Source organism: Corvus moneduloides, chromosome 6 (genome assembly GCF_009650955.1).
Source record: "Corvus moneduloides isolate bCorMon1 chromosome 6, bCorMon1.pri, whole genome shotgun sequence".
NCBI classification, from domain to species: Eukaryota; Metazoa; Chordata; class Aves; order Passeriformes; family Corvidae; genus Corvus; species Corvus moneduloides.
In genome coordinates, this window is record NC_045481.1 from 44,378,004 (window position 1) to 44,522,182 (window position 144,179).

The following is a 144,179-nucleotide window of genomic DNA, read 5'->3' on the forward strand; positions in this document are numbered from 1 at the left end:
TCCCACCTAGTCTCCAGCTGCCACTGCTGAAAAGCAACTATTGTTCCCTATTCCTGTACGTTTGGGTTTTTTTTTAAGCCAGATGTAAAGGGCCACTGCAATCCCAACACGGCTTGAGGGGTGAAAAAAAATTAAAACAGTAAAAGACAATGATAAACCATGCTAGCTTCAACAATGTATTTCATATATCAGTCAGTGAACAGTCTCTAACAAAGTGATTTGGCAACAGTCAGAGGTACCCTGCTCTAAAATGTAAAACACCTTATGTTATTAATGAGTCTTGCTTTAGTGAATCTAAAAGAAGCAAACCAGTTTATGGATAGACAAAGGGATTCTTTTGAAGGAGTGGCAAATCCTGCTGGATTACATGAACAGTTTACAAAGGAGGAAATAAAGTAATCTTAGTATTTCCCCCTGCTTCACAGGTTTTCAGTACTTAGCTCAAAACAAACCATTTGAAGAGTTTTCTGGCTAGGCAAATGAATACAACAGCACACACACATATATATAGGAAATAATCACCAATTCTTACTTAGAGCCACTGCTTTAGTCCTTTTGCAGAACTGTGACAATAAATATCAACCAGTTTCTGTCACAGTGCCAGTAGGCACAGGAGATAGCTTCAGGAAGAAACAGCATGTGCAAGGATTATCCAGGGCCAGTGGGAAGTGGACCTAATGATTGAGAAAGGACAGCAGCCTGGGCTTACAGAAGAGGAGGCAGAAGGGCTGTGGGGTTTTTGCTGTAATATTCACAAACTGGCTGAAATTTCAAGACTTACATCTAACAAACACAAACCAAGTGCCGCTAGATCATCTCAATCACAATCAGAATGAGCTCAACACCAGGAATACCCAAACTTCACATTTATGGTGGTGGAGAAATTGTTATTATTTAAGATACAGTACAGGGGCACTGTTGAAATTGGCACAAAGAAAACATAAATCTAATTATCTGGTAAAATATCTCTCACCTTTAATTTCTAGAATCTCTAAAATGTCCCCAAGTGTCTGAACTAGATCATAGAATCATTTAGTTGGAAAAGATCCTCAAGATCATCAAGTCCAACTGTAAACCTACCACTGCCAGGTCCAGCACTTAACCATGTCCCTAAGATGTGTCTACATGTATTTTAATACCTCCAGGGACGGTGACTCAATCATTTCCCTGGGCAGCCTGTTCCAATGCTTGACAGCATGGATGTAACCCCAGTCACCATCATCTCCAGGCTCAGTCACCCAGTCAGTTGTTCACCCAGTGAACACCTGTCCAAGCCATGAGCAGCCCGCTTCTCCAGGAGGATGCTGTGGCAAACGCTGTAAAAGGCTTTACTAAAGCCTTGTTGTAGACAACATTCACAGCCTTTCCCTCATCCACTAAGCAGGTCACCTTGTCATAGGAGATCAGGCTGGTCAAGCAGGACCTGCCTTTCTCAAACCCATGCTGGCTGGGCCTGATCCCCAGGCTGCTCTGCACATGCTGTGTGATCACACTTAGGATGATCTGCTCCATGACCTTCCCTGGCACTGAGGTCAGGCTGACTGACATGTAGTTCCCTGGATCCTCCTACCAACCCTTTTTGTAGATGGGTGAACCTTTTGCTGAATTCCAGCTGGGACCTCCCTGTTTAGCCAGGATTGCTTGTAAATGTTTGAGAGATGCTTCAGCTTTCTGCTGTGGGGTCAGTTGTTTTCTATGTCTTCTCACAGTTTGATTACTTGAAAGAGGTGAACAGCCCCAGGAGACCTGAGACACATGAACATAAAGGGCTTCCTCACTGGTATTTCACATTATCACTGGAAGCCAAAGGCAGCTTTTTAAGATATAGTTGGAGCTACTGTCCTAATCTCTTCAGTCTCTTGGCACCTCTGTGGACAGTCCCAGCACTATTTTTATTTCAGAAGTCTGTATGCTATTTGCATATTAGCAAGAAAACAGTGACTAAAAGAAGGATAGACAGAAACTCATAAAAATTTTAACTCTTTGTGAGAAAGTTGACTGTTCACAGGCTTCAAAAGAAGGTGAAGATTTCTTTCAAGTCCAAATATGCTTCCATTGTAAAAAGGTCTGTTTGTATAAAGATTTCAGAGATAACGCAAGCTCTTAGGAATTCATAGTGAGGTGAGTCAAGGTTTTCTGCAATTGTTGTAAAAACTGATTACAGATTGCCAGATTAGAAATTCCTCCAATTATTTAAACAGCTGACACACATAAATGACCTCTTACTTTAAAAGTGGTGGTCAGTACTAAAATAATCTTAATGCATACACTTTATTATTTAAACAAATCTACATCCGAAACACAACTTGTGCAATTGAACATCTTTGGAATGTCCATTGGAATTCTAATGAAAGCATTTTTATGTAGAGCTATAATTCACAATTTTGTAAAATTGTGTAAAAACTTTTGTAAAAAATTCTGTATTTATAAATGTTTTGGTAAACCAGGTCCTCAATTCTTTCAGTACATTGAAACTAATTTTAACTGGGGGAAAAAAAAGGAAATTGAGAAAAAAGAAAATTAGATATTGTTCTCACGTGGTTGAGAGCCTACAAAAAGGCCATCTTTACATTTCCTACTATTGGTGACAGGGGCACCTACTTCAGAACACTTACTTAGCAGTTGCATACTTCAAGCAAAGAAAATTGCAATCTATGGTTGTTGAATCTGTTCTTCACTTATGAAACTCCAGCCAAGCATTCTAAATTACCACAAAAATAATGGCAAACCACATGAAAACAATTATTTTTAATACCACAAGAACTTCAGAAGAAACCTTAAAACTTCCAGAGTCAAAAGAACATATTCCAGAACTTTTAATTAGAACTTGTGGTTGCTATGGGAAAAAAGTTTTCACTTCTAACCAAGCCACATTTTTCTGCATTTAATTAATCTAAAAACTGAAAAAAACCCAAAACAAACACTCCCCATCTGCCCAGTCTTTAGGTTTGCAAGAATCCAGAGTTTTATTGTCACTGAGTTCTCCACAGTTACTGTTTTCCTGTCCTAATGTCATTTTCTGTCACTAGTTAGGCAACCTGTTGTCTCAGTGGAGCATTATAGCTATTCAAGAGAGGGATTTTGGTTGGTTGGTTGGTTTTTTGTTTGTTTTGCTTGTTGTTATTTTAGAGATGGAATTTCCTGTGGCATTGATGCCTCAATTCCGAAATTAAAAGTAAATTGTCAATTACCATCCATGACTAGTTTGATTTAAATGGCATACACAGAGACACACTACTGAGCTGTATATAGTGCACATCCACAGGAGGACAGCTTAAAAATTAAACTGGACTCAGGCTTAGAAAAGCACAGGAAAAAATAATGGCTTAGCCTGTGTCTAAATCAGTCCCAATACCATATGTTTTCCAAAATATCCCTTTTTTGGACTGTTAGAATTATCTGTAAGTTAAGTAAAGTACTCTGCAACAATTGCATGTTTTACTTGGTCAGTAGACTTTTTATTATTTAACCAAAAAAAAAGCTTAAAACCTCTTCAAGTGCATCAGACAAATTATTCACACACAAGACAACTCTTTCTGCCTCTGCAGCCCCCAAAATACTATACTGAGGTAGGTACAAGGGAAGGCTGCTTTCTCACCCAGATTGCTTCACAGATTCTTCAGGGTATCTCTCTTAGCCAAGAGTATTTGCTCCCAGCTATCATTGCACCTGTCTTATCACTCATGTTTGAGCAACAGATGCGATGTTGCAATTACTCTCTTCCAATGTAATCAGGGCAGGTTTCTCTCAGGCCTCCCCCAGTGTGGTACCTGTACACACCACATCGAAACAAGAACATTAAAGCAGAAATGTTGAAGTCTCAGCAGGGGAATTCAGAAGCCTGTCCCTGTTCATCCTGTAGCCCAAACCTGAAAGGCTTTAACAAACATGGTTGAAAAAGCAGCAGATGGTCTTTACCAGCCCATCTCTGCACATACAGAGATTGTACATGGGCCTGCACGTGCACATGGGAATTATGCAGTTCCTTTAAAAGGAGGTCCAAGAAGTAAAATTCCCTTTCTAAATGCATTATGGAATATTAAAGTTTTGAAGTATTATTTCCTTCAGAGTTTGCCCATGACAATTACATAGACAGAGATCATCTGCTTATACTTTACAGCTTAAAGAAATCCAGGCACTCCTTCATAATGAATAAAATAGATAAAATACCATAAAAATAATGCTGTTCAAGTACAGGTGCAAATGACTACTTTCTTTTGACTTTCTTTCATCTTTTCTACCCTCTACAATAGGGATTGTCTTCAAAATTAAAGATGTCTTCCTGCAACTGCTTAAATGTAGTCTTTGGCTAAAGTGCCTCTCTCAGCTCAGACTGCACTTAAAATTTAAGCCATGTGAATAATATTTGAGACAGCTCTGACAGGTGAATTTCAATAATCACTCCTATGAGTATTATCCATTTCAGTAAGAGGGCCTTGAGCCTCTGTTTGTGGCCTCTGTCTGCAGCTGTCAGTGGGCATACAAATACATATGGATAACAGCCAAGGAGGTACCTTAGAGCATTGTTTCGGATAACTTTGCATATCCTGAAACGTTTCTTCTGCTCCAGCCTGGGAGTCACTCAGAATCATTAGCCCTTGTTATGAGCTTTAGTAAGACACCACCTGCTTTGAAGAGTGTGATTGTTACTGTAGGTTCAAAATATGAATGGACAGAGGAAAGACTCCAAACCTACCTGAAAAATCTGTAATTCCTCTATATTAGTCAACAGGGAAACACAAGGTGTTAAAACATCAGATGAATTTCTCTGGGCACAACCAATTAGATTCTGAATTGACTCCAAAGTAACTGCAAATTAGTTCTCTCTCTAAATACTCTTGGCGGGGGGGGGGAATTTGAATGTTACTTTCATTTGAATCTGTGCATTGTTTGTACTTCCAAGTGAATAGTAAAGGTGCTGTAGAATTCCTTCCTAGAATGAGCAAGTAAGTAACATACTGCACTCAGAATATCGGGTTGAAATTCACACCATAAGCCAGAAGTTTCAAACTTCAGAAGAGTGTAAGAAGAGTTATTTTCCTGATCAACCCAGGGATCTGTGGTAGTTCCTATTCTCCAGGCAAGGAGGAGGAAACAGCATGTTGCTGTCTGCTGAAACCTCCAGAAAGTCAGTGCATGCTGCTGATGCAGACTGGGACATGACACAGCAAGTATAAGCATCTGCACAAGCAAACGGCCTCCGTGGAAAGAAAAGAAATTAAAAGTGTACCAAAGCTGCAAAATGAAACATAATTATTTCTTAGAATAGGCAACTGAAACAGGAATTAGTTGATGATTAGGTCAATGCAGAGTATCCTTCAATTGCTTGGATCCCTGCAAAGTGAAGTGAATAGTGTGCTGAATGCACATTACATAGACAATGCAAAAATCATGAAACTGCAGGAGAGATCTGCTGCTCTAACAAGTCACTACATTCTTCAGACAACAGTGAGCAGAAATAAAAACGTTCACAGCTGCCCTTTCTTCCTATCTAGGTCTAAGCCACAAGAGAAACTTACAAAGTATAAAAAGGAATATTCTCTTGTTCTCTTATCTTTTAAGGAGATAAATAGTGGTACTCATTAACGTAGCATGAATCATTTTCCTTAGTACAGGTACCAAACAAACAGAAATGTCTGTAATTTTCCAGCTAGTTATTTTCTCATAATGACACAAATGTTTAACTTGACAGGTAGGGCCATTATTATGGAGAAAGGGAAGAACAGTATGGTTATTGTATCTGAATAATTAGGTACCATGACACCTATGTGTTAAAACAAAATTGACGTAAAAGTGAAGGAGCGCAAACTGAGTTCAAGCAAACAATGATGTTTTTTCACTGATACAGATGAAAGATGCAGATTTTGTAAAGTAAACATGCAAAGTAGCCTGTCAAGTTTCCAGTAAATGATTTTCACCCCAGTTTAATCAACACGTGATTTCACCCAAATCCTAAGTTTCTATATTTCTTGGAACATGTTTCTACACATCTCTAGCAGGCTACTGTTAACATCTTCCTACTTCACTCAAGCATGACTACAGACAAAGAAATCCCAAGAGGTTGCAAGTTTAAAACTTATTCTTAACTAAGAACATGCTGAAAGACACTTTCACCTTATAAGATTTTTTCCTGTTTAATCAATTATGGATGTAACTGCTACACTGGCTTAGAGGAATCTGCTGTCTATGCCTTCAACATTTTAGGGACAAACAGAATAGAACATCATTGCATATGAGTCAGCAGTGTGCCCTGGCAGCCAAAAGGGCCAACTGTATTTTGAGGTGCAGAACACAGCATCAAGCAGGAAGATAAATTAAAGAAATTTTATTTCATAAGGAGTCGATTGCAGGGAAAAAAAAAAAAGAAAACAACCTAAAAGTCAAATATTCTGACATTGCAATTAGGGATTAAAGCATGACACACAGTCCAAGATTTGCCAACAAAGTCCCAAATAGCTACCCTTTATTTTTTTCCTAATCATGCTTCCTGCAATGGGAAATGATACAAAGATAGTAAGTATCCTAAAGGCACACATTTCCAGCACATATTAGTATACTCCTTCATTTTTATGGTTTTTTAAATTACTCAAGAAAGTAGATGTCTTCATTGCATTTCTTGCTTTGGTATGTAAAGAATAGGCCGACAGAAGACATTTGAAAGAATAAAACACAAAAAGCTAAATTTTTCAACTGTGAAAATTTTACTTTGAGACAAATTTGCTTCAAAAGTAAGCATACCCATTACAAATGATTCACTTTCTGGCCATTTTACCCATTATCCCTATCCCAAATCATCAAGAAGATACTAAATGTTAAATTTGAATCTGTATGGGCAGGTATTTGTTGTCTCACTTCTGCTTAAGTGGTAGTTGTTGCCAAAGGGTACATTTCCTCTGAATTAAGGAGATCTGACTGCTATCACTTGTCTAAATTCCACACATTTCCTTCACAGGCTGATGACTGACAAATCATATCCACGTCAAATTACAATGCTGGCAAGCAGGCAGGTGTAAAGAAATTGGAATTCAAGCCTGTATTAGCCTTGTCCAGTTCCAAAGCTACAAAAGTTTATTTAACCTGGAGAAGCTGCCTTGCCTGCTGGGACAGCACAAGGGACGCGAGCACCCGCAAGGGTGAGACGGGACACACATGCCATACTTACGTGCAACAGCGCCTTGCAGTGGCTCCGGGAGCGCAGGGAAAGGAGCGGCTCGAAGCACGAAGGGAACGCGCTCCACGCGGAACGGGAGCAGCGCAGAGCAGCCACGCAGCCCTCACCCCCGGGAGCACGGCCGAGGGCTGCCGGGGAACACACAGCACCACGGCAGCGACGCGTGCACAAGTGAAAAGCAGGAAATCACACCGTGAATCGCCCTGCAGAATCTCTTGGGCAGCGCAGATTCAGCAAATAGTGAGAGCTTCTTGTACATTAAGGACAACCCAGAAATTGGTCTTTTCACAGTAATATGAGGTTGACAAACAGCTTTGGAAAAACTGAAAGTTAACCATTTCAAATTGCAAATTAATCCTCAGGACCCAATCTTTAATATGGTTTATCAGGAAGAAACTCTTGGAAATAGAGAACAGCTATGTCCACTCCTGCACAGTAAACTAGATCTTCTAATCAAAATCTCTCCCTACAGTCAGATTAATACTTCATGAAATTTATGATATCAGAAGAAGGAAAAGAAGCAAACTCATTTAGCAAAAACTCTCAACTCAGTGTTAAGTAAAGGTTGTCTTGCAATTAGCTGTTTTACTTGTTGAGCTGCAGCCATAATTAATTCCTACAAATCATTAGGAAAAAGCACTTGCACAAACCAGAATAAGACAAACTCCCATAATTCTACTGACAATTTATATTCTCATGAGGTCCTGTAAACACAGTTATTTCCTAACATTTACATGCAATATGTGGTTCCATATTTATAGGTAAGAAAGATACCAATCTAATTCAGTTAATTTAAACTTCAGGCCACTGCACTTGAGCCTCCCAGTTACATTTCAATATACACTGATGATGAAACACTTTCTATTTACATCTACATTCCATCCATGCAAAGAACACCATTAATCAGCAAAATTTGACCATTTATATTGGGACCTCTATGAGAACACTGCTTGCACAATTAACTTGTGTTTTTTTCAATACTTAAAGGAGGCTTCTAAGAAAGATTGGAACAAACTTTTTAGCAGGGCCTGTTGCAGTAGGAGAAGAGGTGATGGTTTTAAACTGAAAGTGGGTAGATTCAAACTAGATATAAGGAAGAAGATTTTTACAATGAGGGTGGTGAAAAACAGGAATAGGTTCCCCAGAGAGGCAGAAGATCACCCATCCCTGGAAACATTCAAGGTCAGGGTGGATGGGGCTCAGAAGATGTCCCTGCTCACTGCAGGAGGAGCTTGACAAAATGACCTTTAAAGGTCCCTTCCAACCCAAATTATTCTATTATTCCCTTTTATATTTCATAAAGTTTTATTGAGTTTATTTTACAGATGAGATTGACTTTCCTATGCAAACATGGGCCATTGGTACTGTGTGTTTAAAGAATTGTGGTATGTTAACTTTACAGTCTTTTAGCTTTACAGTATAAAACCTGGTTATTACAGAAGACTAAAAGCATGAGTGCTTCACATTAATTCATAAATTAAATATTTTTAACTGTCCATCTCCAGCTATTTACTCCTCTTTACAGAAAAACAACCCTAAGTATATAATAGTTATCTATGTTATCAAAACAGGAAGCAATCTTCAACAAGTTTAATTTAAGGCCAGTCGTATTGGATTCTCTATATTGGCTTTCAAGGTCTCCAGAAACTTTGAAGCCAGTTCATCATCCACCACTCGACCATCGCTTGAAAGAGTCACTGTCATGAGTTGATGCTGTTCAAGTTTCTCATTCCCTTCTTCATCTTCCACAATCTTGAGCTCTGGTCTTGCTCGGCCCACAGCGAGGATGCAGGCCTGAGGAGGGTTTATGACTGCTGTGAAATCACTGATGCCAAACATGCCCAGATTGGAGATACTGAATAGAACAGAAGAGAGTTTCAGTAACATCAGAAATTACGTATTCCCTACAAGAAATTATCTATATTCAACGACTACTATGACTTAAATCCCCTCCAAGGCAAAACCCATTAAGTTAAAAATAGATATGAACTGTTTTTAGTTGAGTACATTCACACTCTCAAGGGTTTGGAATTTTTGCAATTAAAAATAACGCACCTTTTTAGAAGTCCCATTTCTTTACAGCAATATATTCTTGCACTGCACACACTGAAGCCAGAAAGTAGGCAAGTAAAGCAATATCTTTAAATATATTTTGCCTGTCCCTGTTCCGAGTCAAATGTCTTTTAGACTGAACTTCACAACTGCAAGTTACAATGGCTGCTGGTATCCAGTAAGTGATAAAATTTGGGCATCCAAGTATCACTCAGGCACATGAAAGCCTCATGGTGCCTTTCTCCCTCAAACACTTCCGTCCGTGTCACCACCTGTGAAGTGGTGTATTAGGAAAGGCTTGGACTCTTTTGTGACAAGTTGTCTATGGAGAAAGCTGGCCTACCATCTCCTCCTTTCTGGTTATAGTTACGGCAAAGAGTAGAAAAACGATGAAACAGCACAGAATCATGGAAGAGCTTGGGTTGGAAGGGACTTTTAAAGGTCATCTAGTCCAGCTTCCACTGCAACAAGCTTCTTCAACTAGATCAGGCCATTCAGAGCCCTGTCCAATCTGACTTTGAATGTTTCTGGGATGGGGCATCCACCACCTCTCTGGGCAACCTATTGATGGACATTCGTACCAAGTTGTGTCCCTCACGGGGCCGTATTGGGACAGTGCTGTTTCATGTCTTCAGCAGCGACACTGACAAAGGGTTCAAGTATACCCTCAACAAATCTGCACCAAGCTGAGTGGTGCTGCTGACAAACCTGAGGGATGGGATGCCATCCAGAGGGACCCAGACAGGCTCAAGAATTGGGCTCATGAGATTCAACAAGGCCAATTGGAAGGTGCTGCACCAGGGCCAGAGCAACCCCCAATATCAACACAGGCTGGGGGATGAACCAATCAAGAGCAGCCCTTCTGAGATGGACTTGGGGGTGCTGGTGGATGAAAAGCAGGTCCTGAGGCAGCAGTGCACACTTGCAGCTCAGGAAGCAAACCATATCCTGGGCTGCATCAAAAGTGGTATGGCCAGCAGGTCAAGGGCAGTAATTCTGCCCCTCTACTCTGCTACTCTGAGACTCCACCTGGAGTGCTGCATCCAGTGCTGGCATCAGAGAATCACAGAACCATTAAGGGTGGAAAAGACTTCTAAGATCAATTCCAACCATCAGACAGCACTACCACCATGTTCACCACTACACCATGTCCTTAAGTGTCACATCCACCTGCTTTTTGAACACTTCCAGGGATGGTGACTCAACCACTTCCCTGGACAGCCTGTTCCAATGCTTGTCAATCCATTTCATGTTTTTTTTCCCTAATATCCAATCTAAACTTGCCCTGGTGCAATTTGAGGCCATTTCCTTTCCTCCTCTTATTATCTAGGAGAATAAACCAACCCACATCTCGCTATAACTACACTCCTTTCAGGCAGAAAGAGAACAGTGATAAGGTCCCCCTGAGCCTCCTTTTCTCCAGACTAAACAATCCCAGTTTCCTCAGCTATTCCTCACAAGACTTGTGCTCCAGACCCTTCTCCAGCATCATTGCCCTTCTCTGGACATGCTCCAGCACCTCAATGTCTTTCTTGTGGGGATTGGCCAAAACTGAACACTGGACTCAAGGTGTGGCATCCCCAGTGCCAAGTACAGATGAAATGAACTTGGTTCATTTCACCTGGTTCACCAAGGTAATTGTTTCCCCCTGATACAAAACAGTCTAGTTTTGGCCCTCAGAATCATCACATGGAGTTTCATCCTAAACAGAGCAAGATTTTAAAAGCAATGCATTAAAAGACAGTGGAATAGCTGAGGATAAAACAGTTCTGAACCCATGCTGTATTTACCTGAAAGATCCTCCCTGGTACTCTTCTGGTAACAGTTTTCCATCTCTAGCCTTCTTTGCTAGAGCCTGAAGAAAATGAAAGAAGAAAACAGGAAGAGAAAAGAAAGAAATTAGTGTGTTGTAATAGACTAATTCTTTTTTTTTTTCAGTAAGACATTTTAGGTACCATACAGACATTAAGTCAGCAAAAGTCACCTGCTTTTGAATTTAGGGAAGCACTTCAGCAACACTTTTGTTGTATCTGCAGTGATTTGGCAGAGAGACTAGGGCACAAAACTTCATTTTCCTACCAATATTGGCTGTTCAATAAAAGCTGTTCTCTCACCTTACAAATATTGTTCCAGGTTTTACAATGGAACCACCATTCTCCCTGGTGTTTTTAGATTGTCTAGCAAAATACTGGTAAGTTCACAGTTTTCCTGTTTAAAGAAATATTTGTTTAAAGAAACTGACATGTACCATTTCAGAACTTTCTACCAGATAGAATGTATTTCTTCCAGCTAAACATTCAACTACCTTTTGAAGGGTGCCTTTAAGGCCACTCCTTCTGTGATCTCCATTTCATTTGTGAGACTTTTCTTTAAAATTCAACAGAAGAAATGTTCAAATACAGCCCAAGAAGTTCATGCTATGTTCCAAGATAAGATCACAGAGTTGTACAAAACTTTAACATTTATAATAAGCATGTCAAAGTTAAAAGGATACACTGAGCTTTAATTTAGGCTTTTATTCATCTCTGAGTAATTGGTGAACCAGAAGACAATAGCCATGGGAACAGCATTCACACAACAGGGTCAATATAAGCGTGATGCATTTGTGCAATTGCATTATTTGAATGATGAAAATACGGTGCCTGGATGCACATGACCTGGAAAGAAGTTAAAATTATCCTACAGCAGAAGGGGATATATCAGCAATTACACAAAGAAAGCGCCTGCCAAACTACAGGAAGACTGATAGAGGAGCAGCTGCAGTTACAGTGTGTATGTGCATGTCAGGTATGTATTTATTTCAGTAATTCAGTGAGGAAGCTGAAAAGCAAAATGATGTTGGTGTGGACACCTGCAATCTCTGTAACCCAGTGTCTTTTAGAGGGAGCAGTGTGACCTGTGTCACACACATTCCGTTGGAAAGGCAAGGGGAATGCTCACTATCATCACCCCACCGAATGGAACACAAGCCTGCATTTCCATCACGGGAACTGCAGGACATTGATTTGTGGTAGCAGAGGTTTGCAATACTGCACAGTATTGGGGATGATAATGAAAGCCCAACATTCAACAATGCTTTTATTCTTGGCATTCTATCACTAACCCCAGAACCATCTCAGCTGGCCTTCCTCCTCAACTAGTGAAAGGAATTGTTTTCACAACACATCCAGCATAAAGTAAGCAATATGGACTGGAAAAACCTTGAAAACACCCATTTATGAATGTTTTGTGGCATGACCCATCTTTCTCTGCTACAACTTTGTTGGCTGTTCTCCTCTGTTAGCACAGACCATTATGATTTCTGTAGTTTTTTGCAAAAGGCAAGGATTTACAAAGTGCAGTGGTGTCTAGTTTGGGGACAGTTTTATGCCCTAGGAGCTGCTTCCATTGCATTCTTCAGATGCTGCAGGCTTTTGATTAGCACTTGTTAAATGACAAAAAAAAGGCCTGTGTTGAGACATTTCACCATTCCTTGTACTTTTACCTGCCAAAAACCACTCCTTTATCTGGCAACAACTGCCACATATCACTCTGACTGGCACCTGGTCTATGCAAAATACTGCTCATTAGTCTGAGGAGTTTAATGTTACATCCTTAATTGAACTGCATATTGAAAAAAATGCAGACAGAAATATGTTTGATAATATAACTGCAAAGAGAGTAAAAAAAGCGGACACAAGAAATTTTCTGGGAAAGGGAAAAAACACCAAAAAACCAAAATCTCAAAGCCCAAGACTGGAAATACTAAAGATATAGCATTAAGTAGCTTTCTCTTGAGGATTAAAGAAATACTATTATATTGAATTGCAAAAGTCTGTACAGGTTTATTTTTCAAGCAGTCTAGCCACCATTCAACTAAATAACATGATATTATTGTTAACTAAAAATGAAGAGAGTTGCAAAATTAATACGAATTTTGAAGTATAAGTAATGCTGAAACTGCTTTAGATCCACTGCCTTTGTTATTAGTGATGTGTATCTGGGTCACGCTACATTTTCTGCTACAGAAAGCGATACAGCTGCTGTATTCCTCAGCCTGCTGCACTTTTCAGACCTACCTTTGCAGAGGCAGCAATTTCCTTTATTCCCTTGGCCGCAACATCTTTTATAATTGGCGTAATGAGCCCTCGGTCCGTTGCCACGGCAATGGAGATGTCAATGGACTGCAGCCGCCTGCAGGCTTCCCCATCCCACGTTACATTCACATCTGGCATTTGCTGAAACACAGACAGACAATAAAAAAAGACAGCTGTTAGAAGAATAACAGTGCAATGAGTTATTAAGAAAAAGGAAATGCCTTTAAGACACATAGCTACATACAGGCATTCACCAAGTTAATTAGGTTGTACTGATTTTATTTATATTTACTTTGTCAAAAACCATGAATGCATGCACCAGAAACTGAAAATGCCAGGAGAGACAGAAGTTTTTTTGGTGTTGCTAGGAAAAGAAAACCAAACTAATTACTACAAATTCCTTCACTGATACCACCTCATGATGGCCCAGCATGTAAAGCTTCAAAGCAGTGCAATTTCTCCCACAAAATAAACCACAGGATGTTGAATTTAAAAGCGTGGAAATGGACATCCTACTACACCCATGTGTTGTTTTCCACTGGTGTCTCAAGCATGACTCTCAACAAATAAAAGATGCTGCAGGTACAGTCACTGTTATTCAGAAGTTCTCCTAAATGCATCAGATTTTTTTTTTTTTTGGATAGACTAAGTTAAAATTGAGATGTTTACTGATCATTTCATTTAGTTTTTTGAGTTTATTGAAATGAAGAAGGTATTCCAGAAAAAAGTATGGGAGGGACACACTATCAAAAGTGACTCTAATATCTATCTAAAGTAACTGCACTCCTAGGAAGAAGTGGTGTGACAGTACTCTCAGTTCCTATTCTTCAACACCAGAATGTATAGTGTAAAAAAAGAAAAAGAAAAAGAAGAAAAGAGAGAGAAGAAGAAAAAGGTATGTAGTATCCTACTTTGCAAGCTAAATAAAGTTCTAGAAGTCCGACAGTTTACACAGCAGTAAGATGCCCTCAAGTGGGTGCTGTGCAACTATAACTCTTTATATAAGGTTGTTCAAAAGAGATGGTAGGGAAAGAATTTGTCACTTCAACAATTAAAGATTCATTTTTAAAGGACAGCTGCTATAGGAGCTGTTGTTACAAAGCCCAACCACTTGGAAATAATCCTGGAAGTTTTCGTTCCTTCCTCCATCCTTCTCCCTCCTTGTTCCAGAAAGAAAGAATTGCTCTACTGGGCTATTATCTAGTGAGCCCACTAGCCATTCACAAAATTCTGGCTGTCAAATGGCAAGACCAAGCTGAAACACAGAACCCATAGCTGGACTTGTGATATCCTAAGTGAAGGAGAAATTTAGCATGTTTAAGAACTGATACAAGCAGTTTCTTGAGGTGTGTGCCAAACAATTATAAACTTCCAAACCAGCTGCAGTCAGCTCACTAAAGCTAAAAGAACACATTTTCATTGTTCAGAAATAAAATAGTAACGAAACACTCTTTGAAGAGTGCCCAGAAAAGAGTCAGTGAAACTGCATTGAATTTAAACTTGAGGATGTATTCACACCACCCAATTTCAGGGGGGGAAGGTGCAAGTGGAAGTGGGTTTTATTTTTTTAAAGCAGTTGCTCGTGTCTTTTCTGAAATGCTGACAGAATGCTGAGATGTGAGCTTGATCATGAACTTGTTTCCTGATATACTGAGTTAAATCTGTTGTTTTGGTTTTTTTTAATGTATTATTTTAAAAGTCAAACAAATGCCAGCATAGATTTCTAACAAAGCAATAGGATAGAGAATTTTATTGATTACTTCCATATCAACACAACATTATTATCATCTCAAAAACTAACAATCCCTCAGAAGACAGAACACAAAATCTCTTGCTCTCTGTCTCCTGTTCCTTTCACCGGCTCTCTGGTGCAGAGATCTGTTATCCAACACTCACAGCAGTTCATGGTAAATTTTGGGGGTCACCATTTCCTCACAAAAGTTTCTTTAGGCCACCAGAAGAAGCTTCTTGTTATGTACATGTCTAACATGTACTAACATGTACATGTACTAACTAAAAACTAATGTTTTTAGTATTAACTTGCAGAGTTTTTTCCAGTCTAAATAAGGCCTCACATTTCTCTCAGGCACTTCCTTATGAAACTGCCTAGAATCCTGTCTATTTTCTGTCCAAATTGCAATTATACATTAAACTATACCTCTTAAAATTATACATTAATATTTAGTACATGTTCAGCTAGAAATCATTTAAATGTTTTCCAGTCCAGTGTTCTCTCAATTCCATACATCCATAGGAATAGGAATAGTCCGGTACCTTAAACATAACTTCCTCTCTCAACTTTTAAATAGTTAAAATTATCCTCACAAATGAGAAAAACAGCTCTCACATCCTTTCCAACGTTTTTGTATTACTGTGAGGTAATCCAGGCAACGAGAATTCCTAGCAATGAGCAAAGACTGGTTGCCAGAAGAATTTTTACTTCAATGCAGGTATCACTGAATGTGCCATCAGAATACATCTGAGGTAATAACAGGGTTGGTATAAAGATAAATGTTTGTTTATAACTAAGAGAAATAAGATGCAACTAATATTAGATGAATGATCTTGACAATTACTTTAGTCTGCTGACAAAGTAACTACTGCGATTTGCAGATGTTAACTGCAGTAGGTGGATCTTCACTAAGAAGTTCTCATTTTTCCAGTTCACAGCATAGACAGTGAAGAGAATTTTACCTGGAAACCTAAAAAACCTGGCAATAAGCAATACAGAATTACCAGCTTTACTATGATCACATTCGTATCTCCACATAGGCTCACAAAATACTTTTCTTGTCTCCTTGGCAGTTTACTATTAAAATATATTTTTAAAGTCAATTATTTGCTTACCTTCAGAGTAACTGCTGTTGCCTTGATAATAAAATCATTTACAGATACTTTAATGTCATCTGCAAAAAGAAACAGAAAAATTTAAAAAAAGGACAACAGTCATTGTTCATATGATTTATCAGCATTTGTGTGATGACAAGATTCCAGTGATTCAGCAGATTTACTCCTTTGAAGCATTGCCAGAAAGTCACTCATCTTCAAACTCCAATAATAAAAGCAAGAAAACTACTTTTTTTCCCCCTTGGGACAAAAGGCATATCCATCAAGAAAAATGTCATGCAGAGACACTCAGGAGAGTTTCAGGAGACTGAAACTGATAACTAAAATCAGGAGTGGCAGCAGAAGCAGGGGCAATAGATACAATGCAGATTATGCCATAAGATTACCCTGAAATGCATGATATTTACATAGTGTTAAACTTACAATTTTTGCAATTAAAAAAAAAAAACTACATTACCCTTCCACCACGATCACTGCTGTTAGCAAAACTGATCAAGCAGCAAAACTGCTCAATTTTCAAATCCGGTTTACGGCATATAACACACATATCTTTACAAATACTTTTGCAAGGGAAAATTATTTATAGAAAATTGTATCAAGTGAAACATTCTTAAGTCATCACAAATTTAGAGGAGCAAACCAAGTATCCACTTACCACATAACTGGCCTGCAACATTTGCCATGATTAGTAATCTATGTATAAGAAGAGAGACAGCATTCCAACAGAACATTATGGAATTTGCAATTACTATGCTGCACTGACAGAATTTCACATCAGAAAAACCTGTATCTTGGTCATCAAATATACACTGGTTTCTATTGACATACTACATTCCTAACCCTTGGCAAAAATGTCACTGTCCAGTAGTAGAGCAGGAATACAGTTAAATAATCCATGTCTGATATTTTGCCCTGCGTCACTGAAGTTTATAGTAGTAGAAAACACCATAATTTCCATCAGAGAAAACATAAACATCTACCAGGACAATCTCTGCAATTCAATTTCATGCAAAGACATATGGCATTTCCACCTCTGCATTTAAAGGAAATATTCATTAAGAATCAACAACAGCAGGAGAGGTGTGAAAAATTTCAAGTGAGTATTCCTAAGATCCTTTTTTGGTTCATTCCTTATGAACTGCTGCTGTTTAAAGAAAATATCAGTATCATAAAATGTCTTTGACATTAACTTGTGAATAAAATACCATTAGGAAAAAAACCCAGGTAGAAAAATGACCTGGATACTGTTGCATTAAAAATTAGTCACTCAAAACTCCAGTGGAAGGAGAAGCAGTTCCTGTATCTTCATCTTGAAAATCTGAATATACCGGTCAAATTTCATTTTAGACCACACAAACAGATAAACAAGCACGGGCTAGTCACTAGAACAGAACAGTTGGCCTCAGTTTCTCAGTCGGTACAGCAACAAAAATGTAAATTAACACTATCCTGCTACGTTATTCTGAATGCAGAGCTCACATGGCTTTGGAAAGTTACCATTTGAACCTACATGCTTTCAAACCATGACAGCAATTGTGAAGCCTTAGATCAAAACTTGAAGTGTCTTAGACCTACAGTTACTCATTTTTCATTCTTGTGATAATGAGGTGATGAGAAACATCTCAAAGCTGAACTATTGAGAACAAACTATGCAAATGGTACCAGAAAAAAGGACTAATAGAACAACACTAAGAAGAATCCAAGTGAAATTGTTTATGCCCTTTTCTTTTGTGCAGACAGCTATATTCTCCCATGAATGTCTTCAGTCTTTAGAACTAATCTTTGGTCTTTAAAAAAACAGAGTGTAGTAGGAGAAAAACCAGCCTGCTGTTTCTTCCCTTTATAAAATAACAGGCCCTCAGATTTTTTACCCAAGTCACAGACTTAGTACTGGTCTATGAGGTGCATGCCTGCGTGTCTCCATCACCAAACAGAGCGTCACTACTTGCTTATGCAGCCTGAACATTGTGGAAAATGAGTTGGCAAAGTAATGCCTCTGTCTTCCTGTATCCTGACAAGCTGTCCAATTCAATAATTGCCAGGAACTACAGCTTGAGTCCAACATACAGAATACTGAAAAAAAATTATTTGACTGCATAGTGGTCTGCCTATACAAAATCGATACCTCCTGGGGAAGTTTATGTAAACAAGACAAATTATGTATTACTATAACCACATTAGTATTACCACACCTTCAAGTAAATCGCACTACTAACCTTTGGCCAATTCTTTCCTCAATTTCAAAACAGCATCAATGGCACAGTCAGCAGCAGCATATGCATGAGGTATGGTAGTTTTAGACTCCGTTAATCTCTTGGCAATAACTCTTCGGATGTTGCTAGCTGGGATTTCTGTGAATGTGCCCTGAAAGAAATCAGATGCTGCATATTAAATATCAGGAGAGCAAACAAACCTCCCCTTTGCTGAAACAGTACTCCAGCATTTATGCATTATCATCAGTGACTCCTGCCCACTTCAGCTATCCCCTAGGTATCCAAAAGTGATACATTCCAACTACTGAAATTAATATGACTAAGACCATGGAGTGTTCTAGTCTATTCCTGTAAACTGGGATCAACACAACAGGTTTTACAGAATAATTCCATTTTGCAGTATAGAATTAACCCTGTTTAAAAAAAAAAATCCAAATATCAAGGCATTAATTTTCAGCCAGAGTCTATAAGCATTATTCCATCTTCCTGATTTAGCATATTGCTCAGATCATGCTTTGTTCCATTTAAATTGTAACAGAGCATTTCCTCAGTAAGCTACTGCTTTTTCAGCTCCCTGAGTAGTTCATTAAGACAGGTTTTACTGCATCTTTTCTGTTATTCTTCTCCCTCCTTCCACATATATCGAATAATGTTTCACTGGCCAACTTTCTCCTAGAAGGAGGTCAACTTGCCAGAAATCTCTCAAAATATTAGTGACTACAGAAAGCAAGCAAAATAAATGGTTCTGTAAAACATTATTTTGCATACCTAATCTTTAGCACATATCCCTTGAACATACAAGGATTCACATACCCAATAGTACTCAATACACAGTAAATTGCAATATGTATGTTCTGGCGCAATTGTAGAAACATTTTATTCTGTAATGGATCTGGGTCTGAGCTTGTGTGTTCTTTAGTTCTTTGTACAGTGCAAAAAAAAAAAAAAAAGACAGCACTTTCTGAATATTATGAATTGTAGCTACATTGTAAACTTCAGCCTAAAAAGATACATCAAATTTAGATCTAGAGCCAGAAAATGTTTTTCACGAAAGCTTTTCAACTTCTACTAATGTACATTTCAGCAAGGGCATTTATTCTTTAAAAAAATAATTTCTGGTATTCTAACACTTCAATTTAACATAGAAACTTATTTAGGTTCTAGAGTTTGCAAAATTACTCTCCAAGGCAACCACCAAGAAGCCTTTTCCTTCCTCACTTCTTGACAACTCATTAATGGACACTTACACTTGCAGGAAAGCAAACAAATCAAGTACAGTAAAAATAAATCATCATTCCAGTTTCTCCAAGGCCTGCAATATAAATTTTTTCATCGCTTCAATTTGCAAGCTACACAAAATAGTATGCAGACCATAATTTCGAGGATTTCAGTTTTAATTACATTGCCTTAGAATCACTGAAACACACTAAAAACTGCACATCACTGAGCTTGACATCTAGGTGGCCTTAGTTTCCTTCCTCTCTCCAGATCTAGAAATCTCAGAGCTACTGAAGTAGCTATTGCACTATTCAGCTGTAGCAATGCTGAAATCTTAGCAGATTGTTACCAGGGCAGCAGGTTGTCCTGGAGTGGAAACTGCTGGAATTGCTGGCCTTGGATATGGAGAAGTCACGGCTGTTGCTAGTGAAGGAGAAGGCACCGCAGCAGGAGGTGGAGAAACCACAGGTTTCAATTCACTGGGTTTACCTTTCTGCTTCTGTTGCAGAAGTTTGAGAGCATCCCTGGTGATTAAACAGAGTGAAATATTGACAACAAAGAAACTATTTAACAATTCCCTAAGCATTACTATTCCATCACTTATTCTATTTAATTAGCCGCTTCTGTACATTTAAATTTCTGTTGTCAAACCAAATATTAAGAAGGTAATTACTATTAGACGATATTAATTTTGTGCTGCCTTTGTGGTATCTTTTTAGTAAGTTCTCATTAATTTCCATGAATAAAAGGGCCTGAATATGCAGTAACAGAAAGCATTTGTGTTAGAGAAGCGTAACAATCATCATCATTACTTGTGAGTGTGCAAAGCGATTTTTGATTTGCATTAACAATTCTTCTGAATAAAAGAGTATATTTATTCAGGCTATAAAGCCTCAAATAAAAGCTGTTTCATCTATTTGAAATAAACTGAATTTAATGTAATTACTTAGTGCTAAGTGAAAACTGAGTAATAGATTTACAACTCATTTCTCTGTACCTTTCCAACATAAATTTGGAGAGTTGGGCACTAATGTTATACAGGCCCATACTTCCTACACCACATTAGAGAAACAAAGCTGAAGCATTCTCCTAGGATTTTATACTGATACAGCTACCACCACAAAATCTTCCTGTTCTGGGCACAGCATGACAGACATGAGAGACTCCCATCTCTAAGCCATGATAGGGTGCTCTAGGTGCACTGCATTCATAAAGCAACAAGCTAAAGATCAGCACCTACAAGGCTGAACAGAAATTACTGCATTTCCACCACCACTGCCAGCTGCAAGGCAAGACAGTTGTACATTTCCTGTAGGTCTCTCTTTATGCTCCAGATCTGCTAACAAAAGCCTCTATCATATACCCTAGATAAATCTCTATCATTTCATGAAGACACAGCATGTACACAAAAGTTTAATTACACAAATTGGCAGAGGAAATTAAAATAAATTAAAAATCAGACTACTTACAACCCTACCACGGTTTTGAAACACAATTCATAAATACTAAACAAAGCTATCTAATTTCAGTAGATTACTGTTTGAGAGACTACTCTTGAGTGGCAGCCAAGAGTTATTAAATTTTTATAGGAGGAACAAAATCTCAGAACATTATGCATTCTTAGTTCTTCCTAAAAAGTAGCACTCCAGCACTGAGTGAGAAAATTAAAAAATTTTCAATTTTCAAAGAACTGAAAATTGAAAAGCTCTACATAATGCCTTTTCCCATTGCTGACTTGCTTCAATTTATTCTTACCTTCAACACATAGTTCAACAAAATATTGAAAACAAACAAGTAAATGAGCTCAAGATAAAATTTTTCCTAATTAAAAGTTGTTACTTGTTTTCCCAAATTAACATGCTAGCCAAAATTTGTTTTAAAATTAAGTGTTTAGTATTTAACACACCTACTATATCAGGGGAAAAAAATTGGATTTCATAGAATGAAAATCATTCCCTAACATGACAATTTGAGACACAAAAAGTAACTGCATGACATAATACAAGTTTTTTGTTAACATATTAGAAGGCACCAAAAATTAGTTGAGGGTTTTCACTTGGCAGTCATTAGAGAGACCATCTGGTTTTGGTGTTTTTTAGAGTGTTAACTGAAAAACGTATTGCCAAAATTGAGCTTATTTTTAGATTAAAAGATTTGCTCAAAACTTTCTGAAACTCATTTGTATTGTACAAAAGACACATACATACAAATGAAAATTTAGATGCGTGTTATACATACATATGAATAGAGCTTCCCCCCACTAATTCCACATAATTTAACTGATTAAGAAAAACAGGTACAGCAGTGTTATGACTCTCATAGTTGCAACACTGAAAGCCTGAATATGAGTAGAGTTAGAAGAGGAATCAAAGCAGATAAAATAAAACAGGTTTAAGTACAAGTCAGGTAAATAGATGCTTTATTAGAACTGGAAAAAGAAGGGTTGGTCACATCTTTCCAACAACTCTATAAATTTCTATCAACACAAGACAGTACCAGGGAAAGATAGGAGGTAACATGAAAGAGCAGCCTGCTTCGCAGAAAAGGTATGAGAGTTTGGTAAACATTTAATAAACAAAAATATGCCATACCAAACTGTTGTTAGGAATATAGAGATTCTGGCAACTCTGTTACACTTCAGCTTACCACTACTACAGAAGTGTGTAGTCATTTCACTTCATGTTAGCCAAAATCCAAAGAATGGTGAAAGCAAACTGAGCACTTTGTGTTCAAAACATACTTTTCCTGATATGAGCAAGTTAGTTACACAGACACCTAAGAATCACTGAGGATCCAACGGTGCCAACAGAGATGCATGGATTGACACAAGCTTCCTGTGGTGGCAGTTACTGCTCTTTATTGTACCCAACCCCTTCCACAGGTTTCATATTCCCCTTTCACACGTTTACACCTGTTTACTCAATTCAGAGACGATTTCCTGGAAAAAGGAAAATGGTTAGCAGAGATTCAGAACACAATAGAACTTCAGAGCACATCAGAAACTTCCAGGTATCAGACCTATTGCACTAGCAACATTATAGAAGGAACCCATTCCTCCCACATGGCAGCTGACAAACTGCACACAGCAGAGATCCCACGCTCAGTCCGTACTCAATACATGCATTTACATGAATACAATACATGAATTTAATCTCCAGAAAAACAGCACTGCATGCGTGTGCTGGCCTTTCTCTGCAAGTCCAAAATGCCTGAGCAGCTCAGAGATTCCAAGACACACTAACTTAACAACAGCTGGGAGGAACATGCCTCAGAAAAACACAGTTCTCAGTAACCAGCCTTTTCATGGCTCCATTTATAAATCCCTAGATCACTATTAAATAGAGTGGGAAAGGGCAGTAGTAGCTGAAACAATCAATTTTAATATAGCCCTCCCAAACAGCATCTGAGCTGATGAGTAGAAAAATGGTACAATCTTTGACAGAATTTGTGAGTCACTTTGTACTGGCACACCAATTCTCTAGGACGTTTTTGATGGAAGTGATATTAAGTGATATAAGAAGATATTACTTAGAAATAACAAATAAAAAAACTCTGCAACTCGATTAAAAAAAAAATCACACACAAAATCAACAATAACAAAACAGGCAGGAAAAAGACAACAGTAATTCAACACTGAACAGACCCATATGAGCAATATAAATAAATAAAAGTATGCAGATAAATAAAATATTGGCCCACTAAGGGAGTCGATCATGACAGAGAACACCAGTAGAGTGGAAGTTCCAGCTGCTGTTACAAGTTTTACAGTGAATTGAATTTAAAGATTGAAAGTTGGGGGAAAGAATCTTGCTTGCTTACACAACTCGCTATCTTCGTTTCTCGTAATCTGGTGAGTGCAGCAAAGGAAATATTTCCCTGAATATCTGCAGCAGCTCTCTATAAAAATCTGCACATTTCATTTCAAACTGAATATAATAGCAGAGTCTGTAGGCATCTGAAAGATTAGCTCCATTTCAAAAGAATGGTTAGAAAACCCCAGACATTCTTCATCTTAAATTGACATTTCAAAGTCAAATCTTTTGTATGAAAAAAGCAGTTTTTAAAAGAAATTATTTTGCTAGATAATTCTCATAACTACAGAAAAATCTTTGCTAGATCTCCATGACAACTAGGAAAAGTTAATTCATTAGCTCAAAGTCCCAGAGGGTTTCCACCTGCCATAGCCTCGTTACACACCATAAATTACCATTACACTTACATAATTAACAAAGAACTCTCTCTGATGATTTGCTGTTACATAGGATATTCTATCTATTCAATTCCTTATTACATTTCAACTCTGCCAAAGATCATAAGAAAAAAAAAAAAAGCTTTGAAAACCTGTCTGCTGCTTTTCTGGCTCCAGTTCCAAGTTACACTGACCTGATCCTGGTTGTCTTTGAATGGAACTAAACTAACAGCAGCCAGGAAAGTCTGTGTGAGTGAATGATGGTATTTGTCAAAAGGAATAATTTTACTGAGAACACAAATATTTTTTTCTGCCAACATTCTCACCTCCAACAACATACATGCATCATTTCAAGGCTAAATGCACTACCACGTTTTTGCACACAACCTCCTCACTCAAAGGCTGGAGTGCCAATCATTACACTGGAATACTTAAAAGGTATAATAAACTGCTAGAAGCCTGATCATAACAAACCACAGCTTTGTAAACAAATACCCTTTAAATCATAGAGAGGAAAAAAAGGAAACGTGGGAGAAAAACAGAATTCTGGAATTTCTTATGATTACACTTCATTGCTTCCCCCAGCCTAATAAAAATGGGAAAAAATGAAATCCTGACAGATTTCAGAACAGAACTGCAGCAAAAAAAGCAAAAGATCTGAACTCCCTAAAGAAAAGGAGTTGAAGAAAACAGGCCACTGGTATTCTATTATGGCTCTGCATGCATCTTGGGTAGTACAATTCTTGAGATCCATAGCGGCAGCTAACAGTGGTGCTTAGGAGGCAATAGCCACCATTAGGCTGAGCTGCAGGAAATGTGACAGCAGTACCACACAGCTAAGATGGGACTTAAAAAATGCAAATATATTTTTTGGTTTTTTACTAATTAAGGGCTTCTTCAAATATTTCCTAACGCATTCTCCCTATCTTTTCAACAGGTTTTTCAACTTTAACTAAGCCCATCCATAGCAAAAAATGGAACAAAGACACAGATTTTTTAATAAATAAACTTCAAACTAATGGAGATTGCTCTAGTATCAGAAGTTGTAAGTTTACCAAATTATCTACATACTCTTTAGTGAAGATTCCTCGAGGCCCAGTAGGTGTAACATTGCTTGGATCTAGTCCATGTGTCTCCAGAATGTTGCGAGCTGCAGGGCTTAAGCGAACCCTGAAGAAATGAGGGGAAAAAATACATTTTTTAAATACTAAGATTAACTTATTTCCTTAATGTACACCATGAGAAACTACATTTCTCTCTGGTGAACTACAAAGCAGAGTACATTGGTACAGAGTACCCAGTGCATCTTAACACGATTTGCCTTTTGAAATTAGGAGAAAAGCCAACATCTAGAGAAAATGTTTTAGAATTCTTAGATACAAAGCAACAACACACTCAGAAAAGAATAAATACTTGGTTTCAAGTCTTTCCACAAAATCTCCTACTTATTATTTCCTAAAGGAGACTACATTTGCACCTCATTGAATTTTAAGAATGGTCCATTAAGCCCTTGCCAAAAAAACCCCATATCATAAATGATCATTTGGTTCTAAACATGCTGATACATCTCCAACAGTTGCAGTGAAAAAGCACTTCTGATGATCTTTGGTACTAAAAGGAAAAACATAACCCTTTCAAGGATCCCTTTGTGGATCATCCTCCTACTACAGGTAATGCCTGGGCAATGACTTCAGTTAGTTGTCTTCCACTTGCACGAGAAAAGCCTAAATGCTGGCAGCATTTAGAACACAGCAAGCCAGAGAGAAAAGGTAACGAGGTTGGGGGAAAAAAAAACCCCACAACACAAGTAAGATATATCCTCCAAACAGGATATATCCTGGGATATGAAGCACTGATTTATGGATTATTGCTACCTGACTAACACTGGGCCTGACTCCCCATCCAAGGTGTTTGCAATGCTTAGAATACCAACGGATCGAAACCGAACTAACAAAGAGCACATAAACCTACTGTTTTAAGTTTTTCACATTCCACTGTTATGAAAATATTTGAATAATTTTTTTCTAATATCAAAAATGCAACAGCTTGGAAGGGTTTTGGAATGTGCCATTTCTTTGTTTATTTTTTCTCCTCAAACAAATAGAAAACAAGTCATAGGTACACTTAGCGTCTGATGCATAAGCACTGGTGTCCATCCTATATCAGCACAACTTCATAAATCAATTGCATGACCGAATAAAAGCACGTTTAATTAAATTAATAAAAAAATAATTAATACAATTATGTTGTTTGAATTGACTTACTGGTCTTTAGAGCAAAGACATATTCTAGGCCTGCAAGGTTTATCACCTCATTCATACTTAATCACTCTTAAACTAACAGCGTACTACTAGGTAAAAAAGGACAGAAGACTGTGCTTGGTTCAGTTCTACTGATCTACGAAAGAGTTCCATTTCATAACAAACATAGAAACTTACTGCAATTTCCCAGGCTGATGTTGCAGTTTAGGAGGGGCTGAAACTGCAGGACCTGCAGGAGGTGAGGCACCTGCAGGTGCTGGTGGAGCCACAGAAGATGGATCACCAGCATCAGCTGGCATTTCAACCTGTTTCCAGTCCTGTCCTTCCTCTACCAGCAGACCAATTATTGAGCCCAATCGAACATTTTTGCTTCCTTCTTCCACCTAAATTAAGAACATTAAGTTACATATTACTCTGTCTGCTCTAATATGACTAGAACAAGTAGATGTCAAAGTTTCAGGCATATTAATGACAATTCATCAGTAAGATTGATCCCATTTTATTGCTACTATTAATAAGATATTTCAAGACTGAAATTAATTATAATTGCTATTATAAGGAGAGGAACATTAAGTTATGCCCCAAATCCGATACACCTAAAGTTAGCATTCAGAAATCAAAGTAACCTTTTATAGACACAGACTTTGCAGCTCAGAACTAGAATAGAAAAAGAAAACTTGTTATAATTTTGCTTAACTTTTCATCTCCTGGATTTTTGAGTCACTGCTAGGTTTTCATTACTCACAATAAAAAAACCCCTGCATAAACCTCAATGAACCCCAGAAACCCAGATGTAGAAAGAGCTGAAGTAAGTAGAAGGATTTGAAGGTTCTGGGATGAGAGGATGGCCACAAGCCAACAGTGTGGATTTGCAGCCCAGAAAGGCAAATGCAGGAGTGCGGCCAGCAGGGAGAGGGAGATGATTCTGCCCCTCTACTCCACTTTTGTGAGACCCCACCTGGAGAGCTGTGTCCAGGTCTGGGATCCTCAACAAGACATGGACCTGCTAAGAGTGGGTCCAGAGGAGGGCCACAAAGATGATCAGAGGGCTGAAGCACCTCTCCTACAAAGGCTGAGAGCTGGGGTTGTTCAGCATGGAGAAGAGGCTTTGGAGAGACATTATACCAGCCTTTCAGTACCTAAAAGGTGGGGAGAGGGCCTTTTTATACAGGCAGGACAAGGGGTAATGGTTTTACAAGCAAAGAGGGCAAGTTTCTCTTAGAAAAAAATTCTTTACTCAAAGGTGGAGAAGCACTGGAACAGGTTGCCCATAAGAGTTGTGGATGCCCTATTCCTGGAAGCATGCAGGGCCAGGTTGGATGGGGCCCTGTGCAACCTGATCTAGTGAACAGCATCCCTGCCAGGGGGGTTGGAATGAGATGATCTTTAAGGCACCTTACAACCCAAACCAGTCAATGATTTTATGTAGCCATGAAGAGTCAAAAAACTCCTAACTTTGCTGACAAGCCAACAAAGCACAGGTGACCATGACAGGGAGAAAAAATTAGAGATTAAGTGCACAGAGAAATAAAATTCCCTTGGAGCTTTTGCCACTGCAGCATAATCCTTTAGTCACTAACAAATATATACTAAAGTAAATGTTTATTTCCTCCACTGGGAAGAAAAATGGACAGAGCTTATGCTGGCTCATTCTGCAATGGAATTTTTACACAAAGTGGCTTCCATACCAATCCTCATTTAGGTCATGAATGAGAAAATGGTAATGGAGACTAATGTTAGGGAAACTTTCCTGTCTGACCATCCAGGAGCCACTCTGGCAGTCACAGTCCCACCACGTGAGCTGGGACCGAAGCCCCTTTACAGTGGGTGGCTCCAGTGACCCCATGGGTGTCCCCCTTGGCTCCCTGCACACTCCACACTCACACAGTCAGACAGGGTTTCCTTACAGCTCAGCCCTGGGTTTCCCCATAGCAGAATCTCAGACACCTGGATCCCTAAAGCAATTTTAATTGTGGCCCAGTAACACAAAACCAGCTTGAGCTCGTGCCTCTGGGGAAGGACCATGAACAAAGGAATCCCTGTGCTTTTCTACCCTCAGTCTGTGTTGTTGATAGCCTGGGGTCTCCCTGCTGAGTCCTTGGCTCCTGCTGTGTCCAAGTCCCCGGTCACCTGGCCGGTGCCACAGGTCCCTCTGCCCTCTGTGGTGCAAAGGGTCAGCACAAGGTCAGGGCCCCTTGCCTGGGGCTCCCACCATGTTCCCCAGCCAGGGCACAACCTGCAGCTCCCACTGCAGCTGCACACCCAGCTACCTGCTCTAGGTCTATCCCTCAACAATTAATTACAGTTCTTAAACAATCATTCATCATCTGTTTGGTTCCTAATTGAACTGTAAAGTATTTTAGGAAAAAAAAAATCAGTGTTAATTTAAGAAGCAACTCTACTGAAAGAATAATCATCATTCTGAAATTACCCTTCTAATATTTCATTCAGTTATTTAATCTTTTATGGCATTTTACACTGAATCAGACATGATCATTAAAAGACCTATTCAGATAGAGAAGAAATATATATGCATGTGTTTCTATTTTACCGTTAGCCTGCTCTTTCTTAAACCATACACAGATTATACAGTCAAGAAAAGCCAAGAAGGGTTACAGAACATGAATTAATTCAACCTAATGAACCTTCTATCTTTAAATGCAAAACCCGAAGCATTAAGCAGACTGTGCTTATTTGGCTCAAGTTTTTCATACCAAACTCCGTGAAGATGGTTCAGAATTTTAGCTGGTATCAAAAGGCACAACATTTTTGTCTAATTTCTTTTAGAAAGTGAGTAAAATTTGGCCAGATGATAGCTCAGAGGCACAAAACATTCCTAAATTCCCACCAACTACATCACATCTTAAACTTCTGAGTGGCCCTTGGAAGGATAATCTTTTCAATAAGTAATCATCAGTCCATCCACAAACCTGACACAGCTTTTTTTATAAGCCTTACACAAACATCTATTGAACACCCAATACAGAGCAGAAATATCCACCAGGTACTGCAGAAAGACAACCAAGGATCACACCTGAGCTAGAGAAAAAAGAAAAGAAAATCTGAAAATTTCTGATCTTATTGCTCACTTGTTATTTCAGTTTCTAAAACATTAGGTTTCTTCTGTACTTTTTAGGAGACTGGAATAAAAGCCTCTCTATTCTGTACTCTAATTCTTTGGCCCACCATTTCTAGAGTCCAAGGATTAAAAGAATCCATTGAAGACTGGGTTTGCATAATGATCTGTTCATGTTACTCCAATAAAGCTGCCTCTCTTCCCTTATCCTGAAACACGTTATAGTTATTTTCTACCTCCTGGAATCTCCTTCTCAGGTTCAGCTCTTGGCATAGGATTGTTACCGGATGATATGGATATAACTAAGGCTGAATGTCACTGCTCCATGACAGTGATATAGCTACATGGAAGCTATGCAGCTGCTGGAAAGTCTGCCTTTGATCTATCAAAAAACGTGCCACAGGAGCAATACACACAAAGAAATTTTGAAATTTGCAAGGCATTTGCATACAAGAGAGGAAACAAAAACCCCACAGCTTCTGAAATACTAATGTTACTTGTAGCCATCATGAATTACTATTAAAGAAACTTAGCAAATTTCAATTTTTTTTTTTTAATATCTCCCTAGGATTAATTCTTTAATACTTTGACAGACAGAATCCCCATATCTCCTCCTCACATAACCTAACAAAGCAGTGTCTGCAAATGCAGAATAGATTGCACAAGATTTTGTCACGGCTATTAGGGGCAAACTAATTTTCAGAACCATTCAAAACTGAAGAAGAGAATTAAAAATAGTGAAAGCACTGCCCAGCAATTCTTTAAATAACTACATGGAGACTAAAATCACATTAAAAAAATACATCTGATGTGAGACTTCATCCAGGGATAGCAGAATAGATCCTCTGAAACTTATTAAGTGTGTTATTCCACAGCTGTACACAAAAACTCAGAAGTTTCAAGGTGGTACAAAAAGACTGAACATCTGTGAAAAAAATACTATTTAGCAACGCAATTAAAAGAAGGAAAAAGATGTTAAAAACTCTTACTTGTCTATATACACTAGTGCTCAAATGCAAGTTATCCTGTAGAAATTAAACACTAATGACAGTTTTTGTAAGCCTGATAGAGTTCACTTACAGCTGAGTTCCATCTTACATCCCCTCTCCTTCCTACCCAGCCCCACACCTATCTTGACACTTTCACTTTTGCAAAGGATGTTGCCTTTGCTTATACAAAAAAGGAAGATACTAAACAGAACATCACTTCTCAAATGCTGCCACGCAGGAAAATACTCTCCCTTTTCTGTTTTTCCAAAAGACACCTGTGCACATACATGCTGATGTAAGAAAATGCAACTGTAGAAGAGATAGGAAGTGTAATACACCAATCTAAAAAGCTTTTGTAATAGCAGCAGAAATACGTGTCTCACTGTGTGCAGGGTAGACTTTTCTCATGGCTCCAGGAACTAGTTTGTACCCATGCCCATTCTGCTGTTTCCTAAGTAGCTGGATTGCAATTAATACCAGTATGCCTAATTTGTATAATTATGTGATCCACACTTCATGGGTAGATATTCCCTAGATGAGACCACCCTGACCAAATGACATATTTACTGTAAGTACACATCTCTCATATTTTTATTTTATTCCAAATTCTTCCAGTTCAGCCTATTGTTTAAATAATTGAGGAGGGAGAGAAGAAACAGCTGCAATACACCACCAGCTGAGACTGCTCAGAAAATTTGCAACTCATCCCAGTTCTTCTTCTTTATATTAAGCTTAATCAATCTAATTTTGATAGAGGATATTATTAACTCAACTGTTCTCTGGGTCAGCCCATCTTGTATACCATTCCACCTTGACTGATAGCACAAGATAATCTAGCACAAAGACAATACGTCCTGGGTAAAGTACCACCCAAAATTCCATATTCCAACTGATTGTTACTTGTTTTCCTATAACTCAGTGTAAGAGGAGTCATAAACTACAATATTTCATCACCATAATTCACAAGGTGTAAAACATACAAAACAACCTAATTCAATCAGGTTAAGTGAAAATCCATTAAATATATATAGAATCATGTACCACGTACCAATAGTCTGGTACTTACGTGGAACAAACAGAACAATTATTTCTCCCTAGGAATGCAAGCAAGTGCATTTTTCTGAATGCTGAGGAGAAATTTAGCTATCTAAACTAGTTTTTGAGGCAATATGCAAACAGTCTGAAGAGAAGTTACATCACCCTACTCAGAAATGCAGGATCCCTACCAGTATTTTAGCCAATATGCCATCATCACTTGATTCCATGGTAACCACTGCTTTGTCCGTTTCAATTTCACACAACGCATCTCCAACATTCACTGTGTCACCTGCAAAACACAACAGAACTTAAGAATACTTACCCCTAAGCTTCTTTTTAGATTTATTTAACCATGGAAGATAAATATTCACCATCTAATATAGTCATTTTGTATTCTTTAATCTATTTTATACCTACTTGATCCCCCGTGATTACTTATCATATTGTATCTTTCCTTTCCAAAGAAAATCACCAAGATTCAAGAAACACAAACTGCTGTGGCAGAACACTGACATGTTCCAAGTACTGATGTTTACAGTAGGCTTTCCAAGAGGCAGTACACACACAATGAAATTTATTTGCAGAACCCCATACTCAATAGCACTGCCATGAATAAAATACTGAGCCTTCCACATTCACTGGTAGCCACCAGTCAGAGCAAGCTATCTAAAACTGCTTATGACAATGGTATCATAGTTCTGTAACTGCTATCTATACTATTAAAGACATTCAAATAAAAACCTCAGGAATTTTAATGTCTTCGGGAAAGCACAGCTGCAAGCTTGCTTAATCTCCTACATAGTTCAGAAAGGTCTTTTTAAGCATTCATTCATTCATACTTACTTTGTGAAATAAGAATATGCACAAGTGCTACAAATTGCTTTTGCTACATTACACAAATCCAAGATTAATTCTGAAGCATACTCTTCCTCTGCTTTTGAAGAGTAACTGTATCTGCTAGCAGATGATAAAGATATTATGTGTCTGGATTATTTCAACAAATCAATACTGACTAGATGGCCAACATTAAAACTGAAATTACATTAAAAACTGTAAAGTAGTTGAATGTTTTGGCTTCCAACAAAATACAGCTTTTTTTCCTTATGGAGACAACGCATACCAGCCTAAAACATGCCTACAATTTTATATGAAGTAAAATTTTAATATTTCCCCATTACCAGAAATGTTGCAATAGCATTACCTGTCTAAGCATTTAGCTTAACTACTGATACTACTCTCTTGTGCTTAAGGAGCAGAATTAAAACCTAGTGCAGGTTACCACCTATATTTAGGTAAGAGACAAACACTATAAAAAAAAGGTTTCCTGTTTCACAACTACATGAATTAGAAAGGGAAAATGAGGTGTTGTACCTCATTTGTGTTAAATGAAAACATCAAAAACTCAGCCACCTACATAATTCTAGAAGTCATAAACGTTCCTATTACAGAAATTGGTAGAGAAATATACTTCATCTTTTTAATGTAATAATCTAACAGCCACATTACACTTTGCAATAACTAGAGCATGAACAGTTTTATTATAAGAGGAAGTCAAAACTCCAGGCTCTATACTAGTGTTTTAATTTTACTGGATCATTAATTCAAGTAGCCTATATATCAGATCATTAGGCAAGTACTTCTCAGCTGTTAAGAAATCAAATTGTTGGGCAAATTCTGTAATTTACAGAGCTAAGATTGGCAAGCAGAAAGGATCTGAACTCTGTATCTTCATCTGCCATCAGACTGTAAGTGTTCTGCACCATTAAAAAGAAATCTCAGTGCTCAGAGACCAGCAGCAGTACCTCCAGCAGGCTTGGCCAGCCAAGCCAAACACCTTCATCCATGCGTTTGTCACACATCACATCCCAACTTGGGTACCTGAGGCGGCTGTTCACAGAAAACTGTTACCTTGCACAGGGAAGGCAAGAGGAAAAGTCTTCAGAGAACTGGATAAACCACTTTTCCACTACTTTTTTTTTGTTTTCCTTTCATTGCTGCAGCCATAAAGTCGACATAAATTTGAAAGGCAATTGACTAAAAGCAGTCTAAGAATACTTCACCACAGCATTCAAGTCCTATGTGTGTTTCAGTACCCAAGTACAACAGAAAGGACAATACTTATTTTCATTAGAGATTGAAAAACTTTTGATTGCTCCTAATTGATGCACACTTTGATGTCAATTACAAATCAGCTTTTCCAATAATTAGGATTAGGAAAGAACATTTTTGCAAAGTGTATCTTTGCTCTTACACTTTAAACTGAGAGCAGTATTTGCAACAGAAGCTGCCTGAATGGGAGCTCTATAAGATAATGAGCAATGCCCTTGAAAAAACTTGGGCAGGGTTTGGGCTTTTTTGGGTTTTTTTCTTCCTTTGTTTTTGGTTTGGTTTGCTTTTAGTGATTAAATTCTTACAGCTAGGCTGAATGGTTAGGATCTCTAGTGAAGCAGAGTATCTTTCTAGCAGATCCAGTGGGCATCCAATAGCCTTGGTGCTCTGTTCAACTACTGACAGACAAGTGTCCAAATCACAAGATACAAACTGCCTTTCTTAATGTACTCTTTGCAAATAAAAACAGAGTTGACTGAACATAGATACTGACGTCCCTGGAGCTGATGTGTCACAAGGTAGCAGAGTTACACAGCGCGTGGATGCTGCCAGCACTGTTGTATATTCTGTTTTCTGCCCACATTAACAAGAGGATTTTGGTCTCCTGGGCTGTCAGTCTACCATCTTTCATCAACATTAAATTCATACATAATAAATACAAGATTTTCGAAACATAATTTTATCTTTGTGAGAATGACTTTATTACCCACAGGAATCAACATGAAACTGCATTAAGAATGAGAAGGAAAAGTAAAGCTGTCAATTAAATTCAGCTCTTTCCTTTCTGCAGTAGTGAAATTATCTGTCCATCCTTGTGAAACCGTAAAATGAAAACATTTGATATTTACACAAAGAACAGAAAAATTATCAAAATAGTATTACACTGACCCCTTCTGGTCATACAGTGGGAAAAACATTTCACATGCAAGCAAGTTGCTTCTGTCAGCTGCTTAAAAATATTTTCTTGGATATTAGATTGTCAAACATTTATATTCAGCAATAACACTACTTTTACATGGCAAATGCTCTAGAGAATTAAGTAGTTAAGAGCATTCCTTACAGAGAGGAGTGTAAGCATTAAATCACTATTTTCTTCAAAATTTATCTTCACTTCTTTTTTTTAATATTGTCTTTATGTTTATTGTCCAGACTCTTAGAGGAAACAAAAGTATTGACAGGAACTAATTATGGTCACAGATGTGGCCAATAAGAGAAAATACTATATTCAGGTTTGATCTTCTTTCTAAATAGAAAACAGAACAATAAAAATACTAAAATACTTTTCTTTCAAAGTCCAATCATCAATTAAGCTTTGATTTTAATTTAATTAAAGCAGGTGTGGAGATTTTTTTTTCTTTTGTGTTAGGGTGGAAGGCTAGTGGAAAGACTGAGAAAAACCACTGTATAGCTTCTACATTCTAACACTTTTTTATGAGGAAAGCTGATTCATTCCTGTTGGGGAGCAAACTGGAATGTACTTCAACTCCTACCAAGCTCTCTTTGCTTTCTCTTGCAATTTTGAATGCTATGATTACTGTAAGAGAGGCTACTGTTGATTTTTAATGTTTTACAATTGTTGACAACTAACAAATATAAAAAGGACTTTGGATCATTCTTTCCTCTCTGCATAACCTTGGACTTGATTAACTGAAGCTTCAAGTTTCAAGAACACTGGTGCTTTTTTTTAATAGACATAAACTTCTGTATTGCTCCTAGTAAATTCTGCAAAAATTCTTACTAAAAGTTTCATGAGTAAAAGGTCAAGTCCACTACTGGAGCAAGAAGCTGCCATTCAGTCACCTCTCAAAATGTAGGAAAGCAAAGTTCTCCAGCAACACATTAATGGAAGCTGTATCAACACTTAAAAGTGTAAGCCAAAGGAAAAGGCTTATCTAGGCACAATAGCCAAAACATGTTTAGCTATCCAAATTGTCCAAATTGTGTCTGTCGAAGATAATAAGCTTCGACATATTTTCTTTTCTCCAGATGTATTCATCTCTTTAATTCTCTAAAAATGCCTGTGAACAAGATATATTCCTACTGCCATCCAAAACCCTGCAAGACATCCTATACCAATGGACAGCTGCTACCTGGAAACCAAAACTACAGTCAAAATTCAGGTTTAATATAAAATTGAAGAAGGGACAGGGAAGAGTAAACGGGAAAAAGGTGTCCTGACAGAACAGGAACTGCTCACTTTTCTACAGATCATTTTTCATTTACATGCAACCTACGTGAAGATGAAACTTGACAGACTTTTTATCCAGTTGCTCCAAAATATTTTAACAGAAGCACATAGGTGTCAGAGTGCAGAGTTCAGGCTTTTTTTGGATGAGTAGGTTGGGTTTCAGTTGGGGTTCTTTTAGGGAAAAATTTCCCCATTTGGTATTAGGTTTATGAAAATAATCTAAACTTCTTTCAGCTTTAACTGTAGACTATAATCAAGATATTAAAAAATATATTCAAAAATACCGTGTCTTTCATGGTATTCCCTAACACAGCAGAATAATGAAAGAGAGACCCTCCCCAAACTCAATGGCTCCCAGACTTCCAAAGTTACTGCTCAGCACGACAACACTGGGAATTAAAAACAGCAACACACTCACACCCTGGAACAGCCGAATGGAAATTTTTCAAAAATATGATCAATGCAACCTTTTGGAAGACAATTAAGCCAAAAAACATTTCAAGAACCAACAATTTCAAAGCAGGTATAGTTCATGATGACAGCATCCATATACCAAACATTTTGCTACAAAATACTAATCTATAACCCGGAAGAATAATCTTATTCTTACAGAATAGATTTACATAGCTGAAAAATTACAGAAAATGTGACCACAGAAAATGCTACCTTACCTTCCTTTTTTAACCATTTCACAATGTTTCCTTCTTCCATTGTTGGAGAAAGAGCAGGCATAAGAACTTTAATACCAGGTGTACCTGCAAAACAAGCATATGGTTATCTCAATGTAGTATTTTTTCAGTAAAATTTTTTTCTCAGATAACTGCTTAACACAAATGAAACTAAAAGTGTATGAATCTGAAAGATAATTGAACAAAAGATTCACTACGATGCTCCCTTTTTTAAGCCTACATACAAGCATGCCCACCACAGAGCACAAAGGAAAACAAGGCATATTACAATAGAAATGGAAATTCAAGAGCCCTGAATTCCTAGACCTGAAGTTCTGTTGATCATCTCGAAATCCACCAAAAGCATTACATCCTCCTTTCTTCTGTCCTCCTTCTCCTCCTTGACCCAGGATGTGGAATTTTTTCCAGATCAAAGCGTATCCTTTAAATTAATAAAGCCCTTGTGATCCTAGTATTTCAGACACTGATGATCTACCTCTTTCACTGATAAACTTTTCTAATGTTTATTCTTTTTACTAGAAAACTGTGTCTACTTTGCAGGAAACTATTGATTTCAAGTGTCAGTGATTTTGTCTTGGCTCAGTAAATCCATATGCAGAAGCAGCACTGCATAACAGCAACTGTGTGCCATGTTAGTGGGATTCTTCCGAGGGTAGAGCTCAGGATACAGCACAGTCCTTGGCTTCACAGCAAATTACACCTCTTGTCATCTGATCCTCTATACCAAAGGAGTATTCTGACATTAATATGAGCAATACTACCCTTCTGAACTTTTAAGAATAGTTATGAGGCCAAGAAAAAGTATCTTTTTAGATACAATTTTGTAAAAGCAGCTCTCCAGTACCTGATTTTTGAGGCTCTTTCTTGAACTATTGCATCTGAATTTGTGTTCAGTTACAGAACAGACATAGACACATAGAAGGTACATTGTATACAACAGCAAGGTTCAGTTCTGCTTCATAGTCCCTTTTCTCTAATATTCAGCATTAAGGATTGTTATCATTCAGTAGGAAACAACACCACATTTCTCCCAGCTGCTATATACTGCTTGGAGTAGTCGGGAACAGCTGAAAAAAAAAAAAAATCTTAGAAATTAATCTTTTTTCAATTTTTTTTCCTTTATTATCTGCTTTTCAGCTCAAAATTCTTCTAGTTTTTCTTTTTTGCCCCTTATTTTTCCCAGAAGCTGCACTAAGGCACATGGAGAGCAGGGAGGTGATTTAGGACAGCCCAGCTTCACCACAAGTCCTGCCTGACCAACCTAGTGGCTTTCTATGACAGAATGACTACACCAGTGGACAAAGAAGGGCTATGGATGTCACCTCTCTGGACTTCTGTAAAGCCTCTGACATTGTCCCCCCCCAACACTGTTCTCTGTAAATTGAAGAAATAAGGATCTGATGGGTGGACCATTTTGTGGGTGAGGAATGGGTTGGATGGTCGCATCCAGAGGGTAGTGGTCCTCATCTCAGTGCCCCATGGACATTGGTGACAAGTCTCTTAGAGGTACTAGTGGCTGAAAAGCTGTCTTGTGGCAGGTTGTGGCTCACAGCCCAGAAAGTAAACATAGCCTAGGACACATAAAAATCAGTGTGGCCAGCAGACGGAGGGAGGTGATTCTGCCTCTCTGCTCTGCTCTGGTGAGATCCTGCCTGGAGTACAGCTCTTGAATCCTCAGCACAGGAAAGACATGGATATGTTGGAGGCGGTTCAGAGGACAGCCACAAAAATGAGGAGGGATGGAGCACTATTAAAAAAAATGCCCTAGGGTATTTTACCGTGTCCTGCAGCCGTAGGGAGGAGGAGAGAAGATCCAGCAGGCAGGAACTGTGCAGCAAGATTGCTTTTATTTAATTATTTTACAAACTTTTATAGACTTTTTTCTTCATAGTCTAATTGGACAAAGGATCAGCCACCCCTTGGGGGTGATTGGCTAGAATCCTAAAACATCCATTGTCAAAATATTTTTCTACTATACCATAAACAAGACTTTTCAAGGCTGCAGGTGTTTGGTTGTTTACAGAACTCTGCTACCTCTTCTGTGTGAGAGAAAAGTCTCTCACAGACTTAGAAAATAGCAAGAAAATCCTTGCTAGCAGCATTTTTGTATCCACAGAGCACTTCTTGTACGAAGAAACGGCGACAGACTTGGGGCTGTTCAGTCTGGGGAAGACAAGGTTCCAGGAAGACCTTATTGCCACCTTTCAATACTTACTAAAGGGAGCTTTTAAGAGAGATGGGGACAGACCTTTTAATAGGGCCAACAGCAATAGAACAAGGGGTAATGATTTGAATTGAAAGAGGGAGGATTTAGACTAGGTATAAGGACGATTTTTAAAATGACAGAGGTGCCCAGAGTGGTGGTGGATGCCCCATCACTGGGAACATTCAAGGTCAGGTTGGATGGGGTTCTGAGCAACCTGGTCTATTTGAAGATGTCCCCGCTTGTTGCAGGGGGGATGGACTGGATGACCTTTAAAGGACCCTTCCAACCCAAACCACTCTACAATTATTTAAAAATGTGAAATGGAAAGTGTAGCAAACCTCTAATGACCTATGTAGCCATCAATTACCTCGACGTTTTAAAATGCACCAAGAGCCGAAAGTGAGTTATTTATTCCCTAAAGCCCCCAAGACAGCAACACAATCAGGATCGTGCTACCCAAAACACTTGAGTTTTGTGGAAATGAGCTCAACTGCATGGCTGATGTTCCCAGAAGACTGCATCAGTCTTTCCATGGGAGTTTCAGTTTAATATTACTCATGACTGTAATGTTTAGAAATGTATCCAGACAATGTTCCTTGTAACACTCACAATTCCCATCTGAATTACCTCCAAGCACTTTCTTTAAAAAGTTTCTTCTTGCGACCTCTCATTTTGGACTAATATAAGAAAAATGAACTATGTTATGCATGTGAATGCTTATCTGTGTTTATTTACCAAATAAAGTTTTGTAGTATTTGAAGTATGATTGACAAATTAAAGTATGAGTTAACAATTGTCTTAGGCTATACATATTTATTCAAAAATAGTATGTATCAATAACAGCAAGTAGAAAACAATACATTATAGGATGCAAAGAACTGTTCACAGTTTCATTAGTCTAACTTGACAAGTCTGGCTTTGACAATCAAAACATTATTTTGAAGTCATATCCCACAAATACCTAGGATTATTGAGAACTAGTGGACAGACCTCACTAAAAAAAAGTAAAAATAACATACATTTTTAATGAGGAAAAAATTAATTTTTAAACATGGTGGTTCACATTTCTCTTCCATAAAGAGCTATTTGATCCATTTCCCAGAATATGCTTCATACTCTGGCACAAATACAAAAGTGAGCAACAAATTTGTGCCACTGCAACATTTTCCCTTCAATGTTATCAGTAACGATCACAAAACATACAATCCATTCTGGTCCTTTCATCAAGTTAGAAGAGGAACTCCAGCAGCAAGTACCCATGAAATGAACAAATAACAAATAAAACTGGATACAAAGTACAAGGAAGGACCGTGTGTATCCATTTAATGCTTATGCACAGAGGCCCAGGTTTGGAGAAGTTCAGTGCTCCTGCAACTAAGAGCCTTGTTGAGCACCAGATACGCCACAACATCAGCTACAACAAAGCTTTCAAAGCTATTTTAATTGCTTTCTAGTTAATGACCATACACATACAAAAACCAGGCTTAAATGTGCCTCTACAAAGAAAAGCAAGCTTACAGTGAAGAATTGCCTTCACCAAATATTATTTGCCCTCATTAAATGAAGAAGGGGGATAATAAAAAGAATCACTGTGTTCATGTAAGTTAGCTGCACTATACAGGCAGCCCTTACAAGCACTTTGAGAAGTAAATATTGTTGCTTTGTAATTATGGGTCAGGAAAAAGTTCTGGCAATTGGCACAGAATCTCAAAGACTGAGTTCATGGGCATATTAGAATTTAGAACCATAAGCATGCGAAACCTCTGAACTCCCAGTCACCATCCACTGATTTTTACTTCTACCAACAGTAACTGTGTTAATACACATCAATTATCCGAATAAAAATGGAGGAAGACTTAAAAAGAACCCAAACTTCACGTGACAAAAAGGCTGCTGTCTCAAAGGCAGCTCGCTGTGTATCCAAGAGAATTTGTTCCTGTTCACACGTTTCAAGAATCAAGTTGAATCTGGGAACATTTCTGCTGCCTTCCCTCTCCCTGAAGGGATTCAATGCATATTTAGGCTGCATAGCAAAAACACTGGAGAGCAGGGCTTTAAGAGAGCAGACCAGTACACCTCTATCATTTCCTATAAACTACAACCTAAGAACCTCAGTGAGAGGCAATTTTGTACTTACTCAGCATAACACTTCCAATGCCTCTTTTTGACCTCCTTTAACGTGGAACAACTACAGCATTTTCAAACCAAAAAACCTGCAATGAACTGAAGACAAATGCTTTAAATGCTCTGTGTCCCACCAGAGAGATATTTCATAACTTCCTACACACACTCTGTAGTCAGTAGAGAACTGAAAAATTTACTGCAACTTAACATCAGTGATAAGATTATGCAACGTTAAAAACAAAGAAAAGTTGACACACCTCTAACATAAAGAGGTCATTCTACTTTTTCTGTTTTCAGTTTTTCCTCTTTCTCTGTGACCAAAAAACTAGGAATTCCATTCCGAATTAATTATGCAAAATAAATTTTCCCCTACCAGCACCACAGACAAGGACAGAAACACGCAGAGAAACAAAAACTCATGTGACAGAAAGCCTAGATCCACATGAACCAATACTTCAAATAGTGGCTTTTTCAGAAACAGAAAAACAGAGAAATAAAACTAATGCTAAAATGAAATTGACTTAACTTGATATTGTCTAACTAGGAGCCAAGAGTTTTATGTCCAAAGGAGCTCTATTTTACCAGAGAACTTATGACTCTTCCTCTTTGTTTTCATTTTAGAGGCAACAATAAACTCTAAAATGGTGTCACCAAAATACACACCACCTTGAAAAGCTGTAAGTACACTAGAATAAGGAAAGCCTGAATGAGTTAAAGGTGTGACCTATCCACACAAACACTTAAAAGCTTACTGTAAGGAATTACAGAAGATTTTAGTCATTTGCATATCCAAATTTAGAAATTTAAGTCCAGCTATATATTAAGTACTCTCAACATAAAGTACACAATAGATTGTCTGGGAGGACTGTAGACAGAAGTTCTTTAAGGAGCTAATTTAGAAGAAAAGACCAATTTAGAAGTAGCTTACCCTGCATTATATTATATATGTACACTATAATATGAAGAAAGAAGCAAGTTTTTTCTAATAAAATTTGAAAATAAATATTTATTTCAAGAAAGGGATAGACTTCCCTGTATCACACACAGCAGGTTCTATAAAGGAAAAGATTTTCACACTTTGCGAAACAGCAAAAGCAACCAGTGCTGGAAAGAAGGGAATGATGAAGTCTAAACCACAATGATTAAATTGTCTCTGAAATATTACTGAGTTTTATTACACGAGGTTAATGAAAGGCCATTTTTTTATAAGTACACTTAAACCCCACAGAGTTCACGTACTTCATGCTCAGCATCACACCAGGACCTCATAACAATGCACCTGATCATTGTTTCAATGTTTTACCAGTTGTAACTTTCAGATCAAGTAGGGAAAGATCACATTTCATTGCAGGATCATTCATGATCCATCCACACATTCATTTCCTCTTAGAGACAGAGGAAAACATGGAAGAGTAGATGATCTGACTGATAACTGTGTAACAACAAACTCCTGAAAAACGCATCTTGAAAGGAGGTTGTCATAACCTCACACCTTCACTTCTGTGTAGGAAAGGATCCTAGACATGCAATTAATAAACTCAAACTCTACCTCTCCATTAAAAAAAACCCAAATAGAATTACACAAAATATACATTACACGCTCTTCTCCTGTTACTTGAAACATTATGTGGAGAGTGAGATGGCAGAAACGCGGTGGAAAACATGGACCAAAAACACCAAATAAGCAGCTTTCTTTTTCAGTGCTTAGCTATACTTACACTCAGACAACACACTCCTGTTTTCAATGGTGGGAACTTTTTCATTATCCACAAAAAAAGTTCATATTTGACGACTTAATTTATTTTCCTCTAGGTTGCAATTCCTTCAGTGATCTTGCTTTCTAGACCGTTAATAATTCTCACATTTCTCTCCGAGTTTTCTCCTATGAGCCCACACACATCCTGATGCACTTCCAGTACCTCCAGAGACCAAACCAAACACACCCTGCGAAACGATCCCACGTCCACAGCCACTCACCCACCTCCCCACGGGTCACTATCCAGTTTCTGCCGTCTCCCTGCGCAGCTGGAAGGGAGAAGGTAGAGCCTGGGAAGCAGGCAGGGGTGGAGGAATGGTGTTTTTAATGGGTTTTTTCCCCCTTCTTATTATCCTGCTCTGATTGTGATTGGCAATAAACTCAATTAATATCCCCAAATCGAGTGTGCTCTGCCCATGACAGTAATCGATGAGTGGTCTCTCCCTGCCCTTATCTCAACACATGAGTCTTCTGATATATTTTCTCTCCCCTGCCCAGTTTCGGAGGGGAACTGTAGAGGGGCTTCGGCGAGTGCCTGACATCCAGCCAGGGTCAACCCAGCGCAGCCACCCGCTCTCAACCCTCTCTCCGCAGCAGGTCCCCGCAGACGCACCTACAGAAGGGCAGCCATCGCACCAGCCCGCCACTCACCGAACAGCTCCCGGGTGCCGTGCAAGTGCCTCCATCCTGCCCGGGCGGGGAGGGAGAGCCCCACGCCCAGCGCCGAGCGCCCGACCCGCAGCAGCCTCAGCACCCGCTCCCCGCCGCCGCTCAGCCACAGGGACGCCGCCATCTTGCCCTCCCCGCCCCCACCGCGGCGGGCTGCCCCACGGACTGCCTGAGCAGAAATAACTCGGCACACCCCAGCGCCGGGGGGCGGCTTCACCGTGTCCCGCCAGCCCCTCCCGCAGCACCGGCCGTGGGTTTGGCCGCCTCGATCGTCCCAGGCACGGCCGAATGTAACCGCATGGACGCCCGTGTCCAGCCTGGCTGTTCGTCGCCGGGGCGTACCCGCATCTCCTTCTAGTCACTGCCGGCTCCCGGCCCGGGGGAGGGCATCGCCCTCTCCATCCCGCCCGCCGGCGTCCGGCTCGGGTCGGTGCCTGCGGCCGGGGGATGCCCAGCGCTGCTCCGCAGGCACTCGGGCGGCTCCCCGAAGAAGGCCCCGAGCAAGGACCCCGCGCTGGCCGCGCCATGGCGGCCGCCGGCGGGGATGCGGCGCAGGTAACGAGGGGCCGGGGGGCGGCGGGGCTCCGCCAGCACTCCGGAGAGCTCCCCGCAATCGCGGGTGCTGAGGCTGTTCTTGAACCTTGCTAATTAGCCAGTAGCTTCGCAGTAGCTAATTAGTAGGGAGGTCCTGGGAGTACTGGTGGATGGCAAGCTGCGTGTGAGCCGGCAGTGTGCCCTGGCGGCCAGGAGGAAATTCAGCCAGCAAGACCAAGGCGTACTGAGTGTCCAGCATTCAAGGAGCAATGGCCATAAGCTAAAACACAAGTTCCACCTCAACACGGCGATGAACTTCTTTACGTTGAGGCTGGCAGAGCACTGGAATAGGCTCTGGGGCTATGCCCAAGAGAGTCGTGGAGCTTGCCTCTCTGGAAACATTCAAAACTCAACTAGAGACTTTCTTGTGTCACATGCTCTAGGTGACCCTCCCTTGGCAGGGGGGCTGGACTAGGTTATCGCCAAAGGTCTTTTCCAGCCCTAACTATGCTATGATCCTATATAAACATGTTACAAATTTTAGTACAGTTTCCAAACGTTGCCAGCTTTAGTCTGGCTGCATCTACAGGACTTATGCCTCTTTTTATGTTAACTGGGGTTTTTTAGGTTTGTTTTGTGATTTGGTTTCCTTTAATTGGTCTTTGATTGGGGTTTTATATATCATCACAACCAGAACATGAGTTGGCAGTGCTGTGCTTCATCAAACAAAGTAAACATTGAGCATATGGAAGCACTACCTGGACAAGGCTTGGAACACCTCTCCAGTGTGACACTGGTCGAGAGACCAGCCCAAGCTTCAAAACCAGCAAGAACTGACAGCAGGGAGATGAGAGGTATCAGCAGACTAGGTAATATGGCCTTTCAGGAAAGAGGGAAAAAATATACTTCATCATAAACAAACAAAAAACAACAAGAAAAAAAGAGCAGCAAATTGAGTTGTCATAATAGGTAAAACATTGCCACAGAGGTGAAAGGGAAGACCATCTTCTGCACGTTCATGATTTTTGGTAAGAGAAAACAAGCTACAACAAACAAGGTTTAAGCTAGGCATTAGGAAAATATTTCCAGCCTGGGACAGTTAACAGAATGCCTAAGGATCTTGTGTCTCACTGTCATTGGAGGTTGCAAAGGTGAGGTTGAAGTAGGAGATTCCAAACGTCGAACGTGCCCCAGGCTGCCATCTCCAGTAATTCACCTTCCCAGTCTCCTGCCTCAGAACCACTGCTTTGTGGTCCTGTTCCATGCTGCCTCCTCACCCCTAGTTCTGCGAGTCCAACACCAGCTGGAAGCACTTCTAAGTATTTCAGGAAAGATGTTGGCACCAAGTAACCATGTGCCTACCGTTCTTGCTGTGCACTGCTTTTGCTTTGGTTCTCCCTGCTCTGCGGGTGTTGACAAAATATTCCCCCCCAATGTGGATTCTTGCTGCTAAACAAAACATTTTTCTTGGAAATATTATTTCATGGGCCTTAATGACTGAGGTGAGCAGTAGAGCAGCGAATCATTTGACATTTTAGAAAAACTTTTAAAACTTCTAGTTGCTGCAATTAAAAAAAAAAAAAGAAACCTAAAAAGCACACATAAAAGCAGCTGTATTACTGTGGTAATGTAGGTAGACTCTTACCTCTGACACTAGAGATACCTTTGGTTAGTATATAGATACAGATATTAATGTAATAAACAATGGAATGTGGAAAAAATACAGGAACCTTTTTTTCCTTGTAAAGAAATATTAAAATAATGCAATTTGCCTTCTGGCTGAACTGCATGTAAAGTAACCTTGTGTTGTAAAAATGTAGGAATGTAAAGTTCATAAAATAATTTGCATATATTTTCTGTGTGGTACTTTTGAGTGCTATTGACTAATAATGTCTGTTCTAGTGAAACTTGTAAATCAAGTAAAATAAACCTATAAAAGAACTGATTTAATAGGAAAACTACTAGTTGAGCTTGTAAAAATGGGTAATGTTAGATGCATTTATTTTCCTTTTTTTTGTGTAATAGTCCATAACATAATCCTGCTGGTGTAATGTCTATGGGCCACTGCACTCAAATAAATTTTAGATGAGCCCTTTCCTGTGAAGGATAGTCAGACATGCACCTTATTTGGGGGTTTTGTTTGTTGGTTTCAAGGTGTGAATGTGCCTGGCAGAGCTTAAAGGGCATTGTGTAAACATGCAATTATTTTGTAATTGAAGTTCATTAGCATAAATTAGACTTCTGCTGCAGTATAAAAGTACTAATCCTTTAAACTCTGTTTGAGAACTTAAATTCTTAGGTTTGAGGTGTTTCTGATGGTTTTTCATTTATTTGTTTAATTTCTTTTTAGGATGGGTTACATCCAAGGAATCTTATCCCGGAGCTTTGTAGACTGTTTTATGGCTTAGGCTGGGTAACGGGAACTGGTGGAGGAATCAGCTTGAAACATGGGTAAGTAATGATGAAAGAGAAATAATGTGGTAGTTACAGAGAGAGGCTGGCTGTGTTTAGGAGCTGAGGAGGGCATTTCAGTTCCATGAGAAATGTTTGCAAGTCAAGAGTGAGCAAGAAGTTAGAGGGGGAAATGAAGTGTGCCAAATTTAACCTTATAGAAGGGAGGTGAATAATCTGAATTAATCATTGCAGACCCTTCAATGGAGAGAGACAGCTGGAGAAAGTGACCTTATCCTGTCCTTTTCATACCTTTGTTTAAGGTAGATGAATTGTCTTTAAAGAACAATGCATTCCCCCTTTTCATTTCATTCAGTATGGAATTTAGAGTGGGTTACATCAGGCACATGGCTTTCAAATGCCTGTGGTTAAGTAAGATCAATCTCACCCTGGACGTTTTGCAGGCCAGATATTTCCTCTTAAGAAAGAAATTACTATTCTACTGAGGTAATTTCTAAGGAGACAAATACTTAACATATAATTAAAGCAGGACAGGTAACAGCAATAATTTTTGGTCTGTATCTCCTATGAAGAAGCACCACTTTGTGTTTTAATTTGCTTCTCTCCCACCTATTCATAATTCCCAAACTTTTAGTGGAAACAGAGCTCCTCTCAGTGGCCACTGAAAAAAAAGGTAAGTCCTCATTCTGCAAAGAGCCTTGTACCGTGCCTGCAATTCTGTACTCAGTCACAAGGTTGTGACACGAACTTTAGAGTATCTGACCTCTCATTGTTCTGGTATACACTTGCATGCATGCACAAACAGCCATTGCTATTCAAATATATATTTTATATATACATGAATAAAAGACCCTAAATGCTCATGCTTGTGCTGTTTGTATTTTGTGCAGGTCATTCAACTTCCCTGCTTGATTTTGCAAGCAAAGCAACAATAGTAATAATAATGAGATGAATGAAAAGAGGGTAAATTCTTGTTTTTAAAGTAGTCTATGGGAAGAACTTTCTAGCACTAATTTGTCATCAGTAGCTAAATGTAGCCTATTTTCTTTGTCATTCCAGTGCAACTCCTGTTGGTTGTGGCAAGACAAATGGCATTATCAGAGGATGCACTAATATAGTGATGCAGTTTTCCTTAGTAGTTCTATAGCTTGTTTACTTAAAATTGTTGTATAGGAAAATGTGAAAGAACAATTAAAATTTGATTCATATATATCAACTGCTTTTACCAGCTAATCTTAATCAGCCTTACTCACTGTGCAGTTCATATCAACTATCAGGAAGAAAAAAAAGTCAATTTGGTTGTGGGATAGCTTATTAAAAATGGATATAGAATTCTTTGTAAGGTATCTTGTATTTGAAGACTTTATTTTGTCATCAGATTTTCCCTTTCTGGTTAAGTTCTAAAAATAAAAAACTGGTTTAAGAAAAATTGTGTGTCTGTCACGAGTTAACAGAATTACCACTTGATTTCTCATCTTGCTCATGCAAATGAATTAAGACTAAATTAATGCAATGCCAGCAGTGTTAATTCATGAATGTTAAAAATTACAAATATGATAAAGCCACATTTTTCTGTCCTTCACAGACATTTTACCACTATAAATAGTACATCATCTTAAGAGTTTTATTTTTGGAAGAATTAAAATCACAGAATTGTTTAGGTTGGTAAAGATCCTTAAGATGCTCAAGTGTCCAACCATAAACCTACCATTGCCAAGTTGACCACTAAAACACATTCCTAAGCACCATGCCTAAATGTTTTTTAAATACTTCCAGAGATGGCGAGCCAACTGCTTTCCTGGGCAGCCCATTCCAATGCTTGATAACCCTTCCAGTGAAGAAATGTTTCCTAATATCCAATATAATAAACCTGTCCTGATGCAAATTGAGGTAATTTCCTCTTGTCCTGTCACTGGTTTCCTGGGAGAAGAGACCAACCTCACCTTGCTGCACCCTCTTTTCAGGCATTATAGAGAACAATGAGGTCTCCCCTGAGCCTCCTTTTCTCCAGACTAAACACCCCCAGCTCCCTCTGACATTCCTCACAAGACTTGTGCTCCAGACCCTTCCCCAGCTCCATTACTCTTGTCCAGAAATAGAAACATCCCGTGGTCCATAGGAAATGTATCTGTAACTTGACTACTTATTCACTAGATGTCTCTGTGCTCCTGAATTTAGTATGTGACTGCTGAAGCTGAATAGTGATTGCAATTGAGAGAGAGAATCTAGTTGGGGTTTTTGTGCTAATAACAAAAATAATGCAGATACCATCTTGAAATCATTTTAGTTTTGATCAGTTTCTACAGTTTTTGTTCATGTAGTCCTTGCAAGAAGTGATGCACTTCTACTTAAATTTCAGCCATTTAATTGCACTGAATTAGTGCTATCTCTTTATCAACACAAATAAATACGTAACTGCACTAGAAACCTAACCTGCACAGTTAAAAAAGAAAGTATTTACAGTGTTGAATCTTACAGATAGTTATTACTGTTTATAGATACTTTACAGATTTTTATGTAATGGCTTTGTCACCTGTCTTGTCACAGAGCAGTATCTGCTTGCAATTTCTCATTTAATTTTTATTCTGAATTGTAGTTTGAGTTATTGCAGGGAGAGGCTGTTTTACTGTGTTGGAAGTGTAAGGCTGCACTTCTTACATGTTTTTCAGGTATCTGTCAAGTTGAAAGCAGGGATTTATACCCCGGCAAGTTACAGATTTTATTTGCCCTTGTACAATTTGGTTCTATTTTGAAAATAATCTACCTATCAGTGTATGGAAAGAGCAAGAAAGTTTTTAAATTGTGAGGGTCTAGATTTGCTATTTCCGTTTCAGTGGCTCAAGAGCTCTAAGGCCTGTGCAGTTGAACAGTCATTGCTCAACTGTGTTTACTGACTTTTCCCATCTTCAACTTTTCCTAGGGATGAAATCTACATCGCTCCTTCAGGAGTCCAGAAGGAAAGAATACAGGTATGTTAAGCTGTACTTTTACCTCAGAGCTCATCTTGAGATGGATAAAAGTGCCTTTGTTTAGAGTTTCATTTTTCCTTATGTGAACTAACAAACTTGTTATACTGTTGACTACATTACTGAAACAACTGATGATTTCTCCCAGTACTCCACTATCATAGCAAGCCAGTATGTGTTTCAGAGGCCAGTCTTGATGATCTCTTTGCTTGAAATAAACACAAAGGAGTGTGAGAGTGGGGCATTACTCCAGTCCAACCTTATTCTTTGTCAAGCTTGATTGGCTAAAGCTGTCTGGCTACAGTTTCAAGTCACCCAGGTGCTCACGTGAATAGGCATTAACACCTCACCGCCGTCTATTTTCGTTTGAGTGATTGCAAGTATTTATCTTGATACTCTCCCCATCAAAAGGTGACCTTGTCTGTCTGTCTGTTTTCCAAAAACCCCAAAATGTAAGAGGAGGGGAGAATGGTAAATGATAACTATTTTATGACAGCAGGTACTCTCCCAGAGTAGAGTAATACATGGAAAGGATTTGTCATCTCATAAATCTGAGGATAAATACAGTGAGAAGTGAAAGGAATTTCTTCACTGATAGAAACTTGGGGTCTCACAGCAGTGTTTGCTGGGGATGTGGAGAGGTAAGGTAGGCAAAGGTATGTAAGATAACCAGGATGGTCTGCTCTGTGCTTGCAGTAGCAGAGGATTAAGCAAAGTGAGGAAGGAAATCTCTTGCGATTGTATTTTCTGCTGATTTTTAAAATAACATTAAAATTTTATTACTGCCCTGAACAATTCTTCGTACTATTATGAGTAGCCAATTGATGCAAAGGTAATATTCATGTAAAGCTACTAAAAGTAAGGTTTAAAAAGAGGTAGTTCTACAAGTTAAATGTATTAACTTGTGTCATTTGTTGGTTCTTTTAAGTAGAGAAGGAAAAGTACATCTACATTTCTTATTTTGAATCAGTTACTACTTTTCCTTTTGATCTATTGTTATTACTGAGCTACAGACTATCTCCTTTCTGAGAAAATTGTAGTTTTACAAATATCTGCGTGGCTTCAGTCTAGGTAAAAAGAGTACCTAATATTAATTTCCATTACACAATGTCAGTAAGTAGTATTAGAAGCTGGAATAAATGTGGTGCATTACAGCACTTTTACAAAGTAAAAATCACATTCTATATTAAATATGTGGTTTGTATATATTTGTTTCCCTAGAGGGAAAACAAAACTATTTGAGTTATCACAGGTCAAAATAATTTCTTCTTTCTTACAGCCAGAAGATATGTTTGTTTGTGACATGGATGAACAGGACATCAGCGGTCCTCCACTGCACAAGAAACTAAAGAAAAGCCAGTGCACACCTCTTTTTATGAATGCCTACACTATGAGAGGTATCTAGCAGTGTTGTAGTTCAGCAGTCACTGAAACACTGTATTTGTACATCCATAAAATTGATATTCAGTACCATATTCTTTATACATAGAAGTTACAGTGAAATAAACATGAAACTATAAAATAAACTGATTTGCAAAGGTATGTATATAGTGGGATATAACATCCTGTCAGTGTCACTTGCAATTTAATCTTCTCTTGTAGCTATGCCTGTGATCATGTTTTCAGCACTGATTTTTTGTGCAGAATATTGGTAGGTTGCAGGGCAAGCCCAGGATTTGCAGCAGTTTTATATCAGTAGTTTCACCAATTCAGCTATTATGGTTTAAATCCTTTTGCATCCATTGGCTGAGATTAACAAATTATGAATAGCTGAAAACAGTATGAAACTTTTCTTTTGCAGGTGGACAAAGTAATAAAGCTTTTGATGTTGTGTAAAATTTATATGTTATTTTAGAGGGGATTTAGGGAGTCTCTTCTGATCTTCCTGCAAAAGCAGCTTACATGTGTAATCAAGGAAAAGCAATATTGTATCTTCATAAGTAGATTATAATTATTGTCTACCTATCTTTCCATCATGACACAATAAGATAATGATGAGTGTTTTTTCAGAGAATCAGCAGATAATTGAAGAAGACATAAAAAGAAAGTAAAGGGCGTTAAACTTTCATGTCACAAATAAGTTTGGGAATTCTTCATAACCTCAGAACTCTGATAAAATTAAGAGTGTTTCAGTTACTGCAGTATGTAAAGAAATGTACAAGTAGTGTTTCTGCTTGAATTTGTACAAGTAGTGTCTCTCCTTGACGTCGTCACGAACTTAAAGTTAACGCAAGTGTCCTAAGACAATCCATAATTATCCCTTACAGGTGAGTAATTACCTCATTCTTTCATTTAGGTTGCTGTATATTTTTTCATCTCATACAGCAGATCACCATTTGCTAAGATGACTAATCAAAGGAAATTAATCAAGAATATGCATTAAATTTTCTCATTAGACATATTTTAAAATTAATTCTAATTTTTTTTTCTTTTTCTGCTCTTAGGGGCAGGTGCAGTGATCCATACACATTCCAAGGCTGCCGTTATGGCTACCCTTCTTTACCCAGGGAGTGAGTTCTCTATTACCCATCAGGAGATGATAAAAGGAATCCAGAAGTGTACTTCAGGAGGCTATTACAGGTACTCCTCTATATTTAGGAAAAGAGGCGTGATATTTGATCATTTGTTTTCAACAATATAAATACAAGTAATTTGAGTTATGTACTTGAAAGTGTGTAATATAAAATATTAGGAATAAGAAGTAAAAAAGACCTCTGGAATGAATGAGTCACTGGTTCTCTGTAAGGTCTGAAGCCTGTGGAAGAGATCTGAGATAAAATCTTGTAATGCCAAGGCTGCTGTGGTCTGTTGAGCTACAGGAACAAGCCAAATAAAGAGCTACGTCCTGAGATGTTACCACATCTCTACAACATTCAGCTGAAACTGGAGCCAGCCAGCACTAGGTTGGATTGATAGCATGTACAAACTACATTTGGGTGGACTTCACATATCACTGCCTGTGCTAGTTTAGGGCATGTTAAGAGAGTAGAGGATTTCAGATTTACTTGACAGAGTTTGAAAGAAAATTCAGAATAAACAGCTCATTAAAGATAATGTTATTACTTTTCAAGGATGAGCTCTGAGGTAAGTGCTGAGTTATTCCAAATTATGTGTGATGGCTTGTTTTGAGGTCTCCACCCACAGAGTGTTGAATTGGAATCTGCAAACAACATTTATATAACATGTGACAAGGAGATGAGAAATTGAAATGCTGAATTCTTTCCACTTTTTGATGTTAATTTTTGTATCTAACTATTGCCCTTTGGCAAGGGAACAAGCCATATGTGATTTTTACGCCCAGGCATATTTTATTCCATTTTGGTTGACTTGCCAACTTTACTTTCTTGTCACCATTAGCATGTGCATTTTTAATGTGGTAAAAATACAAGCCCTTTTATTGAATTGTCTAACAACACTGGTTTTAAAAAAATCCACAACAATTTTTTTAATATGCATTTTGAACTCCTACACACTCCTATATGTTAGTCAGGAAACATTGTATTTATTGGGTTCTGTGCCTCCAAGTTGACCTGTGTCATTATATTAATTTACCAGAAAAACTAAAGAAATCAAAGCTCCAGGTTATATGGCTCATAAGCACATATTCATCCATACTAAACTGATTCCACTGGCTTGCTTCACACAGGTCTCCCCATTGAATTCAAAAGAAAAGTGGGACCTTGGATTCAAAGTACAAAATGGGACCTTCTGAAAAAAGGGATTGTATGTTGTTTCTAGTTACATAAAGCTTTTCTGGAAAAGCTGTCCAGGAAAATGCTACAGATAGAATAATCAGAAGTATATGTTGGCCTAAATATGACTCCAGTGACCCCAGACTAGTTTTACCTTTGACTTCCATAGAAGGAGAATTAGATCAGTAGTGAACAGCTTTCAAAGTCAGACTGTCACAAGGTATTTTACATGAAGGTTTGACTTAATGTAGGCTGCTTATATTTCAATTTTAAAAAGAGATACCAAGTATTTAGCTCATTCAGAGTCTTGTTGGCATTTTTTAGGTATTAGTTCTTGATAGAAAGCTTATGGTCCTGATTAGGAATTAGTTATGGTGTTTATAGCAGCTTCCAAGCTCACGTGCAAGTAGAAAGCAGAACCTATGAAGCCGATCCATTAACTCATTTGGCCCAATTAGTAACAAACACTCCAAGTGTAATTTTAGTGATCACAATTTTTAAGAGTCAGAGTAAAGCTTCAAATGCCACCTCACTTTCTTCATTCACTATTTTTATAGCCTTCCTTGAGAAAGCATCAGCATTGAGAATCATAAGGGATGAGACTTTATCTTCTGAATATTTGATTTAAAATACAAGCTGTTGCTGTTTGGGTGTTTTACCATTGCTTTCTTTCTGTGGTTTACAAAAGAAAGTACAACTAGCATCCACTCATGAAATACCTATGTGATCTCAATGATAAATCTGAACCTGAACTGGGGACTTATTAAAACTATTTAAACAAGTTTCTGCTAGTGCTAATTAAGGTTCAAACAATGCCAAATATCCCAGTCCTCCTTCAGAAGAAACTCTCAGGCAAGTTCCACTGAGTAACGTGCATCATCTTGTCTTTGGAACTGGGGTTCTCAGGCTCTCTTAAGATCACATGTAGCCCACCAATGACTCCATCACAGAGAATTTATTTTTCATGTGTTGACTCTACCTTCTATTTATATGCCTTAGCAGGACAATCTTCCAGGGGCTTTTTGGACTACCTAAATTAATTTTTTTCTGCTCTTCAGCAAACAACTTAATTTCCTTCTTCATGATATGATTCTTTTAAATAATTTAATCTGGGGTAGAGCTTGTAGATGATGCCAATACAGGATGAAAAGTTTGAAAAAGTTGTAAAGGGACCCAACTACAAAGTGATATGGGAATAAACAGCTACACCTAATAGATTAAAGTGTTATTTTCTTTTTGTGCCTCAAGTGTAGCTCAGGTATTGCCAGCATAGTATGTGTTTTGTGAGTGAGAGATGTTCCTGAGAATTCTTATGCTACAGCATGACTCACAAGAGAAGAGCGTAAAATCTAGTGCTGAGAACTTAACATTTTACACACTCAGAGGATAATGTCTTTCTTAGGGAAAGGTTTCATACATCCAAGCAGAGGGCTTTTTAAATACATGACCATGGGGTTGTTTTATAGGTATGATGATACACTAGTGGTTCCTATTATTGAGAATACACCAGAAGAGAAGGATCTCAAGGAGAGAATGGCACGTGCAATGGAAAAATACCCAGACTCTTGTGCTGTCTTGGTCAGACGTCACGGTGTTTATGTATGGGGAGAGACATGGGAAAAAGCCAAAACCATGTGAGTACAATTCAGGAATATGCTATCTCTTGCCTCAAGATCTTAATGAACTTAATGCTATGTATATTTCCAGCCCATGGACAATGATTCAGAATATTAAGGCCTCACTGCATGTATAGGGAGCTTTTGGGAATGGATTCATCCATGATTCCATTGCTTGTTTTTCCTTTCATATCATTGCTGGCTCATAGGGTTGCCAACATTTTCCTTTCAGACAAGTCAAGAAGTCCCTCCTCATATGAAACATGCAGGCAGTCCCTGCTGTTATATGATACCTGCCAATACTGTTTGTGTGGCCCTCTCTAGTCCCATTTTCGGAATTTACTTCATTTGCTGATCGAATGCAGCAAATCAATATTATGTAGCAAAAATGCTGGGCACTTTCCATTCCGCAGCATTGGAAGTAAACAATGATAGAGCTGTCCAGTCAGACAGTCAGACTGGTGATAAAAAGCTTAAGGAAGGAAAATACTAATTTTCATAAAACATGGTAAGACTTGAGCCTTACTTACATTGCATTTTTTCCCTATTTATTTTAGGTGTGAATGTTATGACTACTTGTTTGATATTGCAGTGCAGATGAAGCAGCACGGGCTAGATCCTTCAAAACATCCAGCTGGAGAAAATGGGATCTTGTAAATGTCAACAACATTTATATTCAGGTGTGAATTTATCTGGCAGGATGATCTGTTTGGAGGGAGAGTCTACAGATGACACCATCACTTCAGTCTGCTTTTCCCACTCAGGAAACTTCAGTATTGCTCATCTTCCCCCAGTCTACAATTTTATCTATGCCTGAAATAATGATCCTTTTCCACACAGTACAACAAAAAGTGTATGTATTAATAGCTAGGTATGTCTAGTGCATATTTAGTATCAAGGTACAGCATGGACTGTGATTTCTTTTTAAAACAAAATAGTATCAAAAGCATTACCAGAAAAGCCAATGCACTAAAAAGGCCAGAGCCTAGTGAGCTGATCTGTACAGAGATGTCTGAACACCCACATTTGTTCTTCGGCTGGCGGGATCAGATTTGATTTCAGACCATCTCAGTGGTATTACTTACATGGTGGGTTGGTTGGGGTTTTAGGGGGTTTTGTTTTTTCCTTCAGCAGACTTGGCTGGTTTGAGTTTCACTGATTAGTGTCACCCATTTACCTCATGCAGAAAATCACCTTGACTTTACTATAGCAATGATCAGTTTTGGAAGTTTTCATAAGAACTTTTTGAAGTAAAACCCCATTGGTAACATGATCAGGATGTACTTTGCATGAAGGATACCTGAAACAATTCTCACATAAATAATGTACAGCTTGATATGGCAAAATGCAGTGGTAGCTTAACACTGCAGAGTTGGAAAATGCAAGCGAGTTTAAAGGTACCAGTACTGAAATTATAAAGGAATTTCTTGAGCAAAGCAGTGGTGTAATTAAACAGGATCGGCTAACGTTGCAGTTAATCCACTGTACCCACATTTTCCTCAGAAGAAATAACAAATGCTTGCTCAGGCAGCATGAGCCCAGAAGAGACAGGGACTTGGCTCTCCAGCCTTTATGCCCACCCCAGAGGAGGAGGCAGTGGGACAGGAGGTTTGCTGTCAGTGAGCCTCTGCCTCAGCAGGTATTCAGGGTGCTGCCACTGCCTGCAGTGATGAAGACACGCTGGCTGCCACACCTGTGCAGAGCTACCTCATGGCCCATGAGAACCATTCTAAAATGGCTCCTCAGCCCCTGCAACTGGATAATTTGGGCTACTGTAGTGGTATTAATATTCCTTTGCCTGTTTATTATGAGTAGTTTTAGAATATTTTTGCTTTTACTTTGTTTCTCCTGTACAGGTTTCTTACTGATGATGGGAGTTCCAGCTTTCACCCCACACTATTGAAGCCAGAAGGGGGTGCTGGTCCTCTGCTGATTGACAAATCTCAGGCACTTCTAACTGTTAAACGCATCCAAGAAGATAAGGAGAGTTAAAAAAAACCAAGTACTGAACAATCATTGTAATTTACAAATCCTGTCAAATGCCACAGTCGGAGGAATGAAAATTCAGATGCAAAAATACTTCGAAAAACTTTGGAGAACCAATGTCACATTTTGGTTTTGTGCCCTAAAAATTCATATTTTAGCAACCTGCATTTGTTGATCCTGCTCTAATGCTACACCACTTAACTCGAAATAAGTCTCCATTTCTGAAATTTATTGTAGCTTTTATTCTTCGGGGGAAAAAAGTGAGGACAACCCCTTAATTAGAAGTTAATAAAGTTTAAAGCATTGTTTGAAGTGTTGATTCCTTCATACCATGATCGTGTTTATGGGTTTTGTTTTTTCTTTTAAAATTAAGCCTGTAGCATATGTATTTTTAAATTCTCCTAATTGTCATTATAATGAGAAGGAAACACATAATTTTATAGCATGTATTTTGTAGTTGTTACTGAGGGACTGCTCTGGGTCTTACCTCTTTAAATTCCTTCACTTTGAATAACAGCTTTTTCTGACCTCTGATTAGCCCCCCGCCCCGAGGTAGATTTAATCAAACTGCTCATTAAAATACAATCTCACATATTTGTGACACTTAGTGTCTTCTTTCAAAGTCTTCTGCCATGGCCCCCAGTGGCATCAGTGTAAGCTTCAGCTGACCAACTTTCTACTTGAGTATTGAGACCTCACTCCTGAGGGTGAATTGAGACAGGCTAAGTGCTGGCTGACCCTGTTTTCTGCTAGGGGCCATGCATTCCCACCACTTCCCTTTCCATCATCTCTGGCACTTTTTTTTGAGCTTCCATGAAGTGAATTAACTCTTCAACCTAAAATAAAACTACTGTGGGAGTGGGAGAAAGAAAATTTTTCTGTTATTTCCTAATAAGCCGCTGGTAAAACACTGAACCAAGTCAAAGGTGGGTCTAAAGAGAACCAGAGGCAGGGCAAGAGAGGAGATGGCTGATGCCAGAGATGGCAGCACCACTTCCCCCTTTTCCTGGGGGATCACAATTAAGGTCAGTGTTTTGTGTATGTTAGGCATGTTTGTCCTTCCCTCTTGTGCATAGCTCTGTACCTGCAGTGTGCAGCCTTTAACCCTTAGGGGACCTTGGTTATTGTGAAATAGTGGTTGTCACTAGGTAACTGCATGTTGTTGGCTATATGTTTATTACATGTTTTTTCGTTATTAGACACTTGTTTGTCAGTGGCAAATATTTTGTAACGATTCCACATCTTCTGAGTGTATGTGGATTGCAGTAAAACTTGTGTGAAAATGCTGGTTTTTAGACCAGAGGGTGACTTTTACAGGCTGCTTCACTTAAGCACAAAGTATCTCTGAAGTGGGTTCAAGACTTCAGAGGTGCAACTGACCTGAAGGGAAAGCAGACTGCAATTCTCTCAGCTTTTCTTCCTTGTGGATGTACTAATAAAAATACTTCTTAATGTGACAATCCAATGAGTCTCGAAATCAAGTTGCCATCTATTTATTGTGGCCTTTTAATTTTTTATTAAAACTGCCTGATTTTTTCAAAAAGTAATTTTGTGTGGTATTCTGATGATGATTTCAAAATAGGTAATGATTGTATCATTCCATAATACTGATGTTTTGTAAGGATAAAGAACATTTTATATTTGGTGTCTTTTTGTTTTGCATATATAATGACAAACCATAGAAGAACACTCATGAGGAAAGATATTTTTGGCCAAATATGTTCCTCTGGGGTTGTGTTAATTACAATATTCACTTTTCTCAGGCAGCTACAATTTGCCACTCTGTATCCTTTGTAAAATCTGTAAATCATCACATTTCTACAGTAGGAGTTAAGTTCTTTCCTACAGGATTTCTAGATGCTCAGAGTGCCATTTAGTGATTTGAAAATGAGTTAAATGCACTCTTCTCATGTCTTCTCATGTGAACCCTCATCAAAGAAATTAATGCCTTCGCAACTCTGGTGGCTTCATAACCCTGTGAAATGATTACTGTTTCCTGAAGTGCTCACAAAGCTCTTGCAGTTCAGCTCTGATTATGTAGAACAAAAATAGGAAAATGTCTCATATGATTCAAAGCTTCTTAACTCACATAATTTTAAGTCTGTTTTTCTGATGTGAATGGTAGGCTTATAAGCCAGCTAGGTATTTTTCTCTGTTTGCAGCAAAGACTTGATCTCCATCGAAGCCGATTATCTAGGTTTAGTATCACCAGATAGGCTTATGGCAAAATGACATAATTCCCATTTCAAATGGCTCATCCAAAAAGCCAAGTAAGTTCCAACATTTCTCAATAAAAGTAACTTCCTAGCAAACATCCTGCTTGCTTTCCAAGAAGGAAATAAAACTGCAGAATACGGGATCTTGAAATGCGAATAGATAGAACTCTTAACTCACCGTAAGCAGTTACGATGCCAGTGTGTGTTCTGTCGTGAATGCTGTAATGCCTGAACAATTGGCATCCTCTTTAGCTCTGAAATTGTCATTTAAAAACTAACATGAAAAAAGCCCACTGACCAATGGAACATTACAAATAAACCAGTAGCCTTCCTCTAAACTTTTTTTGACGCGCTTTTTGGCAAACCGGTTTGTAACAGTTTTTTGCTATTTTACAGAAGATGTCAAATTGGAAAAAAGATCCCGGGAACACTCTAGATTACTCTTAAATTGAGGAGTAGAAGAAAAAAATACAGTTTGATATTAATCCTTCCTTATTTCAAAGTAGTTAACTTCTGAGCTGATACAAGTTTAGGTGTTTCTACTGAAGGGAGTTATCTCCACAGATTCATAAGCAATAAAAAAATTAGGAAAATGCTTCATTTTTCAAGCCACTTTGTGTTTAACTTTTGTTCTAAGGGGGGGGTGAACCTTCACAGGCTTTTTTATTTTGTTTTCTTACCTGTTAGGTGAAATAGAAGTTGTGTCTTACAGAGCCAGGTTGTGTCCAAGGGCAGCCCTCAGAGCTGAGACTTTTGTAACAGCATGTGGAGGTGCCTGAGACTGCACTTTGCTACCAACTGATCTAAGCCTTCATGGATCTGGACATTTACTTAAATTCCAAGTCAGCTTAATGTTAAAAGCTTAATGTTACTCAGGAGGAATGCTACCTGACCTGATTTATAAAAGAGTGAAAAGACTGAAAAAAACCTCAGGCATTTATCCTGGTACTGCTGCATAAAACGGATGGTAAATAAAATCTATTTTTTTGTTGACTTGATTAGCATAGGGTGGTATTTCTGCTAAATAAGCATGCTAGGGTTTCAGCATAATGAGTGCAAAATTATTTTGTAGGTGAAACCTCTAGTGGAACCACAGCCATTGCCTATTTCTTAGGATTTTAATCTATTGAAATCAAAAGCAATTCCAAATACTAAATTTTAAAATTTTTCTGTAGTCTTCAGACTTAATCTTGCATCTGCTAGTTTTTGCTAGAGCAGTCAAAGAAAGCCAGTGACTGCCTAATGCTCAGTACAAAAAATGGAATGAGCATGTTTGTCCAGATGGGGAATCATGGAAGTTCATATGCTCTGAGTAGCGTTTACAAACACTCTCTCTGTACTTACATATGTGTGTTGGGTTTTTTACTCTAAGATACTGTGCTGTTGTACTAGCAAGTTTCTCCCATCTATGACAGATAAAATTACAGGTTAATCTCCAGAAACCAGATCAACAAGAATTTATTTGAGTAGTTAAGCATAAATTCTTGCTCCTTAATGAGCCTCCGATTAGCTTCAGTTTCTCTAATGGTAATTTCTGGTTATTACAAACAGAATACACTGGATATAGAAGAAAGAATAGGTCTTATATTTAAAACAAAGAGCTGGAAGTCTAGATTTTGTGGCTGATTCAACCATTACCTTAAGGACATGCCTTGAACAGTTCACTTTGATGGGAGTTTCAAAAGACCTTGAATGAATCAGATACTACCCTAAATCCCATTGGAAAGTTAGGGGATTCATTTCATTAGGCTTCCCTCTTAACTCCAAGGATGTAGCTGTCTTTATTTCAAGCATGAGTTAGAAAAGAACAGAGGGGTCACATTGAGTACAAGCTGCCAATTTATCCCTGCTGTATCCCAATTTGTTATCAAATATCTAACTGGTATTTTTTTTTACTGTACTACAAACCTGTGGTTAAGAGAAAGGTTACATAATTTGATTTCACCTGGAAGGAATTTACAAACCCGAGAAATCAGGAACTGAGCTGTCCTGCTTGCTCAGATGTACATTAAGACTACCACAAGTAACACCGCACAGTTTTTGTGGCTTCAGTTTCTCCCCTCTTGAAGGATACCAGCTCTCTGTCTTTCCAGATGAAGCCTCTGTTTTATGATGTCATTTTTAAGTGCCTGTTCTCCAGACAAAGCAGGTTACCCTGACAGTCCCCATTTCTGTGCAGCTCCTGAGAACACTGCAAGAAGGAATATGTGCAAATGATGACGGTGCATTACCCGGGCTCAGCAGGTTGCTGGGCACTTAACACTAAAGATTCCATTTCTTTTGTCTTTATGCTTTGTCTTATTTCCGTGTTTTATTCAGTTTTAATCCTGCTTTTCTGTAAGATTTTCTTCCTTCTGGTGTTTTCCTTACAATCTTTGAAACCAAATGTAAACTTAGTACCATTTGCATTCTGGTTGAACTTTCAAACCCAGGAATACTTTTGTGTTAGCAAACATCTCTTTCCTCATTCATCTGCTACATCCCTGACATATCTGGGCATGTCCTGTTATTGTCTGTTTGCAAAATTTTGGTACTTAAAACAGTTAACATGCCTTTTGTATCTCAGACACACTAGGATTTTGCAAGCAAGTGTCTGTTGATTGCAAGAGCATATAAGCAAGTATGAGACTAATTTCCTGTTAAGGAGTCGCTACATTAAAAGGATATTTGCATAATCATAGACTAAGATAATGTAGGGAAAACCCCTGAGATCATTCTGCTGCCAGGATTAAGCCAAGCCCAACATGTAATTTATTTGAATGCATGAAAGCTGCTTCTTATCGTTCACTTCTATCTCAAGTCTCCAAGCACTTTAGTTGGCAGCAGCAGGCTCTAACTCCTCCTGGGTAATTCATTATCCTCAACAACTTTTAAAAGGGTTATTTTAAGTTTAACTTAACAGTCCCTACAACTTAATTAATACAATAAAAAAATTATTCATTTTATGACTTCTGTCACATGTTCAAAATCAAGCTACAGCATCTTCTTGGGTCATCATTTTATTTGATGCCCTCGCCTTCAGGTTATGATAACTTCAGAAATCTTGCATGCACCACAAAAACAGGGGTTCAGGACTACACCTATGAAAAACATAGCCAAAACCAATGAGATTTCATAATTCAGGAACTTTTTTCTACTTGCATATAAATAAAGAAGTGTCCACATAGGAGTTTAGCAGAAGGGCTTCAAGAGAAAGTACATTAGCAATGAAAAATCAAGGCACCTACCAGGGCTGTTTCTGAATGGATTCATACTCAGGGCTGGACGTTCATGATTTCCATTTTAAATTCAGGTGCATGCTTGAAGTTTTTATTTGGAGAATCTCATTGTCAAAGTAAAGAATTTGTCACACTTACCACCTGGTACTTCCTCCAGTTAAACATGCTTAGAGGCTTATGGCTAGGGTGCTGTAGTGGTATCTGAAAGGTTATTTATTTTTTTCCTCATCTTGGATGGGTAAGTTATTTGAATCCGGAAGTCCAGTTGACAGGAAAAAAAAAAGAGCCAAAAAAATCCCAAGGCTGCTGTCATGCTTGCTTGCCATGGTTAAAACAAATGGGGATGCAAAGAGATGTGCAGGTGTAGCAAGAGGGCAGCTGCTGTTTCTGAAAAGCAGCCGAAGGAGGAGAACCCATCCAGGAGCATGTCAGGGACAGCTCAGGCTATCAAGCCTCCAGCCATAGCATAAGAAGGGAGTAACGTTTCAAGTGAGGAAAGAGCAAACATTATGATAACAAATTATTTAATTGTAGGAAAGGCAAGAAGAGAGAATATAATTAAGATCTCAGACACCTAAATAAGAAAGCATCTAGTAGCAGTGGTAGCAACATTAGCAGATAAGCACAGTTGAACCAATAGCATGATGATCACTGTCCATTTCAGTTTAAACACTAATAAAACACTTCCGCTCTACTAGAAATTGTACCATGTTTTACTGTAACTATGATTAAAACAGCACAGCTCTAGTAGCCTGAATATTTCAATATTATTAATGAAAGTGTTGTATACTAACCTACATTAAGATGTATTGTCCTGTTTGAGACTTCTAGTCCTCAGTGAGGAAGACTGCTATGTATGAAAAAGAAGGTCTGGACATTTTAAGTAGTTCATACGGCACAGATCGCCACTAAATTTTTGAAATGTTAAAAGCAAGACTATTCTTAATTAGGAACTAATTCCATTCAAACCAGAAGAGAACAAAGGCTGATGGAGTAGACCATAGTGTAGCCCTCAGTGTAAGTCGAAACTCACATTGCACAAAACGAATTACGAAAGGAAACTGACAATACATTGCAACCCGTTCCCATAGGGAGACAATGGACTGAGGACAGTTATCCCAGCTATATTTAATGTCTCTCCATAAAAAAAGCCTATGTTTAACTCTAACTTGATAAAGGCTCCCAAGCTGAAACACTGAGACCAAAATTGTGGCATTATGCCATACAGCAGCATTATGCAAGACATGAGCTTTCCCTTATCATCTTTCTGTGCATTTGGAAATCTGTGCAGAAATCTATATGAAGAAATTTATCAGAAGGCTTAATCTGCAGGGGTAAAAAAAAAAAATCCCGGAACTATTTTGCTTATTTCCTTTATTATTAATGATAGGCCATTCACAGCTTCACTTCCAGAAATCCTCCAAATCTCTGCAGGGTTCCAATCTGCCTTACCTATTTTTACAGGTCTCTGATTTTTTTTCCCTCATACCATATCCAGAATTGATCCTAACAACACAGGGGACAGTTCTACAAAGATTTCTTAATACAAGAAGTGTCCACATGTGAGAACTGCTTCAGGATGAAAGAAGGAATACAGACTATTCATATGTAGAAAAAAAAAATCCATCATGAGTGCAAGGAATGAGCACAAGATTCCTGAACAGAGAAATAGGGTGCAGATGAACAGGAAGGGGCATGCTAAAATCCATAAGTAATAAGTGTTAAAACCCCAGAAAATCAAAGTAATACAGCAGGGATCACTAAATGCTGTTAGCCCAGAGAGGTTAAAGTCAGAATAGTTTCATGAGTTGTATTTTTATACCTTGCCACCTCCACACTGAAAATGTACCTTTTGATACAACAAATTAATTAGATGGACTAATTCCATCTATAAAGGAAATTATCACCATTTTCTATGCCTTTTACTTTGACTAGAAAGACTAAAACATTAAAAAGGCTAAGAACAGGCCAGAGATAATTTCACCAGGATAAAGAATAATGTAAGCAACTGAAGCCTTCCTTGCAGAACTCTTGCACGCCTTCCTTGAGGGGCTGAGCACAGACAGTTATTTCAGGAGCAGGAGATACAGCACTTCCTCAGGATTTGCAGATGTCTTTGGGAATTAGCTTCTATAACTTAAACAGGCTCTTGGGATTACCTAAAATATTTGGTCATTTCAGCTTCAAGAGCACAAGAGCAGTATAAAGTCACAACATCCTTCTCCAAACCATATCTTCAACACTTCAGTTCTTAGAGGAAGTCTAAGTTCCTGTTGTGGTTTAAATCCCAGACTAAGCCTCACACAGCCACTTGCTCACTCTTCCCTGGTGAGATGAGGAAGAGAATTGGGAGGGGAAAAAGAGAAACTTCAAGCATTCAGATAAAGACAGTCCAAAAGTAAAGCAAAAGCCATGCACACAAGCAAACCAAACCAAGGAATTCATTCACCACTTCCCATGGGCAGTGTTGAGCTATACCCAGGAAAGCAGGGCTCTGTCATGCCTAACAGTGACTTGAGAAGGAAAATGCCACCTCTCTGAACGTGTCCCTGTTCTTCCTTCTTTCCCCAGCTTTATGTGCTGAACATGATGCCATACAGTGTGGGATGTGTCTTCAGTCAGCTGTGGTCAGCTGTCTTGGCTGTGTCCCCTCCCAGCTCCTTGTGCACCCCCAGCCTCCTCACTGGTGGGGTGGGGTGAGGACGCCTTAGTTCTGTGTAACACTGCTGAGCAATAACAAAAAACATCCCTCTATTATCAACAATGTTTCCAGCACAAATCCAAAACCCAGACCCATACCAAGGACTATGAAGAAACTTAATTCTATCCTAGCCAAAACCAGTACAAAGGTGTGATCTTCAAGTCAGGTACAAATCAATTCCTGCTCAGAGAAGTAATATCAGGTGTTTGACTCTCCTGTGATTCACCTAAGGTCTGTAAATGTTTTGTTCTTCCTTACGCATCTTTCAAGCATTTATAGCTTGAAAGTGCTATCCAAAAAAAAGAAGGTAAGTTTCTGATACCTGTGATGAACTGCCTTGTAAAAATTTTGTATTCAAAGGTAGAAGAGGATTTACATTTTTCAAATGCAAGCTGTATGTGAAGTAAAATAAGGAACCAGTAGCACACAACATGAGCAACAGTAGGTCTTTAATCTTGAGCCATATCTGGGTGCTAGACTGAACAGAGCAGAATAGCAGCCTCCTCCTATTTGAGAAATCTCAACCTAGAATCCATTCCTAAAGGTGGATGACTAAGCACTGTCTTTGAATAAAATGCAACCAGGGATTATTATTTTTTTTCCTGAGGAGAAGGAAGTAAGTACCAGTTCCATCAAGTTGTGTTCAAGGCAGTTATTCAGAATTATGAAAACCTGGTACCCTTTTGTAACAAGGAGGCACAACCAAATTTCTCCCATCTCAAGATGAGAGCTAAAACTTCATTTATTCTAAATTTGGAGGGAGCACTCTCATTCCTTTTGGCTGAAAATGCTGTGAAAGTATTCACTGGCTCACAAAGAGATAGCACTGGGTACCTATGAAACCTTGAGCAACCAATAGACCATTTAGATGGGACTGGGGAGTCTTGAATTCTACTCTGTGTTTATAGATAGATTCTTGAATCAGTGTCCTCCTTTTTTTTTTTTTTAGCTTGAGCTAGAGGAAGATGAGTAAGCAGAAGGAAGCTAAAGCACTGTCACTCAGCAAAGCTTTTGTCATGGGAGATGCAGATATATAGGAAGACCCTCCAGCAGAAGAGGGAATCACAGTGTACTGTGTACAGAAGTGTCTCGGTTTTGAAAGACAGGTGTCTGCTAAGGAAGGCAGAGGCCCCCCTTGAAGTGGCAGATATAACCCCTTTTCCCTCCAAGTTATTATATTTTGAAATCAAGGGCCTTTAGGCAAAGATATGGGAAATAGGAATAACAGTTCTTTACTCTGTATATATATATATGTGTATAACCAGTCAAACAAAACAACAACAACTATGGCAGTAACAGCAATCACAAACCCAGTCCCAGCCTTCTCGGCTGTCGGGCCCTTTCCCCTCGGGTGCAGTTCCGCTCGCAGCCGGCAGGGGCGCTGGCGGCTCCCGGTGAGCAGGGCAGGTGCGATGGTTCCCCCGCGGCTGCAGGGGGCGCTCCGGAGCGAGCTCGGGAAACCCGCGGCTCTGGTGCCCTGGGATCCCGGGAAGGGATGGAACAAAGGCTTCACAAACCCCTGGGCAGCTGATCCCGGGCTCTCAGGAACAGCAGGCTGGAACGGCAGGCTGGAGCGGCAGGGACGAACGCAAATCCCGGGTGGCAGGCGAGATGTATCCAGATGGGAAAAACCCACGGAGGCCCAGGCAGGCAGGGCGAGCAGGGCTACAGCGTAGCGAAAGCTCGAAGCAGCAGCGGAGCAGGGCAGCCACAGCCCGGTCTCCAGCAGGGCAGGGAAAGCGGCTTTTGGGGTCCCGGCGTTGCTTCCAGCAGGAAGAAAGAACGGCCAAAAAGAAAGAAGCAGCAGCTCCTTTCTCTGCAGCTTCTCTCTCCGGACGCTCAGAGCGAACTGACCCCACACCCAGGTGTAGACAAAGGAGTAGCCAGGCCCGCCCCACTCCCCTTTTTGTCTTTCTTAAGTACAGCTATTTGTCCCCTAGCAACATGCATATGGGAGAAAATTCCTTTAACAGGAAAAAAACTAAGACTAAACTAAAACCCCAACAAGAAGATTTTTGAATGAGTGTCATTTTTATAAAATTGAATTTTAAAAGCTTAGTTTTCTGGTCAGTTATGAAAAACATTTCATTCTGAGCCTGACCTAGATGTGCCCACACCCTCCAAAGGCATATAAAGATTTTGGTTCCTGAAAGGGTTTAGTTTTGATGTATGTGCTTGGTTATTCAAGGCTTTTGATTATTGTACACAATTCTAGAAGAAATTTAGATTACGAGGGAAAGAACCTATGGATTAAATATCTCTAATAGAAATACTTAAGAAGCTTGAGAAAAGTCCTTGATCTTGAAATGGAGGTTTAAATAGGCACTTCAGAATAAATCTAAAGAAATGAGCAATTACAGATTCCAAGTCACCCTTTTAACAAAAATCTCTTTTGCTTTCCATGTTTCTTATAATCTTCTTTTGGTCCAATCATTCATCTCAGCAAATTTTTCATTTTTCAAATTAGTAACCTTTAATAAACACACCCCTGTAATTTGCATTGATAATCCTTTTCCCTAGAAGAGTGGGTGTTGCTGCAGGAACATGTCCAGAAGTTGTTCTCCAACCAGTTACTACTCAAAAAAACACCATGCCAGTAGCTATTATGACTCAATAATAGATTGAAATCTCTTGTTATGTGTTAATATGGGATAACAGCTCCCTTAGAGCTTCCATTAATAATGAAGCATCTTAACAAAATACAGACAGAAAAACAGCTGCTGTGAACTTTTGGTAGATACTATTTCTGCAAGATCTCTGTATTACAGTAGCACTCAAGACACTGAATCCCAATCTTCCAGACACCCAGGAAAAATGGTAACAGGCCCAATTCAATGGCTGACACGTGTAAAAATGAGAAAATGCACTTTCAAGATAATGCAGTGACACAGACATATGGTGCTTTTGTGCATGTGGTAATTGTTACAGTGCTAAATGCTACAGTGTTCTGACTAGAAAGGGGTTACGTTCACCTGAAATAAAAGCAGAAAAAGCCCCCTTGTGTGGTATGAGAGGAAGGGAGCTTGTTGTACCCATGTAACAGCATCATTGTAACTGGTAGAGTTTTCTATTCTAAAAGAACTGGTTTAATATAGGTAAGTTTTCATCTTGGAATACGAGCATACATTCAGGATTTGAATAAACAACCTCTTATTCATACCCTACTTTATTTTGATGGTGACCCTTATGTAGACTGAACATGATTCTTTCTGTTGACATGCAACCATAAATGCTAAAATCCATTGAGAAAACCTATTCATTCTAAACTTCTTTTGAGAGAATCGACAAAAAATGGTTCTTTCTTTAATTTTTAGAAAGCCTAAAGATCAAATTTTCTCTCTTATCAGCCAAATATTCATTTCCATGTTAGAAACTTTGAATCTAATTATTAGATCTATTGGATATTTAATTTCCAACTCCTATTAAATGAATCTGATTCTATCTTGCTCTCAGAACTAGAAGTTTAGGTTTGGAGAGTTAATGCCACCCAGAGTAAGAGGACAGTAGTCCTTTTGATTTGTAAATGAGATAGAGCATATATTTCACCATGTAACTCAAAAAACCTGTCCTCAACCAAATCATTTGCCACACAGAAGGACAACAAAACCAAAAAGACTGTTTGATCTTCATTTATACATGTCAATCAAGTACCTCTTTTCTTCTTCCTTCTCCCCCAGTTGTGCACCTTTCCCCATTGCCCTGCAGCAGTACATGGGTACTCACTCTATTTTTTTCCATTTATTTTTTAATAAGTTATGATAAGAGCTGTCAGTAATGTTTAGAGAGGTAGCAGGAGTAACATTTTCTTGCTGTGTTAGCTTGGGATTTTTTGTGCAAGCATTCTTCCAAAATGTCATTTTAAAATATTTAAATACCAGTCAATTACATGATTACAGGAAAATAGCAAGCACTGAACATGTTATCTTAAGTTAAACATGCAAGTTACTACCATTGCTGATAGAGTCACAGAGTAGTTACCAGCAAATAATTAATTTTAGTGGAGGTTTTTTTCCACAGCAACTACACAATTAACTTGTGTGTCTAGTGTTATTTCAAGATGGGTGTACTGTTCAACTTGCTTGAGTTATGCAATACAGGTGTTCTGTATTTGATGAAACATCCTGTAACCTGAGATCATTGCTACTGAATGGGTGGAAAGGTACCCACTCAGCAAAGTGGCCAGGGGTTAGTACTGCTTGCTCTGGAAAAGTACAAAGGGAAAAGAAAGAGTACATAGAGGGTGTGGTTTTAAAAAAAAAAAAAAAAAAAAAGGACAGATAGCCCTTGTACCAGTGGGACTCATGAAAAATCTGGGTTTTCTGGGTTTTCCTAAGGCTTTTGATACTGTCCCTCACAGTATCCTTCTGGACAAGTTGTCCAGCTGTGAGGTGAGCAGGTACACAGTGTGCTGGGACAAGATCTGGCTGAAGGGCAGGCCCCACAGGGTTGTAGTGAATGGGGCTTCATCTGCCTGGCAACCATTCACCAGCAGAGCTCCTCAGGGTTCAGCTGTGGGATCAGTCATGTTCCGTATCTGTATCAATGGTCTGGATGCAGGAGCTGAATGCATCAATAGCAGGTTTGCTAACAGCACCAAACTGGGAGATGCTGTTGACTGGCTTGAAGGACAAGCAGCCTTGCAGAGGGATCTGGATAGGTTGGAGCATTAGACTACCATTAATGGGATGAGATTTATCGAGTCCAAATGCTGGATTCTGCACGTGGGATGGAGGAACACCGAGCACAAGTATAAATTGGGAGAGGAGCGGCTGCAGAGCAGGAAGGGATTTTGGGGGGTACTGGTTGGCAAGCAGCTCAGCAGAAGTCAGCAGTGTGCCCTGACAGCCCAGAAGGCAAATTCCATCCTGGGGTGCATCAAAAAGCATCCCTAGCCGGTTAAAAGAGATGATCAACCCACTGTATTCAGCTTTGGTGCAGCCTCACTTTGCTCACTGTGGGCAGTTCTGGGGCCCACAATTTAAGAAGGATGTGAAAGTACTCTAATGTATCCAGAGAAGGGCAAAAAAGCTCGTGAAAGGGCTGGAAGGAATGTCCTATAGGAAGGGGGCTAAGGCTTTGGCTTTGTCTAGTAGGGAGAAAAGGAAGCTGAGCTGTGGCCTCCTCGGTCTTTACAGCTTCTTAAGAAGGGGAAGTGAGAGGCACGTGCTGATCTGTTCTCTTTGGTATTGAGTGATAGGACAGATGGGACTGGTTCAAAGCTGTGTCAGGGGAGATAAACCCTTACTTGACATTGCAAAGCATTTCTTTACTGAGAGGGTGGTCAAATACTGGAACAGGCTTTCTAAAGAGGTGGTCAATGCCCCAAACCAGTATTTCAGAGGCATTTGGGACTTTCCCTAATAACATAGGCACTTTCCCTAATAACAGGTCTTAACTTCTGGTCAGCCCTGAAGTGATCAGTTGGACTAGATAATCACTGTAGGTCCTTTCCAACTGAAATATTTCTATTCTATTCTATCCCATCCCATCCTAAATGATCTCAAACCCAAAAGCAATTGGCTTCCTTTCGTGGATTAGGTCAAGACACTGACTGGCCAGAGCCATGTTTTCCTTATCTGTGAAAAAGGATAAAATTCCTTTCTGCTATGCTTTGTAGATTGTGACCAGTGTAATATGCTCTCATGGTAGAAGGTCAGCTGTGGTCAACTGAGGCTGCCTAAGTGCAGTTAATAAATAAATATAAGACAGGGGGAAAGGGAGAGGAATATGCAAGAGAGACTAAAGGAGAAAAAAAAGGAAGGAAAAAGGAAGCCTATTGAAAAAGTCAAATAGGACAAAGACTTTAGATGTCAAGGGGACCTTAAGAAACACTCACATGAAGAAAACATCAAGAAAAATATAGGGTGAAGGATTTAGAACAAGAGTATCTAAAGGGCAGAAAAATAGTAGAGCTTAGAAAAACATTTACTTTCTAAAAGTATTTGATAACAGAAAAAAACAGCGGCTCTGTGATGAAACAATGAGCACTCTGTGGTACACCATCTGTTTTTCCCACGCTGGAAAAACAAATCTCCTTCCTCTGTAATTGGTTGCATTTCTCTGTGATGTAGCCACGTATCTTGGACCCTTCTGAGATGAGAGCTCCACAGTGCAGAGACTCCCAGAGAGCAGAGTAGGTGAACCCAAAGTACTTGCAGAGGAGGGCTACTAAAGGAAGTTTCCCTGATGGCTAGTAACTTTAGCACTAATTAAGTGTCTGTTAGCAGCTTTGTGGTTCCAGTCTCCCACAGGATGGCCAGAGATGACTTTTACAGCTTATTTCTGTGTATGTAGCGCAGCTAGCACATCACTCTTGATGCCCTGGAGCAAAGGCAATTACTTTTCCTCCTTTCCCCTTTCTATGGAAACTTCTAAAGCTGAATGGAGTTAAGGCTTTTGTAGGTGTTCTCTAATTCACCTGTACTGGCCCAGCTACTACTAATAAACATCAGCCAGCCATGACTGAAGTGATTGGGTTTGACTTTCATTCTTAACCTTTGTGTTGATATTGACTCCGCTCATTCACCCTCCCTTGTGCATGGTAAGCTTCATGCTATGCTAAAAACAAGCTCAGAGAGATGCTACCAGCTTGCCACCAAGGTAGGGAATGGCCAGGGGCTTTGAGCTCAAACTATGGCTGTGAGCTGTAGGAAGAAAACTCAAAGATGGGAGAAAAGGCAGCAGCTTTGAGGAGCAATGTGCTGGAAGAAGTCTTTCATGCCTGGCTGAGAATTATTTACAAGTCTGACGTTGAATTGTCTCAATCTCAGCAGGATCCTGTTGATTTTGGTAGAAACCTGATGGTTATCCAAGGATGTCAGGTTCAGAAGATTTTAGAGGGTTGTCTTTTGGTTTTTATTCTGGGTGGGTGAAGCTTGTTAGTTAGGGGTGGGAAAGCTGGGAGGGGTGGGGGGGAGGGGAAGGGGGGCAGGAGGACAATCAAGTAAAAGGAAGAATCCTGCTTTACAGAGGAATAAACAAAACCCTAGAGTATTTGCTAGCATTCCCCCTTTCTCATGATGCTGCATTATTTTCAAAAAGTCACATTAATGTTTTCCAAAGTGACTTCTGCTTTTACTTGCTTATGTCTCATTCCACATGTCCCATACCTCTGTTAATTCCCAAAAATTTCTTTGCGCAACAGCTACACATGTGGAACACATACAAAAGCTCCACATATATTTTGGGTCAGAAAAGTGATCCAGGTTTCTTAAGGCAGAAGGCCAGCTTCAGTTCTCTGAGTATATAGGTTCAGTAAAAATTACTTTGTTTTCTCCTTAGGGATGTCTAATCAATGACCTGGGAGCAAAGTCTGGGCCCTGACTTTTTACCAAGTCCTACAAGACTGTGAGATGGAGTGATCAGGCCAGCTGATTTAGGAATACTGATAAATGGAGCAGGGAAGGATGAAGACTGGGTCTTGAAGGGTTTACCTAGTTTCTGCTGCACTGTGCAAACACATCAGTATCTTGCTCCCTTCTACTCCTCTAAGAAGAAAAGTGACACCCAAGCATTAGGAAAGTGACTGTCCTCAATTTGTGCAAACAATTACTAGAAGCAGTCCTATAAACTGGGCTACTCATGTACAGCATGCATGTATTTTTCATACAGGGAAAATATATAAAAGAATTATTTCTTACTTGACCTAGGGAAACACCACTCCCACTCTGCACACAATTACATCTTTTATGTTCTGCATGAAAGAATATACTGCAAATGGATCTTAGTACAAAGTTTAAATAAAGAATTGCCAAGTAATAATTAACTCAGTCTGTCATTTATTATGATTAGGCACTAAGGTAAGGCCAGTTTCCTTTAATGCTTTTCAAAGAATGTACTCATTTTAGAACAGGTATGACCAGTTACACAGACTTCTCAAAAGACACAGTGTTCTCCTCCTGGCTTAGTGATGCCCTGGGTATTCATTTTCATTGCCAGTTTTGACTTAATTATCAATATCACAGCCATGTTGACATGTTAAAAGCCCAGTCACACAGAAATGACCCAGCACTTTCACCTGTAACCTCTCCTGTAAGGTTTAACTAATGATCTCATTGCTTCTGCAATAAAGTACTTTTCACTGCAGGACAAGATATGCTATTATGGTCAAAATGTGAGGAATCTCAGGTTACACCTTATTCCTAAGCTTTGTTAATGTGGGAGGCTCTTTGGGCACAGGTGGCCAACCAGAAAACCAATAAAACAGACCTAAGTAGCTCCAAAACATCTTACAGTGGAAATACTTTTTGTTCTGACTTCCTAGTCTGGATGGTGTTTTGAGAGAGCTGTACAGACATACACACGCACAGTTGCACAAATCTATTAACATCTCTCCATATTACTGGGCAGGATTTGTCTGGTGCTGAGATTCTGTTGTAGCACCCCAGTGCACTGCACATCACCCACTAATGAAGCCTTATTTTGAGATTTTTGGGTTAGAGATAATGATAATCTCACAAAGTTAGTATTTACTATTTATAATATAGTTGCACCTAGGAACCCCAAATGAAAGGATTCAATTTAATTAGGTGTTTTGCAAACAATAATAAGAAAGAGTTCCTGCATCACAGATCTAACAGGGTTCTTATCGGACGAGATAAAAGCAATGGATGAAAGAGATAAACAAGGTGGGAGTGGACTGGAAAGGCTGCTTTACAGTTGTAAAGCAAACAGACTTCACTACAGCTCACTACTTGCCTAACTGATGGGAGTGGTTCATGAGCATCACAGCAGAAAAAGGTTTTGAGGAGGGCTTTAGAGGAGGTTAAGGCATAAGGCTTTATAGATTTTGGCAAGGACTGGTTTCCACTGCTAGGCACTGCAGCAGAGAAAATATTTAATACTTTTGCTTATCACTGAAAGAAGCACAACTGCTTAAGAACTTGCAGTAGGTGACCATCCCTCACTTTAAAATTAATTAACTGCTATAACGTATGGTGAAAGATGATTTTTCTAATTGACTTAAGCCCATTTGACATCCATAAACTGGAAAACGGTTTTAATTTTCATCTCCTGTGAGTACATATAATTATACCCTCTCTTTGTTGTTTATCCTGAGGTTGATCGTGTTCCAGTAGGGCTCAAGTCCAGCGAGCATAGCTGTATGTTGAAATGTAAATTGCACAATAACCACCGTCACAGAGACTTAAATGGAATATTATGAGATTTGTTATAATCTCATATGGTTTTACAGGATATTTTAAACAAACAAAAACAAAAAAATATTTTGTGAAATAGAAAATATGACCACATTTCACAAAAACCTCAAGCCTTTTCCATTGTGGGTTGAACAAGATAGTTTCTTTTCCACTTACATCTATGCTTTCAGTGTTAAACATTACATCTATGCAACCAGTGTTAAATACAGTTATTTGGGAGTAAGTAATAACATATTGCTCTCAATGCTATCTGATTTACGTTGCATTAAAATAAATATCTAAATTTAAATCAAGTTAAACCCTTCAGAATATAATAATTAAGATCCCCTAAAACTGACGTGTATGCTATTGTCAGCTGCAACTCCTCTCTTGCCCTCTGTGCCCCACTCACTCTCCAGGGTCCCCGGATGCTACTCTAGGTTTGGCTGTTCATCCATTAGCTCCTCATCCCTGGCAGGAGCCTCCCTCTGCTGCCAGTCAGGAACTTTCACTCAGCCAGTCACCCTTAACCACATACTTAAATCCAGACCAGATTTGTTGCTTCGGTTCCCCATGCTGGTGTAGCACAGTAAGAAATGAAGCATGATGCTGGTCAAGCTTTCAAGCAGGTGAGTCAAAAAATTTGTATGCAAATCTCTTCTCCCTTGCTCTTTAATTACATCTAGTCTGTTTGTTTTAATTTTCTCTCTGTATTCCCTGCTCCTTAGCTTCTGACATCAATCTGCAAGGCATTTTTCAATTGATTAGTGACTTGCTCATACAGTATGTACCCATGCTAACTCTGGTCATTGTCTGCACCATGGGCTCATGCCCTAAGTTTGGTCATTTCCTAGCATTCATGTGCTTATTAAGACAAATAGAGACCCTTTGATGGACTAAAATAACCTGGTAAATCATCTCTAAATCACCCCTTGCTACCCAGTCGACCTCTCAAGCACCCCATTACTTTAGTTGCACAGTTCCAATAATTAAGTCTCCTATTTTTTCTAGGCCCCAATCACATTGTTTTCACTGACACCTATAAAGTCTTATTTCAGGGAACAGGAAAATTAACCACAATCTTTATTTATTTACATCCACACAAAATAAATCCTAGCTAGAATTGTTAAAGCACCTGGCACAGATTTAGAAACATAATTACAATATCATAGAATCAGTCAAAACACCAGCTGCTCTTTCTCTCCTGTATCTCTTCCATCAGCTACATATCATTCATTATTTAGTGAGAAGATTCAGTACAGATTAAAACTCATCCTAAACCATATCTATTATGCAATCACATCTTTACCTTGCTGCTATAGTTAAGCATCTCTTGGATAATCTTTGAAAAGAGGCTATAGGGAATAAGTACACAAATAACTTCTGAAAACAAAGCATGAATGTTGTCTTCTATCATGTAGCTTTTAGATCAGTGCACCCATGGCACACTTCTATTGCTCAGAAACTACTTTAATGTAATTTTGAGAAATGCATTGAAGAAGTCTACTCTTCTCACCATATTGAAAAACAGAGAATTAATCATCCATGTAAGATCTAAAGTAATGCCCACTCTATGCTACTATCTGATAGATAGCAAAAAGTATTTTCAAAGGTCAATAGAGAGGTGGAATGCAGAATTAAATACTGATTAGTCAGGGTAGCACTGGTAGTTGAAACGAGCAAGTTAACCACCTAGTCCTGTAAATAATTACTACTCTTGTAACTATAACAACTGTGAGTACAGCCAGAGAGGCATATGTTCCAAAAAATGGTCCATTTTAATAAATATGGAAGAAAAATAATTCAACAGTGTTCTTCCAGACAGCCTGGCAGGAATCAGTCTCTGCTCATGTAACATTTGGGAGTATAATACAGCAGGTAGCCTTACAGTTTCACCTAGGACACTTCCAGGCTAGCCAAGGTAAGCCTGCTGATCCAATCTGGATTTGCACTGGATTACATTTTGTCTGATATATGTTCAGAAATCCAGGAAAGCCACAAGATTTTACCTGTTAGTTAAATACATAGGGAGATTTCCAGGAAGGTGTGTTCTGTACATTCACTTTAGATGCTCTTCAGAGGGTGGGAGGCTGGAAAGGAATGCCCAGGTTAACATTTACACTATCAGGATGGAAAATAGGCATTATGTGTTGTGTCAAAATATATACCTGAAAAATATGAATGTAACCCAGAAACCTTAGTAAATGCCTGTTACACTACATTAGATTAATATAGCCATTGTAGGTGACATTTAAAATCAGGTTTTTGTGAAATATTGGATATATCCTAGTACACATGGTCTTCTTGTTTCTTTTATTAGGAAAAACTTATTCAGCAGCGGGATTAGTTACAGTACTTACCTGTAAAATACTTTCCAAACTGTCTAATCATTCTCTGCATCAGCACAAAATTTTGCTGTATCTTCTTCCCCTTTGCTGGTGGAAAAGTCTATGCAAACATTTGTCAGTAACATTAATAAAACCTTGAAACCCTGATGTGACCAAGGATTGGAGTGTGAAAAGACTCTCCAGGCCTGCAGTTGGAATGTATACTCCAGGTCATCTTGAGGGCCTGAGAAATTTCATTGATTGCGTGGCTGGCTGTTTGATTTTCCCTCTATAGTTTAGCCACATCTCTACAAAATCCAGGATTCCCCATCTCCCTTATTTTTTTAAAGTCATCTAAAAACTAATAAATATCTGTCAACAAGCAGTTCATCAAATAGCAATGAGAAGCTTTGGTATATCAAAGGGCAAGAGATCATAGAACAGGCATTTGTCTAAAATGTAGCCAGATTTTCCAAAGAGCTCAAGGATAATTTTTTTCAAGTGCTCGGGATCCACCTCCATAGGCAAATTTTCAGAAGTGCTCAAAGCCATGTGTGCCAGAAGTCTCTAAAACACGGAGAGTTGATTTGGTTCTTAAGGCAAAGCCAAGTTTTTGAAAAGCCTGTCCCCTTTGAAATATTTTTGCTAAAGGCTGTTCCAGTATCCCTAAGTTAATATTTTGGATTCTGTGCGTATCTGTACATCTCCACAAAAGAACCTTACTGTAAACCCAATATTTTGTTGAATGAAAAATAAACGCATTTGCTTTAGAACAGAACTCTTTCATTTTGTTATTTTTGAAACAGTTTCCTAGGCAGCCTTTGTATAAAATATGTCATCCTTGTATGAAATGTCATAAAGACATATCACTTATTCCCTTGCAATAATTTATAAAGCAGGCATTATATTTTGTTCCCTTTAAAGATATATCTGTTCCTAAACTAATGCCTATTTCCCCCACTACAAATACTGAGGCTTTTGTCTCTTAGTCAAATTGTTCTTTTCGGTATATGGAGAACTACAACTATATTTTACTAAACCCTTAACTCTGAATAAAATATGGAGAAGAGCCTCAGAAAACAGTGCTGACTCTTGCAGTTATCAATAACAAAATACAAGAAACTGAAAGATGAACAGGTTAGAACTTGAAAACGGGTCAAGTGGAAGGTGCTACACTTACACAGATGTGTTCAACTCAACAAAAAAGTAAATAGGGAATGACCATTCAAAAATTATTTTGAGTAGTACATGGAGGCAGGGAATCTACCAAAGCCCAGGCTGCGCTTGAGTAAAGATTGTGTTGCCACAACCGAAAAATGAGAGACTGACATCACCCTTGGATGAGTGAAGCAGAGCACAGCCTGACAGACATGAAATATCTGTTCTCAGTGTTTGTAAGATTTTAGCTGGAATACTGAGCCTATGGAACTGATAATCCCACTTCAATAAATATGCCATCTGGAAGTGACATAGAGGAGAGCAAGAAGAGGCAGGGGTCTTCAAAAACTGCCAGAAGTAGAGGTTGCTAGTTAAAAAAAAATTCAAATAAGTGTGCACTACACTTGCTTTTGCAAAAAGGTTAGGTATTATCTCTATCAGTGACACATCCATCTGGGAGGAGCACAATTCCCAGGTGATAATCAAGCCTGCCAGAACTGTGAGATACAGTGATATATTTCAGGGAAGGGAACCAGTAGGTGACTTAATTATCCAGTGCCAATGGAGATTAAAAAGAGGAGGTTTGCACTATTGAGATGGAGTGGGGGAAGGCTCGGTTCCCGTTCAGCAGTACAAATGCAGAGAAGACAGAGGAGCACTGAGCAGGAATGGCAGTTTGGTGACAGAGTCAGTTGCACACTGGGGTCTGAAAGCAAATCCCCTTAGGAGGTGTCACTGAGGGCATCTGATGTCGAAATCATGACCAGAAAGAAGAGTATTTCCTGTAGAAAATTCCGCTTTCCATACAAATGCTGAAAGACTGCACAGTGTGACAGCCATGGTCACGTAATGTGAAGCATTTTATCAGAAAATTACCAGCATTTTATGAAATGCCTCTCACGATAAGACTAAATTTAAAGTGTGTTAACACAAGCATTTTAAGCATGCTTTGTCAGGATGTTACTCCAAAGACATTTTTTTTTTTCCAGGTTTAACATTTAAATAAATTGTCAGTGGACTGGAAAGAACAAGGGAAGGTAACTTGACAAAATTCTGCTGACCCAAAACTGGAGAAGTCTCTTCCAGCTTTCAAAGCTCAAGAGACAATTTTCGACTGCTGTTTCTGATCAAACATAAAATTAATCCTAGAAGGCTACCAAGTACAAAATTAGTTTCTGGCTGGGTGAAAAGGAAAAAATATTTCAATGACAAAATGGAGTGTCCAAAAACATCACTAAGAAAGGCTGGGGACTGTGTGGTTCTGAGGGCTTTCGAGACCCAATTGGGCAAAACTTGTACAACATGGTCTGCTTTCATAGTTCGCCATTCTCTGCAATGGGGGTCAGTCCAGAGACCTCCTGGAATCCCTTCCCATCTTTATGACTGTGTGCTCATCCTATGGATTCACCTTTCCAAGAGGTTACGAGCCTTGGAGGTGACTTTTCTTCTAACTGGAAAAGAAATCCATTTGCAAGAGAATGCTTGATGGGTCAGTGGGTACCACGAGGGCCCTGTCTGGGGTAACCATTTCAGGAATAGCCATCTCTGCACACAAGCAGGTCCGTGCACAGACCCCCATGTGGACACAGGGCAGTGACCAGAGGCTGCCTTCACGACTGGAGACTCTCCACAGCCCCAGCGTCCATCGTGTGGATAGACTTCAATGAAAGATTAAAATAAATACTTCTGTATTGCTTGGCTCAGAACACCCAGGAAGGAGAGGAGCTATCCTGAATTGCCTGTGGGAATTTATGACTAGGAGCAATGGGGGTAAAATCAGGTAAAGAAAAACAGTTTGAACATCAGTAAAATTTCCTAACTGTGAGTGTTATTAGACTGGAATAATCTCCCCTAAGGGAAGCAATAAAACCAACATCATTTGCATCTTTGCAAACTAGACCAGACAAATCACTGGGAAATAGAGTGTGGGGAATAATCCTGTAAAATGATTGCACTAATTTTTCTCATCTATTCTTTCTTCATAGGATTGCTTCATACATGGAATGTGCCGTACTCTTTTTTTACTTTATTCCCTTTCCTGTGGGTTGAGTAAAAAAACCCTGAAGGAAATTATACCATTCTAACCAAAAAGTAACATATTAAGACAATTTGCATTTTTATTAAAAAAAGACATATTTTATCTTTAAAATATAACCAGTGATAGACACAAGAGCATAATCTCTACGATAATGACACACTTCAGTACACTAGGCAATTAGGTTTGCCTTTAATTATTTATTGTTTGACGTGCTGCTCATACAAATACTCTGCGTAACAGGAGGAAGTCAGTTTGACCTTAATTATTGCCTGTAAATAATTCCTGAATTGTAACTAAGTAGTGCCTTTTAAAATGTAATTATTATAATACCAGAGTTACAAAGCTCATTGATTTATAATTACTTAATTGTTTCTACCCATTAAACCACAGCTGTGATAGGTTCATCTTGCCTACATGCACCAGCCTGGGAACTGGGGAATTATGGCCAAGTACTTGGACAAATGTTATCTCCCACAGCTAAATGGCTGAACAATCATTCCAGTCTGGTCAAGGTTAGTAGGGGTCATCAGATGGCTGAGAGATTGTGGGCAGTGAGCTGGGCATTTCAACACACACCCTTCAGAATAACAATGAGGGGAGAAGGGAGTACAAAATATCTGTACCTCCAGAGCCCTGAGCTCTAACCAGGTAAATCAGACAAAAAGATACCTCTTTGTGAGTCTCATTTTACACTTTTGGGGTCATAATGTACAATGAGCTATTGGGCATACTGCTAACTGTGCTGCTGGGAAACAGAAAACCCCAAAATTATGTAATCTTTTTCTCCACCTATCAACACAGAGTATCTAGTTGTTTGCACATTTATCTGCAAGGCAGAGACTGTAATTTTGCTTCTCATGACTTGCACTTTAACACCATAAGAGCATTTCACAGAGAGATTTCAACCCACAGTGTTGTGGTTCAACCCCAGCCAGCTACTCAACGCCGCACAGCTGCTCACATCCCTGTGTTATCAACAGTGTTTCCAGCACAAATCCAAACACAGCCCTGTGCTGGCTACTATGAAGAAAATGAACTCTATCCCAGCCAAACTCAGCACACAGACACAGTCCTCTTGTCTTTAATACATTTAGTTCTTTGTGTACCACTGTCTGGTAATCACAAACCACTCTGTTGTGTTACATGTATTTCTGTGAGAGGAAAAAAAAAAAAGAGATATTCATAATGAAGCATTTTAAAGTAGTCAGCATGACACACTTTCACTTAAATTGTAAACGCCAACCACCAGAGGAGTGGAAATGCCAACATGTTTCTCACATGTCAATTCTGAGAAAGTAAAGATCCACATTCTGCTGAAAAGATCTACTATATTTTGCTCAAAAGGAAGTGATACATGGAAATAATCTGTGTAGATTTTAAAAGCATTAAAACTTTGACTTAGTTCAAGTAACCCTTGGTTCAAATCTTTCGCTGTCTTACAGTGCAGTCAAACCCAGCAGCTAAAAAAGCATGTGAATTCTGTGTACTAGAGAAATAGATCTTAGAATGAATGTTAGAACTGCGATCTGACCACTCAGATAACCATGCTAGTCATAGGAGTGTTCACAAAGCAGGTCTCGGGAATAAGAGATTATGTATGTTCTCAGTATTGACACATTTTTAAATGTATTTTTTAAAAATGCAGTGTATATTGAAAGCCTGAGAAAACCTCTGTGTTAAAGAACACAGAAGAACACAGAAGTTAAGAGCCATTAAAGAAGTTTCTTCTATGACTTGCTTTGGAGTATGCCCAAGACCCTGAAGGTGAGAATGAAGATTTCTGTGTAAGCTGTACATATACTTTAGGGGTAAAAGCAATTAATGCTTTAAGGATGTGTTCCAATCTCAGGCTTTCCTAGCCTGTACAGCGTGGAGAAGAAAAAAACACCAGCACAGTTCATCTCAATTTCTGCATGCCTAAAAAAAGAAATATTAATCATGTAGGTTCACCAGTCAGGTTACATCTAAATTCCCCATGGTAAATGAGACTAAAGAAATGCAAACTATTCTAGTGCTGTATAATCCAGATGTAGTGATAATGCCCTGCTTGTTATTACCAGCATTCCACAGCAATTAGGGAATTGTGGAAGAATCCTAAATCTATAGGAAGAAAATCAGATTGCCTCGAAGTGTGGTCCTGTCCCATCATGTGACTGAAAGTATAGGATTAAAGGAATCGCTATCTCAGGGTTTCTTGTGCACTTTTTAGCTCATAATCGAAAGCGGGGGTTTTTTTCAACTGTCAGTTGTGCAATTACAACACAGGCTCTTGCCCTCCTGTGTACCCTTCCCAGTCATCCAGGCTTTGCAGCCAAACCCTGCTCTCAGTTCTACCTGCACAGACCTATTCCTGTCAGACAGTCTGTGATATACCAACAATAGGCAAAGAACAACTTGCTTAAATGTAAGAGCCATCCGTTCCCAAGAGTTGGTTCCCTTGAAAATGTGATAAGTTTCTTTTATCTAGCCTTCTTTTTCAGATATAGCATGAAGAAAAGCCATCAGTTTGGAAGCCCTGTGGTTTCAATACATGCACAGAGGTGCTTTAAAAACCACAGTTTCAGAGATTACTACTTGATATTAAAAAACACCAAAAACCCCAATACATCAACACACAGGGACTGTGAGCACTCAGAAATAAAATTTTCCAGGTCCATGGTAAATCCTTTTACTGGAATAAGTTAAATGAATAAAAACTCCCCCAAAGAATTCCTAATAGAAGTCATTTACTAATTCATTCCACAATTTTTGTTCCCCTGGTAAAGGGACATAGCAGTGAGGCTATTCTCCAGTTCTATTATCAGTTCCTGCTCCAATATTTAATCTATATCTAGGAAAGTCTTTTTGCTTCTCCATCACCCTGCCTGACAAGGAGAAAACCTCACCCCATGTAGGCACACAGGTGTAACATCCTGCACCTGTACCATCTGTAATAACTGTGTCTGTGGAAAAACAACAGATATGTTCAAACTGTCCTCTGATGATGGTCAGGCACATCCTGAAAGAGCACTCTTGCATAGGAGGGAACCAGGCAGAGTGATAGCTGAAGGGATGCCCACAAGTGCAGACAGAAGGGCCAGTAAGACCATGTAACACAATTCTAAGCCTGTACATCCCGTGTCCTAAAGAGACCTGCTCTTTCAAATTCACCAGTGCAGGCTTGCTTTCTTCTCCTCCAGTACTGCATTAACTGACTCAAGTTTTCAAAATCATTATCTATATATAAAAACAACCTGTGCACAAAAAGTTACTAAGAAAGTAATTTGAATTATAACAGTACCAGCAAGGTAGAGCCTTAGGGTTTTTTTAAGCATTTTGTGTACATTAAAAAGGGACAGCAACTACACCAAAAAAAGGAATGTGATCAAAGAATAAGATTAACCTTGGTAATTGACAGTCTTACTTTAGGGGTCCTAAAGCCAAATAAATAGAGACACCTCCCTTTATTTCACTTCTCACTTCATCCTCTCAGATGGGAGGTTCTGTAGGTATAATGCCCTTTTCACACAGGGCCTATTAGTACACAGTCTAGCCCATTTTTTACCCTCTTCTAATTGAGGTCCTTAAGTAGAAATACAGATTGGTGTAACTCTTAATTAAGTATACCTCTTTCCACCCAGAGCACTTTTCTGTCAGCTTAAGGGAGCACCAAGAACTGTCTAAAGAGACACCTTGAATTAGCACAGAAGTCATACGTGCTGACATGAGTACTGTAAGCAGACTGTCCCACTTTTCCACCCACTGAATTCTTGTTGCTAATCTAATTAATACCCTCTGATTATTTCAGATGGTCACTTGGCAAGTGGCAACCAAGATAAAAGGCTTGGGCATGTTGTGACATGTACCTGGGTTTTGTCTGCCCCATTTCCAGCACACTTGACTTTGTGTATTTCTCTCCTCCTCTATCACCCTTGTTACTGTTGACCTCTTGCAAACATGGTACCTCTGCTTCCCAGGTCTTGGGAGTATTGAAATGCAAAGAACCTGGCTGAATCGGAAGGCAAATACATCCTTTTGTTTTCCCTACATTTTTCAGTTTATCACCTCTGTTCTTCTATGTGTCCCTTCCCTTTTTTCATCCCTTTTCACCTCGCCAATAGTACCTGGTCCTCATTTTGCCTGTAGGCTTCTCATGCAGCCCTTGCAAACTCATCCACCACCCACTGGGTACAGTGTTGGTCGTGGAGGATGCAGGTTTGGTACAAGGTACAATATTTGCTTGTTGTATGTTTGGCCATATTCATTCATTTTGGGAATGAATAGGAGGCACTGAAGAGGCAGGATGGTGACTCCTTTGCCAAGCACAAAGAGGATATATTCTCCCCTCATTCTCCTACTCCTTCACCTCAGACTGAGGCTAAACAAGGCCATGAATAGCCATGGTGAAACAACAAGGAAAACTACTGGAGTTTTTGGACATGAGGTGATTTGGAAGTTTTTATTTAGCATTGACATATTTTCAGTAATAAGAGAAGATGCACACATACACACAAAAAAATTTCCAAGAGAAGTGATACAGCAAAACTCTGGTTGTAATTCAAGAATTAAAGTTAAGTAGTATGTGTATGTGTGATAGATCTCACAGAAGAGGATCTTTTGTGATGTTCTGCTACAAGCAAAACAAGAAAAGCTGCACAGACACGAGAGTGTGGGAGCAAATAAGAGCATCTCTGCAGAATGGATCAGTTCATGAAAAACCAGGGGCGTACCAAAGGGCTGAGAGGATCAGAGTACTTTGAATGCAAACGTGGTGGTTGTCAACCTTTTATATCCACTGTTCTTACACTCCTTACAAGGGAGTCATCTGCATTCAGAAAGCACTGCCCACATGACTAACATTGTTCTTATAAAACATCTGATTCAAATTCCATTCTACTCAGCTGGAAAAAAATAAGGAAATTGTGGGGACATCCCAAAAAGGAACGTCCACTGAGTGAGTGCAGAGAATAAATCCAGTTATTACATTCTTTAACCTGAATTTCCCACGGCAAGAAAACAGATATAGTATGATTAATGAGGTTTGTATGAAAACATAGCCCTCATATTAGAAAACTTTTTCTCCTTATTTAAAGAGGAATAATATAGCTTTTATGCAAACTCTCCTGGAGTAGAGCAGAATTCCTCAACAAGAAGACTCAAGAGTTACTCTGTACCAAGCCAAATATTTCACAAAAGTCTCATTATGTTGGAACAATTTAACATGCTGCTGGAAATAAATACAATAATTGCATTCAGTCAGACAGAAGAATAAGGACAGGGGGCCTGAATTCTTTATCAGCATAGGTCTTTTACTAGCTCAAAAGCATTCCCTCATTATTTGCTCCAGCCCATTTTCGCTTTAGGAAGTCACTAGAGGGCATCATCACCTACCCAATCCTGCCTGCAGACCAGGTCAGATCTGTCATACCCTACCCTCCAGAAGCTCTGCTGCTCTCTATGGGAGTGCGTTCTGCAGACCTCTGAAAACTCCAGTTGCTCCCACAGCCCTAGCAGATGGGGTCCTGCAGGGGCACCATGAAAATGGTCTACTTTGGGTTACAGCAGAGAGGAGAATTCTTAAAAATGGCACTACTAAACACAGCTGTCCATCAACTGCCTTCACTTCTTTGCAGGATTACTTGTAAAAGCACTCACCACCTTTTCCAAACTGCCCTGACCATTTGGAAAGACAAATTGCGGAATAGAACATGAGAAGATGAGTAGCTTTGTTAGACCCAGGGCAGGAATCATCTCCTGCAGATTCATCATATATGTGTCTACTCCTAACACAGCACTCCTAACACAACCCAGATCCCATTTTTACACAAGAACTCTTACAGTGAACACAAAAATTGAAAGATCTGGGTGTTGCATGAACTACAGACATAGGGGAGAGGGTCCATTGGCCCCATTCTTTATTTATCCTTTTCTCTCTTGCTTCCTGTGCTTCCTAAAAAGTCCCAGGGGGTATCATCTCCACATCTTTGAATTTTTAACCATGAGCACAACCCCCACTGTTCCAGAATCTTTAATAACATCACTACTTGGACAACTTTCCTGGAGGTAAAGCATGTACATACAACCTGGGAGTCAGGGAGATTTTGATGCCTTGAATCTTACTACAGACAGTGCTACGCAAATACAAATTCACACCAGGGTGAAACCCAGGTACAGGCTGCCCCTGCTTGTCATCTCCATGTCCCAGTCCCACAACTCAGGCATGGTGTGGGTGTGACAAGGCCACAGGACTCGTGTTCCCCTGTCTCTGCACAGGGATGGCACAGGGAGCACCTGCTGCTCAGCTAAATGCAGGGCAGAAGAGTTTTTGTCAGTGTGGGGCCTCACTGCTGGCATTTTCCAAATTAATCTCTTATGTGGGTGGAAAGCTGTAATATCTTGAGGAAGGTCTTCATCTCTCAAAGGACTTGGAAGGAAGATCCATTTTATCGGGAAATTATGGAGTTCAGAGAGACTGTGGACTAGTGACACATTGTCTTATGGCATGCAAAATACACCTGTCTCACCAGGGTCTTCCGAGAGCAGCTTTGGACCACCTCCAAAGCCTGGAGCAGTGCAAAAAGCACCTGAATTTCCAGTGTTGGAAACACCTGTTATACAAGAAACAGATCCATAGGTCATAAAGAGTTTGTTGCATTTTGATTTTCACCAGGGATTTTCCCTTCAAAGGGTGGATACGTGGAGCTGTTCTATCCACGCTGACTCCCAAGTGCATAGCTCAGTTTGGAGGGAATAAATAAGGAGTAGGTGAACAAAACCCCTGCCCTGCACTATGAGCCATGGTGTACCTGGCACAGTGTGCAAGAGAGCAGCTTTATCAACTCGTTTACCAAAATGGATCGAATGTTGGAAGTACAAGAGGAACTGGAGGGGACATCGATGTCTATCACTAAAATTGTGGAGGAGCTGTACTGTTAAAGGCAAGTAAGGTAAGTAGGTAGGTAGGGATAAAAAGAGTGGGAAAACATTGGAACGACACTCCAATTAAAGAGGTAAAACATTCAGATTGAGGCACAAATGATCTCATAAGGTTCATTGTCTAAGACTTGGAAAATACAGCACATCTGTGGTAGAAAAATCAATTAACTGCACTCAAGTGGGGTCAGAGTTTTGGGTATCAGAAACTTCAAACCTGGTTAAATACCTCTGTGAATATTTCATGTAACTTTCTGGGATGAAAATTACCAATGTTTTCGTGGACCATCAAGAAAAAAATCGCATTAGAGTAAAAAGTTGCTGTTGTTTTTATATGTACCGAAAGGCAAGGGTTTTTGTGGACTGGAAAGAGTGGCTCCAACCTTTTGGTGTACAGACAATGGGAGGACACTTGGTGATCACTAAAGCAGAGGTACAGTCTCAGTCCTTCTAACAGAAACCCACCCATTCCCAGGCATATGGTGCTTACTCACAAGCCAGCATTTAGATATGCAAATAACAGCATATTGTTATCAGCAGTTTGTCCAATAATATTTCCTTTGTTTCATCAAAAAGGCGTATCAGTTTTGTGCAGTTGGAAGTGAATATGCAAAGAGGAATTTGAGAAAGCAAGACCAGCCAGAACAGCAGCCTCTGCCAGTCTGATTGCAGGCATTGCTGATGTCAGATGATGCATCAGAAGGTTAGGGTGCTAATGACTTGTTGATGTGTTTGACATTATGCAGCTGTCTCTGAGCAGGTATTTTCACAGTAAGTGTTGTTTTTATAGATGTTGCCTTATTACTCATGAGCTGGAAGTTTCAAGGGAAAATTTTGAAAACAAGATAAAAGCTTGAGGGGACAGGGAAGAAGAGAGAAAGCTTCTCTGAACCCTCACATTACTTAGTCCAAAACACAGAAATGTGAAATCCATGTCCTTGGTCACATGCCTGTTAAAAAATCAGAAATACTGGACACTTAAACTCATCTTCTCAGCTACAGCAATAGAATCATTGAATGGTTTGGGACCTTTAAATGTCATCTAGTCCAACCCTTTACAATGAGCAGGGAACAGTCATTTGTTTATATTCATGTATGCATAATCAGCTGCAGTCCTTGAACACAAGTTAAAACATATTCAAAAAAGAGGAGAGAATTTGAAGTAATTGATCTAACTAAATTATCATCCTGAAATAATCCAGCTAGTTGATCTTCTTTGGGATTTTTTTGTCTGTCTTTCCTTTGGAGATTTGCAAGACGATTTTTAGAGCCTAATTAACTTTTTGCATGAAGATGAAGTCCTTTCATTTTGGAGAATTAATCACATTTAATCTGCAGACACTAGCCATTATAACAAATCTGTCTGTCCACTGTAACAGCAGGATTATGAAAAAAATAAATGGAAAGTGACATTCACATTAGCCTGAGAGTGTTTTTGGCAGTCATCATCTGGCTTTTCGAGTTACTATGACTTTAACACATCATCACTTTTTCATTACAAGTACCTGAGCAGTGGAGTAGGTTAGGCTGCCAAGTGGCTTTTTCAGGCATTTATTATGACAGTAATGTTTATGTTTGAAGTTATCAAGCCCCTTCTGAGTGAATTGCTGTCTTAAACACAGAGTTTCACGCTGTCAGCTAGAGACCAGCTGTGTGGGGCGGTTTTGGAATCAGTGTTCTTTAGGCTCAGAGGAGTGCAGAGTTGATTGCAAACAGAGGAATCATGAAGGCATTTTGGGCTGCATATCCAAAGAAGTTTGTTCCAGGAGTGAAGGTGCTGGAAAAAATGTTCTCACAAGGGACTTCGCATAAAACAAAAATGTGTATATCTGGATGAGAAGGCAACTGAGCAAGAATACCAATCCAGTGAAATGTGTCTAAAAAAGGGGGGCAAGGGGTGAATGGAGGAAGGTGGGGGGGAAGAACAAGTTCTCTGTAGATAAAAGGATTAAGAACTATGGAAACTATTTCCATAACCATGCCAAAGAAAAAGAGATACATTGTTGTATTTTGCACTTCAGCCAGAAGTGCAATCAGTGCTTTGCAGAACACATGCAGAAATATGGCTGCCTAGGAGTGTATGTGTTCTGGGGTGATTCATATCAGCTAAATAAAGGTAATTAAAGATATAAAGGGCTGAAGCAGTAAAAACAGGACTGAGCTATTTAACCAAGTGTGACAGCTTTGCATGACTGATTATTCATGAACTACTCCTTGGTAGTTAAGAAACATAAAATGTGATTCATAATCTCTAGAAAGAAAACAAGCTATTTATTAAGAAACCTAACTTCGTGCCGCTCCTAAGACTAGTATAAATATTTTAATTTGTCTATAAAATTTTTGAAAAACATGAATAACCCATTTACCCATACACCCATTCATGTAAGGCACATATGTATACATACATCTATTTCATAGCTGGCAGTAGCAGGTAGGCACCAGTATATGCAATGCAAATGCTATTCCAAAAGCATTATGCAATCAGTTATTATTTCTACCTAATTCTTACAATGTATTTTTATGGAGATCAACTCTATCAACTAAGGAATGCTAAATCAGCAGGCCTCTGTAAAAGAGAAATGATCCACCGTATTATCCTCTGATCAGGCTGAAAGCTCTACTCTTCCCAGCTATGTAATTGTGTAGTACACTAAATTATCATCATAAAGTGTATTAAAAACTCTTAATTAACTCTTCACCTGCGGTAATTTCAGCTCATTTACTCCATTGGTTAGCTGCTAATACTGAGTGCACTGAAAGCACATGTACATCGGGGGGTTAATGTGAGAGCCACTACAACACCATGAATTACCAGCTCATTGCACAGCACCTCGAAAATCCCTAATTACAGCTCACAAGTTCATAATGAACCAAACGTGTATAATTCTACAGAATAATCCGCTAACAAAAAAAGCTTACACTAATTCTTGTTTATTCATCTGGGCATCATAGCAGGATTAGAGATAAGTGCTCATTTACATGTCATTTGGGCTTTTTGTTTGGTTTTTTATTTATTATTTTCCCTTCAATTTCTGCTGCTAAGCATGACTATTTCTCCTGGTTTCTTGGTTTTTGGGGGTTTTTCTACTAATGAGGTACAGTATATAACATATTATAAGAAGTCATGCCATTATAAGCATGCTTTATTATGAGCCTGTTTTGAATTAAACATAAAACAAACATCAGGAAATTGCTATCACAGGTATTTGCCATAAAATAATGTTGCTTGACTATTGAATGCTGTAATTGGATATTGCTACAGTTGCCAGTGCATTTGCAGATGAACTATTCAGGTATTATGTGGAAGGGATTTTCCTGGAATGTCCACCTGAATCAAACAATAAATTTCTCAGGCTAGCTTAAACATGGATGGTCCAGTTCTTCTTTCAGGGTGAAATCATGGCACAGCTTCTTCAGGATCACTTTTGGAATTACTGCATTTCAGTCAGGTTTTCCTTCAGCCTATGCTACTCGTACTGAAGAAGAAAAATAAGATACTTTATATAAGCACCAAAAAACCCCAAAGAAAAGAAACCACCCAAAACCCTACCTCTAAACCCCCTTCATATTGATTTCTACATTTGTTTTCCATCTCATTTTTTGCTTCAGTACTTCATTAATATTTTATAGTAATATTTCTAACAGTCCTAGATTTGTTCTATTTTTATTACAACTACAAAGTTTCTGGGAACAAAACAAAGCTTATATTAAAAAATACTTTATGTCATATGAATCTGAAAATTACTTTTTAAAATGGAGTGGCCCTTTACAGGGTTGCTGCTATATCTGACCCCACTGCAGCCTTACTTGCTTTTCTTTGCCACCAATTAATAATTGCAGCTAAAAGAAAAGGACAGATTTTGCAAGGAATCTGCAATGTGATATTCAGCTTTCTTTCCTTTCACTGGCTAAAGTTTTGTTTCTCTTACTATAGCTTGAGAATCAATAGGCATAATAATGGCACATATTCTCATTTTCCTCGTGGAAATTTTGTGAAATTTAATGTCTAACCTTTCTGTAAAAACTTTAAAACCCCTATGCAGCTCTGCTACAGCAATATCCCTCTTTAAGAATCATTAGGATGAATTACAGCATCCTACCAAAAAAAAAAAAGTATGCATGACTTGAAAATATTTTCACTGGACTTTACAGGATTTCCTCCCTTCATGTGTTCAAGATGACTTATCCAGAGAGATTAAATGCAGTTTTGAATCTATGTCCTTGAATGTACTAACAGCTGTAACACAGTGTAAATAAAATAAAGGCAGGTCTACTTCTAGAAAAACATGTGTAGTTATGCAAAACCTAAATTAATGTAATGCTTATAGGATTAGATGTGGAAGATACTTGTGGAGGTTGTCTATGCTGCATCTCTTTTTGTGAGGGTTTGAAACATCTGGAGACAAACGTAGCCAATACCAAGGACAGTATCTGTGGTTTCATGTGGTACCTGTCACTGGACAACAGAACTTCCTGTGTTCTGAGCACCTGCTCTCCATTATCCTCCAAACCTGCTTTGTTTCAAGAGATCTTTGTAATAGTAGAACAATTAGCCTCAGTGTTTTTATACTGCAGCACCATCAGCCCAAGAGAGGAAGATACACAATGCAAATGATGACCTGAGGACTCAGGAATTTAATATGCAAAAACACCACATGCAAACTTTGGTGGATAGAGATCCCTGTAATATGTATGAGTGCTGGGTTTAGAGCAAGATGGAGCGATCTTGCTGGGATAAATCATTGCATATGCGTGGAACATCCTTCTCTGACCTTCTGGATTCAGACAGCCTGGCTCTGAACATGCAACACTGACCCCAAAATTACTATGTGGATAGTCAGAAATACTCTGGAAGAAAGCCAGTGGTCTGGGTTTTAGTTGGAGTCAAGGCATTTAGGCTACATGACAAAAACATTTTCATTGCATGATAAAAAGTGTTCACGGCATCTAATAAACTCATTATCTGGTTCATGCAGGTACTCACTGCTGTTATTATTCTTGTGGTTAATAGTAGCAGTGCTAATAAGAGTCTGCCAGTCTTAGTAGAGACTGGGCTTTGTGGGGGGAAAAAAAAAAGGCAGAACAAGTCTCAAAGAACTGATGCTGGAAATGAAATTTCAAAATTTATTTATTTATTTATCTGAGGGGTCATGTGTCACTGCCACACATTGTTTTGAGCCAGGGCAGCATAAAACAAAAGCAAAAAAGCAGCTTGTTTGTCCTTATCAGCATACGACCTGGAGAGCATACGAAGCTGACACAGTGCCTTTTCACTGCCCCTGTTGCAGGGCAATAACAGACAGACAGGTCTGGCAACCCATCAGGCTGCTAATCTCTTTTATCAGCCCAGCATGAATGGGTAGACTTCATGAATCAGAGTCCAAAGGGTGGATGTGAGAGAACTATCTTGCTGCTACCTGGAGAAATGGAGATGGCATTTCTCCTGTAAGCAGGATCATTTAATCCACACTGGTCCTTGCCCTCCAAAGTGTGGGGGCCTCCTTGGCTGGGAAAAAGAAGGAGCAGAATAAATTCAGCACTGCTTGGACAAGGAGCTATCCACTTGGCAGGGGAGAAGAACCTCAAATTCTCATCCAAAAGGAAAAACTCACAGTGCTGCAAGCTCACCAAGGGCTCAGCTAAACAGGCAGCCTTCAGCTGGGGTGCCAAAGGGCCGGATGGTTCTGTCAGCCCGCTTCCCTGGGACTGCAAAAGCCACTCAGTTTGCAGATCCTTCCACTATGTCCCTGCAGGCAAACTAAACCCTGCAGTCCCCAGGACCGTTGGACTCCCTCTCTCCATGCAGACTTCTAGTGGGGAGCAGCCCGTCCTAAAACATGCTAGGAACTGCTGGAAAAGGGTGCCAGGGATGTTGTGAAAGTGTAGTGGCATAAACAAGCAAGGACTGTTTCTTCACTGTTCAATTTAGCAGCTCAGATGTAACCGCAGAGGCCATACACATTTAGTTCCCATCGGAGCTTCCCAGAGTGATCATGTCCAAGTGCCAGCTCTGTGCAGAATGGACCAAATCTGCCTCCACTGACACCTCATTCTTTTCAGCAGAATTATAGGAATTTGGTCAGATACAAGAAACATTGCTGGCTTGAACTGCCCCAGTTCTTGAGACTTTACTGGAAATATCCACTGGGAAATAGATCAGCTACTGTAAAATTTTTCATCATTCTCTCCCCCAGCCTGGGTTAGATGTGCTTTCTGAAGGGCTCCAGACAAAACTTTTTGCCTTTTTACCATACTCTTTTGCTTCAGCTTGAAATTAAAACCAAAAGGAAAAAAAAAAGGTTTGCTTTTAGAAACAGATTAATGCATAATGCTTGAATGGGTAAAGAAAAAGGGGATTTTCCTTCTACACAACTTGCCAAAATTAATTTTGCAGTGAAATTATTCTTCCCTCATTTCTATCTTTCCTTCTTCAATTGAACTTGTAACACTCTTAATCCCCAAGAAGCATCAATATTTTTGCTGTAAAGCATTGCACAACTTGTGGTATGGACTAATGCCATGCATTAGCCATGAAGCAAGGTTTGACGTAGCTAAAGAACATCAAGTACAATACCACGTTTTATCAAAACCAAACAGCAGAACAATGCACACAAGGCTCTCACAAATACACCAGACCCATCAGATTTCAATCTGATAAAGTCAATACAGAGAAGAAATATAGGGTACAGTCAGTCTTCATCAACACAGAAATAGGCACAGCAGTTCCACTCTCCCTCTGCAGTATGCTCTTAACCCAAGAGACAGGGGGACCAACCTCTTAGGCTGAAGTGTGGGGAGTTTGGAATTCAAAGATCTGTGTTTTTCCACCAGAGCTCATGTCCCTCAGAAATGCCATGGAAAGGACTTGCCCTCCTGCAGGCAGACAGACCAGGCAGCATTTTGGTTTCTTGGGAGCACCCCTCTGGAGACCTTCAGCAAGGAGCTGACCTCTATCCCCATCTCTGCCTGCAGCTAAAAGGGAGGTACCCACACAGTTAATCAGTGAGCTGGCAGAGCCTTAATACCCGTCCTATGCCCTACTGTGGTTTAATGTGTCCCTTGTAACGAGGAAGAAACATGTTAAAAATGAATGTGGGGTGAACAGCAGTGAAAAGGTGGAGAGCAGGAGAGGGGCAGGCTGAGCCCTGGCCATCGGTGCTGAATCCCAGCACAGCCATCCTTCTCCTTCCTGCACTGGCTGTCAGCACCAGGAGCACCCAGGACACCGCGGTTGCATCCCGAGGGCGTACAGGAGGCAGTACAGCAGGGCAGGCCCCAGCTGCTCTCACCCAGAGCGTGCAGGCCTAGCTGTGGCTGCACAGAGTGCTACACAGGCTAAGTGCCATGGGGTTTATACCATTTCCCAGCAAGGTTTGGCTGTTGGCCACACACACACACAATTCAAGTGCCACCAGTACCTGAGCACACTAAATGGAAGCTACCTTGGGTGCATCTGCATGCCCACTTGGCACACTCTCTTATCTCATGGGTTGTCTACCTTGACAAGATAGGTGCATAATTGTCCATGTGCCTTTCATTGCCCAGTACAGAGGCCAAAGATCTGATTGGATGTTTCAGTTTGTCTGTCAGGGTGACAGGCAGAACCATCCAAAATTGTGCAAGCCAGTCCAAACACCAGAAACAACATCACCCTTAAAACAGAGATCCACCTAACCATGTGAGCGCTGAATACTGCTAATTAAGGAGTTACAACAGCCCTGGGCAGCAGGTGAAAAACCACAGGGGATGGATTTCTGCTGCACTGCGTGCTGTGCACAGGCAGTTCAGCAGAGCAGCTGTGCTAATTTTGTGGCCAGCCTGCTTCCACAAAAGCCTGCACCCAGCCTGGTTGTTCAGGATGACCCAGGGCACTCTAACACTGCACCCTGTCCTGAGTCACACCTGAGCTGAACTTGCTGGCTCTGACATGGGGGAAGCCCCAGCACATCACAATGATTTTCTTAAAAACACAGCTCTTACTGGCATCATCATGTTCCTCACTCATTTTTCTGCTCATTTTTGGGGAAGATGTATGAGATGCACATTGCAGAGGGCCTGACTCCACTGCATAACCCAGCACAGTCCATGGTGGGCTACAGCACCCCTTTGGTGAACACCACAGTGTTTGGGTAACACTCCCTAGAGCCCCATCTTCATGGTTTGCATTCTGGCTCATGCCTATGGTGAGGGGCCAGAGAGAAGTGGGATGGAAGGAAAAGCATTGACTCTCAACACTGAAGCTCAAGTAACTCACCATTGACAAGTTTAATAAAAAAAAAGATACATCCTCAGTGTTAGGTGGTTGAAAAAGTTAAGAAGAGAGTGAAGTGCTAAAGTGAAGATAATAAAGGAAGCAAACACTGCTGAAACTTGTGTTATGGCTAGTTTACAGTAGAGACAGGGTTTTTCTTAGTCCAGCAAATATTGTAATTTAGACACTAATCCAAACCTCATTTAATGAGATGTATGGAAATACTGCAAAAAGAGCCTGTTGGTGCTCCTGACTTTGAAGAGTTCAAAAGTTATGCTGCAGGATTGCTTTTCTCCACCATGTTTTTTCTCTTTCAATCATGATTGAAGCCAGAAAACACAAAAGGTAAGTTTAAGTGTTTTTAAAGAACAGAGTTTCTAAACTCTTCTTTCATTTGTTATGAGCAGAGACATAGTCTCACTGAACAGGTTTGTTCTGTGCAGCAACCAAAATGGATTATTTTCTCAAGTCTCATTTTAAAAGTCAGGGAATGAGCATTTTGGTTTCTCATTAAAGGAGAAATGCACAGAGACCATAGGCTGCTCTGATTTATGGCTGGGCTGTCTGCTGTGTGTTATGGCTTGGGCTCACATGGAGCCATTGTGACTTAGAGTAAACTAAACAGGGACCATAAATGGAAAGTGTTTAAAAGGCCATTACATAACTGAACAAATGGGCTGAAAATCTTGTCTGCATGCCTCTCCCACACACATTAGCTGGGAATGACGGTTTCACCCGAGATTGAATCTCATCTGTTGCCACTATATGTATTGCCAGGCTACAGCAGATATTACTAATGACATCTAATTATTTTTTTAAGAATAGTGAAGAAAAACAAATACAATCAGATAAACTGACTCCTTTTGCAACTTCACCAAGTTTGCTCTAGCATCATTACGTGTAACATAAACAAGAAAATGTCAGACATAAAGAAAACTACATTTTTTATATACAGAAACAAGAGGGGACACTTAGCAGGACACAGAGGTTTGCCTCCCAGGCACTTGGCTTAGCACCCACATTTCAAGGTAACCATTGGGTTATGCCACCAGCCACCAACAGAGAGCCAAGCATTTGCAGCTCACGTGGAAGAAAATGCTGGGTCAGAACACAAGGGACTGAGAAATAAAGCCATCAGCTATGCCTTCTGCCCAAAGCTGTGCCCTGTCACCTCCGGGAACATGCATGACAACAGCCTGTAAACCAAGGGAAACAAAGTCACCACAGAAAAAAAAAACTGCAGCTACTTTTGTCTATCTGATTCAAAGCAGCCACAGCATTGCTGAGCAAGTACTGGGGCAGAGGGACAAGCTTGTGTGACCTACAGGGACTCTGTCATGGTACCAGCAAATGCCCAGCCTCCACCAGGCACTCACTCACTGCTGGGATATTGCTCAGAGGCATTGGAAAAGCGTCAGAGATACTCGTGCTAGTCCTGGGCAGCTCCCCAGTGACCTGCACTTGCTTTCCCAAATCTTTCCTTCAAGCTTTTAAAAAGCAGTGGCTTACTGGTATTTTCTTGGGAAAACCTTTCAAATGCTTGTTCACCTATGTTTATTTATCAAATTCTTCCACTGCTTCAACCACCTCAAAAATCTCACCCATCTGCCAGGTTTTTGTTTAGGCTGTACTCTTCTATATGATGAACAGAAATGTACTGGATTAACAGAAACAAGCCGCAGGAATGTCCTCATCCTGGTGCTGCCTGTGTGGCCTGGGACAGCCCCTGCTCTCCCCTGGGCCAACATGCAGATCTGCTCTCAGAAAAATATGCTGTTCTTCACTAGGCCAGGCTCAGTTATGTGATGGGTGCTGTGATGATGGTTGTGAGGTGCTCAGTTACCAAAAAGTCTCGTTTGGGGATGTTTTTTGCTTTAAGTTCAAGTATCAAAGTGCCTTGCCTGAGATTTCTGTGTGCCCCTTCTCGTCAGCTTCTGGGAAGGATTTAATGTGTCTCCATCAGTTGTGATGACTGATTCTCCATGTGCCTCTACAACTCCACTTTACAACAACAAAGTAAATCTGTTATCAGTTAATAATTAAATAAATATTAATCTAAGGTGCTTCATATGAATGCAAATAGCTGTTTGTGAAGATGCCTCCCATAACCAACTTGGAATGCCTCTTAGTTTTTATTTTTCCTGACATCTTCATTTCACTGAATTCAACTGAAATCCAGACTGAAAAGTTATATCACATCCTAGATTCTGTAAATACTAGAGAGAAAAGTCTAAGTGGGAGAAGTTCCCAGTTTCTGTGCCGCAGCAAGTTTACAAAGCTCTCAAAACATGGTTGAACTTTTTGGTATGGCAAGAGGCAATCCTATTGATTCATGGTTAACAAATTGCCCTCTTTCCAGAGAATCAAGATCAAAGTGTGTTTTCCTTAGAAATTTAAAACCTTGGGGGTGTTGGATAACTGAGCAGTGAGTAATTGGGATATGGAATCTTTCACCTGTAGCAGTCAATTCCCATTCACAACTCATGTTAAGAATGACTAAAACTTCTTTCTGGATGGCACCGGTGCAGTACCATCATCCCTAGTGCACAAAGTTGCCTAACAGGACTGCCATCTCCAGCACCATCTCTCCAGCCCTCCTCCTGTATCCTGCATTTGAGAAGGAGTGAGGCAGGAGCTGATCTTAAAATGACAATGAAATCTAGAGAAATCATAAGCAAAATTTTACCTTAGCAGTTTCTGGAAATAAAACTTTTCATGCCAAAATATCATGGCTGCTTCTGGTCTTGAGCAGGGGAGGATAGAGTTATTCACAAACTATAGATTTTTTTTTTTTCCAGAATAATGGAAACCTTCAGAGAGTCTTAAAGCTTTGAGTATCATAATTATAAGCAGATAATTCTGCCACCTTTCCTATACTGGTGAAATCAACAGTCTTCCCATGAAGTGAAACAGCAGTTCTCTGGGAAATTTTATATTTGTGATAGCACTGCTTTCTTTTATCTTTTAAATAATTTCCATTGACCTTTTAGGATTTCTGTAATTTTTTTTTCCCCCAAGAGTGAGCATATGCAAATTATTTTTCTGCTCTCTTTCCTTCATTAGTAATATCTAACTCTGCAGGCTTGTGTATTTAAATCCGCACCTATAGCATAGCTTGTGGTCAAGATGCCAACTCTTCTTTCACATACATTTAATTTCCTGGGATGAAATGCTGATTCAAGTGGACTTAATAAAGAAGTAAATCATTTAAGCATGGAAATGAAGCTGTTGCTTGTGAGAGATCTTCTCCAGTCATCTCACCAGTGCATACCAATGGTGCAGTTTAATCGCTACATCTTTTGTTTGGTCTGATTAGGCACATCCCAGTTCCTATTAGGCATCAGGAAGAGAGCAAGTTATCCTTAGAAGATAGCAGCATGAGACTCAGTCCTTGCTTCCTGATATATCCAAGTCCAACTTCATTTCAGGTACCCAAGGAGGACAGTACCAAGTGCCAAATCCATTTTGCTGTGGTCTGGCAAGTGCAGTAAGATATTTCCATCTTGTTAACTCTTGGGTCATCGTTTCTCTTTTGGTTTTGCACTGGAATTCTCCAAGTGCCAAGGCAGAGAGAGGCTTGTTCGAGGTAACAGAATTAACTTAGTAGTACTAAGTAAATTAGTCATTAGCACTTATCTGTTGTTGCTACAAACTGATCTGATATGACACCACAGCCAGCATAGGCTTGCTCTTTCTTTGCATAGGATTTTTACCCTTCCTGCAGTGCCATGCAGAGTGTGCTGCTGACCTGTGACGTTTGTCTGCTGACTCTCCCAACACAGGCATTGCACATCCAAACACAAAAATTGTTCATTCACTACAGATGATCCTCAGATAATTGATCTTAGTAGGCTGCAGCCAGCCTATTGTTACTACCTGCCTACACAGCAAGTATCATTCAGCTTAGAAGAAGGACACTAATGCATTTTGTTTCTATCAGGTGCATTTGGGATAGCTAGATCTCCTTTCCTTGTTGCTTTGTTGATAGTGATATGGAAGTTCGATGGTAAGATTTCTCAGCTTCTTTTCTCTTTAGCTGAGAACTCAGCTGAAGACTAAAACTGAAGAATGAAACCAGAGAGCAAAAGCATTGCAAAAGGGATGATCTACGCATAGTATGTGAAAGAAAAAAAAAATAGTTCCAACTCCTTTAACTTGTTCTGTTTCTTTTGAAACAGATTCCACCTACTCACCTTTCACTGGGTCTCTACCACTGGTCAACAGGAACAATGAGATTGGCTAAAAGTTTTACCTGTTATGAAACAAAGGCAACTAGGCAGGTTGACTAACTGGATGGATGAACTTTTCTGTCAAACCAGAAATGTCTATGCTACCTTTCATTTTTTAACGTTAAGAATTTAATTTTTTCTAGCAAATAAACAAAACCCATTAAACCTTCTTTTCTAATACTTTCAGCAAAAGCACTTCCCTATAAATGAGTGCTTCATGAGGCAGTTCAGTGCTCCATGACAGCCTAAATGAAAGGAAAAGACAATCCCAGCACAGGGCAACTGCTTGTATCTGGCAGATGCATTTGCATTCAGGATCTATTCATATGTCATTGAGGAAGTTGATTCAGCTCAAGTCTACACAGGTATGTACATAAGCAACTCAAAAACACCAACAAGAGATTGGCTTTCTTTTGTGTGTATAAGTGGTGTGAGGATTATTGTACTTCTGTTTCTGACAAAAAGATTTTGAAGACAGGATTGAAAGGTATTTTAGGATACTGCACCAGGATGGGTTATGAAGTTGTGTTATATGCATACAGGAAATTTTTTGTTGTATCTTTTTGTGGATAAGAGGGCAGTTATCTGCTGAAAATGATGCTGCCAGTGTAGCATTATAGACCAATCTAGGTTAATGCTCCCCACAATCTAATGAGAACAACGACCTCTCAATTTCTTTTAACATTTGAACTTTCATTATCACTCACCTGCAGGGAAACAGTACACAGTAAACAATTACCTAACAGGTTAGAAAGGTGAGGCTCAAACATGACTCAGAGTAGGTCATTGTGAGCTGTTCTCCCACTTGTCCTCTGCAGCCAGTTTGAATTTTGCACATATTTGAATTTAAAAGTTTTGTTCACATGCTACTCTTCTGTCTTGAAATGCCTATAATTTCTTGCAAAATATAGAAAAAAAGTGGTCAAATACAACAGTGAAATCCTAACAAAAGCCAACTTTATGAACTGTCAATGCATGTAGCTTGTTCAGAAAATTTTGAACAAATGTCTTTTCCATGCAGATATTTTTGTTTCATCAATGCCTACATGATTCATGAAGACATATTGCAGAATCATAAAAAGCCAACCTGGAAAAGATCTAAGATGATGCCAGTTCATCCCTCACCCGAAAGAGAGATCATCTGCACTTATGTAATTCCCTAAGATGTTGGTGTAACTTGTTCTTACAAATGTCTGCTGTTGGGATTCCTATCCACACCATCACAAATCTCTTGCTACATGTAATCCAAATTTCATTTGCTATAGTTTTGGCTTGTTATTTCTCATTTTGTCTCACTAATAATGGGGAAAGATTTATCTTTTTTTCTCACAACTTTTTACGTGTTTGAAGACTGCTACAATCCTTCTGTAAAACAGCCCTAGTTTTCTAAACTTTCTTCATAAAACATCTTTATTAGCTCTCCAGTCCTTCTTGCACTACCAAGCAACTGGCTTTGTTTGGCTTTTTTTTTTAAATTTTAAAAGAAGTACAGTGTCCAAAGCTGAACATGTTACTGTATCTAAAGCTAGTGCCACTTCTGCTGAGTAGGCTGGAAGGGCAGTGTTGTTATCTCACAGCTGTCACACCTATTTATATGTTCTCATCTATTTTTTCACAACAGCATGGCACTGCCAACTCATTTATAGCCTGTGATCCACTGCAACACTGCATTCCTCCTTTCTACAAAACAACCATCCTGTCTCATATTTGTGCAACTTGCGTATTTGTACAACATATCCAGCCATTGCTCTTGCTTCTGTTTGTCTGGAATGGTGTTTTACTTATTTACTTATCACTTCTGTAGTGTATCATCATTGTTTTGAACTTTCATCCTTTCTTTCAAAGGGCCGGCTGGCATGACCTACAAACTCAGCAAACTGTTTTTTCATAAGCCAAGTCATTAATGAAAATACTGAATAGTACTTGGCCCATGAAAGATCACAGTGGAGTCACATTTCATTCAGCTTAGTTTGACAGTGAATCACTAATAGTCACTCTTGGAGTACAATTTTGCAACTAGTTTGAGCACAGTTTAGAGTAATTTCATTAGGATCATGTTTCCATATTTTGTTTATGAAAGTATCTATGAAGCAGTCAAAAGCCTAGCACAATAAACCTAACATGTTCTCTGTCCTGTTTATAAAGAAATGTCAGCCTGTCATACTAACACAGTGAAAAAGTGGTTGGGATTGTGCTTGGAAATCCATTGTGGCTTTACGGGTGGTTTGCAAATAGAGTATGTGTAGCAATTTTGGAGAAGCTGAAGTTACACTTTCTGACCTGCATTTGACTTGGTCCTCTTCTCCTCACCATCGCCTTTTACAGTACAGTTTCTATATTTAACTTTTTCTGTTTACCATAGCTCTGATTTTCTATTTTGAACATGCTAATAACAACTCAAATATTGCCTCAGATGCCTTCCTAAACCATTTGGAATGGATTTTGAAAAGGTCTGCTGATGTGAAACATTCAATTCATATTCTTTTACCATTCCATTCAGAGGTCTCATTTCTTTTTCTTCCTGATCTTAATTTGTATGGGTATGCTGATCAGAAGTCCAACCAAATTTCCAGTGGGAAAGTTTCAAAAGGCTCTCACTATTCAGATATGCACAGAGGGGAAAAAAGGCAAAATAAAAGAAAACTATTCCAAACTGAAAAATAACTTTTTTTTTTACATTGTAATATATTTTTTTTAAATGTTCAAGATATTCTAAAAAAATAGTATGTTAAAATATCAGAAGTTATAAGTCATGGCTGCTTTTACTTATTTGCAACTTGCCTTCTGGATAAAAAATAAGCATAAAACCACCCCAACACAAAAACCCATAGTGATTAATTTAAAAACCTAGTATTTCTTTCCTGGTTTTCCCCTAGTAGGTAGGAAAACCTACTAGCAGCAATTTCCCACTTTCATACCATGCTCAGTACCTAGGCTATAGTTTCTACATGGTAAAATAAAACTGACAGGCCCAAAGTAGAGTTAAGGGTTCATGAGCAAAAAACTCCAGAGACCATTACTTGAGCTGTCTCATCTGTGGATTATACTGGGTCCCGGTGGCAAACTATTGCTTTCCCCATATTAGTGCAGAAAATAGAGCTGTATAATAAAGCAAAAGCATTGCAGAAATGGTCTTTTCGAACATATCACACTCCAGAAATAATTCCGTGAGAATAGGTGCTAGAGCTACTTCTCCCACATACACATTTGTCACAAGCCAGCTTTATGCTTCAGCAGCCATCACCTGAAGCACTAGGATTTATGTCTGAATACAACATGGCACAGTGATGAACTGCAGAGTCCATGGTTGACACCATGGTTGACACCATCCACCAGAAGATTCCTCCAAGTGACCAAAAGAGCACTTTTTATATTCCTGTGCACACAACAAAGCTCCCTAATAAGTAAACACACAGCACTCCACAGAGATATAATCACACCACCCTGTTTATCAAAAGCAGAATTTAGGAGAAACACATTTACAATTACACTAAAGGAAAGAATAATGAAGCCTCCAACTCCATCATCTCAAAACAATAGCTGGAGAAAAAAAATCAGACATTGCCAGTGAGAGAATGAGAGGATACATGCTGGAGTGATTGACAAGTTTGGGCTCCATATATAGGACAATTTTTTCTGAGAACTCACTCATGTATGAACACACGCGTGACACATGGGTCACGGGTACATTTTCATATGCAGGTAATGAACCAGTCATGGTTAGGATTTATGCTTTATTGCAATTGACAGAGAAAAAACAACCTACTCAAGAACATCTTAAGATAGTAAAACTTGAACTCTTTCACTGCTATCCCTTTCCACTGCAGTGGGTGTACCTGCTTTTTCTCCAGGACAAGGCAAGAAAAGGAGGATGGGCACTGGTACTGCAGTATCTCGGCCTCCCCACCTATAAAGAGGTCCACCTTCTGCTACCCAAACATTTGGGCCATAGACCTCTTAGTACCTCAAGCTCCTTAAGTAGGATATAAAAGGATACTTGTAGCTATCTTGCTTCAATTAAACCCATAAAATTACTCAGAGTCATATTTTCTTTCCTAACTTTTCCTGGAAGGAAGTAGCAGCATCTACTCCTCAGAGGGCAGTTCCCATCTCCCCTTGTCCTCTGCCTGAGACAGAGAAGCATTGCTATGTCTCCATATCACCTCTGTGCCCACACTTGTGTGGGCAGAACAGATGTATGGCCCGGACACCACACCCAAAATCAAATGTGTAGTTGCTGCTCAGCATTAGGTAGGAGATGCACTTTTCTGCTTCACTCCTTTGGGCAGATGTGTAAGCCCTGGGAATAATCTAGCCAAAAGAAATTAATTGTCTGCAACCAAGTTTTTGCTGGAGTGTGATGATCCACTCCACTTGTGGTTTCTTAGGGTTTTTTTTTTTTCAACCAAGCATTTTCAATGGGCTGAGGAAAGAAGGTGTGGGAACCGGCAGAGGAACTGAGCTGTGTGGGTTGATTACAGAGTATTTAAAAAGAAAAATTGTATTTACTAGCATATCAGGTGAACACAAAGAGCCCAATCCCAAAAGTTTGAAATAGAAAAAATGCATAACAGGTCACAGCTATCCTTTCCCTCTGCTGGTACCAGATTGTTATCTGCAGTTTATTTTCCATCTTGGTTTTTCATGGGATAGGTGATTGCTCACTGCCTCTGAAAATCAGTCCGTGCTGGTGCTCAGTGATGGGGCCTCAACCACTTCCCTTAGCAGAGATGAGGTAATTGTTCCCAGATATTAATAGGCAAATGCAGCATCCAGAGTTCAAAAGGACTTGATGCATCACACTGCAATTTCAGTCATAAGTCATAATAGTTTCCAATTCTGATTGTGCACTGCAGCATAGTGAGCAGGAGCAGCTCTGCAGACCAAGCACCTCCAGTTACTCAACCTGCCCTTCAGAAGGACAAGTTGCACAGTCAAGAAGTTATTCCCAAAATTCATCTTTGCAGTTCCTCCTTTTTAAAGTTATATTCCACCACTTAAAACGCATCTCTTTATCTTGGTGATACAAATAAAAAACACCAAGCGCTCCCAACCCCATTTATCCCCTTTCTTCCCTTACTCCCCAGGCATGGATGTCAGAGTTTCAGAGAACCTTGTGACTCATGTGACCTCCTCATCATCCTGTGAGGACACTCACTAGTGGGAGGTAGAGTTTCTCAAACTAACACCCTGTGTTACTGACTCCCAGAAAACTCAGCTATGTTGCTTGGCAGAGGAAGCTTGCATTACCCCTGGATTGCCACATATTGTGTTAAGAGAGTTTGATGCCCCAGTCTCACTGGTCCCTTGTGGGGAAACACAGAAGGTGAAAAACACAGAAAGTCTCAACTCTGTATGTGAGACAGATAACAGAATAAAATAATAAAAGGCTCCTGGAACGCTTGTCCAAACTCCCTGTCCTGTTTGTCAACAAAAACGCCAACAGTCCCTGGAGATTTGTTCTTTGCTAGGCATACAAAAACATTCTTAAGGCCAGAGGAAAGTCATCACAAAAGTAAAACACAAAATGATCTCATTAACATACAAAATGAAAGCAAAGGTATAAATATTCACATATTTATACACATCCTAGGTTCTCCCACCCCCCTGCCCCCACTTTCCCTGTTCCTCTCTGTGAAGCAGGTGATCACTTGAGGTTTCACAAATTGGCTTACCCTGATCTAACTGAAAGGGTTGCTAAAGGGGTAGGAAGGCATCTCCCTCTCCCTTTCCAACTCCTCCCTTGAGGTGGGACTGATGATCCTGTGGCCTCAGGATGTGGAGATCTAACAAAAAGACTTACCCTTTTTCATTTCAGAATGCCTTTTGGATCTGGCAGTGCTGGTACAAACACTAGGCAACAAACAGGCACAGAGAAACAAGACAAGGGAGCCAGAGCTGCCCTTTCAGCAGGATTTCAAGTCGGCTTGAACAGGCTGTGACTATTATCTGCAATCAAGCTCAAGGTGTTTCACATGGTGACTGAGCTGGGACATATGCTTGTGATAAGGCTCAATTTCCAGGCTTGCCTTCCTCCAAGCTAAGGAAAGGCTTGCTGGTATACACCCTTTTTGGGGTGGGGGATCTGCTTAAAGTCTCTGTGGCCACAGGTCCCCAGGAACTCATAACCTTGATATCCAAACAAAATATCAGTTTTTAATAGCTATCCCACAGTGTTGCTGACTGTTACAGTGTGACTTCTTTCTCTGAAACATAAAGAGTCTTTAAAAATGCTGATGACCCTTGGGTGTAGCTGGATGGAGAGTTATTATCTTGTGAAACCATTTATTTAAGGTGACAGCAAAGCTTATTAGATGGCTTTGTTCTTAACCTGAGTATAAACAAATGGGTTACCCATTCATAGTGAATTAAATTCTTTCTACACACCAGGAAAAAAAAAAAAAAAAAAAAAAGGATGTTTTAACACCACCACATAACTTTTCATTGTATGTGTATTTAAAAATTACATTTGATGAAAAGTCTGGGGAAGTAGGAGGGCAAAGTGTATCTGTCTTACAGTGGCAGCAAAGTGAAAAATTAGATTAGCTTTATCATCTAACTCTAAACTTTCTTGAAAGTAGATGTAACTTTTACTATCCCTTCACCTCCAAACCTACTGAAAAAGTAAAAAGTGTCCTTGAGATAAATGTGGTTGCATGACAGCTGCTGGATATGCCATGCATCCCCATGCAGAGTGCCCTTCTCCATGAAATGCCTCCTGGCATGCCAGTGATTTCAGTCTGAACATGCTGAAATGTTTCACTCGTGAACTATAAAATACTGAAAAATATTGGTTTGGCATGAATAACTGGTGAATCATCGGCATTTGTAATTGTTTGGGGGTATGGAGGTAGTCTTGGCTTATTTGTATTCTGGTTTCACATGAGAACATTGATATGAAACAGCAGTAATTGAATCTGATAAGCTCTGGTGAGCCTTTCCCCAGGAGAGGAGGTACGATTTAGAGAGAGATATAGGAGTACAGAGGGAATTCTAGGAGGATGCATGGAGAGTTGCAGGTTGCCTCACATTACAACTCATAGATTTTATATACTCCTAAAATGAGTGATCATCATCTCAGGCAAAGATAATTACCTGAGACATTTTGATTCTATCTGCTATGAGCAGGATGAAATTCAAGGTGATCTCTCTTCTTTTTTTTTTTAATTAATTGTCTGTCTATTTAAGCTTTCTTTGAAAATACAGGGATCTTAGACAGCATAAGACTCCAGCCTGTGAGCATCTGGTGGCGAATGCCGTTTCTCCTTCTGTCAGTGTTTGGGCACAGGCTTCATGGGATGACTGTGTTGAGAAGCAGCATAGTCCACAGGAGGCTGGGCAAGATCAGACCTGTGGTGTGAACCTCCATCCTCTCCGAACTTCAGTGACTCCCTAAGGGAGCCCCTGGTTACAGATTTGGGTTGCACTTTTAAATTTCCCCACCTTGGCAATTTAACAGCCTATAAAGATGTGAGCTAGAGCCAAAGGGCTGGTTTGGCCTTAGCACATGAAAGCCGACACATAAGACAAGGACTTTACATCCCCTTCCAGGAAAGAGCAGTTTCCATGGGTACAGCCAGTGACGTTACAACCACATCGCTTGGGAAAAGGGGATGTGAGAAAAAACTGGAGACAGAAGCTGACAAATAGAGAGCAAAACTGGCAAGACTTGAAGAAGGGACCCTCTCCCAGACCACTTCAGCATCTCCAGCTAGCAGCTGTGTCTAGGCATCCTCATGGCAGCACCACTTCCAGGAACTTCAACAGTCCCAGTAATCCTCTGACCTTTCTGCAGCACTCACAGAAATATTTGGGATGCATTCTTATAAGTCTTCAGCCTCCCTCTGCCTTGGCACATCTGAGAAATGCAGATGAAGGTGTACAGTGGCACTAGACCTCAAAACAGTGAGTCCTGCAGTCTCCAGAGGCTGCAACATGGATGCAAACACAGCACTTCTTCTCAACCATAGGTTGCTAAGAGGCCAGCGTGCAGCCTTCCACGTGAGCTGTGAAGTACAATAATCCCCTTGCCACACAGTGCTGAAGGTTGTGGCTTTCAAGCCACAGACAGGAGCGTTAAAAAGCAGGTTTTAAGGTGGTGTGTTCAGCCTCTCAACATACTCAGGTGTCAGAAGGAGGCTTTCACCATCTTCATGCTCTGAAGGTCTCTTCACCACTCCTAGAGAGAGACAAGAAAGCTCCTCTGCAAAATTCACAAGATGTATCACTGATACTGGTATTTACCCCCAACTTCACAGCTTGTTCCCAGGGACAGTATAAATGCTAAATAAGGAATCAAAACACTTAGAAAGAAGAAGCTACACTTTGCCTATTTGTTTTGAAGTACCTGCTACAACAATACAGATCATACATCTCTTTCTTCGTTCCCTGTGTTGAGATTGAATCTTATTGTTGAATTTCAAACCAAGATGAAAGCAAAGACAGTATCACACATACTGAATACAGAGGGGAGAAATTCTTCAGCAGAAATAATGCTTCAGTCATTTTTCATAATTAAATTTTTTTTAGGTACACAAGATGATGCGGTACACACAGGCATATTGCTATAATTTCTTGTTCTTCCTAAAGTTATAATTAAACTTGTAAACACTAATTTATGTTTAATTTTTGCAACCAACCTCTGATGGAAAGACTATAAATAGACTTGCTTGGATGTTATTAAATTTTTTTGCACATACAACCTTTGTATTTCTTCATCGAACTGTTTGGTGCATTAAGACCTGGTCATCAACTCAGTCTCTTCCTCCTACTTTGTTTCTTTCCCTATTATTTTCTCTAACACTCAGGTGACTGAAGGAGCAAAATATCTGGGGAAAGGGTGGTTGTTGGAGAAAATTCTTGGCTTGCACAAAGTTTAGGACTTAGACTGCATTGTGCAAAGCTTCATCGGCAAGGAAGCAAATACTGAAAACCCAGATAGATAACCTACCTTTCAAATTATTGTAATTAACCCATTTACTGGAAGCTATTAGTATTGGTAACTCTTAATCACCTCTTCTCTTGCTAGTACCAGATTTCACTTACCTGAAGCAATTATCACTTGTTGTTGATGCAGACATGCACCCAAATTTGTATCACGTTAAGATGTAGGTAGGCTCTGTTTGCAGCACTCCTCTTACTTATTCTCAGTTTACATAGGACTTGCAAACTGAATTTTGCTTTGAATTTTTATTTCACGTGGCCTTAGACTGCAGCTGAAAGCTGAAGTTTTACTTTATTTTAAGTGACAATCAAAGAAGAGTATTAGTTGTCTTGGGTTTTTTTGGTTTGGTTTGGCTTTTCAGGGGTTTTGTTGGGGGGGGCAGGTTATTAAGTGTGCGCTTATTTGCATGTTTCCAAACAATATTCTCATCTGTGTTTGTCTCACATATTGGCCTCATCTTGCTTGAAACAAAAGCCCCAACCATTTACTGGAAAACCAGCTGTGTGCTTATTTAAATGTCAGTCTGAACGTGCCTGAAATCTAGTTCCAATTCCTTTTGAAACCAAATTTGGGACTCCCAAGTTCTCAAACTATGACCACCCTTTCAGGACACTGATTATACTTGAGTTGAAAATTCAAACCCATTCTCCTGTTTATGTGGACATAATATTGGAGCCCCTTTGAAATTCCAGGTTCAAATATAGGCTGATTCAATATAGACTGAAAACTTCTAGAGCCACCATCCTTGAACACGTATATGCATAATTTCAAAGGCAGGGGAATCACTCCCTTGCTTAAAATTATGCACGTTTGCAGATTATAGAGTGTGATGGTGTGACTTGTCCTGTTGCAGTGAAGCTCCTGGTTGAGATTCCAGCCCAACTCCAGACGTGCTGGCACAGCAGCAGGCTCAGCTGCCTGTGTCAGACTCGCTGCTCTGCACCACCTCGTGCTGCCAGCCCGGGACACCCAGCCGGGCAGCACAGGGGCTGCAGGGTGGCCCCTCGCAGGCCACACACAACACCCTCGCAGCTGGCTGGCACAGCCACAGTCCCCAGACTGCAAATGCCACAGGGGTCTGCCTTGACTTGCTTTTAATTACAGGCGTTTTCACTTTTTTACCTCAAACTGCAGAGTAAATCGGGAGAGATGGCCCCTTTTTGTAGCCACCACTTGGATGGAAAAATAACACGAGGGACAGAATTTCATCGTTTTAGCTGCTTTGATTCAGTAAAGGAAATGCTCAGTGTGAGTAATGGCATCCTTAATCAGCCTAGCCCTTGCACACACTTCAAAATACCTTGAAGTTAAATCAGTGCTGAAGTAAGGCCTTTGTTCAGTTTAGCAGCCAAACAAGAAAGGCAATCTAGCTGTGTTGACATAATCCATTATTTCAGTGAGGCCTGTGAGACACAAAACAGGTTTGGAAATCCAATATCTTCACAACAGATGGGCTATTCAACATATTAGTAAATTTAAGCCATTGGATTTTGTTGTAGTTAGAGCAGTCCTTTCATCAATATTGAAATATTAGTCAGTACTGAAAGAATTCACATTAGTCACTTCCAATCACAAGACATAAAAAAGGGAAGATAAACATTATTCAAATAATTTCTTTCATGAGTGTTTTATTTGAATTTATATCATATTCACAAAAATAGAAACAGTCTTTAGAACCATTTTGTGAATACATTGTCTCCAAGCTGAGATTTACAATGGCAATAGTGAAATAGCTAACTTGGATTTGTTTCCCCACGTAGACATTGAAGACGATGCTATGAGAAGCAAGCAGGAATTATGCAATGTGCTGCAGAAAGAAAGACGAAAATGTAACTAAACATTTTAATGTCTATGTAGTTCAACAGCCTACATACAGTTTCTCAGGATGTTTTTAGAGCAAGTTGCTCTAATTTTGTGCAGAAAATGTTGAGAGTGCTCATGCCAACCCTTTGACATTGTGATTTGCATGTAACTGTATAAATACAATATACTTTCCTATCTAGAGCTTTATACATATGAAAAATTATGGTACAATAAAAATCTATACACATGGTGCTACCAGTTCAGCAGCTGCTAACTTAAAGGATACATCTAAAAATATGATTGCTCAGCCTCTGAAATACAAAATAAAAGAGCAATCAGAAATGCTTTTTGTTTAAATAGCAATTTACATAAAAATTCATCTCTTCATTTTCTCCGTTTGCTTAGGTCTGGTAAAAAGACTCTCTTTGGTTGGTTGCATCTGTCCTTGGCAAGAACTGTAGTTTTAAACAGTCCTTTGTGTTTGTCTTAGGCAAAGGTTAATATATTTGTAAAACAGAGTAAATGTTGGCTGGCTTCTATTCCAACTTTGTGCTATTGTAATATTGAATGACGAGTACCTAGTACTCTGCAAAGTTCTGCAGGGTGGAAACAGAAACTTGCATGATTTCCATGTGCTGAAAGATGTGACAGTGGAAGACCATTTATACTGCATCCCAATGTAAACCACTCTCTCAATTTATACAGTATGCTTCTAAGTACAGTTTTATCTTTTGAAACCTTTACAGGCAGGTTTAGCTGCTGCTCAGCAACCAAGTGGTGACACGCATATATCACAGGTTTGTTTTATCTCCCAAGAAATTTTGTGAGAGATCAGGTAGAAAGCAAATTCATTAAGTATTACAATCCATTGCTATAAGATACATGTTAACCTGAGATTAGGTAGAACTACATTGCAGATTTGTGACAGTACCACTGATCTCAGATTTTCACCCAAGGTGTGGAGGTGGTGTGAAGAGCATGGAGCAAAGGGCTACAAATAACCATCAGGCAGGGGGAAGAAATGGTCTTACAAGCAAAGTGAAAGTGCTCTTCTCATCTGGTGGCCTGATTCTTGTTCTATCAACTACAGAATGATGGTAAAGGAAGTGAAATGTAGCAAATTAAGCTAAAAAATGAAATTACTGAGTTGCGCAAAAGCAAGCAAGGCTAGCACAGACAGCCAAAAAAAAAAAAACCAACAGAGATAGACTGAGAGAAAAAAATGCTTTGAAGTACACAGGCTTATTATTTGATTTGTAAATAAGATGAACCTCTCTCCACCCAGGTTATGAAAAGTAAAAATTGTCATGTATGGGTAATTGATGGTGACAGCTCTGGCATACAGAGTGTAGGAGGTGGTGTTATTGTTTAACATGCCCTACATGTGTAGATAACAAGTTAGGCTCTCATGTTTGCCTACAAATTGTTGCTAAGCACGTTTTATACCCTTTATATTGATACTTCTGTTGTCTCTTAGTTTCATCTCTATTTCCTTTTAAGACAAACAAAAATGGAATAACCTGCAACCTCCAGCTGTATTTTGCTGTATTTCAAGCTAATATGGATTCAAACCCAGGGGATGCCTGAGGAAATGGATACTGGATGGATTGAATATTCTTAATTTTCCTTTTTTTTCCCTTTTTCTTTTTTTAATCCTGGACTTCTCAGTCCCTGTTATTGTTTCCCAAACTCCTCATCCCTGAAAAAGTGATTTGAAAATGATCTTGGTTTCACCTCTGTTAACATCACCAAGACAATGCTGTTTCTCAACTCCCACATCTCACATAGTCAGTGACCTGGTGAAGTGCTGCCTCCTCTAGTTTTTATTTCCCTATGTTCTGTATATGCTCAGTGCTGGCAGAAAGCATTTGTGACTTGGAGAAAGGAAAAGCTGCCGAGGAACGCTCAGTGTCTGCATAGCACTGCTAGAGGTGAACCCAAAATACTGACCCAGATCTGAATGTCCCTAAAATCTCAGTGTCTTTATGTTGATGGGGTTTTCCCTCCAACTAAGAATCCCAAGCACAACTGACAAATACAAGTACAGTATAGAGTTAGACTTGAGGAAAGCAAAGGGAACTAATACTTTACACACAGTTTAGCTTTGCATTTCTCAAAGTTTTTTTGAAAGTATCTGTCCAAGTGAGACTTGACCTTCCAGGAGGACCACAAAGCTTGAAGTAACTGGGGAGACTTCTTCCTCATGCCATGGGATTAATAAATGTTCTGCTTGCCCACCTCCTCACTGCTTCATATGGCACAGATTTGAAAGCTTTAATTAGAAGTGCAAGAGGGTGAGAGGACTATTAACATTCCTACTGGGAAACCAGTGCCTTTTAATAAGTTTGCCCAGTCAGAAAACAATCTTCCTTCAATAGCTTTTGGTCCCCAAGGTTGACTCTCTTCCAGCAGTTCACCCCAACAATATTTAGTTAATAACAAATAGCCTTTTTCCTGGGGCGAGCTGAATGCTCTTTGGAGGTTAGGGAGGACACTGAGAACCAGGTACGGTCTGGTCCTAAATGTCTGCCTACAAAAGAAGGTTGCAATGGTGGAGGTAGTATGGGCTCTCCAAAAAAATGCTGACAGCCACCTTGCAAAGCCACTGTTCTCGTGGCTGGGATAAGCCAGCTAAAGAGGAACCCACTGTCTAATTCAAGAAAAGCAGCTGAAAGCCAGAAAAGTATTAAAACACTCAGAAATCAGAGGTGGGAAGGAACAAGTGGTATTAGCCAAGGAAAGTTATAAACCATCTGACTGTGGAAGAAGGCTACTTGGCTCAGAGATGCTTTACTGTTTCCTCCACTTATAGTTGCCTTCCAAAGTGGATTATCATACTCCCTAAATGCCCTAGAATTTAGTTCCTTCCCTTTCTTTGCATGACTCATAAATCACATTATGCCTGTATGGTTTAAAAAAAAAAAAAAGGAAAGCTTCACAAGAAGGGAAAAATAATCATAATTCTATAATGTTAACTTATATCACAGAAAACTGTGTACATTTTTTCCCCATACAGGACATACTTCAAATAAAATAATTTTAACACCAATAATGATAACGTTCTTTCTTCCCGACAGAAGTAGAATTGTTTTTTCATCCCAGTTTGGTACATAAATATAAGAAAATAGTCCTTGAATATTTACATCCGTGTGTTTTAAATGTTATTTCTAGATAGATTTAATTCTCATTTTCTCTCCAACCACGGGCATTCTTTCCGAATTTATATACTAGTCTCCGACCATCCACGCGCTCCAGGATTTCTCTTTTATAATAGTATCTGTTAAAATAAAAACAGAAAAAGATATAAAAATAAATTCACCTGTAGTCCTAAAAGGCCACTGCCAAATAGACAATCCCTTAGCCAGACTACAAGGTCTTTATTTTTTATTGAGAGATATATATAATACCTAAGATCATTATAATTAAATGACAAAGAAGGAAAAATGGATGCTTTCTTTTTACTTTCTATTAATTAGCTTCTGAGTTTGAATTTCACCGTATTTCACGTCAAAGCATATTGCTAAATTTATCACACACTCATGAGATTTCATGGGGATTTTTTTCCAGATAAACCAGGATCTGAAAATCAGACCAGGAAAGAACCTCAGCTTCCTTTTCAAAATACCTTTTGAAGTTTCAGAGATTATGGAAAAATTCTCAAAATGTTAAATCAAAGAGGAAAGAAAATCCTAACACCTATTTTAAGACAATGGATGTGGGGTATGTCTAGTTTCTGAACACTGCTGGAAATAACAAGGTCTCCAGCTATTACTGGGCCATTTAAACACTCTCAGTTTAGTAGTATGTGAACTTTCAGGTTTCTGCAACCATATTCCCTTCCTAATTTGGTTGTTTGGATGGAGGGAAACAGAATTTATATATATATATACAATTATTTCTGTTATATGTATTATATATTACACAGAAATAGGAGGAGAAGAAAAGACAAAGAACGAGATGCTACAGTCTCAAAATTAGAGTGACACACTGTCAGAGAAAGCAACTGGTGCTGTTGACAAATCATTTTTAAAAGTCAAACAAATTCTCCATCCAGTTTGTCTGTGTATGTGCCACAGTCTTCCTCAGCAACTCCAGCTCACCTCATAGCCCGGCTGAGTTTCTCGTAAGTCATGCTGCTATTGTTCTTCTTCTTTCCCCACAGCTGAGCCACAGCTTCAGATTTTAAAAATCTGAAGACACCTTCTGACCGATCTTCCCACTTGATTAATCCTGGGTTTTTCTCAGGATTGAGAAGAATATCACGAATAAATTCCCAAAGATGAGTTCCTCGAGGATCTGAAAGAAGAAAGGGGCAGGAAGGAGTTTCTCAAGAGCTCTCTGGGCTATTCTTGCAATTTTTATGTCATCTACGGAGGGTGAACACTCAGGCCATAATTTCTGGAGCACAGGACCCCCACCTCAGAGATATACAGGTGAAAAACACTGGCAGCCTTTACACTGGAAGTAAGCGTCAGCCTCTGGCAGTCTGAGCCCTGTGGCAGGCAGGTAGGGGCCCCAGCAAGCAGGGGAAGCAGAGTCCAAACCACCCACTGCTTCCTTCTGCCTTTGGCACTGTTTCTGCCCTGAAGAGAACATGTTTAAGCCTTCCCCTCATCTCATTTGCCATTTCTGCTGATCCCCGTCTACAGCACGGCGTGTACCCTGATATTATTGTGTGGCACATGAAACAGCCAAGATTACCGTGAAGCAGGCACCGAACCTCCATGCATTTAAAAGGCAGACAGAAGGCACAGGAGGTGAATTGCCATTCTGCATGAATAAGTAAGAAGGTGTAGAGTGGATAGAGGGATAATGACAAAACTGGCCAGCCAAAATTTTATGTAAAAGGAGTACTAAAAAGTTTGACCATGGTGTAGAAAAGACAAAAACAGATCTCCAAGTTCAACAGGTAGACCTCCCAGTTTAAGCACAAATACATCTCACAGTTACTATAAAGATGGTACCAGAAAGTCCAGGTCAAAAAAAAAGAAAAAAAAAAAAAAGAAGGCAACAAGTCAGATGAAGTAGTTTACAAATGAATAACAAACACAGTGACAAGGTGAGCCAGAAAGACAGCAGTCCTTTGGTCTGACTTCAAAAGCATGCAATTAGACCAAATTTAGAAGGAAACAAGCTAGTCAAAGATGTGAAGGTAACTTGAAAATGGTATACAGTGCAGTGTAAGTAGAATTAGATTTCAGTCAAGTAATCTAATAATTTTTCTTTATTATTATAATTGTTTTCTGGACCCCGTAAAATGCGGTGGACCTAGCCTATCTAGGCATCGGTAACTTACGGTCATGATACAGAGCAGTACTGAAGAAACTGGAAATGAAGGGGATTAGTTCATACTGCCAATGTGACCTGTTTTGTATGCCCGGGCTGTAATTGAGTTCTTAGAATCACAGAGTATCTCAAGTTGGAAAGGACCTATAAAAATCATCAAGTCCTACTCCCTGCTCCTCGCAGCATGTCCTAGAACTAAATCACATAACTAAGAGCATTGTCCAGACACTCCTTGAACTCTGTCAGGCTTGGTGCTATGACCACTTCCCTGGGGAGCCTGTTCCAGTGCCCAACCACCCTCTGGGTGAAGAACCTTCTCTATCATCCAGTCTAAACTTTCCCTGGCACACCTTCACTCCATTTCCTCATGTCCTATCACTGGTCACTAGAGAGAGGAGATCAGCACCTCCCCCTCCACTGCCATCCCTGAGGAAGCTGTAGACTGGGATGGGTGACCCTTCAGCCTTCTCTTCTCCAAGCTGAACAAGCTGACAGACCTCAGTTCTTCACAGGTCTTTCTGCAGACCAGTCCTGTCTAATCCTTTCAGTAACAACCTTATTATACACACACAAAAAAACTCACCCAGATATCTGTGTACAGACATAAAATTCAGGAGTTCTGTTTGGGCAAAGTGGCAGAAGAGAGTAAAAAGAGGAGTCAGGAAGAGAAATAATCTGGAGGTCATACTGAAACAGGATGAACCCAAATACCACAAAATGCAGCGAAAGACCAATATTAAGCTTTTCTATTATAATCAGGGAATTGCACAGGATGCAAAAGACATGCACAAGATATTTCAGCATAAAAAAATCTCAATATATTAATAGAATGATGTACAGAAATCACAATTATGGTAACCTGTCTCCAGCGTCAGGTTGAATAAAAACTAGCAGAAAATGTAGGTGAAGGGAGTGGAAAGACTGTTGTATCAGGGGATAGCATGGTAAGATTGAGGGATAGGTGCTTGCTTGTGATGTCATGCTTGAGAAGTTCTGCAAGGCGATGCTGAGCAGGGTCTGTGGTGTGTGCTGCACCTGGCAGGCACAGGCACGAGCATGACTGTGCCCACGCACAGGCCCTCCTGATTTAATCCTGGGCCTTCCTCATCATTCCTCTACTCCACTCCACCGGCCCAGCTCAACACAGGGCAGAGGAAGCTGGTTTCTGGTTGCTTCCCCATAGGTCCTCACCAATAAAAACAATTTGAAAAGTTTAACAATATTGAGTCAAAAAATGATGTAAACAAGCAGTACTAGACAGTCAGATCATTGGAGAATTGAATCACAATAATGATTTAATGAGTTTTGTGTTCAAAATACTTCCTCTTCCCTCTCAAATAGGATCTGATTTTCATTTGTTTCTTTTTCCTTCAATCAACTAACCACCATCATAAGCATGGATGTTGACTTACTGTGCTTCTTGGTGTGCGACTTTGGGGTATGATCTTGAGATTTTTTTGCATCTGAAGAGTCTGCAGAGAAAGAAAATGAAGGCTATTTGTAAATTTGATGAAAGGCTTTCCACTGACTAGCAGGTTGAAAGAAATAAAACCACAAAAAAGAACAAATATCTCTTCTAAAGATAATCACTTTTCGGAAGGCAATCTAAGTGAGGAGGGAGAGTTTTGTTTTCTGTACTATATGTTAATCAGCACACTTCTCAAAGAGACCATTGATGAATAAAGAATGAATGCAGAGGTAAACATTTGGCTTTTGAAACGTAAATTTGATTAACAAATACCTCACCTCATGTTATGTGTGAGAGAGAGAAAAATAGGATGATCACATCTGTAAAAGGAATCCTGAATTGTCCCATTATCTTAGTCTTTGCTGAAGCACGTATCTTTGGGGGCTTATTTGTTCCTGAAGAGATGATCTAATGGGAAATGTATGTGCTGGTACCAATGCACAGAACACCTACCTGACTAAAACATAATGAACTGGCACAGCACTGCTGTTTAGGGGGGCAGGGTGGGGGAAAGGGGCTGCGCTGGAAGGAGTTTTTGGCAGCAGGACAAGCATATATTTTTCTGTGGCTCAGAGCCATAGGAACAAGCCATTTCTCATCAATGGTACTTTATCACCTGCAGCCAGACAGAGGAAGAATAGAGTTTCTGGCACAAGCATTTCTTCAGAAATGAAAAAAAGAAGTTCTGCCTGTTCATGACTGTAACCTACCTCGCAGTCTGCACGTTCAACCCTCCCGCCCCCAAACCACCACAGCCTGGCTCTGCTCTTGTACTTAATGAATAGCTTTCATCTGATTGCTCTAAGTCTCGCAAAATCTGTGGGATAGACCTGAGAGGGAGCCCCTTCTGTGTTTGCTTTTCAGCATACCTTGTCCCTGAATCCCATAAAGCAAAGCTTAAGGTCCCACGCATGTTTTCCCAGCTTCTATGAATGCACAATTATCATACTTTTCATGGAAACCAGGCATTTGCATGGGAAAATGACTCACAGGAAATATTTATTTGCATAGAAACTTGTCAGATTTGCACAAGCTACTGCAATAACTGCATGTGAAAAGGTAGATGCAAAGTTATTCACACACTTGCTTTATTCATACATAACTGGAAACATAAACTGAACAAGGCCCATGGGGATGGGCCTAACCTCTGCTATTCTGCACCTGATAAATTACTGTCCTTGACCCCCAAGCAGCAAACGTGCTCTGAGTCATTTTGCTTTCCCACTCTCGAAAAGCATGAGCTAGCCTGAACCTCACTCAGCTTGGAGGGGGGTGTGGTGTGGGGGAAGTAAAATGAGGCTTATTTCACTGCCTTTCCTCAGATTATGATTCCCCATATGTTATTAAAAGCCTGTGGGAACTCCAGGTACGGACTGCAGGACCCAGTTCTTTATTTGCCCTCATATAAATCCTTCTCATTTTAAAATCCCACAATTCGCTTGCAAATGTTTGTTATGCTCTGCTTAGCTGGAGATTTATTCTTGGAACTTCAGTTGCCTTCTGCCCAGCTAGTGATTTATTCTGGATTTTAGCTGTGTAAATAGCCTCCTGTTCTGCCACAGCTCCTACACAGAGAATGGTTTCGAACATGCCGTGTTAGGAGGCTGAGGCCTGACAGATGAAAAGAGTTATGATGCAGTTTCAACAAAGCTGTCTTGCAAAACTTTTGACAAAAGGTTACACATGATTTGCATATGATTCAGGAATGAGCCATTTTTTTACGGGATATACAAATTTAGTTTTTACAGGAGGCTGTGCCCTTGGCGTGCCACCCTAGCTCTAGGCTTAAGCAGTCAGCGGATAGACACACCATGGCAGGATCCGGACACGTCCCCAGCCCTTCAGAGAGCCCTGAAATCCCGGTAGCCATCTTGTGAGAGTGGGCGGAGGTGGTGGAGAAAGCAAACAGGGTGTTTGGTTGGAGTTTTTTAAGGTTTTGTGGTTTTCTTCTGGTCAAGTTTTCTCTCTCTCCTTTTTTTTCTTTTAATTTGTAGCTGAGAGCATTAGTTTAAACTGTATGTCACGTGGCAAATGCAGCTCTGGAGGCTGGAGGCGCAGGGGATGGCGGGCACAGGGGCCGGGGCTGCTGCCCATATGCACAAGCACAGGGTTGCCCCCAGGGCAAGGCCTCGTCTACAGCAACTGTGCTCTCCTTTCTTATCCTCCCAGGACTTCCACTGCTTTCTCCCTCAGATCTCTGCTTAACCGCCTCCTAAGAAGAACCCACCTTTCCCTCCCCACTTTCTTCCTCCCCTGCCATCTCTGCTTCACTCTTTTCCCACTGCCTCGCTCTCCCACCTCCGGCCTGGTGCCAGCCCCTGGGACAGGGCCCACAGGGCCTTTGACACGTGTGAACAGACTGCGCTTTCACCAGGCGTTACAGCAAACAGGTTTGCCCTTTCTCCTGCCCTTTAGCAGGCACGTTTTTACTCTCCCTCATGGAAGGCAAGGGAGTTTCAGTGAGTACCCTGCAGTCAGCTGAGAAAGGCTGCAGGAGGAAGCCCTTGTGCCGGTGCATTTGGGCACGGGGCTTGGTGCCTGCCCACAGCCAACCCGGACCTGGCCCCAAACCCAGCAACCTACTCAGCATGAATCACGGGCACCTCTGGGGAGGAATAGGGCACTCGTTTGCCCATACCACAGAAAAGCATGGTGTAGCTGGAATGTCTCGTCTCTCCGGCACTAGAGTTTACCCCTTTGACTCAGTCACTTTAAAAGATACGTGGAGATTACAGATTATTTGATCATCTCTCTCTTGACAGAGAGAAGACAGAAGTATTTCTTTAAAGAAACCTATTGTAATAATGACAGCTAATAAATCTGTCAGAATCATCATTGCTTAGTTTAAAATTACGGGAGGCTCAGATGTAATCCTACAACAGAACACCACAGAGACTATTGCATGTCGGTAGCTCTGGGACAAGTGACAAACAATTAAAAATATAATTACAAGTTTCTTACCAGAAGATTGGTGACTAGGTGTCATCATGGAAATCTGAGCACGACAGAATGTTTTACTGTCCAATAACTCTGGGAATTAAAAAGAAGATGTTTAAACTAATAGCCTCAGACAACAATAAAGCCATCTCAGAATGCACGAAGTATTGTGATGTTAGTTACCTACTGTGCTACCATAGCCACTGTCATAAAGATAGTTCTCTTCTTTCCAGGACACCATCAATGACGGATCTGAAGGCAAAGGACCAAAAGGAAAATCAGATTACTAAGAGAAAATTTTTTAGCACAGAGGTAAGTATTGAGCACAAAGACAATTAAGAATGTGCAAAAAAAAAAGTTGTCAAGGGAACCAAGAAGTGAAGGGGCTAAGTACAAAATTATTACCTTTCACTTAAATTATGCATGGAGTTTTGCATATTCAGGCAAATGTATTTACACAAAGCACAGACTTTCAGAAATAATGTAGTATGCTCTTCCTTTTCCTGACTAATATATCACTTATGCCTGGCCTTGGAGGAGGTTTCCTATGCCAGATCAACTCTAATTCTACCCAAGCCAGTCCTGAACTCTCAGCCCCTGATGATTGTGACAGTGCATTGGAGCCACAGAGATGAAAGTGTTCTCAAATATCTAGTAAAACAGAAGGATGCTTATGATGAGTACTTATTTCTATAATGGTAGAACTCGAAAGTCCTCTCTGAAACAGAGCTTCATGTTTAAGCACATAGTGAGAAACATCAAAGCCTAATCCTAGATGAAGGGCCATTTATTCCAGGCACACCGAGTCCCCATCCTTAACCTAAAAACCACCTTCATCATTAAAGAGGAATAATTTTTAGTGACCTTCTGGTCATATGGATCAATATAAGCAAAACAGAAGTATTGTCTTTATGACCTGAACACTGGTCTGGAAATTACTTCCTTCACAGTGCATTTTTAAGGTCAGAAGCCTTAAAAATCTCTTTTTCTTTTGAAACTAGGTCAAAAAGGATGAGATACAAGGTTCAAATCTAGGTTAAACCTAATTTTTTTCATGTTCATATAAATGAAATCAAAAACCCCAAAATGAGTTACAGGTAAATCATCATGTTTGGCTACGTTACCACTTATGACATAGGAATTCAGCAGGCATGCTAACTAACAGCTGCATGTTTGGGCACCCAGAGCTTGCGTTCCTACAACAGCACACACCCTTTGCTTGCTTGGACACCTGATCTGCCTAATGTTGCCTCTGAAAACAGGCCTTACCCAGCCAGAACACGGGGACAGTGTTTACCTTCCCATTTTGGCCTTTTTCAGTATCCATGTCTTTGCAGCTGTGATGATTTACTGGAGTGAGCCGGGCTTCCCCTCAAAACCACCAGCCCTGTCCCTGCTGCCTCACAAGGAGCCCAGCAGCCCTAATCCACAATTCCTGCTCCCCCACATGCAGCACCCACTCCCACTGCCCGTGGTTGGCATCACCAGAGCCCTACCAGGCCACTCCTGACTCAGCACATCCAGGAGGAACCATCCATCACTTAGTCCTTTCCAGGATGTGCAGCTGAGGTACTTTGCCCTCATCTCTAGTAGGAGGAGGAAATAGTATTATACCAGGATCTCATAAATGGGGACTTAAAAGGATTACTGGAGCTGCCTCTATGGAAAGCAGCGAGGCTGCCTCATGCCCAGCTCCCATATGGCACAGGCCAGGAGTGGACTGCAGATTGCAATCCTTGCCTGCTGCAAGGAGAAGGTGGATAGTGTCCCTGGCTGGAAAGGCTGGGCTCCAGCAGGTTAGTTGGATAAACAGGCTGACAGTATCTGTTGGAGATGCCACATGCAACAGATCTGTATTTGTTCTGCCAGCAGATATCAAAACGTGGCTCACGGACACACCTACATACAAAGAGGCTGGGATTAGTGGGATAGACAGTGTGTGGATATGGACAGGTGTGATCTGGCAAAGGAACCAGGAAAATAATTGTGCCTAAAGAGAACGGTTGAACCAAGCTGAAGTTCTTTTCTCAGTGAAACAAAGTCCTGGGAGGAGAGGGATCTAGCTATGAACACACTCAGAAACAGAACAGCAACAGGAAAAATGCAGATTTGATCAAAGCAAACTACTGCCTGAATTTCAGTTTCATTGAAACATGAAGAAATTAAAATGTAACATTTTGGTTTCTCTTCAAGCAGTTTTTTTTGGAAATGTCCTCCAGTTTCAAACATTAACAGCACAATATATTCTTTCTTTCTTTCTTTCTTCTGAGCATATTGTTAATAGTAGTTTTGAAATCTGCTGAAATAAGCATAGAATGAAGTCCTCTACAAAGCTGCCTCCATTGAGCTCCTCAAACTAGTCCAAACTCTGAACATCAGTGTAGACTGCTGATACTGCAGAGGTTTCCCAGGAAAAGTGGCCACATGCACATGGTATTACCTGAAATGTCAGAAGTAGGCACTGACTGACATTTGTATTACTTCTTTAATTCTGCACGATACACTTTCCATTTTTAATGCCATTTTTATTTGTCTCTCTTGGAAGGTCCCCCCTTTTCAAAAGACAATTTACCCAACTGCTACTCACCTGTTTGCTCTGTCTTCACAATGACATTATGAGATTGGTACATGTCACTTCCACACTGGCCTGCAAGAAAGCAAATTGGCAGATAGTAGGTATGAGAATGAGCACAGAGGAATCAAATGTATTAGCTCCAAGCAGCAACTTCGACACCTGTGCCAGAGGGCTGCTTTTGGAACGGGAAACATACTGTCTCCTCTTGGTCCTTCAGATTTCTGCTTTAAGTCATATCTAAGAAATTTAGCAATACAGTAAATGAGCTGTAAGCCGAATAGAAAACATAGCAAATATAATCTGCCAGGCAGGTCTCTGGGGAACGTAAGTGACTTCTGAAGATCTCAGAACTCAGACCGCTGTACATGTGTCTCTCTCTAATATCTATTTACCGTTCCATTTTAGGTGCTGGAGGTTGCTGTAAAGCAGTTGTCCTGCTGTCCCAGCTGCCTGAGTGAATTCCTGCAGGCTCATACTACACAGATGTTCCCCATTGATATCAAACTCCTGGAAAGGTATGCAGTTGGCATCCAGTTGGTTGGTATCAAGGAGGTGCTGCAGCCACTCCCAGACTTGAAACTTAGTCCAGTACTGCGGGTGTATTTCATGCCACTGGGTTCCATAGAAGCTACTGGATACTGGAAAAGAAAAAAAAATATTTACTCTCTCTGATAGCATAATAGTCACCAGCAATAAAGATCTATAGCCAAACTGCACACCTTGGAAGTCTACAGATCTAGATGCTTTTCTCAGTGCTTAACACTGGCTCCGTAGCTATTGCTAGAGAAGGTATTGCGGGGCTTTTGGCCACAGTTCTACAACTAAAAATTGGGCACTATTTCATTACATGTCTTGGCTGACTGATTTGCAGGAATTAACTTTTTAATGTTGGCTAAATACACCAAAATTCTCTGAGAGAGGATACATTACAGAAGTACTGTTGAAAAGGGGTATATGGGAAAATGATTTTATTGTATCAGAAAATGATGGAAAAGCCTTCCAAAACTCTCATAAGGTAACATGAAAACTTTCTTTGAGTAAGAACTTAGAAAGAGCTGAATATGAATTGTGGGGTTAGAAAAGGGAAGGTTAAAAGCTAAAGCACTCTCATACTGCTCCATGGTAAAAGCCTATCAGTGTGGGCCATGGTTTCATGACAGAGTTGGCATTCTGATGGATGCACATTATTGCCGTAGTTATGTACAGTGGTTTCTGAATGCAGCCGTAAAACTCATTTTTAGTTATGGAAGCTGTCTAATGTTCTTGTTAGAATGTCTGAGTCCTTTCTTGGCAATCTCTTAAACTGCTCTCAGTTGTATGTCATTGCATGACAATAATTTACATGTGCAAATGGAAGAAATTGTACATGGGATGGGATCATTATGTAAGATAAGAGCAAAGGCAAGACTGCTTTGGTCTGTCCTCACAGAGTTCAGTGCAATTTATTCCCTGGGAAAGGAGGAAAACAGACTAGGCCAGACAGAGGTGACGGTGAGATAAAATGTTCACAAGTGCATGAAGTGTTTAAGGCTGAGGGAATGAGAGATTGCAGAAGGAGGAGAGACTGCCATGGCCTAGCTCTGCAGTGGCCCCACTCCAAGATATGGCAGCAATCTGTTCCCAGTCTCCTCTAGAAAAAGACTAACCACACAGCAAGAAATACTGACAACAGTGGATATTGCTAGAGGACCACAAGCATCAGAGTTGGCACATTTTAGGAAATCACCTTAACTCAGGTGCACTAGACCTCAGGTCTCTTCTGCTGAGATACAGGACACAGTTTCCAGGTAACACAAAAACAATCCCCACAGTTGTTTAGCCTTCTTTACCAGTATTAGCCAACAAGGCCTGTGTTAAGTAACTTAGGGAGTTTGCAGGACTGTTCTTCATCCTCCTGTTGAAGGATTTGGGGAATGAGTGTGGAAAGTATTAAAAGTGTGGCATGTCAGAGAAAAAAGGTTTGCTGGAGCTGTCATATATGCCCTGAAAAGGAGGTTGATTTGTATTCCTATCACTTCAGAAGAGTAAAGTGATTTCAGAGGCCACTAGAATCCTAATGTTAGCAAAGATACTTCAGTGAGAGGAAAAAAGTATCTTAGATAAAAAGTAAGTGAAGTGGTGAATTACTGCACAGGCTGGTCTGAGCTTTGAGCTTCCTGTCTCTCTAAAACATAAGTGAATCCTGAGGAGCTTCACACTGGAAATTTGACATAGACCCCCACCGTTTCCACCCATGAAATCCTGTGGGAAAAGTGAAACTCAGATAGAACTTTTTTTCTCTATGACACTGTTATAGACAGAGAGGCACATTCATTAAGCACATGTTGATGTATTCCTGCGTATTCAGAAATTACACATAAAAAAGCATAAGCATTTCATTAAGTGGGAACTTTAATTGTAACTTTTGTTGCAGCATTATTTGGATTAGAAGGATAACTGCAGTATGAGATTGTCTGCTTAGATTTTAAGTTTTATGTGTCCATCGAATAATGAAAAGAATTTTAAACTTATGTCAAGCACTATACATAAAGATATAGGTTTATATATATATTTTTATACTGAGAGAATATATATGAATACATTTTTATGTACACAGATATATAATCAGAAAACAGTAAGTAGAAAAAAAGAGATAAAATCACAAGCCACAAGCTATCTAGTGCTCTAATGCCAGTCTAATTAGAAAGCTATCTAGTAATTTGAGCAGAAAAAGCAAATACAGCAAAGAAACAAAAGACTATTTCCCTGGAAAGCCAGAGGGGTGATTAGCATTAAAGAGTAATGTTGGTTCAGAGCAAGCGCAAGGGGTAAAGGTATGAGAGAAAGGATTCTGGACTGAGAAGAGAGAATTTCTGGCACTTTCAACACCATTAAATTTTAAGAAAAAGAGCCAGTAAGGAAATGAACAATAAACTGGTTCCTTTTGCAAGTTCAGCTTTTTACAAATAAAGTAACTGGAAATTTTTCTTACCAGAAGTGAAACTCCAGTAATTTAGTACTACTAAATAATACTTGTACATGTTTAAAGGTGTAGCAGCCCCTTTCCCCTGGCCTCCCTAAAAAGAACACAGCTCAGAGCAGTTGAATTCCTCCTACCATTGCATGTAGAATATCCATCTGTCCAGGAAGGCTGCTGGTGGAGTAGATTGCTGCTGGAATTGATACTCATTCTGCCAGCTCCTTCCAAAATCATGATCTGTAAGTGAATCAAACAGCTTGCTTAGTGAGCGGTGTCTAGTCCAAGAGGTAAATGGCAAAAAAAAAAGAAATCCACTGAAGGTAAAGCAAGGAGGCCAATTCCATTTGCAGAAGAAGATACAACTGAAATCAAGAACATGTTGACACAACCCCTTTTCCACTGCCACAAAATCTCCTTATGATAAACATTACCATGATTAATTTGCATATGCAAGAAGCAAGTTTCTACAGCTGCCCATCCATAAATGAATAATCTGTAATCAGAAAAGAAGCCGAATGAAAAGACAAGGATCCTGACAGAGCAATACACAAAAACTGCCAAGCTTTGAGAAATGAAACACCAAACAGTTTTGCGCTTTTTTTTTTTCTGCTTTAAAGAGAAATATGATTTAAACATGTTCTTCTTTTTTCTTTTATTTTTTTTTTAGGAGAGAGGAAGAACTTTTCAATAATTGCAAATGAAACTATACAGTAGACTACACCCCCTGCTCAGAAAATCCTTTGCACAGAAGGCTACACATAATGTTACAGGGAGGTAGCCTTCCCGGGAATATCTTGTCGGCTGACCCAGTTTCTTATCTGATCTGTGTCAGCAGTGTCTGTAACACTTCTTGGTAACAAATATCTCAGATCATACACTTCAAACCACCAAATAAATCAGATGGTCAAAGATCTCGTAAATGAGACAGCCACTCTTATAACAGAATCAATATTTTAGAGTGACACCACCCACAAGACAGTATTCCCTCTTTTAAGCAAACTTTCCTTTCCGTGTATCTTAGCATTAGCACCATGAGTAAAATTGTCCTTTACTTTTTTATACTTAACAAAAACCCCTACTTGTATGATATTCTAGAAAAATATTACATTTATCCCATGTTTAATCATTCCAATGAAAGTATACGAAATTCCCCAGTGATGAGTATTCTTGATGTTTTACACTATCTTTCAGTTGTGTGAAGTTGTAAAGTTTAAAAACATACATTATAACCGAAGATATTATTGAGGAGATTGGGAAAGTAATTTGTTAAATGTTACAAAGGCTTTGGATTGTAATTCTTATATGCACAGGAAAAAAAAAACCAAAACCAAGCCCCTGTTCAAAAATACTGAAAGCCGCAAAGTCTGTAAAAACAAAACATTAGACATCAGGATGGCATGTGCATGCAACCAGCCTTCACCCTAGAATTAAAAAGGTTATGAAATACAAAATGGACTTGTGAAGGACAAAGTCACTGGTCTTGGCTATTTATCTACTGAGGCCAGTGAAAAAACATCCACAGAGAGCACATCTCTACCCCGTAAAAGCTCATGCCAGCAACCTTTTTTGGTAAAAGAGAAGGAGTCAATAGAAACACTTAACAGCCTTGGTTTTAAAGGAACAATCTGGAAAGGACTTGGATTGGCTTTTCCCTCTGCCATTTAAAATAAATCATGAAACTTAAAAGTTACAAGTATCTATTTTCTCCCCTCCCACCCCTCTATCCCCCTATATATTTAGAGAGGGACAGGGGGAGAGAGAGGTTACTGACAATTGCTTAAAAAGCCAAAGCCTTAGGAAGTTTAAGGAAGTTTATCACAGGGCAGGGAATGGTGCTTCACAATATAAACTAGTTTAGGGCTTTTTTTTTTTTTTTTGGTAGCTACACAGAATGGCAAAATCAAATCATGGATGATTTGGCAGTTGCTTTCCACTTTTAATTCTAGCCAAACTGTGATTCAGTGACCACCAGCAAGGAGGATTTAATTTCTCATCGTAGGTATATGGGGTTATAAAATATTTAAAATTGAGAGAGATACTTCTTGCCCCATTGTGGCCAAATGAAAGATGACTATCGCATCAGTCAGTATATTTTTACAAGTTAGAAGACATTTTTTTGCCCTGTGTATAGGCCAAGTGACTTAGTATCGTGAGTGAGAAGGTGTGAGGAAGCATTTGAATTCAATATCATGCCTATAAAGGTGTTCAGCCTATAGCTTATTTAAATTATATACTTGATGTATAAGAACTTTTAAGCAATAATGTATGTTTGACCGTCAATACATACACTTCTGAGGCTGTACAGGTTGATGACGTAACAAGTTATTTCTTTAACTTTGGTTTAAATCATTAAAGACAATTAGGTATGAATGAATGAAATATTAATGAAAAAGACCTTATTACAGTATCAAATAGAGGTGAGGTAGCACACCAGCTATTCCAGGAAAACTATAAAACTTGAGGTTTAGGAAAACACACTTAGAAACTTAGTTTGCTGAATTCACTTGTTTTTAAAAAATTGTAACATGCACTTCATAACTTAAATCCATTGATCTGAAGTCACATTTACAGAAGCTATCTCAGAATTGCAAGTGCTGTGTTATGTGGTTTTGTATTCCGCAACTTCTGTAGTTTCTGGGATCCTACACAGATTTCATAACTTGTGCGAAAGGCTTACAAGTATGTCTGGGGAAACGCGTGCATATGAACTGAAATGATTTCTGTGTAATTTTGTCCTGAAAATTCAGTTAATTCTTTCTTCTTCATAACTAATCAGGTGACTTTCCAAACCAAAAGATCCGATGGCACTTTGACTCAACAACTGAAGCTATGGATAGTTAAATAAACCAAATCATGTGTCTTGCATTTTTACCCCAGCAGTAACTAAAACCAATGCATGTTAGAGATCTGAAAAGAACTCTGACAGCCTTTTCCCGAGATTTGGATTTTAGTTATTTTCCTTTAAAATGTTCTCTCCCTGTCACAGTCTAGCAGACAGTTGCTCTTCACCATATCCCTGAACAACATTAATATTCTTTTCAAATAATGTCCATGAAACTTGCTTTACAATTTAATCAATCAACACATCCTGGTTTTGGAAGCTAAATAAATTATCTCAACCAGAATAACTTAATTGATTTCCAGTATCACCTGTAGGAACAATTGTGCCTAAGAGGGAGAATTTACTATATGACATTAATCACAGAAAGAGGACTGGATTTAGCTTTAACCAAAGCTTTGCCAAAGTTCTGTGTATTATTCAAGGAATGAGTTTTTTGGTGTCTTGAAAATTTTCAGGTCACTTCCTTTACATTATGCAAGGATGTTCCTTATTTGGAAATCATTCTAGCACTTTGCTCAGGAGGAGTATAAAGTCCTACTAACAACTTCCACACCTTTGCTTGGAAGCATACAGCATTATGCTCAACAATATTTTCTGTATGAAAACTAAAGTGGTATTTTCTTCATGTGATCCTGTATATGCCTTTCTTTGCTAAAAATTCATGGAAGATTTTATGCTTACAGCAGTGTCTCATCCCATACTTGAAAAGATTTTGAGTCAGGATATTGGAAGCAGCACGTTCCTCATTAGTTCAGGGCCAAAAGCTCAAACCTCCCCAGTGTACAGACAAACCTGGTTAAAGGGTGTGAAACCTCAAGGGGAAGGACACATAAGATGTTCAGTTTTCTTTTAATTATATTCCATATATCAAAGTGAATTGTGTAACTAATGAAGCCTGGTTTCCTATGAATGTGTATCTTGTGGTTGGATTCTCTAGTGTCTAGTAAGATGTGAGTGCTGATTGAAGTTTTTCCCACGGTTGGGGCATTCATAATATCTCATTGTCTCAAAAGCAGTGAGCTCAAGCGTCACTCTTTCTTTCAGATCGAGTATTAATGGATTTTCCTTCGGTACTTGGCAGCCAGTTTTCATTAATCCTGTAAAAACTTCATATCTCTGGGACTTCTATCCCCATATCAAATTTAATTAAAACTGGCGATCAAACTCAAAGATTGTTACAGGCCAAATGTAAAAGCCAAAAGACAGAAAAACCACGAAAGCCTCATTTCCTCTGGAAACCATGTTAAAAAGGGATTTTAGCTGAGCTGAGATTTTGGCAAATAATACAAAAAGTCTTGAGATCTGTCCCTCTACTATGACATGGTACATTATAAATGAAATCACATATGAAATATCATATGAGTATATAATCACATGTATTTTTATACACATAACACACGTCTATGTCTGTGCACAGCAAGTGTCTGTACACACATTCCCATTCTGTTCCCCTGAAGAGGTGCCATCTCTGGAGTTATAACACTATGCAAATAACACTTTACTCAACCAGCACAGTTAAATATAGCTGTGCACAGGTGTTCAACAAAATTCTTTCCAGAGAGAGAGTCCTATTATAAGGGATTAATGCATTTTAAAAAACCAATCCTTTCACCTACATTCATTATATCAGGTGGTATTCTAAGACCAAACCCTGAAGGCCTCTCTTAGTGAAAGCTCTCACTGGAGTCCAGACGAGCTTTGGCTGAGCCACAACCCAGCAACTTGGCTGTAGCAGGAGGTCATTTGCTCTGCTCTTCTTCTCTTCCATGACCACCTGACCACTCAGAGTAAACAGTGGCAATGGAAAGAGCAAGGAGCCATGGCCTGCCTGTCGAGCAAATGCAGCATTGCAGAAAAACATGTTTACAAATCCTTGAACCTTGAACACTGTATAGTGCACTCTATGCGAATTATTTTATTGCACTACAGGTGTGCTCTGAAAATAAATTACTCTGATCCCCATTTCCACATTCAACCCAATGAATCTTAACATCCACATAAAGAGTTTCTCCTTTCTTTGAACCAGAATCTTTCAAGAACAGCTTATATTAAATGACACGAAAATTTTGAACACAGGAAAGGCAAATAAGCGGTACAGAGAAAGTGACTGAAGCCTAAAGTAGTACAACCAGAGTGATTGCTCTTATACCAATTTGTAAAGTTGCTCATGGACACAACTGTGATGTGAACTAAGGGGACGTGGAAGGGCAGCCCATAGGGGAAAGGGGCCCATAGGGGAAGGGGGCCTCCAGCCATCCCTCTGGTAAAGCCATGCACTCTGCGCAAAACACAACAACGATGTCTAGGGCAAAACAGACTGAAACTACTAAGCCATGACTCCACCTGTAAGCTATGCAAAGTCTAGGAGTGACTTCTAGCTGAGACAAGCTCAGTGCAGCTCCTCCTGGCGTGTCCAAAAGGGTGGATCTCTTTTGGCATATTTACCTATGGGATTCTTCCCCATTTTTCCCCTTTTACCATCATGGCTGAACTTCAAATGTAGATTTCACCCAGGCCTATTTTCTTTGAAGTGTGTTATGTACACAGTGAAGACACAATCCCTGCTTTTCAGGGCTTGGAGTTTATGGAACAAGTATCTACAGAGTATGTTAAATATTTTAGATCATTACTGCATCTTGGATTATAGTCAAAGACTTACACAGTAATCTAAAATAAATAACACCAAGTGATAATTGCAACTGAAGAGTAACAAAATCTGGATTTTTAATCCTTTTCTTGAAAAATCAAAAGACTATTAAGTGGGCAGAGTTTTCAAAACATCACAAAGGACATGTACGACACAGCATGTGGACTTGTTTTACACACATGGCTACTTTGGAAACATAAATGCCTTGTACTTGTAATGTATATGATCAATTAGCTGCTTTGCATTCCAACCAGCTATTTTACATCTCCAGTGGTGGTAAGGGCAGGCACAAACTGAATATATGAATGTTGAAAGCCTGTTTGCATGCTACTGTGAGCTTTGGGTCTTCTGCTATGGGGTTTTTTATTCCCTTTCATTTAATGTGCATTACTACCAAGGCTCCAGGGTCCTAGTCTGAGCCAGTGTGTCAATACATACAGCTATGGCTGACCCAAGGATTGCCTTATGATCTTTATCTGTCTAATTTGCAAAGGTCTCAGGTTCATCCTTGGTGTCTGCGCCAGACTCCCAGATAAGATAGCATCCTTGCCATGGCTCACTTTCAGATGTGACCTTTTCTGCAGCGTGTCAGTATCTCTTCTGGCCATGTAGATCCACTTGTAGCTATCACGCACTTCCTTGTTTCCATACCTATAGTGCCTATAGAGCAGAAAGAAGCCTCAAGGGAAACAATCATCTGCAGGCTGATTACTCACAGGCATCTGCTTCACAACAAAAAGCTCAACTTTGGACCGCTTTGCTATGGCCCACAAGGTACCACTGAGGTGACAATCTATGCAGCTTGACCTGTTTGATGATAACCTCAAGACTCACAACTAAGAGAACTGAAAAACTCTTAGAAAGCTTTGAAGAAAGTTCATATGATGAAACACTCTGATCACACTCAGTATTTGTTGTAAAACATACTGAGCATTTGATGCATTTCATTTTTAATCCACCTCATGTGCCTTTGGGCCATAGTAACAAAACCTGTTTACTGAATCACATTATGACTATAAAATTCAAGGAAACATTTTTATAATAAAATTTTCTAAATAATCTCCAAAATTTGTAGTATTCAGGATTCTGGTTCGGGCCTTTGGGGCTAATCTTTTTTCCTACTACACCTCTCTGAAGTGCGTGTTTCTATGCTTACGTATTTTTGGAGTATACAGCTGTGGTTCATATGCATAAACCCACCTTTGCATGTGCAAAACTGGTGAGCTCTTGGTGAGCTTTCAGAGACCACATTGAGACCTTGATCGTTTACTGTTGTGGGCTTTTGGAAAGGAAGACTTTGGTTTATTCTTTTGTTTTCTTTGAACCTTGTATATTAAATGTATACATGAAGGTAAACTGAAAGACCAGAAAAAGGAAGATGAATAGAAAAGGAGTGTTTAACATATACCTACATTACAGATAGGATCATGATAAACAAAATCAAATAAAGCTTGATTGGAATATTTTATTACTAAAGATCTTATTTTCATGATGCACTACAAGGCAACTTTTGTAAGAGATATGTGGTGGTTGTTTTAACATGTTCATATGGATGCTTCAAAATCTTGCATATATATTTTAACTAAAGAGAACCTTGGGTAGAAAAGTTAGGATCTAGATCTGTATCTGAGCTATCCCTCTGCTCCAGGGTTTGGGTTTGGTTCTTATCTCTCTTTTAACGATGTAATTTAAAGACAAAACCATAGTTCAGTTTCCTTTTTGAGAGAGAACAAAGTTCACTTTATGAATGCAAGAAAAAAAAATTACTTGATTATATGCAAAGTTTCATAGGTTGTTTTTCCCTGACCCCTTTTTTTCCCAATAATCTTCATATGAACTGACTTCAATTTTCAAGGTACTCATTAGTAAAATGAAAATAAAAGGAAGATTTTTAAAACAGGAGGGCTTTTGTTTGTTTGTTTTTCTAAATCAGAAGCAAACAGAAGGCAGATTGTGAAGAGAGTCCTCGAGGCATAGATGTGTCTGACAGTGTTAACTACCAAAGGTTTGCACTTCTGCAAATTTTACCCATTGTCATGTTACTTTAGCAGAGAAAACAGTGAAATGGAACCTGCCACTTAACAAGGACCTGGTGTTTCAGACTCATGCTTTTCCGTCACATCACAGGCTAGATGTGCATCTTCTTGCCATGCCACTAGTTTTTGAATATGAAAAGAATAATATCATCATTTATTTTACTGTCAAAAAACTCTTCCTCCTTTTTGCAGAAGTTCTGTGCACAGATCCATATAATATTAGTGAAATTGCTATCATGGAGCTGAGACAAAAGAGAGTCAAGAAAAAAAAATTATTTCTTGTGATAGATGTTTGGATTATACTCACAGTAATGTATTCTTAGAATGTTTGGAACACGTAGACAGATTCACTAAAAACTGGCCAAAAATAAGTGGGCTATTTTCTTTTTCATTTTTCAGAGTTGGCTTTGACTGGTATATAGCGATGCTTTCATTACTGTCTGCACCACCTCAGCAAGTTCATGATAATTTGGGTCAACCATTTTTTCCTGAATATTTAGAAGTCATTTGCCATAGATTCATCAGGTTAGCCCTCAGGGATACAGAGTCTTGGAAACACAATAATGGGAAAAACTGCCTTTGCTCTTTATTCTTCTTTCAGCACTTAATACCACACCTCATGGAACAACTTCACACCTCCTTTCATGTCCTTCCTATCTCTCTGGTACATCCTTCCTCTAACCAGGAGCCAACTCATCTCCCTAATCTCCTTTTGCTAAACACCTTTCTTTTGCTTACAATACACTAAATATACAAATGGCCAAAAAGCACTCTAGATGGCCCTGTAACTTGACAAGCCACACGTCTATAATTACGCGTGAACCTCATCAGCTAACAAAATATTACCATCATGTTCTAACACCTTCTCCTTTTCCCTTGGCTCTGGTTCCCCAACCACTTCCCTCTACCTTCCACGACAGCTTCTCTTTGCATTGCTTTAAAGACTAACAGCATATTGAGGGAACTGTTTTCCATACTGCTAATATGGCCTGTGTGACTGTTCAGTTGTTAGTGAATAATGACAATAATAACAGTAATAATTGTGTTTGTATTCATGTTTGGCTCTCATTAGATGCTGACTCGTTGCTGACATAACAACCACTCGGATATATACTGCAGCAGCAGCCAGTATTTCATGTGGAAGTTTACTTCAACCACTATCACCACCAGCACTTCTCTTTTGCTATGGGACTAGTCTGGTTTTCAACAGTAACAACCACTAATTTGCCTACTTTCAAAAAAAAAAAAGCAATTGTGTTTTTTCGCCTTTTTGTAAACTCTGTTTCATATATTTTGTTTTAATAAAGGGCATCTGCCTGGAAACTGCAAGGTTCCTCTTTAGGGCTGATTTCTGAGTGAGAACCAAACAGAATAAGGAACTTGGGATGGAGACCCAAAACAGCAAAGTGTCTTGGGGAATGTGCAAATCTTCCCTTTGGACTACTACTTTTTACATTAATTGATTCATTCAATCAACAAACTGATTGTGCTTCTTCATTAAATATGTGAGAGTCGCAGCACAAATTAACTAGGACAGAGAAGCTGGAAATTAAGCATAAAGAATTTTATGCTAAACTATGCAGCTTTCTGGGGATTCAGCCTAGTTGATAGAAGTATTTATACCATGTTACAACCCACTGCCTGACTAACCACAATATGATCATACTTTTTGCAGATGTGATAGGAAAAGCATATTTCAAAGAGGAGATGTAGCAGAGGGAACGCAAGGTTCATGGTGGGAAGGGTCATTCTGCAGAGCTGACAGAGAGGGTTTATTTGGCTATTAACTCCTCTACCCCATTCCCCAGTACCAAGCTGGGACTTGCTGATCCCACCTCTGGGATAGCTTCATCCAGGACGCCTGCTTGCCCTGCATTCCTCCCCAGACTACCAGGTATCCCAAGGTGAGCCTCTATTTGAAAAGGAAGTTGTCCCCAAGTGGGTGGCTATCATTGAAACAGCCCAGTGGAGCTCACTGACCCTGTTTCAGAAAGCTTCTGTCAGACCATTACTTTGCCTACCACTCAGTCTTTCATGCTTGCGTGTTTTTAGTAAACATTTACTTGGAGCCCAGCTGTATTCATGCGGTTTCTTCATATTGTATTTGTTGTGAAAAGAGTAACAGATTGCAAGAACACTTTCCTGGCATCCCACTCCAGTGGCGGCACAACAGCTGTCTGCTTTACTGCTGGGTGTGGCAGCAGGCTTACTCCCCCCCTGCTACCAGGATTGTGAGCCTCCCAGAGCCACATGGCACTGGAACAGTACTTTACATATATGCCACCACCTATTTATGCTCACTGCCTTTATTAAAAGCAACCAGAAAATGGGGGAATGAGGTTTCCTTGCTCTGTAGCCACTTTCTACAGGTAAGTCAAGCAGTTGTGGGAAATGATGTCTCCCCACTTCTGTAAAAGCCGAGAACGCCTTCCTTGTCTCCCTCCTGCCTGTGGTTAGAAGAGCAATGCTTCTGTGGCGTTGCTCCTTCTCACCTGGCACAGCAAGAGCTGCCCATCCTGTTTCCATTGATTTCTCCAGAGGTTGCGTTAAACAATACAATGGAGTATTTATGTGTCAGTGTTAGGAGCAGGTTATTAAGTAAAACCCACCGTAAATAGAGCCGTTAATTCAGTTGCTGGCATGGCTCTGTTATCTCCTCAATACCTCCCAGAGGGTATTAGTCTTACCCTTTCGTTTGAGTTGGCAGCAGAGTTATTTTTTTGCACCTGCTGCTCTACTCTGATAACAACACAGGTCAACTTTGATTTGTTGGAATATAAACAAAAAAAGCAAAGCCAGGCATCTGCCTCAACAGCCGGGGCCGGTTTGACGGTAGAGCTTTTCTCATTGGGTTTTTGTACAAATGCGCTCTTTCAATTCTTATGTGAACTCTCTCCTGTTTCACAAGTAGTCCTTTGCTACAGAATAACCTGGTGTCAGAAAAGAACTCAATATTTTTCTTTTCCATCAATGGAACCAGTCAAAGTAACACCCTGTTCTAAGACTAAAGTCAGAAGTAGTATCATACAAAATACATGAAGAAAAAGCAACTAAGACACAGTGGTTCAAAAATTACTAGGAAAAAGCAGCAAATTAAGTGTAAAAAGTAAAGGAACTTATTTGAGAGATAAAGAAAACCTGAAAGACTGGGAGGGTTTGCTTTCCCATATGAACCCACACGCACTCCAACTCTTAATCTACTATTTCACAGGAAAAAAAAACATTGAGTCCATGAGAAGCAGGTACTCAGCTGGGAACTGAGCTACTTTTAAGTTCTCCTTAAAATTAAGCCTGCAGGGCTCATCTACTCTAACAGCATCTATGGTGGTGGAAGAACTCCTGAAACACTGACAACCATGGAGCAGAGAAGGAAGAGTCCGCACACACAGCAAAGGCAGTAAATAGCACAAAACACAGAAACGAAGGAAGGAACCAGCATTTCATCCACATTACAAATAGGAAAACTGAGACACTGAGCTGAAAGTATTCACTTAAGTCACATAACAAGTCAATGGAGAAGTCAGTCCAACTCCTGTCTTCCAGCTCAAGCTCCATTGCTACCCACTGCATCACGTCTCCAGGAAATCTTTCAACATGCAGATGAGTTAAGTTGAATGTGGTTTTTTTGAGGGCAGAGAGAAGGTATTAAACAAGAGAAAGAATTCTCAAGACAAAAAGAGACCTGTTCAGACTAAAACCAAGATTCTTCTATGCATCATGGCTATTATGTGACTAGTAGAGATTTGAATGATAAGTTAGCCAAACAATTAAATCTACAGTTGAAGTATTAAATCAAAAAAGCTGCCCTTGACCTATGTATGATCCTGAAAATGAGCTAGAAATTCCTAAGCAGAGCTGGCTGAAATTCAAAATTTCTGTTCTGTGAAACTGTGGCTATTTTTATAGGTTTTTTCCCTTGGTTGTTTTTTTTTGTTTGGTTGGTTGGTTTTTTTTGGGTTTTTTTTTTTTTTGCTGTTGTTGTTTGTTTGTCTATTTGGGTTTTTTTGGTTGATTGGTTGGTTTTTGTTTGTGTGGTTTAGGACTTTTTTGCTGTCGTTTGTTTGGGTTTCTTTTATATTCTTTTTTAATCACAATGAAAGAAAGGAATTTTTAAAAGAAAGTTCCCTGGCAATAGGGAATTAACTGACATGTAAAAACCTATATTCAGGTTGTTCAAGTATCAAATGTGCGACTCTGTCATGTGGAATTGTTTGTAAAAGACAGAAATGTGAAGCACAAAACTAAGGCACACAGGCAGTAATATCACCCCAGAGCAGCTGCGCTGGGAGCAATAAACTCACCTAATATGGCTGTTGTGCATATGGTGACCAGGGAACTCTTTGCAGAGCCCAACCACACTAATCCTGAAATGCAGGCAGCCTCTGACTGTCTCAAAACCAAACCAGGACGTGAAGTTTGTGATCCCATTCCTTCTTTTTCACTGAATACCTTTATTCCTCATTTTCCTGCTTACTTCTTTTGCTTTTCTTTTTTTAAATTTTCTTTTCTTTTTTCCCCTCTTTTTAATTTTTTGCCTTTTAATTAGTTAGACTGACTGACCTGGACAAGTTTCCTTCCATAACATCATAATCCTGTAACCAGTAAAACAGATTAAAATCTCATCTTCAATTATCTATCTGCGGCACAAGAATGCCACGTCTTAGAGCAACTGTGGAGTTTGTAGCTGGTCTATAGGAGGGAGGCTGGAGGAGCTAGAAATTGGAAAAAAAAACTTGCTCCCTCCAGTTCTTTTTGCTCCCCTGTACTGCTGTGTATCTCAGCTGTCAATGTAACTGGAAAAGATTTCCTCAACAAAACCAATAAAAATATTTTCAGACTATTTCAAACAACTATTTTCCCCAAAAATTAGATTTATTACCATGGAATTATACCTGTTTTAACAATGTTCTGGGAAAGAAGTATTATCACAGATCCTTATAACAGCTACTTTCACACGCTAGGAAGTTTTTTGTCCTTTTTTTTATCTTTACTGATTAAATCTTCATTAGGTTTTTAAATACTGAAGATGTGTCATAGCATAAGGAAGGCTAATGCCTTGATGTGCTGCTAATAGTCCAGGGTTTGGAGAAGGGCAGCCCTGGGCACCCCAGCTCTCAGGCCATGCACGTGTTCCTGCAAAAAAAACCTACTGCAGCACAGGGCAAAACCCACAGGCAGGGAACTAGGGTTTTTTAGCCAGGAGAAAAGGAGGGTTAGGGGAGACTTTATCACTCTCCACAACTACCTGAAAGGAGTTTGGGCGTCAGTCTCTTTTCTCAGGTGCCAAGTGACAGCATGAGAGAACGTGGTCTTGAGTTGCACCAGGGGAGTTTTAACTGAATACTAGGAAACATTTCTTCACCGAAAAGGTTATCAAGCATTGGAACAGGCTGGCCAGGGAAGTGGCCGGGTCTCCATACCTGGAGATATTTAAAATACAGGTAGATATGGCACTTAGGGACTTGGTTTACTGGTAGACTCAGCAGTGCTGAGTTAATGGTTGGACTCAATGATCCTAGAGATCTTTGCCAGCCTAAATGAATCTATAATTCCATATACTTAAAGCAGAGTGTTTGCTGTGACTGTCGGAATCAGCAACACGCAGACAAAGAAATTTATGGGATTGACTCTCGCCCAAAAATATTTAATCATTTAAGATTTTAAAGAAGGAAGGGAAGTTTCTACCTGTTGTTACAAAATATTACAGCTCCATCATTAAAAGTCTTAGAGAGGGTAAGAATATCTGCAAGTCACTAAATGTAGAAAAAAACTGCATCTATTTAATTTTGTACATTCCAATTTTAATAAGTCTATGAGGATATCTTACTTATCTAATCACCTATTAATTCAGTCTTCTAAAACTTTTTCATCTTCCTCTGTCAGGGCAGGTGCCTGGGAATATTAAGAGTCTTTTATGTGAGTACTATGTTAGATCTCACTGCAAAAGAGATGAGAACAGCACCCTTGAGTGTGTCAGAATTTGACTCCCTGATAAAGCCCCTCCAATCTATAAGACAATTGCTTAACCAAGCATACTTTGAAAGTGCATCATCAAGATGCAAGCTTTTAAATTATTGTGTAATAATAATTACATGTTGCAGTAAAAATCATTAAGAAAGTTTAGGGGTAGTCACTATATCATGTACTTAGTCTGATTCCTGACCATAGCATCTTGGGCAGTTTTACAAGGGTTCTTTAACTATATAGCAACATAAATTAGTTACCTGGAACAGTTTTAAAAACAAAACCAACTCTTCTTATGATGGCACTAGTAATTTAGGCAATAGAACATATTTTTACATATAGTTGCTTAATCCTTACAGACTTATAGGTGCTCAGGAGACTATTCTGGCTGCATCTGATTGTGAGATGAGAAAATATCTCAAATGTTTATGTCTGTATCCTTCCTCCATACTAGGCAGGAATTTTTATTCTAAAGTTTTGTAGATCCTTTAGGTAGAATTACTTTCCTTCCACCACCACAAAGCAATTCTCTTTTATTACCCCATCTTATTTGTCTATAACCAGTGATTACCCAGCTCCACTTGGCTGTTGTGTCTACTAGTTCTCATACTTTTCCCTGTGAAGCACATTTCACAAGATCAGCAGAGGAATAGGTAATGATAACCATGTGCAATGTCAGCTTTTGGAAAGGCAGCCTTTGAGGGCTCTTCCTCAGAGGGAGACATGCAAAATGCCAAATGCCTGTCAACTGCTCCACTGGCTACATGACTCCATGTTTACTCATTCTCACCCGTCTGTAGACCAATGACCAACAAATGCCCCAAGTATTCTAGGCATTCAGTGAGGGATTTGGTGCAAACTGCATCCCCAGTAGAGCTCAAAGGAGCTCTCACACTAAGATGACTTCCTGATGACTTCCACAAAAACCAAATCAATCCTTACTTCTTTTGTATACCAGCTGTGAGAACAAATCCTTCTTTGCTTAGCCTTTCGATCAGAAGTGTTAACCATGAGTTTCACTGTTACCAAGTTTACAATGTACCCTTCTCTTGAAAACTTACAGAAATACTTCCTTGGATCATCAGAGACCATAATACAAGTAAGCTGCAGTGTGCTGAGGCAGGGACAGTGAGGGACAGACGCAGACATTTGTGGTTAGAGATCTTGAAGTGCCCTTGAACACTGGGCTGGCTGAGCAGCTGAAGCCAGAGCGCTTTGCCAAAGATGGTGTTGAACTTCACCAATGCTCACAAGGCACTTATTATTAGGAAGAAAATTCCACGAGTTTATGGTTGAAATTCAGTAGTAATGAAGCTGTGAGATTGAACAGAGACCTTACTTCATTAAACATCACAAACTACGCTAGCTACAAAAATAATGTTTCTGTTCATTTCCTTGTGTACGACAAAGCCTTCACATTTCATTCCACCACATCCTAATATTGTGTGTCATTAGTAATGACAAATGACAACTAAGCTTGTGGCCGTTTTCTTTTTATGTGCTGCTTGTTGCAGGAATGCCTATACCTCAGCAAGAATACCTACTTTACAACTGTAGGAAGGCTGATGAGAAAGAGAGCCCTGTAAACCCACAGAAAATCCTATAAAGGGTTGGCACATTGCCTCAGATTAAGAAGGGATCATCCATCTCTATCTGTATCTTGATCTCAGCACACTGACAAATTTTTAAGCCAGACAGGTCTGTCCCGGAGCACCCACTTTCCAACCTGTCTCTCTGTACAGTAGGTCATCACCCCAGTTCACAGAGATGGTATTCATAGTATTGCAGAAAGAGGTCAGACAATTTTGTGAGGATTGAATTCAAACAAGTTAACAGCAACAGAAAGCATGTGACTCTAGACTCCACAGAACAGATCCAGGCTGCATTATAGTTAGTGAAAAGTTTCCCTGTTTTGGTCCTGACACTACGTTAGACATATTTTTAAAAAGTGTGGAAAGGGCGAACAAGGAAGGAAAGCTGAGTACTGATTCTGGAAAGGTGTCATGGCTCATGGGCAGTTCTCTGAGTTCGCTGAGTCAATAAAATCTTTAATCCTTTTCTGTGAGAATTATACATAAATACACACTTCTTCAGCAGGTGTAGAATTCCATCCTCACACAGGAGTTTGGTGCAAATTGCTGTGGGACATGCAACAGACTAACATGTCACTCCTGTCCGAACTCAGACACACCTACAGAAATCCTTCTTTTTTCCTGTCTAATCTCTCTCCATCTGTGTTTCTGGATGATTTTTCTTTATTAGTTTGATTTCTCTCCATTGCAATTTGCTACTTTTCACCTCCCAGACAGAACAAGTACTGATGTTAACAATGAAATTCACTGGGAATGAAAAAAAATTAAGAAAGTTGAGTGGGAGCTAAATGATTTAATATTTCATTTGTCCAACTGTTCTATTGTCTGTTTCCACCACTGCTGAAAACCCACAACACCCTGAGACTATCTAAAGTAATAAGAAATTACTATGGCAATACCACAGCATACTCTCTCAGGTGACAAGAGGGTAATAATATCCCATGTTGAACAGACCACATTCTACTACCCGATCTCACCATGATGGGGGTAATATATGGTTATCACCCTATAGGTTGCTGTGAAGCATGACCTAACTTGTGCTGGGGCAAGCAAAGTGATACTCTGATCTGATGAGAGACCCTTTAGTACCAGGACTTGGAGGAAATATGTATTTTTACCATTTTTATAGGCTTTACAAGTGACACTTGGAGTAGAAAAAAATGGAAATGCTAAATGCAAGGAAACAGTGACTCTACTAATGATAACCTCGTCTCTGCATACAGGACCAGTGCTCAAGGGGGAGAAGGGTGTCTGGAGGACGGCAGCTCTAAGAAAGCCTTGGGCACACTTCATAAACCCCTGAACTGGAATTCCCAGTATATTGACTCTTAATATCTCTGTTTGGCACTGCTGTTCCTACAGACTCTGATCCTTCCTGACATCCACATTTCACAGTTAATGCTGAAAAATTAGAGGAGAGCACTGAAGTGATTAAAGGATGGAAAAGCTTACAGTGAAACAGGTTGAGATCCTTCACTGTACTGTAAGTTTCTCCAGGAAAAGGAACAGTCTTCGGAGCTCAGACTACCACAATTATCAGAGACTAGGCTAAGAAAGAACTTATCCCAGCTAGCCACACAAGGAACAGAAATTTACCACCCATGGGAACTTCACAATAACCATCAAAAGACAACAAAATCAGGTGGGTGAATGTTAAAGCAAGACCATGTCAGACTGAAAATGAGATAAAATATTTTTAGAAGAATGGTATTTAATTGCTAGGGCACTTAAAAACGTTCTGGGGAATTTCCCATCACTGGACTTTTGGACTTTTTTTTCAAGACTGAAAATTTTCTACAAGATAAGCTCTACTTGAAGTCATGTAATTATCTCTGAAAAATTCTGGCAAGTCCTGTGTTGCTATTGCAACAATCACTTGGGTTTGAAAATTGTAAGGGGCAGGAATTAAACTGTCATTGTGATATTTATAAGTGAAACACCTTAATCCTGTTGTTTTTCTAGTTTTAATTGCAACCATTTTCTTTAGTTTCTGCATTTGCATTAAATATAAAACTGCTATATTTTGCAGCTCTGGTATTTTCTACAGTGCAAAATCAATGTCAGAAAACTGGCTTAGACTACACCCTGCAAATTTGCTATCAAAGCAAAACTTGAAGGAGCGCATATTTAATTTCACTGAAGTTTTCACAAATTGCAGGAGATACTGGTGCAAGTTAGATCTGTTTAACACAGTGTCATGTGAGACAAGTATAAATAAAATGACTAAATGAAACCTTTACCTCAAGGCATATTTCTGTCATTATGAGCTTGTTTAATTCTAGTAATTGTTTAATTCTAAAAAATGGGAAAGATAGAAAAGAAAGGATAGTTGGATGTACTTTAGAAGCAAACACGACATATATCTAGATGAAGTAATCAAAAAGCACATTACTGATACAATTCAATAACAAGTATGTGCCTAAAATGTCTCATGTGGTGAAATGCAAACATTTGTCTCTAAGTCCATTACACATATTTTACAAAATCAACACAGATTTGGAGCAACTTTTTCTTTACATTCTCTTCTACAACTACTTAAACAATTGTGTCTATACCTTAAGGGGCCAGTTCTGGTTCTATTAAAATAAAATTACCATTGGAACAGAAACAAATTAAACAAGCAAAGACACTGCGGGCCTCACACCGTATTTACCTACCCAGTGTCTGAGCTGGGTTCTGTGCAATGTTTTTGCTTAGACAGAACTAAGATCAGCAGAACCTCCTTCACCACACAACTGCCAAGAAATTGCCTTGAGGCTGAAACCAAACCAAATTATAAATGAACTTTAGGCTTTTCTCTTACAAACACAATGTCCATCAACATTCTCATCACTAAAAGGAACCAAAAAACTATCATTGTGGATATCTCCTGGTTCTGCGACACAAGCACTCTCAATAGCATTGGGAAAGTCCACTTTTTCGCCCCTTGTCATACTGAACAGATGACAACTCTGTTAACAAAAGTAGCAGATTTAGGACCCGGAATAGTATTAGATACATCATAATAGAAAAGATTCTCAGAATCTGTCCCCACTCAGACATAAACACAACAGAAATATTTAAACAGAAGATACAAGTTCAAACCAAAAAAGCAGAAATCTTTATTGTAACTTTAAAAAGCCTTTTGATTAAATGAGCTTAGCTGCTGTTCCAAAGTGGGAAAAGAGAGGCTTGGCATGGTGGCCAGGAGTCCAGCAGACAATTTTTTTTTTTTAATTATTTTCACTGGTGTTATTTTAAAGGAAGCGCATTTAAGAAAAAAAATAAATACCCCAAACACCTTACCTCATTTAGCTGCAGATTCTGGAGTGGAAATCCTGAACTGAGGCAATGGGAAAACTGTCTACAGAACAGTAGGTTGGGTAAGCACAGGTACTAGGTTATGTCAACTAAAGACTCCCAAGAGTGAAGATAAATGGATGTGATACTAATTTTAAAACATTTTGCTGAACACTCAAGCAGCCAATAGGGGAATTCCTTAGGTCACTTCCTGTTCGTTTGATTGGATCTGCCACAACAACAACCAAGATGAGGTTGAGAGCGTTTGCATAAGGCCAGCTCAGTCCTCGGCATTCAAAGAGAACAGGTCTAACCGGGTTACACGCGTGGCTCCAGAACAAAAGAAAAACCTGGTAATGGATGAGGGATTGATTTCTTTGTAGTTGTTTTTTTAAGACCATCCCTTCTTTTTTATTTTATTTTTTTTTAATTGAGGTTATTTCAGGTAGATAGGGAGACCATAGTTAGAATGGAGAGAAGTGAAAAGCAGGAGTGTCCTAAATTAAAATTAGTCTGGAAATAACATTAGGAGATGCATGGTGTGGAATAACCCTGTGCTGGCAGGGAGGTGGACAGCGTGAGCCCATGTGATGGGCTCAATCCTTTCTTTTATACATTCCTAATCCTGAAAAATGTGTGAAAGGGGTGTTTATTGGTCTTTCAGCTTCTCTGGATATTTAAGAGTAGGTAAGAAACAAAATGAGGAAAAAAATCATCAGTGTGTGGGTATATGGGGTTGAGTATGGAAGTTCAGCTATATGCAGGTTAGCAGGGCAGAGAATCAGTAGATGTGCTCAGTCCAAAATTTTCCTTGAGCATGTATGAGTTACCCCTCCAGCCTGCAACCATGAACCTGAGCAGGAAACCAGGTGCCCAAATGAAAATATGAAGCCTCATGTGTTTCTCATTATTTCACTAGTCAGAAAAGGCACCAACATGGAAACAGTTAAAAATGCATAATGTTGGAAGGTTTTGAGGTTTCATTAATTTGTATGCATAAAACAAGAAATGTTAAATATTATTATTCAGTGACTGTTCAGTGGTCTGTGTGAAGTGAATTTTTTAGTCTTTGCTCATTTTTGGTCCCAAGTCTCATCATAAATCTTCCCCTGACAGATGCTGACAAGAGTTCTCAGTGCTAGATTTACCAAGCACAGGGAATGAATTGTCCTTCAACATCCAGAGATACTATTAATTATTAATCGAGGCTCATTGTCAACGTAGGGGAAATATTTCACAAATATTACTTATGCTGAACCTGATTTCAAGATAAATAATGGATCTCAGACTCAAGGAATGTCACCTTTGTTCCTATCATCCCCACTAACACCAATTAAAAACTAAGTTCCTTTTGTTCACATAGATAAGGTGCACCTGTGTACAAGTGTTGCTTGGGAAGATTCAATCATTTCTCACTCAGGTTAGGTCAAGTTCCACGGCTTCCATTGATTCTCGCCTATCAAAGAAAGTTGTCCTGGAGGAAGAAGGAAGACTGTAAATACCCATCTTGGAGAGCTGTATTGTCTTGTAGACACAACACCAAGGGTTAAGGTTGTCCCTGCAGACATCTGGGCAACAATTTT

The 144,179-nt window shown here is 39.5% G+C and overlaps 3 protein-coding genes across 4 annotated transcripts; 1 reads left to right on the plus strand and 2 right to left on the minus strand.

The window, feature by feature from the left end:
• Positions 1-6,310: 6,310 nt before the first annotated feature.
• Positions 6,311-43,303, minus strand: PDHX (pyruvate dehydrogenase complex component X). Of its 2 annotated transcripts, none has more exons than XM_032111197.1 (11): positions 43,214-43,303; positions 36,099-36,182; positions 31,319-31,419; positions 26,205-26,410; positions 24,838-24,936; positions 19,927-20,101; positions 18,363-18,510; positions 16,147-16,205; positions 13,282-13,440; positions 11,014-11,078; positions 6,311-9,026 (listed from the first exon to the last, which is right to left on the minus strand). In XM_032111197.1, exons 2-11 carry the CDS (start codon positions 36,157-36,159, stop codon positions 8,762-8,764), a joined length of 1,338 nt encoding a protein of 445 aa, XP_031967088.1. In that variant the 5' UTR covers positions 36,160-36,182; positions 43,214-43,303; the 3' UTR covers positions 6,311-8,761. The 2 variants fall into 2 exon arrangements, with proteins under 2 accessions (XP_031967088.1, XP_031967087.1); XM_032111196.1 differs by lacking the exon at positions 43,214-43,303 and adding an exon at positions 42,854-43,021.
• APIP (APAF1 interacting protein) lies at positions 43,303-56,671 on the plus strand. The gene is made up of 8 exons (XM_032111198.1): positions 43,303-43,426; positions 45,756-45,856; positions 48,738-48,786; positions 50,063-50,180; positions 51,228-51,363; positions 53,942-54,109; positions 54,649-54,771; positions 55,948-56,671. Exons 1-7 carry the CDS (start codon positions 43,319-43,321, stop codon positions 54,746-54,748), a joined length of 780 nt encoding a protein of 259 aa, XP_031967089.1. The 5' UTR covers positions 43,303-43,318; the 3' UTR covers positions 54,749-54,771; positions 55,948-56,671.
• Positions 56,672-108,816: 52,145 nt separating this feature from the next.
• Positions 108,817-142,740, minus strand: EHF (ETS homologous factor). The gene is made up of 9 exons (XM_032112757.1): positions 142,603-142,740; positions 124,374-124,473; positions 121,670-121,915; positions 121,290-121,349; positions 118,886-118,954; positions 118,727-118,795; positions 115,710-115,769; positions 113,112-113,307; positions 108,817-112,288 (listed from the first exon to the last, which is right to left on the minus strand). The coding sequence occupies exons 2-9, from the start codon at positions 124,468-124,470 to the stop codon at positions 112,189-112,191; spliced, it is 897 nt and encodes a 298-aa protein (XP_031968648.1). The 5' UTR covers positions 124,471-124,473; positions 142,603-142,740; the 3' UTR covers positions 108,817-112,188.
• Positions 142,741-144,179: the final 1,439 nt, after the last annotated feature.

Excerpts from the sequence above, each read along its gene's own strand:
- APIP (XM_032111198.1), top strand. The coding sequence starts at position 43,319 with ATGCCCAGCGCTGCTCCGCAGGCACTCGGGCGGCTCCCCGAAGAAGGC. Across the intron at positions 45,857-48,737 it reads GGAATCAGCTTGAAACATGG|GGATGAAATCTACATCGCTC; the intron begins GTAAGTAATGAT and ends AACTTTTCCTAG. Across the intron at positions 54,110-54,648 it reads TGGGAAAAAGCCAAAACCAT|GTGTGAATGTTATGACTACT; the intron begins GTGAGTACAATT and ends TATTTATTTTAG.
- PDHX (XM_032111196.1), bottom strand. The coding sequence starts at position 42,995 with ATGGCGGCGTCCCTGTGGCTGAGCGGCGGCGGGGAGCGGGTGCTGAGG. Across the intron at positions 24,937-26,204 it reads CATCAGCCTGGGAAATTGCA|GGTTCGCTTAAGCCCTGCAG; the intron begins GTAAGTTTCTAT and ends TCATTTCTTCAG. Across the intron at positions 9,027-11,013 it reads TACCAGGGAGGATCTTTCAG|TATCTCCAATCTGGGCATGT; the intron begins GTAAATACAGCA and ends TGTTCTATTCAG.
- EHF (XM_032112757.1), bottom strand. The coding sequence starts at position 124,470 with ATGATTTTGGAAGGAGCTGGCAGAATGAGTATCAATTCCAGCAGCAAT. Across the intron at positions 121,916-124,373 it reads TGGATATTCTACATGCAATG|TATCCAGTAGCTTCTATGGA; the intron begins GTAGGAGGAATT and ends TTTCTTTTCCAG. Across the intron at positions 121,350-121,669 it reads CCAGCACCTAAAATGGAACG|GCCAGTGTGGAAGTGACATG; the intron begins GTAAATAGATAT and ends GCTTTCTTGCAG.